At 46.0% G+C, this 108,878-nt stretch overlaps 8 protein-coding genes and 1 long non-coding RNA gene across 15 annotated transcripts; 5 read left to right on the forward strand and 4 right to left on the reverse strand.

The window, feature by feature from the left end:
- Positions 1–12,910: 12,910 nt before the first annotated feature.
- LOC110477917 (plasminogen) lies at positions 12,911–27,658 on the forward strand. The gene is made up of 12 exons (XM_021544128.3): positions 12,911–13,050; positions 15,844–15,979; positions 16,608–16,714; positions 17,740–17,854; positions 18,883–19,046; positions 19,614–19,743; positions 19,866–19,984; positions 21,409–21,571; positions 22,417–22,547; positions 23,377–23,536; positions 25,033–25,223; positions 27,346–27,658. Exons 1-12 carry the CDS (start codon positions 13,002–13,004, stop codon positions 27,348–27,350), a joined length of 1,470 nt encoding a protein of 489 aa, XP_021399803.3. The 5' UTR covers positions 12,911–13,001; the 3' UTR covers positions 27,351–27,658.
- Positions 21,142–32,330, reverse strand: LOC146767954 (uncharacterized). 2 transcript variants are annotated; one of them, XR_014954383.1, is made up of 3 exons: positions 31,915–32,330; positions 28,491–28,596; positions 21,142–21,278 (listed from the first exon to the last, which is right to left on the reverse strand). It is a non-coding gene; the product is annotated as an uncharacterized LOC146767954 (long non-coding RNA). The 2 variants fall into 2 exon arrangements; XR_014954382.1 differs by having other exon boundaries at positions 21,142–21,281.
- A 120-nt stretch (positions 32,331–32,450) lies between these two features.
- LOC110477916 (epoxide hydrolase 1) lies at positions 32,451–41,777 on the forward strand. 2 transcript variants are annotated; one of them, XM_021544126.4, is made up of 10 exons: positions 32,451–32,562; positions 33,875–33,898; positions 34,762–34,975; positions 35,775–35,955; positions 36,748–36,978; positions 37,349–37,478; positions 37,791–38,005; positions 39,863–39,971; positions 40,307–40,426; positions 41,384–41,777. In XM_021544126.4, the coding sequence occupies exons 1-10, from the start codon at positions 32,534–32,536 to the stop codon at positions 41,583–41,585; spliced, it is 1,455 nt and encodes a 484-aa protein (XP_021399801.3). In that variant the 5' UTR covers positions 32,451–32,533; the 3' UTR covers positions 41,586–41,777. The 2 variants fall into 2 exon arrangements, with proteins under 2 accessions (XP_021399801.3, XP_077638198.1); XM_077782072.2 differs by lacking the exon at positions 33,875–33,898.
- Positions 41,778–41,824: 47 nt separating this feature from the next.
- MAD2L1BP (MAD2L1 binding protein) lies at positions 41,825–45,080 on the reverse strand. Its single transcript, XM_077781787.2, has 2 exons — positions 44,822–45,080; positions 41,825–44,210 (listed from the first exon to the last, which is right to left on the reverse strand). The coding sequence occupies exons 1-2, from the start codon at positions 45,005–45,007 to the stop codon at positions 43,680–43,682; spliced, it is 717 nt and encodes a 238-aa protein (XP_077637913.1). The 5' UTR covers positions 45,008–45,080; the 3' UTR covers positions 41,825–43,679.
- A 1,048-nt stretch (positions 45,081–46,128) lies between these two features.
- GTPBP2 (GTP binding protein 2) lies at positions 46,129–56,744 on the forward strand. The gene is made up of 12 exons (XM_021544211.3): positions 46,129–46,397; positions 48,550–48,576; positions 49,179–49,363; positions 49,645–49,753; positions 50,301–50,498; positions 50,776–50,950; positions 51,590–51,809; positions 52,236–52,371; positions 52,779–52,837; positions 53,554–53,725; positions 53,987–54,151; positions 54,529–56,744. The coding sequence occupies exons 1-12, from the start codon at positions 46,215–46,217 to the stop codon at positions 54,724–54,726; spliced, it is 1,827 nt and encodes a 608-aa protein (XP_021399886.1). The 5' UTR covers positions 46,129–46,214; the 3' UTR covers positions 54,727–56,744.
- Positions 56,745–58,801: 2,057 nt separating this feature from the next.
- POLH (DNA polymerase eta) lies at positions 58,802–68,251 on the reverse strand. Its single transcript, XM_021544125.4, has 10 exons — positions 68,019–68,251; positions 67,786–67,920; positions 67,456–67,697; positions 67,015–67,184; positions 63,881–63,984; positions 62,910–63,029; positions 62,172–62,295; positions 61,480–61,545; positions 60,648–60,811; positions 58,802–59,834 (listed from the first exon to the last, which is right to left on the reverse strand). The coding sequence occupies exons 1-10, from the start codon at positions 68,153–68,155 to the stop codon at positions 58,967–58,969; spliced, it is 2,130 nt and encodes a 709-aa protein (XP_021399800.3). The 5' UTR covers positions 68,156–68,251; the 3' UTR covers positions 58,802–58,966.
- A 124-nt stretch (positions 68,252–68,375) lies between these two features.
- On the forward strand, positions 68,376–98,361 carry XPO5 (exportin 5). Of its 3 annotated transcripts, none has more exons than XM_021544118.3 (33): positions 68,376–68,564; positions 68,804–68,925; positions 69,538–69,610; positions 70,161–70,298; positions 70,605–70,787; positions 71,771–71,812; positions 72,650–72,676; positions 72,971–73,156; positions 73,845–73,921; positions 74,355–74,454; positions 75,856–75,939; positions 76,332–76,457; positions 76,683–76,773; positions 78,373–78,501; positions 79,255–79,370; positions 80,157–80,312; positions 80,731–80,772; positions 81,382–81,489; positions 82,762–82,961; positions 83,561–83,660; positions 84,527–84,708; positions 89,795–89,895; positions 90,972–91,068; positions 91,651–91,787; positions 92,383–92,480; positions 92,931–92,977; positions 93,152–93,246; positions 94,095–94,157; positions 94,652–94,734; positions 95,357–95,464; positions 95,651–95,788; positions 95,953–96,117; positions 96,658–98,361. In XM_021544118.3, the coding sequence occupies exons 1-33, from the start codon at positions 68,460–68,462 to the stop codon at positions 96,796–96,798; spliced, it is 3,660 nt and encodes a 1,219-aa protein (XP_021399793.1). In that variant the 5' UTR covers positions 68,376–68,459; the 3' UTR covers positions 96,799–98,361. The 3 variants fall into 3 exon arrangements, with proteins under 3 accessions (XP_021399793.1, XP_021399794.1, XP_021399795.1); XM_021544119.3 differs by having other exon boundaries at positions 81,400–81,489; XM_021544120.3 differs by lacking the exons at positions 68,376–68,564; positions 68,804–68,925; positions 69,538–69,610 and having other exon boundaries at positions 70,651–70,787.
- Positions 98,362–98,529: 168 nt separating this feature from the next.
- Positions 98,530–102,736, reverse strand: POLR1C (RNA polymerase I and III subunit C). 2 transcript variants are annotated; one of them, XM_021544121.3, is made up of 9 exons: positions 102,652–102,736; positions 102,489–102,560; positions 102,299–102,406; positions 101,645–101,777; positions 101,421–101,540; positions 101,102–101,254; positions 100,794–100,943; positions 100,168–100,284; positions 98,530–99,853 (listed from the first exon to the last, which is right to left on the reverse strand). In XM_021544121.3, exons 1-9 carry the CDS (start codon positions 102,718–102,720, stop codon positions 99,735–99,737), a joined length of 1,041 nt encoding a protein of 346 aa, XP_021399796.1. In that variant the 5' UTR covers positions 102,721–102,736; the 3' UTR covers positions 98,530–99,734. The 2 variants fall into 2 exon arrangements, with proteins under 2 accessions (XP_021399796.1, XP_085433001.1); XM_085576875.1 differs by having other exon boundaries at positions 99,537–99,853; positions 101,421–101,537.
- A 9-nt stretch (positions 102,737–102,745) lies between these two features.
- YIPF3 (Yip1 domain family member 3) lies at positions 102,746–107,893 on the forward strand. Of its 2 annotated transcripts, XM_021544123.3 has the most exons (9): positions 102,747–102,904; positions 102,978–103,184; positions 103,264–103,370; positions 103,956–104,001; positions 104,297–104,389; positions 104,728–104,859; positions 105,377–105,490; positions 105,951–106,074; positions 107,384–107,893. In XM_021544123.3, the coding sequence occupies exons 1-9, from the start codon at positions 102,824–102,826 to the stop codon at positions 107,503–107,505; spliced, it is 1,026 nt and encodes a 341-aa protein (XP_021399798.1). In that variant the 5' UTR covers positions 102,747–102,823; the 3' UTR covers positions 107,506–107,893. The 2 variants fall into 2 exon arrangements, with proteins under 2 accessions (XP_021399799.1, XP_021399798.1); XM_021544124.3 differs by lacking the exon at positions 104,728–104,859 and having other exon boundaries at positions 102,746–102,904.
- The last annotated feature ends 985 nt before the right edge of the window (positions 107,894–108,878 follow it).

Here is a 108,878-nt window from a genome sequence, read left to right on the forward strand (position 1 = left end):
AACGTGGCATGACCTTATGTCAGAAGAGGGAAGAGTATAAAAATAGCTCATTACAGCATGGATTGGGCAGCATGTCCTAATGGGGCAGTAGTTTCTGCTGTAGGAATTTAATGTCAAATAAAGTGGTTTCCATGGAAAATAAGACTGCTCTTGAAAGGAACTATATCCAAAAACATGTATTCTAGAGTGGTTTTAAAGGTGAAATAGTTTCAGTTCTTGTGATTTCCTAAAAGCTTATCTTTTACAAAAAAGATACTACTTTTTTTTTTTTTCCCCTAGAAAATCCAGTTGCTAACATCACAAGCTAAGTTTCATATTTGCTGGAGAGCAGAAGCTGAAGACATCAGACATCCCTTCACTCTTAGTTACAATTAGACAAACAAATGTCTTAATTTTTCCAGACAACATTAGCTCCTACCTCTGAACTCAGTTGATTGCTGGCAGTTCATTTAAATTAAATGTACATTGCCACTGCACTTGTTTGGTATTTATTTTGTGCTGGTGAATCTCAGTCACTGACAAGTAACCTGTGACAGCATATGCAGCTTATCACTACCATGTCTCTCAGGGAGAAAGGAGAGTTTTGGGTGGGAAGAGTTCTTCTCAGATAAGAAGGAACAAGAATTCCCTCACAGGGAAGCTTAGTTTAGGACAGAAAAATAAACTATGACATAATACCTGAGAAATACAAAAGAAACATGGTGAAGGTAGAGCTATGTAACCTATACAATGTGCATGTAAAATATTGTCCAGCATTGTAGCTTGTTTTGTTCTTATGGTCAATTTTGACATTTACTTGAAACCAAATAAAACACGTACTAATAGATGTCTTAGCAGATTTTTATCTCTTTGCTCAGTGAAATTCTCCACAAAATGAGTAAGTTCTTCCCGAGGTCTGTAAAAGGTGATTGTGCCAGTTTTCCCTGTGCCACTCCAGATCCCTGCCCAGCAGCATTCAGGAAAAGTCAGAGTAGACAGACGTAAGCACAGAAGAAATAAGGAAAAAGGGTCCTTGTTCATGATGCATCTGTGCAAGCAAAGAGGCATTCAGGTGTTCTAAACTTTCAGTTTCTCTGCTGAATAAAACGGCGCTTGCAGATTTTTCTCTACAGAAATGCCTCTGACCTTGAACTCTTTCCTGCAGAGCTGAATGGCAGATCAGTCTAAGGAGAAGTGCAGAGGATGGCATGGGTGCAAGATGGAGAGAAATAAGCTCCTGTTTTCTCAGTTCCCTGTCCTGGCTGTCCCTGCACAGGCATACAGGACTCCCCATGGTCCAGGACACTGTGTCAGCCCCTGGCTGACAAGGATGCTGGAGCAGGGCTGGTCTCCAGTTCCCCACAGCCTGACCAGCCATGGGCCCCTCAAAGCCAGGGATGTGCCAGATGCCCGGCACTGGGACTGCCCTGTGACTCCCAGCTGCTGCTCCTATCTAGAGGTGGGACAGGCCCATAGAGAATTCCTGGTTTTTCCATGGTCCTTGCATCTGGAAAGGGTTTGTGCCTTGCTGTTTGATTCCCTGCTCCCACCTTGGTTGTTGATCCCTGACAGTTATGCCTGCAGCAGGGATGGTGCAGGAGCCAAAGCAAGGGAAGTGCCTGTCTGTGGGAATCCAGGACTGCCCTGGAAGGCCTGGGACCTTGGCAGGGGGTCAGGAACCCCCCTGGACAGAGCCCCCAGAGACACTGTCTCTGATCTCTGTCCATGGAAAAGAGTTTTCAATCTTACAGGATGAATTACAAGCTCTGAGTGTTTGATTTAAGTAATAATTAAGTGTGGCACGGGTGCAAAAGTAAAATTTTAGGATTCTAGATTAGGGGTCCAAAGGGTACAAGATGGAGGAAATTGTGTGTGTCTTGTCCTTTTTCTCCTTCTTCATGCCCTCCATGTTTCACTGTGGTGTTGGCATTTTTCTATTGGTTTAGGCTGGGGACACACTGTTCAACGTAGTTGACAGATATTGGCACATTATTGTAAATATAGCACAGGTAGTTTCTGGTATTTAATGTTTGTAACATCCCACTGAGGGCAGAGCCCCACACGCTGCCCTGCAGGACAGACCTGCGGCAGGGCAGCAGAACATGTTAGAGATGAGCAAGAATAAACAACCTTGAAATCAGCACAGACGAATTATGGCTTCTTCTTTGGCAACGGGGCAGAAAGACAGAGACTTTCTGCAATCTCAGAATCATCAATACCTCAGATTCTGACACCTGTCAGGCCCAGGCAGCTCCCCAGCACAGCCTTCTCCCGCTGGCCATGCAGAGACCTTTGCGCTCTGCAGGAGCTGCCATGCTCCCTATCTAAGAATGTTTCACAGTAGGAGTAGGAAAGTCATCCCAGGACAGGCTTTTTTATCAACTAAATTTCTGGAAGTAAGCCCCTAGCCCTAGATTTACCATCTGCCAGGAGGGAATTTATCATCTAACATGTCAGAGCACCAGCAGGTCTCTGGCTTTTTCTGCGGCTACAGTGAAGATGCTTGAGGATGACTTGTGGGAGGATGGACAAGAAAAACACAGTAAACATCAGGGATGTAGCCCTGGCAGCCCTTCTTGCATTGCTTGTGTGAAAGCTTTGCTGGGATAAGGAGCAGCACGGCTGGTACTATTGGGGCATAAGTGAAGTGTCTTGGGCCAAATGTCACAGTAGTGGCCATAAGGCTGTGGCTCTGCAGAGGGCTATGAGACATTCTGAGCAGTCATCACAATCATGTCAAGCTCAGATACTTGTTATCAAACAGTTTTTTGAGGCACTACCATCACATGCCTGCTTGCTTTAGCAGTGCTGATATTTACCATTGTCCAAGTTTTAAAAAAAAAAAAAAAAAACGTTTTCCAATTCCCATCTGAGTAGAAGTTGCCTTGGGGCAGTTTTCCTTATCTGTTGTTAATGGCCCCATCAATGCCTGAGAGATAACACCGTCCAGGAGGAGGAGGTGATTAAGGACACACCTTGTGACTCATAATGACCCATTGTGAGATGCTCTGCCCAAGGGGAGGAGCTAGCCATTCCCACCTGGATAAAACTGGAGATTTCTACACAGAGCGGAGCCTTTCCACAGGTTCTCTGAGAAGACACAGCAACTACATCTGCCATCCCAAGAGGACTGCAGCTACTCCAATTCGGACTGCTACCAGCACGCTGGCCAGTTTGTATTCTGACTTTGTCAGTAGCTTTTCCCTTTGTATTATTGCATGTATTTTTGTCCTTTTCCCAATAAATTGTATTTCTGACTTGGAGTCTCTCACTGGTTTTGCTTTCAAACCAGGACATATTTTTGGTGCCCAACATGCGGCAAGAAATTACTGAGAGAAGTCAGAATTACAATCTTGTATTGTAGAGGGTACCTCTTCACTATGATGCTTAACATGCTTTTTTGGGTCTTATACCTAGCTCTCTATATTTTCCCGAATGTGGGGAATTATTTGGCAATTGTAATGCTCATGTGTAGACCAGGGTATGGTATGAGAATTGCTTTATTGGTCTACTATGTCTATTGCATTATGACCTCTGAGGCAATGAACATGATTTAGAATATATACCCAATTCTGTTTGCTTGTCCTAATCTAGGCTGCTACATTTGGGGCCTCAGCAACCTCACCCAGCCCCTGGGGGGAGGGGTAAAGATTGATGTTTTCAAACTTTTCAGGCTTGACACAGCAGCTTTTGAAAATGTTAAGTTCCCTCTGGATGCCAAGGACAGCATAATGTTGTTGTTAGTTCTTCTTTGTCTTCTGTGCACAATCTGCAACATGCTTAGAAACAAAACACTACATAGTGTGGTGCAGCGTCTTCTTGAGGAAGAGGAAACAAGAAGGAAAGCAGCAGTGTCCGTGCCTGTACAGAATACCACAACAGCATCCATGTCAACACAGGCTGCCATAGAGAAAGAAGAAACCAAAAGGAAAACAACAGTGTCCGTGTCTACGCAGACTGTAATGGAGGAAAAAACAAAAAGCAAAGCAAAAGTGTCTATGTCTACACAGACCGACACAGAGGAGGAAGGAACCGAAAGCAACATCAGCATCTCCACACAAACCATCACCAAACCAGAGCAGCCTGAACCCATAGTAGTTGCCCCCGTTCAGAAGAAGAAATCGAGGAGCAAATCAGTCCGCATAGTGACTGATGAGGACACTGCAGGACCCTCGCACCCAGCGGAAGAGACGGAACCAGGGATCATCACTCGCTCTCTATCCCTAGGTGAGCTACGTGACCTGCGGAGAGAATTCACCCGCCAGACAAATGAGTCCATCCTGACCTGGCTTCTCTGCATCTGGGACGCTGCAGCCAATGACACCATTCTGGATGGAAGTGAGGCCAGACAACTGGGATCACTATCCCGAGATGTGGTCATTGACCAGGGGATTGGGAGAACCCAGGAAACTCTCAGCCTCTGGCGGCGACTGCTCGCAAGTGTGAGGGACAGATACCTTTGTAAAGAAGACCTCCAGGTGCTCCAAGGAAAATGGAATACCATGGAACAAGGTATCCGATGCCTGAGGGAATTGGCTGTGTTGGAGATAATTTTCGCAGAAGATGAGAGATTTCCTAAGAGTCCAGACTGTGTCCAGTGCACATCACAAATGTGGTTGCGATTTGCACGGCTTGGACCAGAGATGTACTCTCGTTACCTGGCAACACTGCAGTGGAGAGAAGGCGAGGACAGGGTGGGCGTCTTAGCCAATAAATTAAGAATTTACGAGGATACGGTCACTGCCCCATTTCGTACCCATGTCTCGTCCGTGGAAACAAGGTTGGCTGAGCAAGTCCGGGACTTGGTTGAAGAGAGTCATAAGAAACTAAAAAAGGAACTTAAGGAAGAAGGCTACCATATTTCACCAGAACCAAGAAGAATCTCTGCCATTAGGAGCCAGCGCTCCCAAGCCAAGGAGAGAGGATACACTCCACGAGGAAACCTCTGTTTTTTTCTTCAGGAGCATGGAGAAGACATGAGGAAGTGGGATGGAAAACCCACCTCTTCCTTAGCAGCCCGAGTACGTGAACTAAAAAGAACACCTAACACAAAAAGAGTCAATGCTGCTCCAGTCTCTCAAACACAGAGTTCCAGACAATATAAGAATAATGATATAACTGATCCTCTTGAAGGAACCTGAAGAACCTATTTACCAGAAGAGAGCAACGTGTACCATGACCAGGAATAGAGGGGCCCTGCCTCTAGCCAGGTAGAGGACAGGGACAATCGGATCTATTGGACCGTGTGGATTCGATGGCCTGGCACATCTGAACCACAAAAATATACAGCTTTGGTTGACACCGGTGCCCAATGTACCCTGATGCCATCAAGATATGTAGGAGAAGAATCAATTTCTATTTCTGGGGTAACAGGAGGATCCCAGCAGCTTACTGTATTAGAGGCTGAAGTGAGTTTAACTGGGAACGGGTGGCAGAAACACCCTATCGTGACTGGTCCAGAGGCCCCATGCATCCTTGGCATAGACTATCTCAGAAATGGATATTTTAAAGACCCAAAAGGACATCGCTGGGCTTTTGGGATAGCTGCTGTAGAGACAGAAGACTTCAGGAAACTGAATACCTTGCCTGGTCTCTCAGATGACCCTTCTGCTGTGGGACTGCTAAGAGTTGAAGAACAGCAGGTACCAATTGCCATGACAACAGTGCACCATCGGCAATATCGTACCAGCAGAGACTCTGTGACCCCCATCCATTAGATGATTCGTAAATTGGAGAGCCAAGGGGTGGTCAGCAAGGCCCATTCACCTTTCAACAGCCCTATATGGCCAGTGCACAAGTCCAGTAGGGAATAGAGACTGACGGTGGACTACCACGGCCTGAATGAGGTTACACCACCACTGAGCGCTGCCGTGCCAGACATGTTGGAGCTTCAGTACGAGCTGGAGTCCAAGGCAGCAAAGTGGTATGCGACCATTGATATTGCAAATGCCTTGTTCTCCATTCCTTTGGCAACGGAATGCAGACCTCAGTTTGCCTTCACCTGGAAGGGAGTGCAGTACACCTGGAACCGACTGCCCCAGGGGTGGAAACACAGTCCCACCATCTGCCATGGACTGATCCAGGCTGCACTGGAAAAGAACGAGGCTCCCGAACATCTACAGTATATCGATGACATCATTGTGTGGGGGAGCACAGCAGGGGAAGTCTTCGAAAAGGGAGAAAAAATTATCCAGATTTTACTGAAAGCTGGTTTTGCCATTAAACGAAGCAAGGTTAAGGGACCAGCTCAAGAAATTCAGTTTCTAGGAGTCAAGTGGCAAGATGGACGTCGTCAGATCCCGACAGAAATAATCGACAAGATCACCGCTATGTCTCCACCTACCAACAAGAAGGAGACACAAGCTTTCCTAGGTGCCATAGGCTTTTGGAGGATGCACATTCCCGAGTACAGCCAGATTGTGAGCCCTCTCTACCTGGTCACCCGAAAAAAGAATGATTTCCACTGGGGCCCTGAGCAGCAACAAGCCTTCACTCAGATCAAGCAGGAGATCGCTCATGCTGTAGCCCTTGGCCCAGTTAGGACAGGACCAGAGGTCAAGAATGTACTCTACTCTGCAGCTGGGAACCATGGTTTGTCCTGGAGCCTTTGGCAGAAAGTGCCTGGGGAGACTCGGGGTCGACCACTGGGATTTTGGAGCCGGAGCTACAAAGGCTCTGAAGCAAACTACACTCCCACAGAGAAAGAAATCTTGGCTGCCTATGAAGGAGTCCAAGCTGCCTCAGAAGTAATTGGCACTGAAACACAGCTGCTTCTGGCACCCCGACTACCAGTGCTGGGGTGGATGTTTAAAGGAAAGGTTCCTTCTACACATCATGCCACTGATGCCACATGGAGTAAATGGATTGCCCTTATCACTCAGCGTGCCCGTATTGGAAATCCGAATCGCCCTGGGATTCTGGAAATTATAACAAACTGGCCTGAGGGGGAGACTTTTGGATTGTCTTCTGAAGAAGAGGAGCAAGTGGCACGTGCTGAGGAGGCCCCACCATATAATGAGCTACCAGAAACTGAAAAACAATATGCCCTTTTTACGGATGGTTCCTGCCGAATCATAGGCACTAGCCGGAAATGGAAAGCTGCAGTGTGGAGCCCCACACGACAAGTGGCACAAGCTACTGAGGGACAAAGTGGATCAAGTCAGCTTGCAGAGCTTAAAGCTGTCCAGCTGGCTCTAGATATTGCTGAGCGAGAGAAGTGGTCGAGGCTCTATCTCTACACCGACTCATGGATGGTAGCTAATGCTCTCTAGGGATGGCTAAGTCGCTGGAAAAAGGCTAACTGGCAGCGCAGAGGGAAACCCATCTGGGCCGCCGAGATCTGGCAGGACATTGCCTCCCGAGTAGAGAAGCTGACCGTGAAGATTCAACACGTGGATGCACACATACCCAAGAGTCGGGCTACTGAGGAGCATCACAACAACAAACAGGTAGACCGAGCTGCCAAAGTGAAAATATCACAAGTAGACCTAGATTGGCAGCATAAAGGAGAACTATTCCTAGCTCGTTGGGCCCATGACGCTTCTGGTCATCAGGGAAGAGACGCAACATACCGATGGGCACGAGACCGAGGGGTGGATCTTACTATGGACAGCATCTCACAGGTCATGCACGACTGCGAGACCTGCACTGCCATCAAACAGGCCAAACGGATGAAGCCTCTGTGGTACGGTGGGCGATGGTTGAAATACAGGTATGGGGAAGCTTGGCAAATTAACTACATCACGCTTCTCCAGACCCGACAAGGCAAGAACTATGTACTGACCATGGTGGAAGCAACCACAGAATGGCTGGAAACCTACCCTGTGCCTCATGCCACTGCCCGGAACACCATCTTAGGCCTAGAAAAACAGGTCTTGTGGAGACACGGCACCCCTGAGAGAATTGAGTCAGACAATGGAACACATTTCAAGAATGGCCTCATCAACACCTGGGCCAGAGAACATGGGATTGAGTGGATATATCATATCCCATATCATGCTCCAGCTGCCGGGAAAGTTGAACGATGTAATGGACTGCTTAAGACCACCCTAAAGGCACTTGGTGGGGGAACTTTCAGGAATTGGGAACTGAACTTGGCATAAGCTACCTGGATAGTCAACACCCGAGGGTCCATAAATCGAGCTGGTCCTGCCCAATCTGAACCCTTGCAGACAGTGGATGGAGATAAAGTCCCTGTGGTACATATGAAAGGTATTTTAGGAAAGACTGTTTGGATTAATCCCACCCCAGGCAAAGACAAACCCATCCGTGGGATTGTTTTTGCTCAAGGACCCGGTTATACTTGGTGGGTAATGCAGAAGGATGGGCAAACCCGTTGTGTACCACAGGGAAACTTGGTCTTAAGTGAGAACTATGTGTAAGGTTTCATCACAAAGAAGATGGAAATAGGAAAAAGGGGTGGATAATGTCCAAGTTTTAAAAAAAAAAAAAAAAAAAAACGTTTTCCAATTCCCATCTGAGTAGAAGTTGCCTTGGGGCAGTTTTCCTTATCTGTTGTTAATGGCCCCATCAATGCCTGAGAGATAACACCGTCCAGGAGGAGGAGGTGATTAAGGACACACCTTGTGACTCATAATGACCCATTGTGAGATGCTCTGCCCAAGGGGAGGAGCTAGCCATTCCCACCTGGATAAAACTGGAGATTTCTACACAGAGCGGAGCCTTTCCACAGGTTCTCTGAGAAGACACAGCAACTACATCTGCCATCCCAAGAGGACTGCAGCTACTCCAATTCGGACTGCTACCAGCACGCTGGCCAGGTTGTATTCTGACTTTGTCAGTAGCTTTTCCCTTTGTATTATTGCATGTATTTTTGTCCTTTTCCCCTTTTCCCCTTTTCCCAATAAATTGTATTTCTGACTTGGAGTCTCTCACTGGTTTTGCTTTCAAACCAGGACAACCATTAATATGGAATGAATATTAATAATTTACATTAATATTAAATATGTGTATTATTTTTGCACAGTTTACTTGAAGTATTCTGAATATCCTTCAAACTTCGTATTGCATCCAGTTGTCTGAATGCATTGCAAAAAAAACAACCATTATATTTACTGTATTATGTAAACCTAACCCATCCATGCAGAGGAAGTTGTAGAAACTATGAGGCTTGTACTATTCTGGCTTGTACTATTATTTTTTTTGCAATTCTGCTATTTGATGCCTTGTTAATTTCCCACATACTGTAAGATTTGAAAGAACTATACTAAGGCAAAACCCTTTAGGTTAGACATAGGAAAGCCTTAACAGTAAGGATAGTTGTTAGTTGCTTTCCTGCAAGAAGGGTATCCTGCAAGGTTTATAACCTGGGGCTGTTCAAGCAGCAGTCAGGAAGGATATTATAGAGTTGATTCTGTTGAAAGGAAGGGAGAGTGACTAAGTGGCTTCTGGGACTCATTCCTACTTCAGCTGGTATAGGAAAAGGCGCAAACTTGGGTGTATGCACTACATTTCAAAGTAAAGATTCAGTTGTTGGTATTCACCTGCAGGGGAAGAAAATAGGGGAACAAACAATTGCATAAGGAAATGAGCTCTAGGCCTGCATCTCAAACCTTTACCAAAGGCAAAGAGCTATAGTGATGCTCAGTTTTGGAAGGAGTTTTGCCTGGACAACCAGCTGTTTATGACTATTGACAAGGGCATTGTTCCTCTCAGTACACTCCATGAGAATACTCAGTCCTTTGAGTGGATCTCATTCATTTACCAATATGTTAGGGTCATATAAACTAATTGATTATCAGTCTCTTATTTAGCAAGGTCATTTTAGTAAAGATGTTTTCCTAAAGTGTTTTATTATCTGATAATGCTACTATCCATCTATTCCAAGTAAAAAGCTTTCAGCAGTGCTGAGAGTATGCTGGTAATGCCTGTGGTGCTGGTGCTGAGAAGCTGGGTGTATGAGAGCCTGAGGCAGGAAAGCAGCTGCTGGGTAGGAACCAGAGCCCAGTTTGGTGGATGCCAGCAGGACACAAAGTCTCCCTCGTCAGCTGCAGAACTGGCTGCAGAACTGATGCTGTCTTTCCTACACAGAGTATTGCAATGAGAAAATAAAGCCTTTGAACCTATTTTTGTAAGTTCAAACCAATCAACTTGAAACCTGTTGTATTAAGGTAGGAAAAAAAAAAAGCATATTTGCATACAACAAATTTCCTTATAAGCTTGAGCTGCAATATAAGCTAGTTTGTGGACAAACATCACCTGACACCGTATCTTGAGTGCTGTCTGACACTTTTATCCATGCTGCGGATTTAATGTCACTCATTTTTTCCAAAAGCTATCGTCTGCTGCACCCCTCTGGATGTTGTCAGCACAGCACATTCTCCAGAAAACCTCACCCAGTGTGAATTGGGATTGCAGCATAGTTTTCATCAGCAAAGATGTGATTTTATTTGATCCTATTAGAACATGGGCATAAAAATCTCTCAGCTTTTGATTGTTCTAAGATTTAAATTAACTCCAAAAGAAAAGATGTTTCCATGCTACTTGCTAGCAGATCTAGAGTGGTTTCAGACTTTTGCACCTGTAGTCTATTGGAATCTGAGGACAGAGCAGGCAGTGATGCCAATGATAGAAAAAGTGAGGCTTGGCTCCCCGTAATTTATTTCCCTGCTCATCATATCCCAGTGCATCTCTTGGTTACTCCACTTCTCTGCTGTATTAAACTGGGAAACCTTCAGGTCCTGCATGCCCTTCTACCCACCTCCCCCAATTGGTCCTCTAGTCCTGCTCCCTCCCATTCATGTCCCCATAATGTCTGTGTGAGCTGCTCCTGGCTTCCACGAGGACAGCCTGTCTCTTCCACAGCCATGTGGCCCCAGGATTCACCAATGCATGTGCTGACATGCTGGTTGGAGGGTACAGACTGGCTGGCTGGCCAAGCAGAGATGAGTGGCGATTGCTTCCACCATGAGTATCTTCATGGAAATTTTGGGTTCTTTTCTCTGTTCAACCACCAATTTTCTGAAGCCTTGTAGGAACATTCCTGTAGGAATATCCTTCTGCCAAATACAATACAGGTTGAATGATGTGCACAAACCCTGACTCTGTAGGTTGGGATGCAGATGAGCTGGAGATGTGTTGCCATATAGACATAGCTCACCACAAAAGACTTACAACCAAAGACTCGTTTTCTTACTAGTGCCACTCCTTCCTGTTCTCACTGAAGTTACACATTGGCTAAGAGACCTCTGCAGTATGACAAAGCTGAGGCTAAAAGCCCACAAAAAGGCCACTTCCCTACTGCCTCCTCAGCAGCCCAGGGTGCATTTCTCACCCTGGAGGGAACTTTGACCACTGCATTTACCCCAGGTGACTCCCAGCACAGAGAGGAATATGTAGGACTCCCACTTTCCTCCCAACTGTGTCCTCATCTGCCCTCCCAATCCCAGCTAAAGGCTACTCTGACTAGCCAGGCAAACCAGATTAAACTCCCGAAGGCACTATGGCTGGGAACTCCTGGCTTGTCTTAGCTGAGCCCTATGGTGTTGACAGATGTGACAGATGTTGCTGAAATGCATGGGGCACCCTGCACACACCCTGAGGTGTGGACAAACTTGAGATATCAGCAGCTTTGCCAGAGGCCAAAGGCACATCATACACTGAACCAAAGTGAATGATGCCTCCCAAGTCATAAAAAAAAAAAAAAAAAAGAAAAAAGAAAAAAAAAAAAAAGGCTGAGGGAAGTAACTTTTTTCCTCCAGAAAGGTCATTGGAGGCTGTTAAAAACAATTTTGATACAGAGTTAGCATTATCAGGGTCTGTTTTGGAGGACTGACTTACACGGGTGCATAAATCAGCAGCAGTTCCAATTTAAAGCTGTTCAAGTCTCTGACTGGAAATACTATTGGGACCTAAAGCTGAATATCCAGGACATATAAAATTAGGTGTGTGGATTGTGTCTTGTTCCCATGATACTTTCTACCACTATGATCCTTGTCTTTACCTTAACAAAGTGATGCCAAGCAATGTGAGAAAAAAAACCAAACATGTCCCACAATAAAGAAAGTACTTTCACATTTCCCAGTATCCAGTTGTCCTGGGTTGTAAGATAAGCTTGTATTCTATTTGCCATCTGTCGAAGGTTGGGCAGGTTTGTTATCTCTCCCAAAGACAATGGTTTGCCCGGTAGAGGCAGTGGTTTGTTTATACACTATTGACTGACTCACTGCAGGGCTGGTAAATGTAACACCATCCCATTGTGAGGGGTCCCACCCAGGGGGGGAAGCCAAGCACTCTATTATTTTATAAAGGGGTAGCTTTTTGGGGAGGAGGCAGCTCTCTTTGCGGGACTCCCAGAGAAGCAGCTCGCTCTCTCTCTTCACGGGATTCCCAGAGAAGCAGCTCTCCCTCTCTCTCTTCGCGGGATCTCACAGCGAAACAGCCGGGGAGGCAGCGGTGGCGGAGCTCGGAGGCAACCCCGGCGCAGAGGAAGACCGACCCCACTGCCACCAGATCTTCAGAGGAAAACTGTACCCTTCTAAAGATCACCACTGCAGCTGCAGTTCATCAGCCACTGCAAGGGGAGCAATCGTCCCAGCAGGACTGCCACTGGCACCCCGAATCCTCAGGTTCTGGACTTTTTCACTGGTTTTGTTTGTACCGATTGCATTTGCCTTTTTAAATTGTTGTCTAGTTTTTCTCCTAGTAAATAATTGTTACTCCCATTCCCATATCTTTGCCTGAGAGCCTTTTAATTTAAAACTCCTAGTAATTTGGAGGGAGGGGGTTTACCTTCTCCATTGCACAGGAGGCTTTAGCCCTCCTTCACAGACTCCTGTCTTGTTGAACCAAGACACCAGTAGAAATTATTGAGCTTGATTTGGTAATCCATCCAATTCAAGGTTGTTTTGATAGCCACACCATGGCAAGGGGAGCACAACACAGGAGAATGATTAACTTAATCCTCCTGCCTTGTTTGTTTGATGCTGCCTCACTCCAGTGCAAGTCAATAAAACTTTGTGCACCAACAGACCAAACTTCCAGCACCCACCAGCTGGGCCAAAATGGGGATTAGCAAAGCTGCCTTTCTCCTTCTTTTCTTGCTCAGCTCAGGTAAGAGTCCTTTGCCTTCTGCTTGCCTGGGTGAGACTGGGGCCAAACACTAGCAGGCTGTGTGTGGTGCAGGTAGGTCCCTCAGTCAACGTGTCACTCGTTTTCTGGACAATGACAGGTTTGGGTCTTGCTGGTCAGAAAGAGCTGCTGTTGGGTAAAGTGAGAGTTGTGGCTGCCCCAGGATTGTTTTCATAGCAACACCAGCAGACCTTGGTGCCTGCATGGGCAGCTAATGGCCCCAGGAGAACAGATCTATAGCCAGAGATGTGGGCACCCTTGGGAAGCACCTGTCAAAGGTTGTGCAAAACCCACAGCAGTCAGTGACAAGTTCTCTCTAGCTTTAGCAGGCTTTGGATCAAATGCTAAAGGTAAAACTGTGTTTACTGCCAAGCATTGTTAAGCACAATGATGTGGATTTTCATCCTTTATGACAGGAGTTTTAAAGCTTTGAAATGGAATATTTAAAACCAAATACAAAATTGACAGGCTCCTTAATATTCCAGAAATTTCACATTTTCTGTTGTCAAACACAATAAAAATGTTCTCCTTTGTTTTCCTGAGGGCAGTAGTAGAAATTTACTCCCCGGTAACCTAGATCATCTTTTCCAAGCATATGTTCAGAATTCTTTCTTATGGTCCCAACAGAAGATAAATGTTCTACTGATGGTAATATATGGATCTCAAGCTTATCAACAAATTCTGTAAATAAGTATTACATGTGTAGTATGTATTTCAATCAGATTTCAATCAGATACCATACTCTCTTGTACTTTGAAATTACATATAATTACATGGTACTTAAATTACTTTTTAAAAGAACTATAAATACATATCAGTACAATTTTTATGAATTTTTAATAGTTCAGACACTCAAGGTCAGAATACCAGGGACATATCATTTTGTGACTGCACAAGGTTATAAAAGACAACTGAGAAACTGGGGGGTTTTATTTGTTCATTTTTTATCAGCCTTTAGCTGACTTGCTTAAAAGTGATGGTCCACAACTGTCTTAAAGCCAATTTTTACATCTTCTGGGTTAGTACTGGTCAAATCTGCAATGATGCTTATGGAAATGAAGAAATTTGCTTTTTCACATGTATTTGAATATTCTTTTCAGTTATCCTGTGCAATATCTGGGTTTATATAGATTTTAGTCAGACTAATATATTCCCTGATGCATTTAAAATCTCTTATATTCTTTTCTTAAGTTTACACATTGCAGTGTCTTTCAGGCAACCAGGATCACCTTTTCTAAGTTTCTGACAATCTATTTTAATTTTTAGTTTGTGCATGCCATCCAACTTCCCATGTATTCATTCTCAATCCAACTGTAATAATTTTTTTCTCTATAGTCACTGAAAAGGAATAGTATCCAAAGTAGAGCTCTTTGAAAAAATACAGAGTTTTAAGATGAATAAATAAAGTTTGGGAAGGAGTATTTTCTTTTTCTAGAACCCTGGAACAGTGGCCTCAGTTAAGTTAGGAAAATATTCAGGAAAGGAAGCACTTGTTTACTAACTCCATCAGGAGAAATTAGTAGGCTAGGCTATTGGTGTTCTACATAGTCCTGCTGTAACAGCAGGACTATAGATCCCTCAGTGTCAGGGATTTCTTAAGATATGCAGGTTTTATAGCCTTGAGCCAACTCTGCAAAGAGACACAGAAAATGCTCTCAGGCAATAAATAATCTTATTTTCATTAATGGTCAAAATATCTTTTATTTTGTGTGAATCTGTGTCACATGGAGGTAGGTAATGAAAGGCCCATATGTCATGGGAATTAGTAACACCAGAGAGATGTTGCAGTGAATTCAGCCCTAATATGAGTGTGTAAATGAAAGATTCAAAACATTATCTGTGAGCACGCTGTACAAAATTATTAACTGCCTGCATCTGTCAATAATAATCTATATTGAAAAAAACCGAAAAAATTAAACCATATAGCAAATTGAGCTCACTTGTGCAACACTGTAACCTGATGCTGGAGATGGAAATAAACTCTTGTAGAAATTAGGAACAGAAATATATAACCTTTTTAGACATAAAAAGAAAAAATCAATTAGGTGGTAAACTGTGAGTTACAGTATTTTAGAGGTGTGTTAGAATTATTAGCCGGTAGATAATAGAAAACTTACGCATATGTAGCTTTCAAATCTAATACTAACTTATTTACTAATTTAAAATCTTGGGTTAATTTGTTGCAACAGAGATGTAGCCTGACAATTTCATTACTCAGCCTGCTCAACCCATTGCAATAAAACAATGGTGGGCATTGTAAAAGGCTATAGAGTAACTTTGTGGTTGAGGTGCCTTGCTCTAGGGCAGGACATCTTGGGACAAACAACTAAGCAGTGACCAATGAAGCTGCAGGGCTTGCACAATCCACATGACAGGTCATAATCTCCCATCCACCTAATTCATGCTTCTCCAAAACCTTGATATGGGTATCACTTCCCTCCATCTTTCTCTGTTTGGTGTTGACACCATTTAGTCTCTCTCCCCATTCCCCCTCATTCTTGCTTCCCATTTTTTGCTTTTAACTTCAAACTCATGCATAACTCTAATCAGAATTGCCTCTATATCTTTCTTCTGTCTCTTTTCTTCACATGACAGGTTGCATTCTGTCAGGAGATAGAAATAACCTCAGAGTTTATCATCTTTTACCCAGAATTATGCAAAATAAATGGTGTCTTCACCTGTCCAAGCTACATGGAAAATGGGACTGAAATCCAGAGATCTTCTTAACTACAGAATTCTCATTTTTAATGCCTGATCCGTTTCTTTACCTTCTAGTGAAAGGAGATATACTGGATGACTATTCAAAAACAGATGGTGTTTGGATACTTACTCAAAACAAACAGTTTTACAACACAAATAATGAAAGAGAATGTGCAGACAAATGTGAAGCTGAAAGAAATTTTACCTGCAGGTAATTTCTGTTGAATCTTAAAACTGTGCCATTGTGGGTGTCTGCATATCAATGATACATTCCTACCTTTACTCAGAACCAATATCCCCATTCTGCTGCAGCTCTGCCTAGAGCAGCATCTCCCATGCTGTGCCTTTAGCCTGTGACTTACCTCCAGCCATAAATTACCACAGGATCAAGTGAAGAGTGGATTTACAATGTACTACTCATTTTATAGTAAATGTTCGAGTTCCTGTTTGTATCCAACATTACATGGAGAACTGATTGAGCTTCTCTGGCTGGATGCTGTTTTTTTTTCACAAGAGTTTCTAGTTCATTGTAGGGGCAGTCACTAACCTGAGCAGCTAGGATGATGTTGATAATGTTTTGCCAATGCAGTTTCTAGTTTCCCACACAATAATTTATTCATGTAGTCATATATCCTGAATAAGTGAGCCACTTGAGAGTAGTAGATAACCCTAACCTCTTACTTGTCTAAAATATTGAGTGCAGTATCTGTGAAAGATAAAGATGATTATAAGACAGTAAATTAATAATTTATAGAAAAATAATTATGAGATTAATAATTTTAATTGAATTTAAAATATTGCTTCTTATGTCAATATTGCTTCCTTCTCAATTTCAACAGGGCTTTCCTATTCACCAGGAAAAAACTACAGTGTTTAACACTGGCTGAAAATGCTAAAATGACAGTGACATTCACCAGCACAGACACAGTTCTTTATGAGAAGAGAAGTATGTGTACAGTAAGATGTTAAATATTTATTCATCAAGCCTATTCTAATGGCATCCTTCTGTTCTCTGCTGCAGTGCTGGAGCAAATTCTTGTATAGGGCAGAAAACTAATAGAGAATCTGGGGGCAAACATGAAGAAGCCACATTACTAAAAATGCTGTTAAAGAAGGATTAAATACCAAGGCCTAGACCCATGGTGGTCTCCATGTGCCATTCGAACTGGAACTTACTTGTTGCCTTCCTCCAGACCCAGCTCTATAGTCTTCACCTGCTCTCCCTGGGTGTCAGATGTGCCCAGCTTTATTATTTAGACAGGCTAAAATAATTTAGGAGGAACACATTTTTCCTAGCAGATTGGTCTCCTGTTGGATTACTTAAACATTTTCATTTTATATTTTGAGCTTTTGGGAGATTCTTCTTGTTTAAACAAAAAAGGGAAAAAGGAAGGGGAAGTCAAGATCACTGACCTAATAAATGGAGATTTTTCTGTGTCTGTTGCCAATAAAAGCACTGTTGACATGATTTGCATTCTCTGTCTTAGAGTTCCACTAGAAAAATACCTGGGAGAGTCCAAGTCTAAGATGAATCAAAAGTTTGGGGACCACTTACATGACAAGTGCATTTTGACAACTAAGTATTTTCTGGCTTAAAGGGATAGCTGGATGAGGCCCACACTGCAAATGTGCTTATGAGCAAGGCCTTTCCAAGAATCCCCAGCTGCTGCTGAAAGACATTCCTATTTATCCTGGTATTATTCTTTGCTTATCAGAAACTTGATATAGCTGTTCTTTTGACCTAATTATATAGCTTTATAACAATGCTTCAGAAATTTCTGTCTTTAGATGCTTTTATTTTGAAATACATTATAGAATGTTTGCAGGCACAAGAGCTTCAAAACATGAGTAAAACATGAGTAAAACATGGTTCATCATGTACAGCTGAGCTTCAGTTATATCTGCAAATTTTCAGTACCAGGAAATGAATGTTGTAACACCATTGAATTAACAAATTTAATTCCATTTCAGTTTACCTTATGCAGTGTAAAAGAGGTATTGGGACAGACTACAGAGGCACAGAAGCCAAGACTCAGAGGGGTATTCCATGCCAGAAGTGGGCAGAAGAAATACCCCACAAACCAAAGTATGTCCCTATTTACATTTCTTTTCACTATTCTGAACCTTCTTCAAGTTTTCTCATCTTCATATATATACACAGATTTATAGTGCAAGTTATCAAATCCTGTTGTCAGGTGACTTTTAAAAACAGCTTTATCTTTATCTGTCTTGTTACTTTTGACACTACTGCAATGATCTGGATAAGGAAAGGATGTATTTTCAGCTAGAGAAGTTGTGTCTAAATGTGAGCTTAAATGCTCCTTCTCTCAACACAATTAAGATTTTTGCTATTGGTAACAGTGGGCTCAGAATTACTCTCCTCTGAATAAAGTGACAGGTGTGCAACTCTAGCCCCCTGCTCCCCCACCTGCCATACAGATAGTAAAAAAAAAATTGAGAGAAGTATCCAAGGGCCAAATGGATCTGACTAGGCAGAGTCTTCTCAGGCCTGGCTGCCATTGGACTCACTGAAACAAGTGGGGAAGCAGAGGTCCTGTGTCTTCTCATCTATGTTGAAGTTTTATTTTAAAAAATATTTTGTTTTTATTATAATTAAATACACTCAGATACTCTTGTTCAGATAATTTAAAAGTAATTTAGTCTTCTCTGGGAAGATTGCTGCAGGAAGAAGCCTAGCTTCACTTGCTTCAGATCTCTATGAGACCGAGATATGTTTGGTGAATAATCTCTAGAAATACACAACTTTTAAAGTAGCTCCATTAAGACAAACATGTGACAGAGCCATGGGTCTGTAGTGAGCTGATGAGATCAACTGGATGCACAATTAAAGACAACAATTGTCCCTTGAGACTGTCATTGTCCTTAAAGGCTGTAAGTTCACTTCTTACTAGCAACTGGGGCTAGGGAGAAAGCTACTAATAATTGTAGCTAGGAATGATTTTTCAGTTTTCGTTTATGGCTTACAATGGGAAATCAGTTTCTCTAATTTTAACTGTGAATGAATAAAATTCACAGCTAGCTGAGCAGGTTAGACGTTTCCCTTCTGTGCCACTAAAGTACTGGCATTAAAATAGAATTTTAATACTATTACAGCTATACACCTGGAAAACACCCCAATGCAGGGTTGGAAGAAAATTACTGCAGAAACCCTGATGCAGATGAAAGTGGACCCTGGTGTTACACAACAGATCCTACTACGAGATTTGATTACTGTGCCATCCCAGAGTGTGAGGACCAGGTCATGCACACTGGAGAAGGTATATTTACTTTTCAAAAAAGAGATGTTCAATTAGGTAACACTATTCCTGCTACATTTTTGTGCTTTATTTTTACATACTTTTTTTCAAATTAGAATTTAAACCAAGATGAACTTAAGAAGTTCTCAACAGAGAGGTTGTTTTCCTAACTGGCTTGAGTTCTCAAAATTATTTTGTAAACATAGAAGAACTATATTTGCTGATATTGTTTGCTTTATCTTCATCTGTCTTGTTACTTTTAACTCTACTGGCAGAGAACTAGGATGATCTGGATAAGGATTTATATTGCTCTTACACCTGCAATTTATTTAATTGTAACAAGGGTAAAGACTGACCCAAGTGCTGTGCAACACACTGAACTGCCATTGCTAACAGTACATACAGACACATGACAAATTCCTCCCTGCAAGTGAAACATATTCCTGAAGCATTATTAATTTGGCCGGGCTGTAATGCATAGATTTCTGAATTCCTTTTGTTGTTAGCTGGAGCAAACCCCACTTGTCCTTTCAGCATAATCTTCCATGAATAGGCTGGAGCATTCCTTGCGGTTTTCCTTCTGCCTAGGACCTCCGGGGGAGTGCATGCAGTGTAACGGTGAGGATTACCACGGACAACTTTCGAGAACAGAGTCTGGACTGGAGTGCCAGCACTGGGATGTCCAAGAACCTCATATGCACGGATTTATCTTGAAACAGTGAGTCACACTCAACACCAAATTCATTCCCACAGAGGCTGGAAGATCCTGCCTGCAGACAGCCTCATTGCTACACATGGCTGTTGCTGACTCACAAGTTTCTCTTCATTTTCAATGTACAGCTATCCAGAGAAGGATCTGAAGATGAATTATTGTCGCAATCCTGATGGTGAACTTCGGCCCTGGTGTTTCACTACCAACCCAAATAAACGCTGGGAATATTGCAACATTCCTCGTTGCAGTGAGTCTGATTTCCTGAGATCACTCCAGAGGATAGTTCATTAAAATAATGCAGAGAGGGGAAAGAAAAGAAACCACAGTTCTGAGTAACCTAGAGGTATCTCTGTGAATCAGGAAAAGTGCACATTTATAAGCACAATCACTCATTAAACTTCTATTATGTAAAATCATGTATGGTCAGTGAGGATGAAGGTGTCACAAAGTGCAGTACAGCCAAAGATGTTATAGGAAACCATAATTTGCCCTTAACCACTTTACTTTTCAACTCACCTGGGAGGCAAGACATTAAGGTTTAATCAGGTGGTAGTTTACTGCTGATTTGCTAACTCAGAAATCATCTAAATTAGCATGTGGCTATACTGTGATATTTTACCTGGGTGTGATCTGCATAGCCAGCACTGCCTTTTTCTTAGCAAGGGATGAATCCTGAGAAACAGGTTCAGGCCTCAGGAGAAAAACCTGACTTAACCCATTAAGCTGAGCATACTAAATCTGGATATTTCCAAGGCACTGAATTAAGAGATAACATTCCCAATTGTACAAGTGTATTGCACTTTGAGAAAAAAAAAAAATATAAGTGTAGGTTTTTTTTCTCTAGCGATTGCTTTCTTATGTATCCACACTTGCCAGTGCTCTAAGCAGTGGTGTGTGTTTGCTAGATGTAGCTCTCTTCAGCATCCTTAATTACAGATGGAAGAATAACTATTTACAGACTTTTGTATGAAAATTGTGACAATTACCATAGCATTTGCATCATGTCCTTAAAGCTTAAAGTTTAAGGAACATATCAAACTTTTAGGGTCATACTCATGTCCTTGGGAAATTCTGTATATTATGGGTATGTGCTGTAAATTCATTTTCCATTTGCCCTCTGCCGGTTCTATGCCTCTGATCATTACTCTTGTTTTCTGTGCTGTTCCCCACATGGCAGAACATTTCACTTTCTTTCTTTTTTCCACTATATCTTCTGTCCCTCTTCCCCAGTTCACTGACTCCAGAGGTTCAGCTCCGAAGGCTTTCTCTCACAATTTTTCTTGGTCCTCTGGCCTTCCACTCTACCTGTGTATATTACATTACTGTACTCCATCTCACTTGGGTTTACAAGACTGTACAAGACTTCTCACTGCCTTTCCTTTTCTGGTCTCAGGGGACAGTAGGCACAGAGTGTGTCTCAACCCAGCAAAGTTATTTACTGGCTGCTGGAAAAGGGCAGACACAGGACATCCATCTGGCAGTCTGGAGGCCCATAAAAATGTCCTCTTTGATTTTGAAATGGTTTTTAACCAGTGTAACTTCTGCTGAAAGAAAAAAGAGCACATCTTCAACATTACAGAAACAAAGGCGTTTATATATTTTTGAAAGCACAATTTACCAGTATTTTCCTCCCCTTCCCTTTCCTTTTCTTTTTTTATTTTCCCATTACAGCTACACCCCCACCAGACTCTGGCCTAGGCTCCCAGTGTCTTTCAGGGAGAGGTGAAAACTATCGAGGAAGGATAGCTACCACCGAATCAGGAAATGCCTGTCAACACTGGAACATGCAGTTTCCTCACAAGCATGGCTGGGTTCCTGACAGATATCCCTGCAAGTACGCTGAGCCTCATCATTCTAACAAATTCCAAGGAACAGTTATTCCCTATCAATCCAGATGCAGAGGCAAGAGGAGGACAGGTTTTCCTAATTTATATTGTTAACTTGTAATTCTCACTAGTTGTCAGTGCTCATTACTTCTGTTCAGATCTTGCTCTTCATTTTTTCTGCCTCCCTATTTATTCTGATGTATTTTTCTCACTTGTCTTTTCCATATCCCACAGGAGAGCTATAAGTAGTTCACTACTTTTATGTTAAAAATCCCTTGGCTGTCTTTTGGCGCATTTTCAGTGCATTACTCTTCTGAAGAGTGATGCTCCAAGGACAACATACTCCAGTACATCCTTGTGCTCCAAGGTCAGAGGAGCTGAGTTTGCAGAGCACTACCGATGTGCAGGCATAGCTAGGACTGACCTGGTTTATAGCTCTGTATTTTGAGCCTGCAAGTTTTCTAGGGAAGTGAAACCTGTTCACTCTCACAGGGCAGAGTGCAGCATGCACCAGTGCTCCTATTTACACACTTCCAGCCTTGCCTGGCTCTTACTGTAATCTCAGGGATATCAGTGCCTTGTGTGCTCTTACTGCTGCATCTTGACCTCAACAACAAGAGCAGAAAGTGTAAGCATTGGAAAAGTTCTTCCGATATCTCCAGCATTCAGACTGTGAAGTTGAAGGCCATTGACTAGTCCCAAAGGAGTGATGCATGGGTTAATCAATCTCCAAAAAGAATAAATACACCACTAAGTTGAGTTCTGCATGCAGTAGTTGTTAATAGTCATGCACACAACTCTTCTGGATTTCTATGACTGGTTTAAAATCAGTGTTCCTGTTTCTTATTTTAAGGGGCTTAGAGGAAAACTACTGTAGAAACCCTGATGGAGAGAAGAAGCCTTGGTGCTACACTACCAACAGCAGCATTAGATGGGAATATTGCACTATTCCTCCCTGTGACAGGACAGAACAAGGGATTGCTGGTATGAATGGTGGACTGTACTTGAGATAAGGAATTTAAAACAGTGAAAGATTTATTGTTTCATATTGTAAATGTATTATTTTTTTTCAATCACTTTGTCACGCTTAATGTTTGTCTGCCTGTCATGTTGCAAAATCTGCCAAATATTAAATTTTCAATGGTTAGGGATATACAGTGAAAGATGCAAATCATAAGCTGACTCAACAGAAGAATTACAGGATGAAAGATATTTATGTTTTCACACTCCTTTCTTCCCAAAGGTAGGCCAATTATAGCAAATTCATTGAAAAATTGAAAGGTTTAAAGGGATGAAAAATTGTTAAACAAAATTAACTCCTATTTTTGGAAGCCACAAAAGAGAGGACAAGAGCTTTCAAAGTAACTAAAAATCACAATGAAACATTCATTCATTTAAGAACAAAATCAACAAGAAAGTCTTAGCACAATAAAAAGGAAAATAGAGAGACTGAAGTTTAACATAATATCTGTTTGAGAACTATCATGGGCAAAGTCACCAGTATCTGATCTTTGAGGATTTTGCATGAGAACTTTCTTATCTTTAATTCTGATATATTCACTTATGCCAAAATGAAACTAACTGGTGAACCCTTCACTTAAAAACATCTAACATAAGATGTTAAAACTGTGAAAGTTTTCTCAGTATCTTTGGAAATGCCTTTCTGCTGCAGGTGTGATGACTTCACTGGATACTGTCTGCATAAAGGAGTACTTCATTTTTGTCATCCTGTGTGTTTGAGGCTTTCTTGTGCTTGCTCAGTAAGAACATTAAAATTACGATGCCAAAGACCAGTTTCTGTTGTTTGCCGCAGTTGTGCCTGTACAAGCTCCCCTAACAGAGGAGTGCTACCGAGGCAAAGGGCAGAGTTATCGTGGCACAACTTCTGTCACTGTATCGGGAAAGAAGTGCCAGGCCTGGAGCTCCATGTTCCCGCACATGCATATAAAAACCCCGGACAGATTCCCACACGCGTACGTTTATCTCACCTTTTCTTGCTTTCTCTGGCAATAACTGTTGCTGGTTGTATTATCTTTGCACAGCTATGCTTTAAAACACTGCTAGGGAATATATTACTAAAAGAGAACTTTTCTAAGATACAGAAATGTTTTCTGTTAGTCTCGTTTGTAAGAATTGTGTTTCCTTGTTATCTAAATTCTGAGTAAAATACAGCTGTGTCCCTTACTCTTAAATATGATCTTCTGCAACCAACACCAGGAGACTTGCATCCAGAGACAAGGCACCTACTGAAATATGTGTTTCATTTATGAATTTAAGACTTTTTGTTGTGGCCTTTCTAATGATTTAATCTGGAGAGGACACAGCATATGTTATACAAAGCATGCAGTCAGATATGTCATGCTTAGAAATACTAAGTGTTCTTTGCAGTTGGAATTGGGCACCCAGAATTGTGTACACTGAAATTTCCACTTGATTTATCTTCTTCAAATTAACAAAACTGCACCAGGAACGACTGGAGCAGTGACAAGCTAATCCAAGCTAATCAAAATCACTAAAGTGCCAGTTTTTAGTAAGGGCAGGAGCGTAACAGAATTACAGTTACAGGAGCAATTGTGAGGAAATTCATCATGTTTAGTGGATTATAAGAAGGAAGATTGATACTTTTCTAATTTTTGCCTTTTTTATGCTGCCACCCTAAATAATTTGAAATTTTAATTTACATTTTGTCATGAAAAAACAGGAATATCCTCAGAGGGGGATGATATAATTCAAAAATATTTTTCAAAATTCAAATCAATCTCGGAAAATGTGGCATTCATGTGTTCTGTCATATTCAGAGAAAAAGCATTGCGGTTCTTTTCTATTCTGAAACCATGCTGTGATTTAAGAGGGGGAAATACTGCAACTCTGCAAATTATTGAAAAGATAAATTCTACTCCCCCATGCCCCAGCAAACACAGGCATAGGAGTGGTCTCACTGAAGTCAGTAAAAATTGAGTTTTGGGGTGTAAGATGGGATCAATTGCATGAGCATTTGTTTGCCATTCTTCTGAATATGAGAAAGAATTTTGACATTTAAAAAAATTTGGAAAAGCCTAAGTTCCCCCCAGTAGTATGAATTTTCATGTATATTTATTACTAATTCACACATTCTGTACTAATTCACAATTGTGTATGCTTGCACACACCTATTTGTAAATTTTTTTTAAATTGCTATATGGGGCAATTATTTAGGTACTCAGTACATTGAAATATTACAGCCAGAGAATAAGCCAGTAGTTGAATTGTTTCCTTATGTATAAATATATTCAAGACTCCAATGCACATGTGAAATACAACTTTTCACTAGCATCACAACGACAGATGTGCTTGCTGGTAATAGAATATCCGGCCATAAGTAAAACCAACAATAAATCTATTTATTTGTACATAGTACATCTTTTTGTCAAGATATTCCTATGCTTATTTTCAGTCTTATGCAGCATAACTGTTGATTTTATTTGTGCAGGGATTTGAGGGACAACTATTGTAGAAACCCAGATGGTGACAGCAGCCCGTGGTGTTTCACCACTGACCCCAACACAATATGGGAGTACTGCAATATCAAGAGGTGTGATGATCATACACAACAGTCTGAACCGAATGCCTCCCCTGGAATGATGGAACAAAACATTGGCCTGACTACACTCACCACATCTGGTAACAGCTGGCTCTAAGTGTCATGTCCTGTAGAGTCTGTGGGTACAGGAAATAGCAACCTATCAAATAATTCTTGAGTGACATCATTTAACCACAGCCAGAAACTAAGTACCATGCAGCTGCTCACTTATTCCCTCACCCTTTCTTTGGTGGGGAGGAATATTTTTTAAAAAGTAAGACTCATGAGATAAGAATGGTTTAATAATTTAAGCAAAATTACATACAACAACTATAATAATAGCAGCAATAATAATAATAATTGTAATGAAAACATGAGAGAGAGACAAAACCCAAGGAACAAAAGTGATGCACAATACAATTGCTGACCAAGGCCCAGCCTGTTCCTGAGCAGCAATTAGTGGCTCCATCCAGTGTATGTAATAAGCATGTTGTTCTTTGGGATGGAATATCCCTGTGGCCAGGCCAGGTCAGCTGTCCTGGCTGTGCTTCTGCCCAGCTTCTTGTGCACCTCCTCACTGGCAGAGAAGGGGAAACTTAAAAGTCTTTGACTTAGAGTAAGCACTACTTAGCAACAACCAAAATATCAGTGTTATAATTGTTATTCTGTTATTAAACCTAAAACACAGCACTCTAGCAGCTACTAAGAAGAAAACTCTATCTAAGCCAAAACCAGAACACTGACTAGGCCTGCAATTACATCCCTCCTGCAGCTCTCAGATCTGTACTGCCGCATTTTGCAGCAAGTTCTCTTTAGTTAGTATATGTCCTGTAGCCTATGTCCTTTTACAGTGTATTCTGAAGGATGTCATTTTCTTTTAGGTGAAAAAGAGGAAAACAGACATTTCTAGTATTTCTCTAGTTGTGTTCTATTGAAATATGTGACTGCTATTATCACAAGAATTTTGCTTGTGTTGTGCTTTATGTTTTCAGGAGGGTGACCATAGCTTGTATTGTTCAAAGGCAGCTTTGTTTTGTAAAATTAGATAAATAAGGTTTCACTCTGTTTTGTTACTTCCTTAATTAATAGTTCACACTGGTCAAAGTGGCATGACATATCTTAAAGTATAGTAGAGCTTTGCATGAGTTACTTGTTTTGCAAAGGAAGGTGACAGGGTTGGACAAAAGACACATTCCTAAACTGATTTGTGTGCTCTTCTTACATGCAGCAGAAAAGAACTACCTGTAGCAAAGTCCTTGGAAGCAAAAGTTGCTCCTTCAGTCTAATGGGCTACTGAAATATGCTTCTCTCATGAAAGCGCTTACTGATACCAATTTAGCAAAAACCTTGAAATCTCTCCAGATATTTGCAATATGTTATAGAAAATGCCTGAAGTTCCTTGATATGAATATATATGATCACCCTGAATTTATGAATGGAGGTGTTAAAAAACATTAATTTTGTGGTGAATTTACTTTGGGAAGCATAGATAACTGGGTCAAGAATAATCTAACTTTGACTATGAGCAGATAAATGCATGTAATTTGGACTTTCAAAGCTCAGAAATACTTTCAGAAGCTCAATGTCTCTACATGAAGCCTAAGAACTGAGGTATTCACAGCAAATTTTTTTCTTAATTCACACAGTCAACCACAATAACAGGATCATTGTTTAAGGTAATATCTTATTCATATTAGCCCAGTGTTGTGAATACCCCACTCACTTGAAGCAAAGCCTGTAATATACTGCCTCGACTTAAGAGACTGTAGGCAGTGGGTTCATTGGTAGAGTCAAAAATCATCAGACACAGGTATTCATATCCTGCTATGCCTGCATTTCAAGGAGCAGCATTAAAACAGTTAAATTATTTTTGTTCAGATCATGTAGCTTGGGTATGTGGAAAATTAGGAAAGTTCAATTTTTGTGTGTGTAACTGACTTCACGGTGACCTGGGGATGTACTCACATCCATAATTGGTGGATCTTCAGACCAAGAGCATGGCCTGGATGCTTACAGACAAGGACTTTCCCCCTCTCTCCTGGCCCCTCCTCCCCCCCACCCATTCTTTTACTCCAGTAGGTCTAATAAAATACTTTCTCTCTCTGCAGTCCTTGTGTCAGTCACATTTTAAAGCTACAATATTATTCCTGCCAGTATTGCTGCTTGCATGCCTAGTGTCCCTATTACTAGAGAAGTTACTTCACACTCTCTTTTCCTCCCTAGGCTGAAGTTGGAGGACCTCTGGTCTGCCAAGAGAAGAACAGATCTGTCCAATATGGAGCCACCTCTTGGGGACTGGACTGTACCCAGCCATCAAAGCCTGGTTTTGTCCAAATTCCTGGTTTTGTTTCTTGGATCAAGAATGCAATGTCTTCGCACTGAATCTGGATGCAGGCTAATTTTTCTGGAAAGCAGTCCCTGTGTCAGAAACAACATTCCAAGTATAGTCTTATGACTGGTTTTAAAAATTATGTGATAATTCATAGGAATCCTCAATAAATACAACTACTGGCTGAGTGTAAGTAGCTATTGCAAAGCAGTAGCCAAGCTGATCAATTGCTACTGTCTGTCAGAATATCCGTGTTGTACCTGTGTGAGTCAACATGATTGCATGTGACAGCAGCTGTAAAGCTGCTACTTCACCCTTGTTACACCCAAATACTTAAACCCAGGAATTAAATGGAAGGTTCCTTTACACTAGTTGGCACAAAGAGGAATTCCAGCCAAATACTCTTAAGAGGTGAAAAATCACATAAAAGCTTACTGGCAAAAACACAGAAAATAAAGAGACTTTGGCAAAAGGATTAAAGATGACAACATATTCACTTATCATAGCGTTACTTAGCATTAACTTAGTACCTAGCATTTACTTAGCCCATTTCACCTAGAAACCTTTAAACCTATGAGATCTGACATTACCCACAAAGTTCAATGAAAAGAGAATTAGGATAAGAAAGAGAGAGAGAAAGACAGAAGAGACAGAGAAAGACAGAGAAAGAGACAAAGAAAGACAGAAAGACGGAAGAGATTTGGAAGAACACAGGTAGATCTACTACCTCCTAGGATTCCATTGAGGGGGATATAGGAACTCCAGGAAGCTGGCAGGGTCAAGACCATGTGCAGGCCTTGTGCTGCATCTATTAAGTCTCCATGGGCCTTTCCCCTAAGGAGAGACTTCCAGTTGCTTGGCCAGTCAGGGGCTGGGTTAACACCACCCTCCCATGTCAGTGATTAATTGATTGATTGATTGATTGACAGCTCTGCAGGGTTGAGGGGGTCTGGGGGCAGGGCAGGGCACCACCTCACCTAGCAGCACATAAGCAAGCATTTCAAGCACCCCAAAAAGTGGCTCAAGACACTAAACTTACCCAGTCTTTGACAATGATCGTGTTTCTCAAGACATAACCAGGACCATCGCACTGGGACCTTTCTTCTTTCAGTCTAATCAGTGCACCTTTCCTCTCCTGGTCCCATCTAGAAGGCAGAGTAGAAAGGAAAGAAGAGGAAAGCATATTGAGACAATGGGCAATTGTTACATCAATAAAACCTAATTAACATATTTTTATGCAGTCCATTCCCCCCACCATCACATGAATCCAAAAATCACAGGATACTCAGGTTCTAAGGGGCGAGTCCATGCAGCAGTCTTTCAGCACCTAAAGAAATCTAGCAGATCATCTGTTATTCCCTGTACTCCTGGAGGCATCTCTTTCCTACTTTGAGTTTTAGTATTCTTTAACATTAGATAATTTACACAACTATTTGTGATACTTATTGGACTTGTAAACTGAGTTCCAAAAAAAGCTTGGCAAATTCAGTTTAGGCCACCTTGCCTTTTGGTCTCCACAATCTTACATGTCCAGGTATCCCTACAACCCAAACAAATACACATGTCCCAGATCACCATCCTTATCCCTCCCACCAAGCAGGTTTCAGGGAGATTCCCAGAACCTGTACTCAGGGAGAGAGAAAAGGTCAGTGGACATCATGGGAAATGACATACAGTACAATTATACTACTAAAATTATCTGAATCCAACCTAAATCTTTCTTTTAATCCTTCCCTGTCTACAGCGGGAAAGAATCAGGAGCTGGGTTAGCACAGCCACTAGTGATTGATTGATTGATTGATTGATTGACAGCTCAGCCAGGCTGGGGGTCTGGGGGTGGGGCACTGTCTCACCAGAAGCAAGGCCTGACCCATCCTCAACCACACATGCACCAGCATTGGTTTGAGACACTCAGCTTGTGCAGCCTCTGACAGCCACCCCATATCTCAGTACAATAGATCAGAACCGCTGCACTGGGACCTTTCCTGCCCCCATCTTGTAGATAGAGAAGAAAGGAAAGAAGAGGAAAGCATGCTGAAACTCCTGTAAGGCACAGCTGCTATTCATAAATCTAGTTAATATCCCTTTATGAAATTCATTTCCTCTAGCACCTGTTGAGTGCAAAATCTGCACTCAATCAGGCTCGGGGCCTGGGGGGAATACATGCAGCAATCTTTCAGCACCCAAGGGTCAAAAAGATCATCCATGATTTCCAGTGTGTTCTTGAAGGCAACACTTTCCTTCTGTGAAGTTTAACGTTATCTAATATTAGATAATTTACACAACTATTTTTGATACTTGAACTTGCAAGCTGGGGGTGGTTCCAAGAGTTTTTTTGTCTCAGGCCTGATCTCTAAATTTTGGAATGAATAACAATAATTTGAGAGAAGGCTATAGGGTATCAGCTCCTTCTTGGGCATTGTTAGGAAGCCCATCACTTTCCACACACTCCCAGGACTTTTATAACATGTTGGACTGGGGAGAGGGATCAGTTCTCCTCTCTCTAATAAGCTTAAATTTTCATGCAACAGTATGAAACAGTATGCTTAAAAGACTAGAGTCCTTTACCATGTGCTTTCTCTTCAGAAAGCTTTATTTCATTTCCCCAGTAAAATTTTCAAAAAGTCTCTGTCTTTGTAATTTAACCAATTCTGTTGTAGGGTGTGGTATTATCACCTTCAGCTCTGCAGTTTGGTATGCTAATTCCTTAACAGAAGGGCAGGGCTGAGCATGACTGTTCAAGGGCACATAATGATTACAAAATCAATAATGATAAATCAACCACATGCTAAAAAATTCCTATGTTCTGTTTGAATGAAAATAGCTTGGAGATTGCCTATGCACCTCTCAAGTTCTACTCCGCATAGAAGCTTTGACTACCCAAAAATGGTCAGCAGCCAGTCAAGATTCACATGGCACCTCCTAGTGAGAGACACTGTCCGAGTAACAATGGCAAACTGACCACAGTTCATGGCAGGAGGCAGTAATGGTGTCCCTTCACATCTGGAATATTTGCATCCAATGCCATTCATGACACATTCTGATGGCAATGTGGTTGTTCAAATCCAAACTCACATCCTGAAGCCAGAGAAGCATAGAAGATGTAGCAGAAAGGACACCCAGGTACGTGCAGTCTCAGAGTTGCTGTGCTGAGCTGGAAGGAGAGGCAGGCAGGCTGCACCAGTACTCAAGGGTTGCAGCACAAAACAACAAAGTGGGAGCAAGTTTGTACCAAGAGGTAGCAATCATCAGCCCTAGTAGCTAGCTGGATAATCAGAGGTAACTATTTATGTGGAAGAAAGCAAATATTTTGTTTTGGACCATTGTTGACTCCCCGATTGTGGAGGTCTTGAGAGTGTTTCATGTGCTTTTTGCCATGGGGACTGGATAAATAAACATTGGTAAATAACTGAAGCCATGTCCATGAGTCACTACTTAGGCACATTACTAAGTTTTGATTCAACAACATTTTGATTTAGGAAACCCACAGGGTTATTGTGGATTTTATGCAGTGTAAATTCTTCTTTTACTATATACTTGCCTGGGAACCTAAGTTGTAACATAAAAAAGCTAGAAAGCTGTGTTTCATTTTTGTTCCTCCTACTCCTGTAATTCTATCTTTTGTTTATAAAGCCTTCCACTAATGTATTTTATTTGGAAGCTTAATAACAGATACAGCAGAGTATAAAAGAATCTTTAACTAGAGGCTTCTGAGAGGCAAAACAAATTGACAGAAGGATGAATATCAGTCTTTCTTGACTGTAAGCAAATAAAACCCTGGTGGCAGTCTCCCTGCCACTGCTCTGCCACTTAAGGAAGCAAGAAGAGTAGTCCTTACTGAAGTACATGTTCTTGTTGAAAATGTAAAAGGCACAATACTGAGCATAATGCACAATATTTCAGTGATTCACCTTCCACTTTTATGTATGCATTCTTTTTTCCATACTGCTCTTCTGCTCACTTTCCCCCCACCCAATACTCCTTAGACTTTGAACTCTTATTTACCCAAGCTGTCAAATTCCTATGAAGGAGAAGCCTTTATCCAGGACTATTTTATCAACCACAAGGAAATAAAATCTCAGTACCTGAATTAAAACATAGCATTGATTTCTGTAGAAAATTAAAAACTGAACTTTTCCTTTATGTTTTGGCTGCTGAAAATCATGTGTGCGCTTGGAATACAGCCAAGTGATATACAGGGACACCTGTATGTCACTTTCAAGGTTGCAAGGGACACCTGGGGGTGAGCTCATCCCAACACCTGCTCCAAACAGGTTCAGCTATGTCAGATTGTTCAGTGCCATGTTCCTGTCAAATTTGGAATGCCCTCAAGGGTAAAAATCCCACATCCTCTCTGGACCCCTGTTCCAGCATCTGAATACCTCAGTGGAGGATTAATTTCTCCTCACATTTAATCTTAACTTCTCTTGTTACAATTTGGGTCCTTGCATTTTGTCCTTCACCTGCTGCTTCTCCGGGATGACTCTGAGTCCATTTTCCCTCAGCTTTTCAGTGGTTAACTGTAGGCAGCAATAAGATCCCACCCTTTACTCTTTCCTCTCCAGGATGAAGATGCTTTTTCGCCTTCCTCATACACCACCATGTCCCAGCCAGCAGCTTGGTGGCCCTGTACCTCCAAGGCTGGGCCCACTCCAGGCTGTCTTCTACCAGCAAGGCCAGGAGTGGCTGTCGCAATCCAAGAGTGGTCTCGGGAGCGCTGAGGAGAGTGAAGAATCCCTTCCCTCAGGCTGCTGGCGGAAGCTCCCGCTGCAGGGCTCCGCACGAGCGGTATAAGCCTTTGCCGCCAGAGCCGGAGCCGAGGAGCTCAGGGCAGCCTCCTCAGGGCAGCTCTCGATCCCTTCGGCATCCAGCCTGCACTGGGGCACAGGGCTGTTCCTGCTGCATGCAGGAAGCCTCCGCCGAGCTCAGTTTGCAGCCGCAGACGCGGGCAATAGGTGGCACTGATGGACGATGTAGTTTGCGTTGTCCCCGAGAAAACGTCACTGAGGAAGAGAAAGCCGGAGAGGAGAACCTGGGATCGCGGCCTCGCCGGGAGCAGCGGCCAGGCAAGGACGAGCAGACATGTGGCGGGAGACCCTTCCAAACGCCTGGTGAGAGATCTCCCGGGCACGGGAGCAGGGACTGCGGGCCGGGCTCCCTGGGCTTGGGGCGGGGAGGGTCACCAGGTGGTGGGAGACTGGGAGCAGGCAGCTGAGTTCTCCTGAGCATGAGAGCGGAGGAGGTGTTGATCGACTGAGCCTTGTTTTGTGTCGCTCAGAGAGCTGCTTCTGGGACAGGCTTGCTTTGCTAGCAGCGCAGGGTTTGTGCTACTGCCTTGATAGCTGGTTTCATACCTCTGCTCATCGACTCCAGGATGTAAATGCAGGGGGCTATTCCTACCTGTTGCCTAAGCTGTTTGTTCTTAGGAGCCCTGTTCTTCCATGTCTGGAAGTGATTTAAGGAAAAAAAAAATCACACAATAGGCTGTCTCAGCAAATGTTAGCAAATTGCCTTGGAGGTTACTGAAATACCCAGTACAGGCTCCAGGCTCTGCACTTCAAACAACAGAGGGAAACAATTCTAGGTGATAAAAACACCCAGTGGAGTTAGTATTTCATGGATTAGCAAGTATTTTTCCTTTTTGGTCTTTGTTCTGGTTTGTTTTCTCAAAGTACAATTGTACCAAAGAACTTCCTAACGTAGCTCCTTCCCACAAGGCAGAGTAACAAGACTTGCTTCTATTGTTGCTAGATTTTAGATTGTGCTTTTGTACCAGAAGCTACTAGGCTTTAAGGGAACCAAGGAGGATTCTTTCTTTTCCTAGCAGACAGGGGAGACCTAAAGGCTTGATATCCAGTCAGGAGTAGCTAAAAGTATCAAAGGTACAGCAGCACCTTAAACTCTGGACAGGGAAGGATCCATAAGCCTCTAATGGTGCCAGCCCTGCAGCACGATCAGCACTACATGGCTGGGAGCAGAACAGTCCTGGAGCCCGGAACTGCCCTGCTGAGGCTGTGCACCTATTGCAACACAGCAGCCAAAGTAAACTATTTCCTTGGCTGAAGATACACAGCTGCTCACAGGATGAAACAGTGCGAGGACACCTACGCAGTTGTTCACTGTCTTTCATCTAAGTTGTGCTGAAGGAGGGAATATTATGGCAACAAATTATCTAGCTAAAGCACAGCCCAGAAACACTGTCTCTTTGTACAGAGGCCGTGCTTTGTGAGCCCCTCTCTACCCATCCAATCCAAAGAGTAGGAAAAATAATGGCAGATGTTGCCAGGTGGCTAAAGAGCCTGTGATCACATCCCTGGGCAATGAGTGGTGCTGGCAGGGGGCATTCTTTGCACCATCCAGAAGGGCTGGAATAGGACAACGTTATCAGACTGTAAGGATCTTTGTTTTTTTCCCCTTTTGTAGGGAGAGCATCATGTCTCAGATCAGGTGAGTGGAATAGCTGTTCTGTGCTGTGGTCTCCTTGTTTGGTTAGTGCCCTGACTGGGGCACAGCATCATCCCTTCTGTACTCTGGATGACAATAGAAAAAATCTTCACTCACAGCCCCCTTGCAGCCCCCTCCAGGAGCCCCAGACATCTCTACTAATCCCCAAGGGAAGCTAGAGAACTTGAAACACAAATCAGAGGGATGAGAAGGTACACTACATTTAGGACTGCATGTCTGTCGACTCCAGCTCTGGCAACTTGGCTCCCACACCTCAAGTGTGGGACCTTGCTGTTCAGAAGAGAAACAGGGGCGCCAGCAGAGACTCCTTACGTGAGAGCTACGGGGCAGAGCTAGGATTGCCCAAAGAGATGATTGAATCTGTAGGGGAGCTGTGTATGAAACACTGGCAAGAGGAGCACGTTCAGCACATACAGTTCTCTTCAGCAGCTGAAGACTTTTGTCTCTCCTCCTGCTCCTCAGCCCACAGTTTTTATTCCTGGACAAGACCAGCTGCTACTGTCTCATTCACTGCAGTACCTGCCTCAAAGTAGCTTGGCCCATATCCTATTGAACTTTGTCACCCTGGGCATCCTGGTTCACAAGGAAGGGAACAAGGAAGACTTGTGATCAGCAAGTCCTGATCCGCAAAGACTTGAGACCCCTAAGAAGCCTTGGTAGATAGAACACTGCCCCAAATCTTGCCTGTGATCTTCAAAAATAACAGAAATGCCCAGTCTATGCTGACTGCTTGGGATTTAGAGACATTTGTCCCTGCTCATTCCCTATGGATGTGCAAACAAGCCTCAGCATAAGTCCCTTTGACACTGCTGTTGTTGAACACAAGCAATTTTGTGCCTCCCCAGGCCTTTTGACTATTCTCAGAAGAATGCAGTCCTGGTTCCTGTGGCTGCCCTGGGAGTTGGAGGGATGCTGCTTTACTGGCTCAGATCTGGACGCAAGATCAAGACTATTGACATGGGCGAAGGGTGGTGGGGCTCAGGCGAAAGGCCCCCCAAAGGGAAAGAAGACACAAGCATCCATCCCTTCAAGATTGAAACATCTGACAAAGAAATCGAGGTACCGCTGCCCGGGGGGATAAGGAAGGGCAGAAAGCTGCAAGGGGAGGCAGTCCACCACCCACCTCACTGCTGCGAGGTGATGCCTTGGGGGTGATAGCAGGGCACTACCATGTGCCAGGGCAGCTACCCAGATCCATTAGATGGTGCTCTGGCTCACCATTCTTTACGAAGGGGATTTGAGCTCCAGTCCCTTGCAATGTCCCCTAAAGACTTTCTGAGACAGCAGCCCCTCTGTGCAAGCTGGGGCTTCTCCTGCAGAAAGGCCATGCTTTGAGCAGCAGACTGTGACAGTGGGTCTGTGGATGGTGGAGCAGGGCAGGAGGGCATTGGGACAGCAGTGGCACCAGTAGGGTAGGACTGAGGGGCTTCCTCAGAGGAAAGGGCTGTAAGGCTGAAGAAGGATGGTGTCTTGATTGAGTCATAGCTCCTCCATCCCTGCATGCCTGTCTCTAATTATCTGACCAAGCAGCAGCCAGCAGCTCAAGGTGAGATTCTTATTCTCACAGCCAGCAGTGCTGCCAAGCTCCTAGCACCAAAAACCCTGAAGTGAGTTAGCAGCAAGCCAAGACTAGGACCCAGTACTCCTGGGTGCCGATGGGGAACTTGTAGAAAGTTGTATTCCCCATATAAACAATTCAGGCAGTCAATTAGAGTATGGCACTTCTTCAGGAGGGTTTGTGGTGTCCCAGAGAACAATACAAAAGCCAGCAGAACCAGGAGAGCCTGTCTGTGCCTGCCCTGGCACAGGGCACCTGCCAGCAGCTGGCCAGCCTGGCAAGAAGGGCTTCCTTCCACAGGATCTCCACCAGCGCCTGGATCGGTTCCGCTTCACACCGCCTGTGGAAGGAGCTGCCTTCCACTACGGCTTCAACTCCAGCTACCTGCGGAAGGTGGTGGCCTACTGGAGGAATCAGTTTGACTGGCGCAAGCAAGTGGAAGTGCTAAACAAATACCCCCACTTCCACACCACCATTGAAGGTGAGGGGGCCTCTGTGCCTTGAATAGGTCTCACTCAGAAATGCACAGCAAGAAGGGGGAGATGTAAAAAGTGACAATATTTGAGATAACCTATGCATAACAGCTTAGTGATACAAGTGAAATATAACTAGTGGAGGCTCTATTATTAATAACTTTATAGGGATTAAGACCATTACACAGTGGCAATAAGATTAGGTCTGATTCAAGATGAGCTTCATCTAGTTCTAAACCCATGCTAACTAACAATGAGGTGCTCTTCCGTGATTGCCTTGAAGCCATCTTTGAAAACTGTGAAATTTAGCCAGATTGAGCTGAAATATGTCTCTCCACCACACAGTAGTTTAGTCAGGTGAGTTTAGCCAGACTTTACATAAATGATCTCTAGACTAGGGAAGAAAGTCTTTACATAAGTGATCTCTATGTTAGACCTCTATCATGCCCTTTTTCATGTTTCTCTTTTAAGTACTGTATGTATCTTACCCACATTATGCTATTCATTCAAGTGCAGTTCTTACTTATATACAGTGAGACCAGTTTCTCAGGAGATGGATGCTAATTTCCAATGACCCCAATATCTGTGGTTGGGGTCAATATCTCTCTCTGTATGTAAAAGATGAGACAACTGATATTATGCCAGGCATCCCCTTTCAGCCAGGCATCTTCTTGCAGTGGGCTGATTGTGGAACTTCTGCTGCAGATGCTAATTAAAGTTTTGCCTCCCTCCTTCTACAGAATACAGAGCAGAAACTGTGGTCCCAGAGCTTTAATTTTTCTTTCTTGGATGTCTGGCAGGGATTGATATCCATTTTATCCATGTGAAGCCATCTTATGTTCCTCATGGTAAAGCTGTTCGACCTCTGTTGATGGTCCATGGCTGGCCCGGCTCCTTCTATGAGTTCTACAAGATCATCCCTCTGCTCACGGAGCCAGCCAAGCACGGCCTGAATGAGGGTGATGTGGTGTTTGAGGTCATCTGCCCCTCCATCCCAGGATACGGTTTCTCAGAGGCCCCTCACCAGAAAGGTAAGCAATGAAAAGCTCTGTTGGAATTGCAGTTTCTGAAGTAACACCTCAACCATCCCAGGCAGCCCTGGGGCACCACAGTTTGTAGTGCAGATGCTTGGCTCTTCACTTAAGGCCCATGTGGCTGAGGCTCTGGGGCTGGCTGTGGAGATTTGCAACACAATGTTAACTGGAGGTCAGGTCTGATTTCGCTTTCCACTGAATTTCTTTCATCGTGTGCTCACTTTCTTTCCAAGAAGTGAGGCAGAGCAGCATTGCACACTGTCTCTTCCCACAGCTCCACACACACATGCCTCGGTCAGGTCACAGTCTTTGGCCAGGGGAGGAAGACTAGGACCAACAGGTCTCCTGTGTTTCCCTTTACCCACAGAGTTTGACTCCATAGCAACTGCTCGGATATTTCATAAGCTGATGAACAGATTGGGCTTCAAGGAATACTATCTACAGGGAGGAGACTGGGGATCTCGCATTACCACAAACATGGCCCAGATGCTGCCACAGTAAGTAGCAAAGGAAAGCAGTGCAGAAAAGCTCCAATTCTTACCCTACTTTCTGGATCCACAGTCCTACTTTCTGTTTGCCTGCTTCTCATCCCCTTCTGCTCTGTTTCCTTCAGGGACAACCCCATCCTGCATATTCAATTGCATTCGTATGCTTTGTATTGCATTTTTTTTTAATAATGAATCTGAAGGGCTTGGTGTATTTGATTCAGTCCAGTGTTTCTCTCCCAGCTGCAGTCAGACTTATTTTCTAGAAAACTTGGAGACAGAAAATTGCTTATTTTAACCCTCTACTCCTTAAATTACTTTTAGGTCTGTGAAAGGGCTTCATCTGAATGTTGTTTTCGTCACCCTAGAAGGTTTGGGAAAGGTGATTAGTATAATGCTTGGGGCTTATGTACCATGGCTTGTAGGCTTCAGTAGGGAAGATGCTCGACGTCTCTACCCTTTCATGCAGAAGAACATATATGATGTCCTGCGAGAGTCTGGATACTTACACATCCAAGCCACGAAACCAGACACTGCAGGTAATGTACCTTCTCTGTATCCCTGTGAACATGGTACACTAATCACTCATGGTACACAAAAACAAAGACCAGCCAAATTTAAGAAGCAATGAGTTCGGGTGTCTTGAGTACAAGATTTACGTGGGCAATGAGTTCATGAGGATGAGAACTGTATAAAATGGAGTCAAAAGAAACCACTCAAAAAAAGATGGAGATTTCAAGTATAACTTTTCAAGGTCTTTTCAATAGCACTCTCCTTGAGAATTAACCCCTTTCTATAGAGTTTCTCAAAAGGTAAACACAGGGTTCTGAAATTGAAGCTTTGAGAAGTAAATGGGGCTGAAAACAAGAAAAATATCACAAGCAAAGAGGTACAATATCAAAGTTGCAAAAAGGTAGACAGAGTTCAAACACCTGAAAAGCCAGAATGCTGATGTCCTGGGACCAGGGGATAAGGACTGTGAAGAAAGATATGGCAATTTCATAAAGCTTTCTTTGCATCAGGCCCCACTAGAGAGGATTCTGGGGTATTGCTTTATTGAAATAATCCCTCATCATGAAAGACAGCAGAGCTGTCTCAGGCTAGTGTCAGATTTGGATCCTAGAGAACAAACAGTCCCTCATCCTGGCAAGTCACTAAAGGAGAAGAAGAAGCTCAAACTGGAATGTCAATGAATGCTTAGATTATTGCTTGAAGTAATTGCAAACCCAAATAATTAAAAGGAGATAAACAACATACCAGGTGGGGGAGAGTTGTGGTGGTGGTGTTTCTGGTTGCTTGGGTGTTTTTAAGGGTCAAAAAGTGTAGGTATCCACAGAACAATGAAGATTAGTATGTCTTGTCTCTGATCAGGAATCTGACAGAATTGTTTAAACAAGGAGAATTGATTTACAGGGGAAAATATCACAGGGAAATCATGCTTCAAGAATCAGAGCTCTGGCAGAATCAAATAACTATAGACCCACTAATGGAACTTATATAATTACAAAAAATATTTTGTAGAGACCACTTCCCCATAATTCTTAAGAAATTGAACTTCCTTAAGAAAAGGATTAAAACTAGTCAATGTGAGAATCCAAGCACAGGAATAAATCCACAAGTTCCAGTGGAGGGAGAGAATCACAAAAATCTGTGCTGACACCTATGCCCTTTAACAAGATCCTAACTTCTCTATGAATAAAAGTTAATAATTAGATGTAAAATTGACAGCTATCCAAGCTTTAGTTTCTAAGTGACTGGTTGATAAAACCTGCCAATAAAACCCAATATCAACAAAGTTCAAAGCAATTTAAGAAAGTCACAATTCAACTGGGTTCAAGTTTGGCTGCTGCCCTATGAGAGAATCCATGAGTCAAGGGTAGTGCTCTCAAAAATCATCTGGGTCAAAGATTAAGGCAATTTCACAAACTCTTAAAAAAAAAATACAAAAAGCAAAAATACAGAATCCATTATATACGTGATATTCTGAATCTGTTGCATTCCCGTTCGCCCTGTTTCATAAATATATATTAGAATCAGAATACATCCCATCCTAAGCAGGACAGTGCTCCCAAATATTTTATCTGAAATTTCTTTTCAGATTGTCATCTCTTTACATCTGAATTTACTCCTTCTACCACACATCACCAAGAAGCCAATGGAACTTCCTTAGCTCTCAGCTTTTTTCGTATAGGAATCAGGTGGATTTGTAGTGCCCTCAGTTACAGACAGAATTCCTTTACAGGGAATTTGTTGCAAATAAAGCACTGTAAGGGATAGATAAATACAGACTCTACTGAATTCTCTAGAAAAATCCAAACAATTCATGAAAGTTCAGTTTAACTTGCACTGAAGTATTGCAATGCCAGGCAACTGCAACAGCTCTTCTCCTCAATTAGGTTGTGGATTGAATGACTCCCCAGTGGGGCTTGCTGCATATATTATGGAGAAATTCTCAACCTGGACAGACAAATCATTTCTGCATAAAGATGATGGAGGCTTGGAAAGGTAAGATGTTAGTTTGTGACCTTATTCCGTGAGAAGTCTCATTAGAAGAATGACTGGTGGGAGCTAGTATGATGATATGGGTAAAATACTGGCCTGTCAAAGCTGAAATTTAAGGAGGAAAGGCTGACATGACAAGCACTAGTTTAAACTTACAGCAGACTGCCTGCACACTACTGCTTCAATACCACGTAGTTTTGCTCTGAACACACAGGTGCCAATTAATTTGCTGCTTGAAAATAAGTGGAGATTAAGAGACAGCAGTACTTCAGGGCATGAGCCCAGTACAGAGCACTGAGGAACAGCTTCCAGTTAAATTTCTTCCTCTCTCCTGACAGCAAATACTCTCTTGATGAGCTTTTGACCAATGTGATGATTTATTGGGTGACATCCTCCATTGTGTCCTCAATGCGATACTACAAGGAAAACTTTTCCAAGAACCCGAGTATTCATAACAGGTAATTATGTGGCAATTCACAAGGCAGATTTGCAAATGAGGTTGAAACATTTGCCTATATCAACAGTTAGATCACTTAAAACAGCACATTTACTTAGTTCTAAGAAAAATGGAAGTCCAAATTCTTACTTGCTTTTGATAAATATAGTTAAGGGTCACTTTTCTTTTGAACCTATAATGCACACAAGGCATCTTGCAGCCAAGACAATGCAAAAGACTTATCTAAGCACCAAGTGCATTCTTGTGTTCAAAATACAAGTCTATATACTTATTCACCTAATAAATGTGACTTGTAGCCCAGTTCAGTGAAAACAAAACAGGAGATCATGGGCACATCTGAGAGAGAAGTTTAAACTGAATTAGGAAGGCTACTACTTGCTGGAGGATAAGCTAAGAACTACAAGAGTTAAGCACAAACCTGGGGTAGCAATTTGGAGAGCAGTACTTGAAACCCAGCACCTTGTGACAGCTGGTACATTAAGATGATGCTAAGAGAGGATGACCACAAAATGTTGCTGAACAGACTTCTCCAAGTAACTGAGCATCTGAATATGTGGGGGAGTCCTTTCCTTGGTGGACTGAACCAGCCCTTTTCCTCTCCAGAGGGTCATTTGTTATGCATTTGGTGCCAAATTTTAAAGCAAACAGGAGCTGGCTAATTCTTAGAGGTGTCATGTAGCACAACACGGCAGCTTACAAAAGTTAAGCTCAAAGATGGGGAACATTTCAAGAGCAACCTGTGTACAAAGTTGGCTCTACTTTGCACCTCTACAGATATCATCTTAAAAAACTCAATGATACTTGAATAGAAATGAAACACCTCAGTGGAATGCAGACCAGGAGGTGCACTGCACAAAGTGGCAAAACTTCTCCAGCTGAATGTGATCCCAGAGACAGAGGTTTTTATAGACTTCCCCCAGGACTTGTTTCAACAATGCAATTGATTTGTGTCTTCTAGGGTTGGAGTATATGTTCCCACAGGGATTGCAGCTTTTCCTCAGGAGATTTTACATGCACCACGTGTCTGGGCAAAGGATGTCTACAAGAACATCATCACTTACACTTACATGCCACGTGGAGGGCATTTTGCTGCCTTTGAGGAACCAAAGCTCCTGGCACAAGACATCATGCAGTTTGTCCGAAAAGTGGAACAGCTGTGAGCCTGCAGTTGAAGTATATGCACAGAATGGAAACAAGTGGTTCTACCAGTGGCAGAACCTTTAGACTAGACTTGTTTAATCCCTCAAAATAATCACATATATAAACCAGCATTTTATTTTGATAATAATTACAGTACTGATTTTTAAAATCAAATTCTTAATGTTTTCATAAAAAAAAAAGTTCAAAAAGCATCTTGTGTTCCTTTGTCACCAGCACCATATCATTGTTGCATTCATAGTTCAAGTAAAACAGAAGTTGTAAACAGTTTATTGCAGTAACATTGCACTCATCTGAGGAAGAGAGGTGAAAGGAACTGGTCAAGGCTTCTGTTTAAAAGCTTATTTAAACACTTGGGCACCTGCATTCTTAAACATGTGTTACAAGCATCTTTGGTGGAGGCATAAAGGGTTCTAATCTCCTGAGTACAAACACTTCTAAATTCAAGTTATATTGCCTTCAAGAGACCTGAGGTTTCATTTTCAAGTGGGCAGCTGCACGTAATGCAGCTTTCTTCACTTAAATATTTTCCCCTAGAATGAGCTTAAGAAGCAGCTCCTGCACATTGTAAACAGATATTAATGGATACTACAGCAGAGAGGGCACTCTAGTGTTCTCCAAGCTCAAAAACATCAAATTAAATTCATACTACTTCATCTCATTCCATTCCAAAAGGTCAAAGTTAAAATATGCACCAAGCGTAGATGGTTACTTCAACCTTCACCCTCTTCACAAAGGATTTTTACCACCCCATTGCATTTTTGACTAGTAACAGCAAGTACCCTCACTACCAGTAAGTTCAGCTTTCTCTTCAAATGGGATGAAGTTATTTCAAGCTACTGAAAGCTCATTACAGCACAGATTATAGACCAGCTGACTGAAGACAACTGCAGCAGATATCTAGCTCTAACACACTGCTCTCAGGGCTTCTCTCCCTGTCCTGTTCTGCAGTAGACACCAGCCCAGAAGAACAGGCTCAAGTTCTGATTCTAATACAGTCTGACTAAGAACAGGAATTTGCCAGGTAAAGATAGTGCTAAGCTTGATCACATTCCCCTGATTTCTATGCATTTCAGAAACATTTAAGTCAAAGTTTCTTCCTTGAGTGCGAGTAATCTTCCATTATTGCAACAGCACTTTAACTTTCTCTGAAGAGGGTTAGCAAAGAAATTTTAATCTTTTTATCCCTTTTAATCTTACATCCAACCAATTGTGACAGCTGTTAGGCAAACATCAGTACAAAAAAAAAATTGCTTATTGCTACCCTGCCTCCACAGTACCAGTCTCCTTCCTTCTCCAAGACAGTACTAGCAACTGAGAAGTCTTACTTTGGAGTGTTAAGGAACAGAAAGTGAGTTATAGGAAAGTGTAATTTTATCAAATAGATGGAAAAGCACTTGATTACTCAAGTAGGGCACACACCATTGCAGCTGAGGCAGTGTCAGGAGCTGCAGAGCTGTTTGCTTGCAGGGTTGCCAGGGGGCCCCTGGAAGCAGCTCCGTCCATCTCCACCCAGCCCTGGCAGCTTTCATCCTGCCCCATTCTTTACCAGCTGGAAATAAATCTCTCTTCCGCAACAATTTTACCTCTGTGTCCCGCTCCAGTTTTGCCTGCTGGTTTTCCTGCTATAGGGAGCCTTTCAAGGACTACAGGTTTTCCTTCCAGATAGTTATTTTGTAACTTCACCTAAGAGAGCCTATGTGTAACATGACAGAGGCAGTGTCAGAAAATAGCCATATTAAAACTCAGGAGGAGATTGTACATATCCAGCCTTTACCAGTTCAGCAAGCATACAGCATGGAAGTTTTACTCCCAACACATTAATTCATCCCATGTCACAGATCAGGTCCCTAAAGAATCGCTGGACCTGTGTGCAACTGTTCCTTAAAGAGGATTTGCCTTCAACAGCTCAGGAAATATGGACAATAGAAGAGCGCAGCAAGATACAGGAAGGCAGTAGACACCATGAAGACAAAAAAATTCAGACAGACATGGTTCAAAAATACATGGTTACATTTGCTAAAATTAACACCTAAAGAAAAAAGGTAATCAGTATTCCAATTAAATATTTCCAATTAAATTTCTACAGAAACCATTCATTCACTAAAGCCTTTGAGGGTCACTGGTGCTTGGAACCAGACGTAGTCCTCCCAAGCAGGTACTGTGTGCTGTGGAGGTGAGGCACTAACATGGAGGTCTCCATCACAGGACAACTTAACAGTCAGCTTCCTCCCTCGGGTCGGCACTTGGTAGTTGAGCTTGGGCCGGAACCACTCAACACCACAGTCACGGTGGCCCTGGACCAGGACAAGAGTGACTGTGACAGGGAGAGCCTTAAGTTCACTAAAGACGTCAGCAACAAACAGGCGGTGAAAGAGCTGGCGAACACAGGGCGCAGTCTCAAGGCTCTCTTCAGCAGAGCCCTCACAGAACCCTTCCAAATTCAGCTCATAGAGCTCCTTGGGGTTGATGACATTGCCTCCAAGTAGGAAAAGAACCCGAGGAACTAGCGTCAGACTAAACATGACTTCCAGGTGCTGGAACAATCCCTCCAGCTCCATCAGCAGCTGCTGGCACTTTCTGCTTGCCAGGCCCAGGGAATGTGGTTTCCCAATTCCAACTCCATCCTGGAAGACAAAAATTCATATTAACACAGTTAGTTATGAACATGTATTATATGCTGCAGAAAGCATGGCCCATCCCAGAGAGTCAAGGAACAAGCAGCTTGTGTTCATTTTGAGAGCTACAGGTACCCACATGGGGAGGATGCACATCTCTCCGCATCACGAGATGGCAAGAGGAACACGAAAGCACAATCCATAGCTACTCAGCTGGAATCTGAATCGCCCTACTAATTAATTCCAATAGGAATTAGAAGCCCATCTCTCAAAGATCAGCCATCTCTCTGAAAACATTTAATAGTATTTTTGTTTGGTTTTTTGCTTAGAGGTAACAAACAAGGCAGTGACACGCTTTGAGCGGAAAGTATGAAACAATCAACTGAGAGCAATTTGTCGGCACCTTCAGCAGCCTGAACTTAACGCTGCCTTTGCCTCGTTTTGAAAAGAAGAGGCAAAGGCATTTAGGGATGCAGCCACAACAAGCGCTTTACTTTAAAGGCACCGACACGTTGCTGTACGAGTCCCCGAGCGAGAACAGAAGCTCGCAAGCAAAATCCAAACGCCGCGGCCCACCCAGTCCCCCGGCCCGGGGTTGACCCGCGGTCGCCGCCCCTCACCTGGGCCGCCCGCCGGCAGAAGAAGGCGAGCTGCTCGTAGGGCAGCGGGAGCTGGTTCCGCTGGTGCAGGACGTGCTTCAGGAGCTCGCAGGCGAAGCGGCAGCCGCTGCCCCGGCACACAGCTCCCGGGAAGGCCACGGCCACGGCGGGGCCGCCCGGCACCGAGGCGTCCCCCTGGGGCCCCATCGCGCCGCGGCCCAGGCCCGCCAGCCCGGGAGCGCGGAGCGAGCGAGCGCCCCAACGGCCGCCGCGTTTGAATGCCGCCGCCGCCGAGCCTCACGGGAAGGGCGCACGGACCGCACCGCGCGCCCTCTGGCGGCGACGCCACCAAGTTTGGCGGGCGTGGCAGGGGCGGAGGTCTCCGCGTAGCCCCGCCCCTCCGTTCCCAACCCGATCCCGGCCCGGGGCCCCTCGGTTGAGGCCGTGCCGGGACCTGGGCTGTGCTTCTTTCAAGGCTATCCGCAGGAGGCGGCTCCGCTCTCCTCAGCCCCGCTCCCGGCAGCTCTGGCGGCTCCGCTGTCTTGCGGAAGAGCCGCCTTCGCGGTGCCGCGGGGTGGCGGAGGCGGGGAGCTTGCAGGGAGTGCCGTGTTTGGAAACATTGTGCCCGCCGCCCCATTGGGTGCCGCCTCCAGCGCATGGCGAGTGGAGGGCGGGATGGTGAGAGGAGCTTTTCTGAGACTGCTTTACAGGAACCGCGGCCACCTGTGTCAGTTCTACACCGACAGTGATCCAGGGTCGCTCTCCCCAGGGCATGCGGCGAGGAAAGAGAAGGCGCAGTGGCCGTGGAACTGGAAATTGGGAATACACTTAGTGAGGGGATGCGGCGCACAGCTACAGGTTCTTTTGCTGTTCCGGCCGCCCTCCTCGTTGGATCTTAACGTGGGCTTTGGGATCGCTCTGTGTCGGGCTGCTGCCTCTGCGTAGTCATGAGATACCTCCAAGGCCAAACAGCATCGAAAGTGCCTAAGTTTACTGAATCCAGAATGACTGATCGTTCGATATCAATAACTAGGGAACCCGGGGCTGTGAACTGACAAATGGATAACCCACGGGCGTCCGCAGATCCCGGCAGCGGGGCCCGGGGAGCGGCGGTATCCCGCACGTTGTCGACCGGGGCCGACAGGCGGCGCCCTCTCCGTTGGACTCCAGCTCCCATCAGCCCCCGCAGGTGGAACCCATACGGGACCGAGCAAGTCGCGCCGCGGGGCACGCCGGGAGATGTAGTTTTGAGCAGGAGGCGCGCAGCGCGTTCTTGGCGTCGTAGGCGGGCGGGACTCGCTTTCCCGGGGCGCCGCGCGGCTGTCTGTGACGCCGGGGCCGGAGCCGGGCCGGCGGGGCTGGGCGGGGAGTGGAGCGGACGCTGCAGCGGGGCGGCGGGGCCGCGGTGTCCACCATGGACTCCCGGGTGTCAGAGCTGTTCGGGGGCTGCTGTCGGCCGGCGGGCGGCGGGGCAGGTGCTACGCTGCGCGGGCGCGGGGGGGCTGCGCCTGGCGGCGGCGGCGGCTCGAAGACGAAGAAGAAGAACGGGCGGAGCCGCGGAGGGAAGGCCAACAACCCCCCGTTCCTGCCGCCCGAGGTGAGCTCCGGCGGCCGCCGCGTCCCGTCAGCCGCGGAGGGAGCGAGACCAGGCCCGGGGGCGGGAGGGGCCGGAGGGCCGGTGCCCCCCAGAGCGGGTCGGTACCTCGGCCGGACCCCGCTGGCTGGGTCTGGCTGGAGGTGCCGGCGGTGCTGGTGCGGGCCTGTGCCGGGGTCGGGCTGACAGCAGCCGCACGGCCCCGGGAGCCGTGTGCCCGCCTGCCCGGGCTCTCCTCCGGGCCGTGCTCGCGCACCCGGTGCCAGCGAGCTCCCGGCGGGGTCCGCCGGACCCTGCCCGTGAGTGGTATCGCACTGCTTGGCGTCTGTCTGCGGGCGCTTTGCCGCCTCCCATCGAAAAGCTTCGAAAATAAAGCTTTGCTCGCCTCGTACTTCCAAGCATCTCATTTGCATCTCTCCCCGAGAGGCGATCTGCTCTGCTGGGTCTGAGCCCCTTTACAGGTGACTCCCCAGCTAATTTGACAGCTGTTTCCTTGCACAGGGCTGCAGATGGTATGGACAGGGGGTAGGGCACTTGTCTCTTGCAGCAGGAAGAAGTGGCATTGGTAGTAGCGTGGATGTGTGCTCAGCTGGGGCAGTTGTCACCGCTTTCATAGAACTGTCACTGTGGGGGGAATTACATTGGTTCAGACTCCATTGCTCGGCCCCTGTCAGTGAACTTTCTGTAAAATATATAATAGCCTGTGCTGGGAGCAAGCAATTCCTCCACAAGACAGACCTGGTACTCTTGGGAAGATGTGAAAACAGTACTTTGCTAGTGTTAGATCTTCTCCACGGGCAGGACTGTGCCCTGCAGCCGCAGTTGTTCCTTTCAGCTGGAGGCTGGAGAGTCTCTTGTGGTTTCAACTCAGCTTCCTGTTTCTGGCTACCCTGTGCAGTGTGTGCCCCAGCAAGTCTAGGCTCGTTGCTTTTCTAGTCTCAAGAGCCTTGGAGAAGACCCACTCCCTTATTTAGACGACAGTGCAGTAGGTGAATGGGTTTTGCTTAGAACTGGTAGATGGCAAGAAGGGAAAACCTGCTACAAGTACCTTTTTCTCATGGCATAGCTCTGCAGCCAGAGAACTGAGCTGACAATTGAGAACTTCTGTTGGCCTTTTGCCACTGTAAGTGCCACTGTGGTTAAGAGCTGAGCTGGAAGGCAAGGATAGGGCTGTTGCCTCTCCTGACATGCAAATAGGTGTCCAGAGGAAAAGGAAGTGCCTACTGTTGCCAGCCCCATTTAGTCTGACAGAGTATATGGCTTCCTACAGGCTCCAGCCCTTTCTTATTGGTCCTTATAGTGAATCACTGGGAAAAAAATACTTAAATATTGTATATCTAATTTTAAAATTAGATACAATTCTCTTTGGTAAGCTGGAGCCTGTTTTGGTTGAATTGAGTTTGATGAGTACCCAGACCTTTCTGTTACAACCCCATCTAGCCTTCCCTGAGAAAGTACTTCTGAACATATTGGGTACAGACAGTCCCAATCAGGTCTGGCTCTCCAGAACTTTGGCCAGTGACTAGCTAGCAAATGAGTCATTACCATGCTTCTTTATGTCTGTAGTCCTTCCTTGTAGAGAGAAGATACATAAGGATGTAGAAGGGAGTCAATGAAAAAATTAATTGAGTGAGGGAGAGTATCATTGAGCAGGAGAGGAAGCAGAAGCTTTTGTTCTCAGGCCCTTTTTCTGTGCACATTGGATGGATGGAAGCTGCTGGATAGGGTGGGAGTGGGATGCTGTGGGTGGCATTTTGTGGGTCACAGATGGGTGAGGGGTGACACTGTAAGTCATATGCTGGCCTGTACCTTTTTGAAACTGGAACTTTCTCTCTGACTGTTAGGCTGGCCCTATTCTTTACTGTTTAGAAAAAAATTTCCCCCCTGGACAGTACTACCCTTGTACCCCACTCTAGTTTTGTCCTTTGGTGTTCATGATATGGGATACAAACAGCACAAACAAATCATTTGGAAAGTTCTAGTTGAGTGTTGGAAAGAATGGCAGAAAGCTGGGATTAACACAGTCATTTTCTGCCACTTTCCCTCTCTTTGAAATCTTCAGCACCAGCTTCAGAATATATGGGCAGCTGGTGCCTGTAGAAGTCCCTGTGGGCACAGCATCTAACTCTTCTGTCTTGTTTCATTCTCTGACCAGGCAGAAGATGGGAACATCGAGTACAAGGTGAGTCTTTTGAGGTTGCAGAAGGAGGTCTTCCTGCCAGAGGGTTATTTTGCAGTGATTAACTTCACCAAAGACAGCCTATGGGTAACATGGCCAAGGAAAGGATGGAAGAGTGGACACTGCACTAAGGAACTACCATTCATCTTTTGTGTCTCTGTGCCAAGCTTTAACCAGTCTGCTGAGCTGGTAAAGCTGGATCTCAGTACTGATTTTTAGGAATCTCTTCTAGCATGTGATGCCTACTGTATTTTTCTTGAGAGAGAGATGCAGATATTGCTGAAAATTATTTGCCACTTTCTTGTGGCTGCTCTGTCATTTGCACTTATTGGCTCCTGGATCACAGATTGGTCCCAGAGTGCTGTCTTTAATCCTGCAGCAGCCAGGGTACAAATCCCTATGTCAGGATGCAGGAGAGTTCTTCTACCATATATTTGTACCTTTGTGAAACCCCTTCTCACCTGTTCCATGGCTTCTGTTCAGACACTAATACAGGCTGTGCTTTCTAGAGGTGTATCAGAGTTGGGAACATTGCTTCACAAAATTGGGCAATGGGATTGCTTCTCCATCCAGGCTGTGACTAGAACTACCCTTCTGTTCAACAGCTAAAGCTGGTGAACCCCTCGCAGTATCGCTTTGAGCACCTAGTGACACAGTTGAAGTGGCGACTGCAGGAGGGCCGCGGTGAGGCCGTCTATCAGATCGGTGTGGAGGACAATGGGCTGCTGGTGGGCCTCTCAGAGGAGGAGATGCGAGCCTCACTCAAGACGCTGCGCCGCATGGCAGAGAAGTACGTGCTCCCTTTTGTCTGCAGGGCCCAAAGCATGATTCCCTGGAGTCCCCTGAGCAGCTGGCGGCTCCATCCTGCAAAGCCCTTGTATGACTCACATTCCTTCAGTCCTGAGGCTCTGGAAACATGAGGAAAGTTATAGGGCTTTTGTCTGGAAGCTTGAGGCTCTTTCCCTGCTATCCCCAGTCTTCATCCCATTCGTTTTGTCAGCTGTTATGGTAGAGGTGCAAGAGCTGTCAAGTACAAATGTGTCTCACTCCTTCCTTTTGTCTTTGTGGCAGGGTTGGGGCTGACATTACGGTGCTGCGGGAGAGGGAGGTCGATTATGACAGCGATGTTCCAAGGAAGATAACGGAGGTGCTTGTCCGAAAGGTGCCTGACAACCAGCAGGTAGGGACCTGTGGTTTGGCTATCTTCTCCTGCTTGAGACCTAGAGGCTTAGTACAAGCAGCTTCCTTTTGGGATGGGAGCCAAAACCCTAGAGGCACTTTGTCATAGGTTGGCCCATAGCAGATGCTTTGAAGGGCTGCCAGAGGGAGGCTTGATGATAACACTTCTTATCTCCAAGACTGTGATTGAGGCAGATGTCAGTGCAGGACATTGCCTCGAGCAGAGGTGAAAATTATTTCGCTTCTATGGCAGTGGTTCTGATGCAGACCCATGTGCAAACAAGAAAGGATTTAGAGGTCTACTGCAACAAATAGCCTTTTTTGTGATATCAGAGCCTGATATGTCACATCTGAACTCTAGAGAGTGTATCACGACTGCTGGGGAGTGGTTTGCTGGGAGCAGGAGCAGAATCTGAGCAAGATGAAACTGTACATTGTCCCTGATGTAGGGAAGCTCTCTGAGCTGCATCTCCACTGCCCAGTAGTGCTTGTGCACTCAGCTCAGCAGTGGTTAAGTTTAATGATTTATTTTGTTCTTTTTCCTGTAGTTCCTAGACCTTCGAGTAGCTGTCCTAGGGAATGTGGACTCAGGGAAGTCAACACTGTTGGGTGTCCTAACACAAGGAGAGCTGGACAATGGGCGGGGCAGAGCACGCCTCAACCTCTTCCGGCACCTCCATGAAATCCAGTCAGGAAGAACGTCAAGCATCAGCTTTGAGATCCTTGGCTTCAACAGCAAAGGAGAGGTAAGAGAGAGTGGGTTGCTGAACTCAGAAAGCTGGAGAATACTAGGATTACCCTCCTGTTAGAACTGTGAGTGGGACAGGAGGGAAGAGAGGTGGCAGAGTTCTCTGTCCCTTAAGCTGAACCGTGTGTGTTGGTTGTATGTTTGCAGCAGACACTGTTTCTTGCACCCATGATGGATGATCTCTACTTAGTAATTCTGACATCAAAGTGGGTAGATAAGGGTTTTCTTTATTTTCCTGCTGGGGCTGCCTCTCTCACAAGCTCCTTATCCCTTAGGTGGTAAATTACAGTGACTCCCGGACAGCAGAAGAGATCTGTGAGAGTTCTTCCAAAATGATCACTTTCATTGACCTGGCTGGCCACCACAAGTATCTGAAAACAACCATTTTTGGCCTCACCAGCTACTGCCCAGACTTTGCCATGCTGGTGGTTAGTGCCAACACTGGCATTGGTGAGTGTCGCCCTGCCTCCATGGATTGAGTGCAGCATGTGAAAAGGAATGGAGAATGAGGGGAATGGGTCCTTGTCAGCTGTAAATAGCTTTCAGAAAGGTTTATTAATTTGTAAGCTTCTACTGGTATCTTGTGAACCAGTGCCTATGAGTGCCTGGTAGGGGAGTAGATCTGGGGTCCTCGTACCAGCTGTAGACTATAGACATTAAACTGTACCCTAGACTGAGAGGCTTTGTTTGGGATTTGGGGCAGTGTTTCTCAGAAAAGAAAACTACTTTGACATATTGTTAGGGGTGCTGGATCCCAAAGTCTTGTAAAAAGGCATCTCAAGTTCTCCTGCATCTATCTCTGGCATTTTTGTGACTGTTCTCTGGCAGACTTTGGTCAAAGAATTAAAACCTCCTGCATCTTTCTGAAGCAGACAGATCAGTCACAAAATTTCTTGGTAGTTTTTATTTTTCTGGACTGATGTTTAGTTTTATTTAAAAGAATAACTACTTTCAATGCATGATGAACTAAGCAGTTACAGTGAAGTCTCTAGAATGGGCCTGTGGGATAGCCAGGCGACACAGCTGTTGGCATAAACAAGCTACAGTTGTGACTGCTGCTGCACCTACACTCTCACTTGTCTCCTGCAGTGGGCACAACACGAGAGCACTTGGGCTTGGCCATGGCCCTCAAGGTCCCCTTCTTCATTGTCATCAGCAAAGTCGACTTGTGTTCAAAAGCCACCGTGGAACGGACAGTGAAGCAGCTGGAGCGAATCCTGAAGCAGCCAGGCTGCAACAAGCTGCCCCTGCTTGTGAATTCAGATGATGATGCAGTTACAGCAGCACAACAGTTTGCACAGTCTCCCAAGTAAGGGACCATTCCTTTCTTCTGCTGGGAGCAGGCAATCCAGACTGGGCTGCCATGTGGAGCTGGGGAAGGGTGAACACAGGGGAGGTGACTACATCTTGAACATCTCTGCTCCTTGTCAGGTTCCCTACCTTTGCATTCACCAAGAAGGCATTTTCCCCTCCCAAACTTTTTTCTGGGCTCTGGGAGCAAAGGCTACATTAGAGTTACTTCTTCATGAGAAAGGTGTGTGTTGACAAGGGATTGGTGCCTCAACCTAACATTGGGGCAGGGGTTACTGTGGAGTTGTATCTAGCCTTCCTGCTTTAGCCACTTACTGGTACAGTATCCATCTTCCTGCGGGTCTCAGTAGATTCAGAATTCCAGAAAACCTTCTGGAGCTGTGCTGTGGCCTTCTGCTTATTTCTGTCTAATTGTGTCTGACAGCATCACCCCAATCTTCACACTGTCCAGTGTTTCTGGGGAGAATCTAGATCTCTTGAAAGTCTTCCTCAACATCCTCCCTCCACTGACCAACAGTAAAGAGCAGGAAGAATTAATGCAGCAACTTACAGAATTTCAGGTGGGTAAGGTTTGTTTCCAGCTCTGATACTGGACTCATTGCTGTGCCATGGGAGAGACATCTGGGGAATTTAGACACCACGGGTAGAGATGTGGTGAACTCCTGGACTGTTGAGACACATTAAAAAAAGGACTTGGTCTTTGATAAAAGCCTGATAGGCTGAATCTGTCCTAACCATGAGATGTCTGTCCTAGGGATAGGATAATTTCTCTGGTTGCCATTTAAAAGGAAGAGATTTGTTCCTCTAATGGGAAGGTAGTGGGAGCTGGTGAAGCGCTGAGACGGTGTCTGATGACTAGCAGAGAGATCACCTCCTTCCACACAAGGGGCACGCTCTTTGTCCTTATTCTGGAGTGCTGTTTCACGGCTGTCTGTCTGAGCATCTTATTCTTGTTGCCTTGCTGCAGGTTGATGAAATTTATACGGTGCCAGAGGTGGGGACTGTTGTGGGAGGAACTCTGTCGAGGTAAGTGAGCCTAGACAGATACGTGTGGATGTGAATGGTTGCTGGAGTTCCCACATGGTTAGAGTCACCTGCTGCAGAAATGGAAGCTGTGTGAGGCTCAGTCCTGACTGCTGCCAGATGACTGAGCCAAGTGAGAGGAGAGCCCTACAGGGTGTTGGAAAGTGACATGAGCAGACCATTGGTCATGTGGTAGCAAGCAGACAGTCTGCTTAAAAGTTGCTGGATTAGGAATGTGTCCTGAAGCATACTGAAAGAAGGCATGCTGGAATTTAGAGTTGGCAGAGGTTAGGCATGATCCCAAGGAGTTGCTTTCTTCCTTCCTCAGGTTGGGGGAGGAAATGTAAAAGGTAGATTTTCTGATTCCAGCAGGGGTTAACTGCATGTTACCTCATGAAAAGGCAGCTGTCCCTCCATGTTCAGGGGTGATCACAGCAGTTTGGCCATCAGCACACTCACACTGAAGGAGTGTCATCTGAAGTCTCTCCACCAGAAACAAAGCAGTGTGGCAGAGCACTGGGGGTGCAATGGCCCCTGTCTGTACCTGGGATTCTTAAGAGTGCTAGTGTGACTTTGACTTCTGCTGTAAGAAATCCTGATTCTCAGCAGCTTTGTCTCCCTGTTATTTGGTCAGGGTAAGAGTCCAAAGACTTGGCCCTGGGGAATTTGTTCAGGTTAATCTTGGAGGGTGAAATGTCTTTGTCTTCTGCCCTGGACAGTGGGATCTGCCGAGAAGGGGAGAACTTGGTGGTTGGTCCCACTGATGATGGGAAGTTCCTTCGGCTGAAAGTGTGCAGTATCCAGCGGAACCGCTCTGCCTGCCGCGTGCTGCGAGCTGGGCAGGCAGCCACCCTGGCCCTCGGACCCTTCGACCGCTCCCTGCTGCGCAAGGTTAGTTCTGCTGTTGCAGGTCATCCACTGGTCCAGTGAGCAGGGCTGGAGGCTTCCCTAGGCATCCCCCATTGGTAGGGTGGGAATGAAGTAGAAATGTTTGCAGGAAACTTGCAGAAAGGTTACAAATTACAATGAATACAAGGCTGAGAATGGGATGTAAACCCAAGTCGCAGAGTGGAGGTGTATTTGTGGTTTTGGGGGCTGTTCAGAAGCAAGGGGACTGGTCCTAACTGGTCTGAGCCTTGGGTTTTTCTGCAGGGCATGGTCATGGTCAGCCCAGAAATGAACCCCACCATCTGCTCAGTGTTTGAAGCCGAGATTGTGTTGTTATTCCATGCCACAACTTTCCGGAAGGGATTTCAGGTGACGGTGCACGTGGGGAATGTGCGACAGACAGCTATTGTAGAGAAGATCCATGGAAAGGTAGGCCATGGGAAGAAGTGGGAGGAAGATAGACCTCCCTCTGGGGTTTGTTGAGTTTGTTAAGATTCCACCACACCCTCTAGTAAAGCTGGGGGCTGCTGGTATTTTGAATAGCTGTGTCACTTCCTAGGAGCAGACTCTATCCCTTTATCCTGCCCATTTGGTTGCTTTTCCTCCAAACATGTTAAAGAAGAGAGGTAAACTCTATTCTTCAAAGCTTGTGTCTTCCTTTTTCTTCTTATGTATACAGTAATGGAAAGGGCTCAAGCCTTGCAGTCTGAAGAAGGCTGCTCATTTGCCTCATCATCCACATGTACCTCCTTCCTGCATGCATCGGCTTGGGAGATGGGTCTAAGCTCTCCCATTTTTCTTTTCAGGACAAGCTGCGGACAGGAGAGAAGGCAGTTGTCTGTTTCAGGTTCATCAAGCATCCTGAATACTTGAAGATTGGAGCCAAACTACTTTTCCGTGAAGGAGTCACCAAAGGCATTGGGCATGTCACTGACCTCCAAGCCATCACTACCAAAGAAAATGGCCTGGAGGAGTCCCTGGGGTCTGGACAGCTGAGCTTCTGACTACCAGTAGGTCAGAGAAATCTCCACTCACCAGCACCTGGGGAGAAGGCTGGAAGCTCCTGTGGCTTTCTGAGCAATGCCTGGAGCTGCTGCTGTCCCGTTCTAGTGTGGATGTCCCTCCTCTGCACTGTGAGATGGAGCATGAGAGAGTTTCTTGCATTCAGTGCTGTATGTGGGACAAGTTAAACATGTTCTCCACATCGCCTGCAGCTTTCATTTGGAATAAGATTCCTTCAGAATAGATCAGAGGTACCTGCAGATCTGGGCAAGCAAGTATTGACTTCGTTTACTGTTTGAAAATTGCTGGTTGGGAGGCGCAGTAACCTTGAAGACAAGCAGTGAAGGGATGTTTTTCCATCTCTGACACAAGGTCTGGTCCCATTTTTGCTCTCTGAGCACTGAGTTGATAACAGTGTTCTCTCAAGTCATCCTTCAGTACATCCTTCTGGGCAGGGGATGGAACAGGCCATGCTACCCACATCAGGGGCTTGGCTGAACCTTTCAGAATGTGTTCAGGACACTTTTTAACTGTTTGAATCTTGGTTGGCTTTAATCTGCTGTGTGTCCATTTGTGCATTGGTTTTGCGTTACTCCAATCTGAGTGTCTTACTGTTGGACAGATGTCCTGTTTCCACTCACAAGTACTCATTTCTTCAGCATCCCTCTTTATGACTTCCAGGAAGCTGTGGCTTTTCTGAGTGGCAGAGCCTCCTCACATAGCATCATGAAGACAGTTTGTACTTGAATCTGTTCCTTGCAGCAGCTGGACAGGAGGCCATTCTGTGGAGCAGAGCAGGGCCCAGGCCTGTGCTGGTGTGAGCAGGTTGTTTCCACGGACATTCACCTGAAGGTGCCATCTGCACATTGGTAGCAGTGGTTTGCAGTGGGCTCCCTGGTGTGGTTGTTCCCAGCCCACCTTGTTCCTCACACACTTGCCTTAATGCGTGAGGACAGGCTGCATTACCTACACAAAACCAGATGACTTCTGTTTTGACAGTGGCATGATTTTTATTTCTCTCGGAGCAGAATTCCTTTCTTTCCATTGCCACTGGTGTTTGTGGTCAGAGGGAAGCTGATGTTGCCATCAAGGACTTTGTATGTAGAGTGGAGCACAGGTCTCCCACCATCTTGCAGCTCTGCTGTGTAGCCTGGAGGGTGCAGCAGGGTCTGTAAAGCTGTACATAGGCTTTTGGTTTTATTGTTGACTGTTAGACCAAATGTCTTTTGCTGTGAGCAAAAGGCCTTCAGCAAGCCCTGCTGGTTGGTGTGATGGCCTGCTAGCCCTGACGGAAGAGAAGGGTGAGGGCCAGTGGTAGCACTTGGACACCCAAGTGGCCCTTGTGCCATCCTGAGAGCAGGTTCTGCTGCTGGGCTGCTGGCACAGGCGCTGCTGTGCGGGGCCATGGGTCTCTGCTGGGCAAGGCCATCGCAGGGTTGGAAGGTGGGGGCTGCACCCTGCCAAGAGCATGCTGAGGTGAGGGGAAGCCTGTCAAGTGGTGGCATAAATGAAGGGAAGGCAGCTTAATAGTTGCAGGAGTGACCTGCCCCTTGGAGGGAGCACCAATCCAGCTGAAAACTTCTGCATCACCAGCAGAAAGGAGATGCTGGCTTAGGGTCACTGCTGAAGCAGGATCCTTTTTTCCCATTCTGGCAGTGGGCTGCATATTCCAATGACATGGTCTTTTCACCAATGCCTGCAAGAAGGACAAGCCCCAGCTGCCAGCAGGCTCTTCCCTTCGGTGCTAGTGGGTCACAAAGAGAGCTGGCTGGGAGTGGGGGACTCCAACTCTTTGCACTCTTTTGCACTGGTGTTTTCTGCCCCAAAGGGGGGTGCTGTGACCTTTTCTGAAACAGCTGATGGCTGGTCTCACCTCATCCCTGCCATCTGTGGCATGACTGTTCTTGGTGCCATGCTCTTCATAATTGCTGTTTTGTTGTCTTGAATTTTTCTAATGCTGGGGATTGTCCCTGTTCTCCAAGCATCTATATAAATGTACAGAATAAAGATGTTTTATTGAGCTTGCTGGCTGAGTTGTACAATGAGTGAGGGTGGAGTTGGGCTCTCACCCTGCTGCCCTTGGAGCTGGGTCACAGTTGGAGCTGGCCACCCTTCACCCATTCCTAAATTTCCTGCGTTCAGCCCTATAAATACCGCGCCGTGGTGTGGAAAGAATGCACGCGCTGCTGTTTACAATCCTGCGCTCCCGGCTTATCTGAGTAAGCCTGGGTGTGCAGCCTGAGGTGACGGGCAGCCACGTCACCCTGAGCACAGCACTTTGAGCTGCTGTGGGCGGAACAGGCTGTGGCGAGAGCCTCCTCAGAGTCACCCACTCCCCCAGAGCCTAATTAAAGAGATGCTTTCTAGGGCACACATCTAACCGGTGATTTGTTTCTAAAATAGCTTTGACCTTATCAAGAGGTCATGACTGCCTTGTCTCCATGAGAACAGGTTGTTCCCTTGGGACAAGTAGAGGCAGAAAGGTTTCCCTGTGGAGATCACTTGTGACCAAAAGGATTTGCCTCCTCTAGATTTTTGTGTCATATAGTGGCATCTGCAGAGTCCAGTCCTGCCAGACACTTAGGAAATGAGATGTGTCACTGTCACAGGAGATGAGACAATCCTGCCAGACTGGTTGCTGTTTCTTTTCACGTGAAGATTTTAGGAAATTTGTCACTTTGCAATGTTAGGACTGTCATTAGTGGGAGTGACTTCATAATTCCTTCCTCTACTGATTACCAAAGCTGCACATATCAGAATGAGTTTCTTGTTGTTCTTGAAATCTCATGACTGTGTTGTCATGTATTAGACTCCACTGACAGTAATGTAGCAGCATCCCAGCACAGGCTGTCTGCTGGAAGGAAAGCAGCTCTACAGCTGCATTTAGGATGTTGCAGTTCAGAGAACAGCACATAGATACAGAGCTGCAGTTTGCATCATCTGCTGCCTGAAAGGCTCTCTTCCCCCCCTACCCAAGGAAGGCGAAGCCTGCAGCTGATGAAACTCCCTGCAATTCCTAACCCCACCCAGAGCTGCTTTGACGTGGCACATTCTTCTCCGCCCCGCCCAAAGAGCCACGTTCAAATTATTGGCAGCAGAGGTTCTGGCAGGCTCCGGCAGCTCAAAGTGTAGCAGAGCTGAGCCCTGCTAGGCAGCTGAAGGCAAGCACTTCTCTTGTCCTGAAGCCAGTTTCACCCTCTCTCAGTGCCTGCCCATCCCCTCCATGATACTCTGCTTTGTTGGCTGTTGTAATCTGTGGAGCTCTGGAGTGGCCACTGTACTGTGGCCTGTGGCTCAAAGAGCTGAACAAGTCATTTGGCAGAGCCCAGTCCGAACAGGTACCTGTCTAGTATCACTCAGTCTGGGAAGGAGGAAAAATGTGGTTATGCACTCTACACTGGACAAAAGCTTTCATGGTGGTCTTTGTGACTCCTGGCATGTTTTCTGTCCCTTCCAGTGAGGGCTCTAACAGTTTACTGTTTATGTGTCAATAGCAATTTTTATTAATTAATGTAGAGTTTTCAAAGAGCCCACCAAAAAATATGCCCATGCAGCTACTGCTTCCTTAAATCTTTTATGACAGGAGCAGTCTTCCTTGTGCACTGCTGAGCTGCTGATAAGCATTGTGCAATGGTTGCTACACAGAGGGATTAAACCATCTATAACATAAATCCTGGGGTGTGGGAAGGAGGGAATAAAAATCACTGTCTTCCAAGTGGAGAGAAGGAACAACTGGGCCAAGCTACCACATATAAATTACACAGTAAGGGCAAGACCTGCAACTGCAGCCAGAGTAGAACCAGGAGCTGAAAGTTTTATACAGAGTGATTAGACAGGGGTTCAAGCCAAGGCTTAGCTGGAGATTCCCTGGGACAAGCTGCTGCACTTAGAGTGGCTGCTTTTATAGGAGGAACAGAATTACTGAGCAATTATGGCATGCAAATACCTATGTTAAGAAGTGTAGGTGAGAGTACCATGCAGCTTCTAGTAGCATCAGGGAGTCAGAGGTAGGCTTAGCTGCCACCAGCTAAACTGGCTACACCTACACAATTCATGAGTTCCAGTTCCTCTTAGACGTAGGTTGAAGATAATTTATTAAGACTTTTCAGCATTAAAACCTGATAGACAGTATAAAAACTTTTAATTGTATTTAAAAACTGATTATTTAAAAACACTGATTATTTACAAATACCAATTCTTTAAAAATACTGATTCTTTAAAAACAGCTAGTGTGGCTGGGAGTTAAGGAGGTAAGGGCTTAAAGAAAAAATCTAAAGTTCTTGTCACACCTTCTTTGAGTCGTTTAATACTAGATCCTGCTGGAGTCTTGGGCTTGTTCTTTGCCTTGGCAGGAGACCTGGAAGCCACAGCCTTTGCATTGGGAGCTGCTTCTGGAGCCATGGAAGGGCTGGGCTCCAGGAAAGAGCTATGCAGCTCCAGAGCAAAGTGGTAGTCCATGTGCTCTGGGAATTCCCACACCAGCACGAGCTGGCCACACTTCTCACAGCGCTGCTGGTCCCCTGGAGAGGCAGGAGGCAGCAGGGTGAGTTCAGGAGAGGGTGGAAAATTCTGCTCATTTCCCTCCATAGCAGGCTGTAATTTCAGAAGGGTCCTGGAGCTGGGTGGAGTTGAGGGTGTTTGTGTAGCATCCGATGGCAACTTCTCCTGGCAAAGCCTCTTGTACAGAGAAGTAGGGCTGGCATTGCTAGGACCCTGCTTCACAGGGGACTCCAGGTCACCCTGTACAGAGGCAAGTCCAACAGGCAAGCCAACAGCAGCTCTCTCTTGGTGCTCTGGGGAGCTGGGCACAGCTGGCTCCGCAGTGGCAGCAGTGGGCAAGCTGGTCGCTGCCACTGCATGTGACAGCTGCCGTTCTGCTGCCTTTTGGAAGAATGACTCAATAGTGCTAGCTGGCTTCTGCCGAATCTCTTTGCTCGGGCTCCTAAAGAACTTGACCCCGGCCCTCCCACAAGATGTGGCGTTTTGGCTGGTGGTGGCAGTGCCATCAGGCTGGGCATCACCCGTCAGGAAGGTGGCAATGCCTGTAGAGAGGGTGACAGGCTCCGAGAACTTGCTTGCTGAGAGTTGCACTGAAATCAGCGGTGGAGACCTGCAAAGGACAGACCAACATCAGCTCAGACACCAGCCTGGAAAGCAAGAAATCTTTTGAGGTAAGACTTTAAGCAACACAAAACATTCACAGATGGGAACTGTAGTATCTGGCAAGGGTTGGGACAGATGTTTGCTCTGACAAAGTTAGTATTGCTACCTCCAGAACAGACATCTGCTTTGCCCAGCAGTTGTTGTGCTAACTCCAGCACAACTGTGCTGGGTAAAGCAGAACTCCTCTTTCCAAAGCAGCAATTCCCAAAGGCAGGGCATTGGAGCAGGAATAGCCAACTGCCAGCCTGGACTTTCAGTCCACTACAGGCTGAAGCTGCTGTGAGATGAGAGCACGCTAAGGGAGCAGTAGCCTTGTCAGAGTTTAACAGACAACCTTCTTGCCTTCACTGCAGAGCAGAAGGAAGGAAGGAAGAAAATGCTGAAGACAGGAGTTGTGTGCTTTCATTTTTCTTCCTGCCCCAATGGCTTTCTCACAAAAACCTTTGTCCTTAGGGTAGGACAACAAGGCATAGCTAATTTCTAAAGCCCAGGAGGGCCAGGACAGTCTCACTTCAGCTGGACAAACCCCAGCCAGTAGCAATCCTAACTCCAGGTACAGAAGTGTCTCACAGATGTGAGGCTCAGAAGAGGCCAGGCTGTCCTATTGCTAAAAGGTCTCTGCACTCTACTGTGAGGGTGCTGGAAATCACTTTTCCTGCCACTCAAATTGAGTTCCTTTCCAATAGGTCTGTGGATCGTCCAGTACTTCCCACGTCAGAACCAGTCCTGACAGAGGTGACCCACTTTGTCACGCACTCACCATGCTGCCTGGTGAGCCCCAGCCACGTTGCAGGTTTGGATGAGGGTGAAGGCGTCATTGCACATTTTCTGTGCGTCATAGCGGGATAGCGCACACAGGCGTGACACACGGGTGTCCCCTTGCTGGCGGATCACCACCATCAGCTGCCGGGCCACGCGGTGGTTCTGCCGGGAGAGTAGAGCTGTGCTTCCAGCGACTCCTGCAGGAAGGGGCAGGAACAGCCGAGGGGACTGTTCCCTGCCTGGAGACCTCCCCAGCCCCACAACCCTTGTCATTTCCCAGGGTGGGGTGGGACATGTCCTGCCTGTTCTGATTGCCAAGGGATGGGTTACACAATAACAAGTGCTTGCACAGCTGTGCCACACAGGATGGGAAGCAGATAGTCCTTGCTTTCCCTCAAAGGCAGCTCCACGGTTTTTTTGGCCCCACTGCAGTGCCAAAGCTGGTGGATTGCTTCTGCCCTGGCCTACAGCCTACCGTCCAGATAGGAGCACAGCACTCTCTCTCACAGCCCACAGGCACACCTGTGTCAGCAAAAGGCTTGCAAGAGAGCACCAGTGCAGCAGAAGGAAGGTGCAGTGGCTTTCAGATCCCTGCATCCTAAAGCATGGGACAAGGATTGTTCTCAACTCTGCAGTGTTCTGGGGCAAAACCATCCTGCCTGGCCATGCTCCTGCACACCGCTCTTTTTGGGACACCTCAGCATACAGGCACACATCTGTAGGTGAGCAGATTTCCTCCCCTCCCACATAGCACCCTTAAACTCCTGCAAACCACTCGTGGTACAAATACATTATGTGCCTCCTTGTGTCCTCTTGCCTCCCCTCCTTACCTGGCTCCTGTCCTTGTTCAGTCTGGACTCCAGCTCCAATGCCAGCTGCAGGAGCCAGTGCTGCACCTGGACAAAGCAGGGGTAACAGACAGGTTGGGCCTCTACTCATAGCAGTAGCACAATACAAGGGGAATGCTGGTGCGGGATCAGACTGGAATGGACTGACTATTATAAGGCCCCATATGCATAGCAGACCTTGAAAAATCAGTCCAGCTGAGATTCAGCACTGCAGGAAAGGACATTATAGATACCATAAAAATCCTGCATTACTATTAGACTTTGCCAAGTAATCTAGGTTCCCTGTCCCAGATTTCTCTTTCCATCTTCCTACAGGTCAGTGTGAACCTCTCCTCAGCTAATAGCTAAAGTGCATCCTGCCTCTCTGGGCTAGTTACCTTCCTACTAGCAACCATGCTCTTGAAGCTTGTCACTGTGAATAACTTTCCAACAGCACAGGCCCAGTTCTGCTCACAGAAATTAGAACCGGGATGGACCTCTTTGTGCAGGAGTTTGTCAATGCATTTCCATCAACAGGGACTTCCAGAGCTCAAACCACCTTCTCCCACTCTAGTCTGAGTTTCAGGGTATAATTGTGCAGAAAAGCAGCAGTTTTGCAATCTAGTCTGTTTTTAGTATTCTTATCTTCTCCAGTGTGAAAGTCAAGCCTTATGCTAAATGGAGGCTTCCCCTACCGCCTTCTGTGTGGCCAGGGCTAACTTCCCAGGGAAATTCTTGCTGCAGCCAATAGACTGGGGCAGGTACCGGTTTTTGACAGGTTCCTCTTCAATTCCTCTACACAAGTCATAGAGCCAAGACCTGAAAGCCACAGGGAAAGCATGAGGTTAAGGTAGCTACAGACAGGTATCACTGGGCAGCACATCAGTCTCCTGCTGAGCCCTGCTTTCAACTCAGTGCAAGCTGTGACTGTCTCTCATCCTCAGCTCTACAGTTGCAGCCACAGCTGAACAAGCAGGGTTCCTTCAGGCCACAACTGCCTGTCAGCACAACTCCTCCACGTCTTCTCCTGAAGTGGCAATAGTTCACCAGTCTGCAGGGCAGTCCAACTGCTGTTGTGAGCCCAGAAGTTGTGTTTCAGGCTCCAGCCCAGCCTTGTAATTTCCTCTATGATGAGACTGTCAAGACTGCCATCTTTCCAGCCTGCAGAGAACCAGCCCTTTGACCCCATCCTTGGATGCTGTAGAGGAAGGCTGTGGAGCTGGCTGACAAGCAAAATATTATCCTGGGGAGGGTGCCTGGGAGCAGGTGAGACTGGAAACCTGTTGCTGGGCCAAATAGATCAATGCTTCCCAAAGATGTCAGTGAAGTTTTACCTCCAAACCCTCCTAATCACAGTAGAACAAGGTTCTGTGAAAAAAAGGAAGTCTCAATGCCTGCCAAGAGCCAAGTTATGATGAGTAGTTCATCATTACCCGGTTTTGTCTCCAAAATGTTTCTGGAGCTCAGTCTCACTGAACTGTGTCAGCTCCCCAATGTACTCTACTCCCAGGATGTCTGTGATAGCAGTGCCAAGCTTGCCTCCCAGGTTACGGCTACGGCAGAGAAACAAAGAAAAAAACACAAATGAAGCATCATGTGGAGACTGTCTCATTGCAGCAGCTGTTCTGAAATAAGGATAGCTAGAAGCTGCTAAGAACTAGCAGGACAAAAGGAACACCTGGCTCTTCTGCTCATAGTAAAGGAATACGTAGGAGTTGATGTAGGAACTGCTCCTTGGGTCCCCCAATTTTAGTGCTTCTCCCTCAGCTCCATCTGATCTCAAACCATGCTCTGAAGAATGCCTTGCATACAGCTTCCTTCTTCCTACACAGACAGGACCCTTTCCCACACACATCCCTCTCCATCCCTTGCATGACACAGAAAGCAGAGCACAGCAATGCAGGTCTGGAGAGCATGATTAGGGATGCATTCCTGTGGAGCAGCAGTACTGGTAATACTTCCCCAGGAAAAGTACCTGTGCACAGTGTGGATGCTCAAAAGAAAACCACATCTGCTCTCTGTGAGGACAGCTGTCACTCACACTGGGGAACAGCTACCACCTCCGTGCTCACAGTTGCTTCTGGCTTACACCTATGCACTCCAGCAGTCATCCTGAGCACAGCCTTACCCTGGGAAAGGATGCCCACAGGCTGCTAGTGGGCTTTCAGATTGTGGTCCCTTCAGCAGCAGGGCTGCAACTTCCAAAGCACATTCCCCCTGAACTGTCGCTCACAGCCATGAGAGACCACTGGCAGGATTCCCTCTGTTTGTCAGGAGCATTGACAAGCAGTTACTGTGGAGCTGAGAGCCTCTGCTGGCTGCTATCAGTGAGCATCATATTGCTGTGCTGAGGTGGCCGGGAGCAGCCCCAGGCTGCACTAAGCAGCAGCTCCCTGGTACTTACATGCTGCTGACGGGCAGCTGGCTGAAGAGCTGCGGCACAAATCGTGCAGACACCAGTGTCTGGCGATTGGGCTTGTTCAACCCACAGGCCAGTTTTGCCAGTGTCTGTAACACAGAAGAGGGTGGAAACTCTGTTATTATACACTGTGCACTGGCCTAATGTGATTCTACCTAACAGCTTGTACTGCATCACCTCTAAGAGCTGCCTTCAGAATAGCTGCTAGGAATATGTACAGGGTGCACCACTGTTTGCTCTTAGGCAATATCCACCTCAGGATTCCACATGCACTAGCTGGGTACTCTGAAAGCAAAGCTGCTTCCAGACTTTAGTTCTGTGAATTGCTGGACTCCTGCTTCAGGCAGATAAACATCTTTCATCTGTTGTGGTTGCTATAGTTTTCCATCAGGCAAGCATGCTAGAGCTTCTGCAGCATGCCCATAGTCCTCCCCCAGGCTATGTCTCTCACTATGCCTTTTTCCTTCATCTTCTGTGTTTGTCTTGCTTTTTCTTAACGTCACTATTTTAATCTTCTCTCTGTGAGGTCTGCAACAGCATAGTACTGCAAAAGAAACCTTCAAAATGAAGAGTAGAACAGCCTGGAAAGCATGTGCTCCTATACAGTTTCCCTTCTCACTCTAAGCTACCACCGGGTCAAAAATACACAGACCAGCTTGAAGTACATTTAACTGGACATTTGAGGTTTTTATTGAACAACTCTAATAACTTTCTCTTTCAGTGCTTTTCCACACATCCTGCAACTAAGCAAAATTTCTTGTCTGCCTATTGAGCACCTTTATTAACAGCCCCTTTTACAGGCTTAAGTACATTTGAAATAATTTCTAAACAAAGTAGATCCCTTTTCAGAAGTCCAATCACTATTTTTCTTGTCTGGCTGGAGACTTCCAAGTTTACCCACCCTATAAAGTGACATGCTGCAAGTGAAACCAATCACTGAGACTTCATGGGGAGAAATCATTTACTTTTTCTGACACCTTCTGTATACTGCACATGCTGAAATGGGATTTGGCATTTCTACAAGAGCATTTATATTACTGACTCATCCTGCTGCTTGTCCACAACAACTCCAGGCTACTTCCTGACTTACTGTGACTTAGCCAAAATCCTGTTGGTTGCTTTTTTCCTATAAACCACAAAAACTGTCAATGAGCATAAAAGGAGCATAAGAAGCAATGTTTGGACTGATTCTAAGTTATTGCAAGTTCAAAATTTTCCATGCTAATTTCATTTCAGAACTTCTACAGCCCAGGCCGAGCCTCATCTGTGCAACACCTGAATTCATACAGCTGTTCCCTCTCTGTAGGCTTCAGTGAAAATACTTGCTCTTAGCAGACCTAGGACAGATCCCCCCAAGATCCTATTCTCAACATCCCAATTTGAGTGCACCTCACTGAACAAAATCATTATAGGAAACAGTAATGTTTTCTTCAGCTAGATACATGCCCTTCAGGCAACTTCAGCCATGTTGTCTGCTACAGTGCCATCACACAGGTTATTCAGCTTAGGGTGAGGTATGTCAGAAACCTTAAGGTTGACACCTCACATCTGTAGTCTTTCCTGCACATTTGGTCACTTACACTATCAAGGAGAGCACATAAATGAATTTGGCATGAGTGGTTCTTGAGAAAACAATCCTGTTATCCTCCAGGTGCTTCCAAATTTTTTGGTGTCATTCATCACCTGGATTCCTGGTGTACTCTAACCAGGTGCTTCATTGGAAAAAGCAGTTCTGTGGGAGAGTTTTCTGTAGAAAAAAGCTTTATGCTTTATCAAGCATAAAGCAGATAATCTTCACCTTGAGTTTCAGGCAACAGTTGTTGTGGCCTGAGAATGGTTTTTACCGGCACAATTCCCAGTGACTCAGTGGCAGAAGGACACCAGATTGGGGCACTGAGGTGAGCTGGGTTGCTTTTCCTCTTTCTGGTGAGTCAGTATTTACCTTGCTGGCCATGGGGATTTGGGTGATGCTCAGGCAGCTGCCAAGAGCAACCACAGGAGCTCTTGGTGCATGACAGCAGCTGCAGAAACAAACGGACTTTGATGCTGTAGCTACAGAGGATTTCCTGATGGGTGGAAGGCGAGCTGGTTTAGTGGGAGCACCTCTTTTGTTCTGCAGAAAAGGTTTGTACCCACCGAGGTGAGCTGACTGTGGAAACACAGCACAGTGTTCTGCACAGCCACAACCATGCCGTGGTGATCTCTGCATTGTTGCTACATAACTGCCACTACAAATTTCTACACCAGTGACATTCCTCAGCTAGCTCATTTCTGTCTCATAGTCTTTGCTAGTTTCAGACTAAGCCAGTGCAGAACCAGTTCCAATCCCTGTGTACAGCTGGAATAGTACCAGCTGTTTCTGCAGCAGTAAATGAAATATATCTTCCTTGAACTCCAAAGTATCCATTTAGTCTTCATTTTCTTTTTTTTTTTTTTTTTTAAGTCATAGCTTGCCTTTAAAAAGTCATTACTGTATAAATAAGCCTCTCTTCTGCAGAGCAAAAGGGATGGTCTCAGCAAACCACCCTGCAGGAAATCCTCTGTAGCTACAGCATCAAAGTCCGTTTGTTTCTGCAGCTGCTGTCATGCACCAAGTGCAGCTGTGGCTGCTCTCAGCAGTTGGCTGAGCATCACCCAAATCCCCATGGCCAGCAGGGTAAATACTGACTCACCAGAAAGAGGAAAAGCAACCCAGCTCACCTCAGTGCCCCAATCTGGTGTTCTTTTGCCGCTGAGTATTTGTGTCAGTAAAACTGGCTACAGTGACTGTTGCCTGAAACTCAAGGTGAAGATTACCTGCTTTATGCTTCTGTTTTTTCTACGTAAACCACTTTTGGAAGACTTAAACCCCTATTGTTCCTAGTGACCTCACTCATTAGGGTACACCAGGAATCCAGGCAGGAAATGTGTGGATTGCTGACTGCCCAGGCCATAGCTCTGGGGAAACAATTCCTCCCATTTCCAGATGTCTTATCATTTCTCTGAAGGTGTGATCACACATGGTTGCATTCCCAACTTGGTTCATCTTCTACAGGAAACTTGTAAGTATAAGAGAGCATCTACAGCATGTTCTGACTCTGCAGCCCAGAAGAAATCAGGCTGATGTGTTATGCACATACCTTGTTGTGCGAGATGCCAGCTGAACACCTGAATCCGGTAGCTTCTTCCACTGCCACCCTAATTTCTTCCACAATTACTGCGCCCATGGTCAGCTGCAGGTCAGGACAATCTGGGTTATCGTAAGACAGCGACGCCAGCCACTCGTCCAAACTACGTTGCCGCAGCTCCTCTAGAAAAGGGACACAAAAGGGATCTCAAGAGGACACGATATGGCACTTCTTGCTGAGCCCAGCAAAGGGACCCGCAGCAGCTAGTCCAGCCAGCAGCCGCAGGCTTCTGTAAGCGCATTCCAGCCACAGCGAGAACACCTTAAAAGCACCACAGGCATCTTAAAAGCCATTCACTGCGGAAAACGCAGATCCCATTTACGACGCTCTCGATCCAGGGGAGTCAGAGCAGGCAGAGTGGGCCTTTCCCGGGGGGCGGGGGTGGGTGCATACCCTTCCCGGCGGGATCCGCTCGGTGCATGCCCTTCCCGGCGGGATCGGGGCCGGGCTCCCCGGGCAGTCCCTGCACGAAGGTGCTGGGCAGCAGCGCGGCCGGCAGGGGGCGCCCGCGCAGCTCACGCAGCCGGAGGCGCGCGCTGCCCGTCAGGTCCAGGTACGCCTCGTCGATGCTCGCGCGCTCGATGGCGGCGAAGCGCGACAGCACCCGCATCACCTCCGCGCTGGCCTCCCGGTACCTGCCGGGCGACGGGCACGCCTCAGCCGCCGCCCCGCGCCACCGGGGAGGCCCGCGCCGCCGCCGCCACCCCCGGCCTCCGCTCTCACCGTGTGAGGTCCGCCTTGCCCCGTGCCTGCGGCACCCGGGCCAGCGCCAGCTCAGGGCACAGCGCCCGCGCCTCCGACGCCCACATCCCGCGGGATACGCCGAAGGCGCGCGCCTCGTAGCTCACCGCGATGATCCTGCCGAGACACAGAGGTGAAGTGCAGGGCGGGCCCGGCCCCGCGGGGATCGGGGTGGGACGAGGAGCCGAAGTCGCCAAGCCGGCTCGCCTACCTACCCGCCGCCCTGCCACTCGGTGTACTGCACCACGGCGCAAGGGCGGCCGCGCAGCTGCGGGTCGAGACGCTGCTCCACCTGCATGAAGAAGCAGTCCATGTCTACCAGGGCCACCACCCGCTCCCGGCCCCGAGACATCCCGCTGCCGCCACCAGCTCCCGCCCGACTGAGTGAATGATTGAATAACCGCCCGCTCGGTGGGGCGGAGAGCCCCGCCTCGGCCCGTCGCTTTGCGGCACCCGTATTTTCTGCGTAGGGACCGCCGGGAGTCGTAGTTCTCCAGGGCGCGGCGGGGCGTGCGCGTGTCCCCGCCGCGACGGTGCGCGGCGCCCGCGTTCGCCGTGTCCCCGTGTCCCCCAGGGCGCATGCGCGGAGCTACGTCCCGGCCGCCCCGCTCGTCCCTCCCGTGGGTGGCCGGTGGCGCGCGCCCGCCGCCGCCGCCATGTCCGCCGAGCAGGTGAGCGGCCTCTGCGAGCAGCTGGTGAAGGCGGTCACCGTCATCATGGACCCGGCGTCCACGCAGCGGTACCGCCTGGAGGCCCTCAAGGTACGGCCCGGCCGGGAAGGGCGCCAGGCTCCGGCAAGCGGGCACACCGTCCGCACGGCCCCGGGGCGGGCGAGAGCCGGGCGGGCCGGTCCCGGTCGTGGCCTGAAGTGCGGGAGCCGTCAGCAGGCGGCGGGGGCCGGGCGGCCGCGTGTGCCCGGCGTGCTGCGCCAGGGATGGGGCTGCCACCTCCTGCCCCGGTGTGTAACTGCGTGTTCGTGTCCTGGGCCTCCCTCCCCTAGTTCTGCGAGGAGTTCAAGGAGAAGTGCCCCATCTGCGTGCCCTGCGGGCTGAAGCTGGCGGAGAAGACGCAGACGGCCATCGTCCGGCACTTCGGCCTGCAGATCCTGGAGCATGTGGTCAAGTAAGTCAGCTCGCCCGGTGCCGCCGAGCTGGGGAAGGGTCCCAGCCTGCCAGCTCTGGTGAGATATGTGCCCATTCCGGCACCTCCCACCCCAGGGAGGCATTTTCAGTACGCAGGGAGTTTGTTCTGCAGCAGAGGACAGTTGCAGTCCTACTCCGGATTTTTTTCTTATTCTGTAAAAGAGAGGATAGAATTGCTTTCAGGCACATTGGGATGGTGAATTTACTGAGCTGTAACACACATTAACATCAAAAGATGAAAACAAGCACACTGGGCTACCAGTAGGTCTTTGCAGAGTTTTGTCACTGGCCTCCTGCTAACAAAGAGGCTTTGTATTAGTTCAGTTCTGAGATTCCTTTCTCTGCTGCCTCTACAGACCTGGTGCTTTGTGCTTTTGCTGCTGCTTCTCGTGTCTGTTGACCTCGGTGGGGCATGCCCATTTGCCAGCAGCAGTTTTAACTCAGCCCTTTTATTAAGGAATTGGGTGCTGGCAGAGGCAGGGAGCTGGTAGTGTCTCCAGTTTCGGTAAAGAAGCAAATGGTTCCTTGAGAATCAAGTCAGAAATCCAGATGTTTTTACTTTATTTCTTTTTTGTTTATATGTTCTTAACAGATACCGTTGGAACAATATGCCTCGCTTAGAAAAAGTTTATCTAAAGAACAATGTTATGGGCCTCATATCCAGTGTAAGTACCTGCTGCCCCAGGCTGTTGTGAAATGTGAGAGTAAAAGTAAAAACTACTGCAGTTAATTTACACAGAGGATCTGAATTCAGTTTTTCATTTCATTGCTTTTTTGCTTTGCATCTCTGGTTGTTTCAGTGCTTTTCTCTGTCTTGTCAGGTGAATAGCCATGTTACCTCACATGGCAGGAAGTTGTGAGGCTTATATAGCGTATGTAACATACTTTTACTTTTCTTAGGAGGAAATTCATTAACTGTGGATGTTCTTATCTTTTGCAAAAATACTAAACCCATTGTATTAGTTGTTTTTTTTTCCTGTTGTGATTGCTCTTGTGACCAAGTGACCTTTTGAGGAGAGTCTGTCTATGGAGCTATAATGTTTGGGAGCATAGGAGCGTCATCTAAGGTAGCTGCAATGAAGCACTGCCCAATGTTGTGTTTTGTTTTGGTTTTAGTTTCTGTGGTTTAGAATGTTTGCAAACACTGTTTCCCAGGTCAGAGTTATAAATGCCTGAAGCTTGCTGTTCTGTGTAACAGTCCCCTTTCTGTCACAGGGAACTCAAAGTATCCTGGAGGAGGAAAGTCACATTAAAGATGTGCTGTCTCGCATTGTGGTAGAGATGATCAAGCGGGAATGGCCTCAGCACTGGCCTGACATGCTAAAGGAGCTGGATACCCTCTCCAAACAAGGGGTATGAAACACAGTTGTCTGGTCTCTTTTGCTTGCTCTTAGTGTGGGGTTCAGTCTTCCATCATCCTGAGAAAAATCTAACTCACTCATGGTCAAGTGAGACAGGTTGGTGATGGACTCAAAAATCCCTGTAAGATTATGCTATCTTGAGATGACTAGCAGAGAGGGGGCCATCCTGCTGTTTTATTTTCTCAACATGAGACATACTTCATGCATGCTTGCTTTCTCTCCACATCTTTGAGCTGGTCTCTAGAGATTTTAATGTTTGGACTGTGCTGATGGAGTGTATTTCACTTTGGGACATCAGGAAACTCAGACAGAACTGGTGATGTTCATCCTTCTACGTTTGGCAGAGGATGTAGTGACTTTTCAAACTCTACCTACCCAGCGGCGACGAGATATCCAGCAAACCCTCACCCAGAACATGGAAAAGATCTTCAGCTTCCTACTAACTGCCCTGCAGCAGAATGTCAGCAAGTACAGATGCATGGTAAGAGTCTCCTTCCCTTTGGTTTAGTTTGTGCTGGAGGCATGTAGGAATTGGGATGCAGCTCATGAATTGTTGGGGAAGTAAGTGCAGAAACTGAAATGTGTTGCTACCACTCTGAGGTAGGGATCTGCTGTGGCCTGTGAAACTGGTGCTGATCAGAAAGACTGAACATACAAGGCTGATAGTGTTGATATTTTGATTTTGCTGGTATAAATGGCTTGAGTGGATGCATGCTGTTGGAATGTGTGCTGGCATCAGGGGTGTACAGCTCAGCAAAATGAAGGTGTGGTTGTGGCACAAACAGGTAATTCAGAGTGGTTTATGTAATACACAGTGATTAAGAGATGCCATCCAGGAATTGTGTCTGCTGTCTCATAGTGCAGTGCTACAGTTGATGTGATGCACCAAAATGCATGAGTTTCTGATGTCTCAACATGTTTCTGGGCCTCTGGTCTTTTTCTCCAGGAGCTCAAGTCAGGAAGCCTTTTTTTAGCAATGTTGTAGTGAAGAATGCTCTATTTTTGTGTAAACAGACTTCTTTCCTAAATTCTTACCTAGAATCAGATGTGCAGATCAGTCACAATGGGTGATGAAGGGGAGTCTCTACCCCAGTCTATGGCTGTGAAAAGGAAGTGGATTTGAGAGCGAAGCACGGTTGAGAAACCAAACTAGAAACTAGTTGCTTAGTCATATCTCATATTCTTTTTTTTTTTTTCCATGAGTTAATATCCAGATGTGAAATGAAATGAAAAACCCTTTTTCTACCTGTCTTCTATACACCTTCCTGATGCACTGTCAGGCTGAGCAAACCCCTGCCCTGTAGAGTAGATAGTTTTCTGTGCAGTTCATGGTGGTGGGAGCGTGACCTTTGTGTGTTTCGTAGTCTGGTTGAAATACATTTCCAGGTAAGATTTGCATTGCAATGCTTGAGGCTCTGAAGTGTGGCTGCTTCCGCTAATGGTGGAATCTTTCTGATTGGCAAGGTTGGAGCACCCCAGGAACAAGAAGACCTCACGAGTCCACAGGTTAGCAGATCTTTGTTCATGCACAGGGTCATTTCTGAGGGTTGGGTGTTCATCTGTGTGCACACAGCCTGGGGGAGATGATGGATAGATCCCCAAGACTGTAATATTGTATAGTGCTTAAAAGTATGATGGATTAATAGAGAAATGTGTTTATAAGGTGGCTTATATATGAGATGTTTGGGACTCAGGGTGATTAATTTAAAAAATCACTGCAGTGAATAGTCCAAACCAAAAGCTTGCAGTAGAAGGAAATGCCTATGGTTCTTTGCATCTGAAAAACAAATCAAATCTGAGTATCTGAGGGACTTGTTTGCATTAGGCAAAAGGGTGGTATAGGCAGTGCATTGTTGCTGTTAAGTGTCCTAGGCCTGGGAGTCAGGCTTTAAATTGTTGCTCCAGCTCTCTCCAGCTGCCTTTCTCACCATGGACCAATCACCTCTTCAGACCTGAATTTTAAAAGCCATCAGCATATTTTCAGAGTCTGGCTTTTGGGTGTAAGATGCTCTTAAGAGGTGAAAAGTTTATTTCCTGGAAGCCTCCAGGAGGTACCAAGATGCCTTTGCTTCTTGTTTCCTGTTCTCCCTGGTGCCTGCTGACTGGAGTTTTACCTTTTTGGATGAGAAGGGAATTGTGGCTTAACTTGGCAATTCAGGGTCCTTTTATCTTACCTAGCTGGGGGCTGCCGAGGTGACTTTGTTGCTGCAGCAATGTCCTGAGTTAGAAACTATGATGTGTCTTCTTTTTTGGCTGTATCCTTGAGGATAAGCCTGTACAGCAGTGGCTGGTTGGAAATGTGTGCTGTAGCTGTTACTTACCCTCTCTTGTTTTCTTTTTCAGAAGACTGATTTGGCTCAGGAACCAAAGGTGAGAGCAACTATATGAGAGTTAGCTCATTAGTAATTCTTAATCTTAAGGTTACTTAGAACTAGGCTTTTCCCAGGCATCTGAGTGTGTTGCCTGCAGTTTGATGCAGATGGATTTGTTCACTCTTAATACTAACCCCTTGAGAAGAGACAAGTGAGGAGTGGCAGCAGAAGGGTCCAAATCTCTCACTTTCTCGGGGGGTTCTTGGTATTGTAATTTCAGGGAGTGGGTGGCTTTAGATGGGAATTGCTGTTTTTCTCTGGCTCTGATCCTGTGCCTCCTCTCTGTTCACAGGCCCAGGCAAACTGTCGTGTTGGGATAGCGGCACTTAACACTTTGGCTGGCTACATTGACTGGGTAGCCCTAAGCCATATTACAGCAGACAACTGCAAACTCTTGGAGATGTTGTGTCTACTCCTAAATGAGCCTGAACTCCAAGTTGGAGCAGCAGAGTGTCTCTTGATTGCTGTCAGCAGGAAAGTGAGTTCTTCCTCTCTGGCTCTTCTGGCTCCCTTTTATTTTTTGCCTATTCTCCTATATAATTCTTCAGACTGAGCAATGCTATCTTTGCCCTTTTATCTGAGAATCAAATTTCAAATTTAGGTGATTCTGTTAATGATATTTGGTGTGAATGTCATGTCAGCACAATACACAGAGCAACCATTAGAAGCCTGTCCAAATTCTGTGCGTGCTTCTCCTTTCAGTTTGAACTTGGAGGGCTTCAGTGACCTTTTATCCCCCACTTCCTACAACTGTGAAGTGGAAAATAGTGTCATCAGCTGTGTCACCTGGCAGCTCAGAGAAATGACAGCAGGATCTAAACAGGTGATTTGACCCATTCATTCACAAGCAGCTGAGTGTCAAGGCTGAGTGCTTATCAGCTGCCTGTAAATAATTAGCCAGTCTTCTGTGAATAAAAGATAATGTCTCAGGGTCAGTTTTGCCATTTAAACTTCCTGTGGTGGGATTGCTTGGAGACATTTTTTTTAGATCAGATGCCTTGGAATTTTGGCAAGTTTTTACTTAAGTCATATGTGGACTGTAAGCCTCTCCACAGATGGAAAGAAAACTGTGAATCTCCTAATTATGCTTGCAGATGGAAATATTTGTGTAGATGGGAATAAATAGTTATGTTCTAATTGAAGTGTCTGGTGTGTTTTGTGCACAGGGTAAGCTGGAGGATCGGAAGCCTCTGATGGTCTTGTTTGGAGATGTTGCCATGCACTGCATCCTCTCTGCTGCCCAGTGAGTACCCTGGTGCTGCTGTGATTTCACACGAAACTGCATACAAATGGCTTTGTAGGTGCAAAAAATACTGCTGCTTAAGCAAAGGAAGCAGGGACTGGATAGGAGAGAGCAAAATCACCATTTCTTTTGCAAAACTTAGAAAACCAGGGTTGGTTCTTTTTCAAAACCCATAATTGAAAGACAAAGAGGTGTAAATATCACAGCTTCCCTGGCTTTCTGTTTTAGCCTGAAACTGATTCAGAGGAGGGACTCTTTCAAAGAGGCAATTTCAGAGGTTTTAGATGCCAATAAAGCAGTACTTGTTGATAATAGCAAAGATCCCACTGCGATAAAAACAAATTGGTCTATCTACAAGATAGACAGCAGTGTGCCTGTCACCTACAGCATGAGTAACTGTGATCCTGTTTTCCCCCCCTTCCCTCATTCCCAGGACAGCAGATGGAGAAGGCCTGGTGGAGAAGCACTACGTTTTCTTGAAGAGGCTTTGCCAAGTTTTGTGCGCATTGGGCAGCCAGCTATGTGCGTTGCTAGTAAGTCTTTATTAATACCAGCAGCAACCCTGGCAGGGCTAGTTTTTAGGGCTGGGGCTTGAGGCAACCCTGATCTAAGGTAGGACCAGGGTTCTCTCTGCACATTTGGCAGCTGCAGGATTCTCTTTGTGCATTTCCAAAAGGCAGAAATGGCTCTGCTTTTAAGTGAGTTAACTGTGTCCTGACAAGTCTTAGGAATGTCAACTGGAGGGACCCTGGCTGATGCCAGGGCTTTGCTGTCATCAAGAAACATTTCCTATAACCTCTGTAAAATGCCGAGCTTCACTGAAAATTGGTCAGGTTTTTAGCTGACTACTGCTACAGAAAATCTAGTCCAGGAAATTACTCTTCTATTGGAAGACTTTTAAATTTCTCAAGAAAAATAACTCAGAGAGTATACCTGTATGTTCTTCTACCAAGACTCTCTGAAGCTGAAGGAAGAAATGGGTTCTGTTCCTGATGTTCATTTTTGTAATGCTTTGTGTCCATGTTGGGATGAAGATGCAAATTCATACTGTTCATGCCATGCTGGTACTGAATTCCCACTCCCTCTGTTCAGCTGAATGCTTCTACAATGAAGAGGCCAGGCTTGTTGAGAGGTGCTGTTTGTGAGGATATTGAAGCAACCAGCCTATAAAAGCAATAGAGCAAAGTAATGTCTCATAGGGAGAGAAAGGAAAAAACCAAAAACAGCCTTTGAGAATTCATCCCTAAAAAGAATGGACAGCACACAGAGTGCATTACTGTTTGCAGTGACTCCACTTGCTGTTAGGCAATAGGAGCTGTTAATCCATAATGAAGTAAGGAGACGAAGCTTGCTATTTCAGATTCACCTGGGAGAGCAGCACTAAGCTGTACAATTTCAGGGATCTTGAGGGCACCAGATTATTTACAATTTCTGAGAAGAAGCAAAACCTTGAATTTATGGCTCTGGGTAAAACTTAATTTCCTGACAAACTTCTAAGAAAGTTACTGGTCATGGATACCCATATTTGTGTTAAATACACAAAATGTTTGGAAAAAATGAGTGCAATTATCTGGGTGTGTTTTCCTGTGAAATCCAGTTTGAATTGTACTACTTTGGTACTGCTGTGTGGGTTTGACCCAGCAGGACTGAAACTGTGATTCACGGCAGCAGCAGTGGTTGAGAAGTCACCCATAATTTTTGAATAAGGGTGGTGGTGGTGTCTCCAGCACCTCCAGACTGGTCAACAGAACTTGATGCTCCTTGGACTATACTGGTTTCAGAAAAAAGTCAGTTGTTCAGTGTTTCTGTCTCTGCTCCTTTACAGTCTATGGCCTTGGATCTAGTGCTCCTGCTTTACCCTGAAACATACCATTTGTGAGCCCAGCCTGCCATAAAGTTACTATTTTGTCTGAAATACTTCATGTTCCTCGTAGGGCTCAGATTGTGATGTGGAAACGCCAGCCAACTTTGGAAAATACCTTGAGTCATTTTTAGCCTTCACAACCCATCCCAGCCAGGTATGTAAAGGGCTGAAAATCTCGTGTGTCTGTGTGTGTGAATGCATAATTGAGGTAGCGTATAGAAAACTACAGAACTTCAGCTGCTAAATATTGCTCTCTAGGCTCTCCATTTCAGCTGAAGGCCTGGAAGGCACAGTATTTTCTACTGCATTACCACACCATCAGGAGCAGTTCCTGACACAGAGAACTGGGTAGAAAATGCAGAACTTGCAGGCAGACCTAGTATTAGCGATTTTTGGCTTTCTGGGAATTTGCAGTGTGCCTTCAAGGTGCCTTGGCCTGAACTTAATAGTCAGTATAATTTGCTGTTGCTTTCTGATATCAACACTTAATGTTAGCAGGGGAGATTCCAGCACTGAAATCTTGCTTTGCTTCTCTTCTTCCCCCAGTTTCTGCGCTCTTCCACCCAGATCACATGGGGAGCCCTCTTTCGGCATGAAGTTCTGTCTCATGACCCTTTGTTGCTGGCTGTCGTTCCCAAGTATCTCCGTGCATCTATGACCAACCTGGTGAAGGTATGTGGAAATCACAGTTGGGTTTGAGAAGGTGCCTGGTGAACATGGCCTGTGGGTCACGGGGGAAGAAACTGCACTTCTGTTGTGTTGTGGCCAAACATGATCTCCAGGCTGCTGAGCACAGTTGTATCTTGCTCCTTGCCTCCAGCCTTCATCTCCCTGAAGCTGGTGTTAGCTATGATGGTTGACTTCTCTTTCTTCCTGACCTTTTTGCTTTGTCTCCAGGTGGGCTTTCCTTCCAAAGCAGACAGCCCCAGCTGTGAATACTCCCGTTTTGATTTTGATAGTGATGAGGACTTCAATGCCTTCTTCAACTGTAAGTTGCCATGACTCTTTGTACATTCTGTTGTCTGTCCTTTCTTCCTGCTTTTAGTCACTGGCTGAGCTTGGAGCCTACCAAATTGGCTTGGCAGCTTCCATTTTTTTCTCAACTTTTTAAGTCTGGATCTTGGAGTAAAAATTGAGTTAGGATTTTCCTGGGGTAGCTCATGTGTTTAATTTTAGTATTTGCTGTTGTTTTGCTGGCTGGTCAGATAGATAGCCTAATAGCATTCTGGTGTCAAAGCAAATGTGTCTTTTGGCCACCTAGAGGAGGAAATCAAACAGCCTCAAGTCATGCTCAGGTTAGGAGAGGAGGGCAGCTTACAAAAGACTTTAGATGTCATTCCATAAAGAAAATCTGTCTTGGCCCTGGTGGGAAGTTTCTGGTTTGGTATCAATAGCTAGAGTTGAGCAATTAAAATAGCCAAATTCAATTGGGATCTTAAACCACCACAGGATATTAATGATTTTACTTTTTCTTTCATCTTGTATTTTTCTTCCCAAAACGGAAGCTGGTTCTAACTGGCTGGTAGTTTGGTACTAACTTGGTGGGTTGGAGGATACACTGAATAAATTACATACATTTTTACTTTTTATATTTATGTCTGAAGATTTTAAGTGTTGCATTTTTATTGCTTACTAGATAGTTCTACTTATTGTAAGAAACCCTTTTGGGTAGAAACTATAAAGTAGCTAAATGGACAAAGCCAGAATCTGAAATAGTTTTAGAGGTTTAAGTTATACTGAAACATTACATATATAAGAAAATATTACTAATTTGAAACACAAAATAAAATTACTTGGCAACACATCTTTAATTAACAATCCAAGTTACATTTGTGTAGTCAGCAGAGCTGATTCTTTTGTGTGGTCATGCACTGGAATATTTTGGAACAGGTGAAATTCCTGTTCTGTACTTTGTTTTTAGAATCTTTGAAAACAAGGCAGCTGGGTTTTGAGATCAAGTTTGTTTGTCATTAGTTGAATAATCTAGGAAAAGTGTGTTTAGCTAAAGGAAGGGGTAGTTATCTAATGCTGGTATTTAATCTCAGTATCCCAAGATGCTCTGTAAGCAGCAAATGTCAAAGCAGCAGTTTGAAGCATATTTTAAATGAAGAATAGAGGTTTAGTTGTAATAAATCTGGTTTAGCATTGATGCCTGTTCCTGGTCTTAAAAAATTGAGAGCCAGGCATGGTTAAGGGATAAGGGATTTTTACCTTGGTAAGGTAAAAGGTGTCACAATGCACCTTGGCAAATTGGTGCACCAATAAGCATCCTTACTAAAATACTGAGGTAAAAACCCCTTATCCTTTAACCGTATCTGGCTCTCAATTTTTTAAGACCAGGAAAAGGCATCAGCATAGATTTTCATAATTCGTACTGCATTTTAATTGTACTTTTAAATATGTTAGTCTGTCATTTTTTAGTCCACGTAAATCACTTCAAAAATTGCCCATCCTGTTGTACCTGCTCTACTGGTTGTGTATCTGTGCCCACTACAAAGCTATTGCCAAAGCAAAAGTCCATCATGTTTGTGGGTCTGCAAAATCTGTAGCATCAGCTGGTTTCTTGGTGTGTGATTTTTCCCTGCAGCTTTCCGGGCCCAGCAAGGAGAGGTAATTAGGATGGCTTGTCGTCTGGACCCTCTAACTGGCTTCCAAATGGCTGGTGAATGGCTGAGGTACCAACTCACAGCTCCTGTTGATACTGGACCCATGAACTGTAAGTTACCTGAAAAAAATTAGGGATATGGGATTTGTTTTTTAATTAAAGCCAAGAAGAAATTTCTTGGCTTTTTTTTTTTGTTGTTGTTGATATTGTTTAAATTTTTTAAGTGGTAAGCAAGACTCCATGCTAGATTTTCAGGATTTTAAGGTTTTTGCAAGTTAAAAAGCAAAACCAAGTCAAACCCACCCCTTCCCTAATTTATCCCTTTGGAGTCTACATATGGAATATGTAATGTAAAGCCCCTGGCTCCTCCTCTCCTTCCCTGAAATTGCTCTGCAGAACAGGTACAGCTGTCCTCCTAATACAATTTTACAATTATTTGGGGCATTTTATCTTTGTAACATATTTATTATTTTTGTTAGGGAAGTTATGCCTATCTGGCAAATTCCCTGCCATTCACTTTGCTTTCCCTGCTCTGAAGGACATCTGCTTGGTGCTCTGCAAAGTCACACCGAGGACAGTCTTGCCTGCAGTGCTGAGTCTGGGCATGTGGTCTCCCTTCTTTTCCTTTCTGTGATCTGTTCTATTGCTCTGCACAGTACCTCAAAAGACTTACACCTCGGGAGCCTTCACTTGAATTAAGCAAATCACACGAGATTACCTTAATTGCTCCCAGTGCATCCCGGCCAGGCATCTGCAGGGAGAGCTGTGTGCTTAAAATATCTGTGAGTGCTAAGTGCAGCACAGGAGCTTACCAGGCTGCTGTTGAGGAGCATGGTGAGAGCTCCTGTGTTCTCTTCCTTTCAGCTAAGACAGGCGAAGGTCTCTGCTCCATCTTCTCTCCATCCTTTGTGCAGTGGGATGCCATGACCTTCTTCTCAGAGAGCGTCATCAGCCAGATGTTTCGAACCATGGATAAAGATGTATGTGTATCCCATGCTTCTGCCTTCTCTCCTGGCTTCTTCTAGGTCGACACCAGGGTTTTTGCAGTTATGTTATCCTTGAGCAGTTTTTAGTAACTGGTTACCTCCATGCAAAACCCAGAATGTTTGGTGAGCCATTCTCACGAGGAATAATGACCCTTCTTTTGATGACACCAAACTCATACTGGCGTGTCTTGGTTTTGGACACTATGGTATGAGAAGTCATAGGAGAGTGCTCAGGTGACATGCTTTTACATAATGCCTTGCTAGAGGAGAAGAGATTGCTTAAGGAAAAATTTCTTGAGTTTAATTTTCCTCTTACTAGATTTTTTACATTTTAATTTGTAACTAAATGAGAGGAACTATTCCTAGAGAGTAGGAGATCAGAAGCATTTTCTCTCTCTTTTGTTCAACAGCAGGCAAATCAGAAGGATCAGTTTGATGTAGACTGACTTGATTTTTTAATTAGATTAAAGCTGCTCATGTACTCATCAGTCTAATCATAGTAGAATAATGTAGGTCAATACAGCTGGTTAAGCTTGGAATCTGTTGGACAATGTCAAGAGGAGTATTGGGAGGCAGAGTGGGAGAGGAAATTTGCCTTTCCCAGAGGTGCAAGCAATAGTATGAGGACTAGAGACTTATGTCTCAAGACTGTCCTATCAACAGTGGCAATGCTGCTGTCCTTTTTGCCTCAGCCTTTTTCCTAGGTTTTGTAAGAAGTATACTACAGTTGAAGTATTGAGCGTTGCCTCCCTTTCTCCTTTCTTTTTGCTACCTTTGTAGGAAATCCCTGTGAATGATGGCATAGATCTGCTGCAGCTTGTCCTTAATTTTGAAACAAAAGATCCTCTCATCCTGTCCTGTGTGCTCACCAATGTCTCTGCTCTCTTTCCATTTGTCACTTACCGACCAGAATACCTCCCACAAGTACTTTCCAAGGTAGGTATGTGCAAACCCTGATAAAATCACATCAGCTTTTTGTAGTGCAGGGCTCTTGGACTAAACTGCAGGGGTCAATCCTCTTTGTGTTGCTGTTAGGGAAGGATTATCCTTTATGTTAAAGATGCGAGAAAATGAGACTGAGGCTTGTCACAAGAAGAGTAATGTCAATTAACCTAAATTTTGTAGTTCACAGCCTTAAATCTTAGTATTAATTACATGCTCTGGCCATGTTTTATTTCAAGGTGTCACTGTATTGATGATTTAATCTTTCAGCTCACTCAGGGGTTCTTCACTGACTTCAATGAAATTGCATTAAAATCTATATTACCTGTTCCTTGAGCTCAAAGAGACATGAGTGCTAAATATTAACAAATTATACTTTTATTAAAAAATTTTCTCCTCCCTTTTCTCACAGCTGTTTGCTTCAGTTACCTTTGAAGTTGTAGAAGAAAGTAAGGTACGTCTGAATTATTATCTACTAATGAGCTATAACAGTTGGATCAAATCACATTCTAGTGGAGCCAGCATCCTGAGTATGAAGACTCTGCTGAAGTAGGCTTCTCAAGTATAGTTCTGCTCCTGAAAAAGCTGGGGAGTCTAGATATTGCTGTTCTCTGTAGTTGACATAGCCTACTAAGCTTTGGCTCACTAACTTAGAAGGCCACAGGTGTGCTCTAAGGCCAGTACACTTAGTTCCCTAGTCGGTGCTGGCCTTCCTGAGAGTGAAATCCCTTCATTAGCTCTGGGTGTTCTTTCAGTACTTGGTATAAATGGCTCTGAAGGATGGCTGTAAACCTGCCATTTACCTAAGAAGTGCCTGGAGTCTTGAAATAGTAAGAGCTATGGCATCCTCACTCCTAAGTACAGCTTGTTTGAACATGGACTGCTTGAGTTGACTCCTGCTTCAGAGGAAATTTGGTTGTTGCATGATTATTTTGGAGGGGGTAGGGGAGGTGTGGAAATGTTTTTTTAATCTGTGCTCAACAGCGCAGAAATCTATATGTAGTGAATTTGTCTCTTGAAGATACCCTGCATTTGGCTGAACTTTTGTTTTGTTGCATTGAAGTTTGTTGTGTCTGTCCAGGCTCCTAGAACTCGAGCAGTGAAAAATGTGAGAAGGCATGCGTGCTCCTCAATCATAAAGATGTGCCGGGATTACCCTCAGCTTGTCCTGGTATGTAAATGCAATTGTCATGAAGAGTCTTGCCTCAGTTTCAGTTGGATTTTGTGGGATCTTCAGCTCCCATGTCTACAGTCTGCTTTCCTTGCAGGAAGCATTTCTGCTACACAAATGGTAAAGTGGTTCATTCCCTGTACCTCTTTTTTTCCCTGCCGAAAAACTTTCTGCCTGAGAAGTTGAATTGTAGATTGGTGGGTTAAATGTAAAAGGGATCATGAGGAGGACACAAGCAGCACTGCATTGGTATTATGGGAATGTTCGCTGAATATTCATGTTTCACCTGTGCTGGTCTCATTTAAGTCCTTTGCTGAAGACACTAACATAGCTAACACTAGATTGTCTTCTGTTACTTAACAGAATATAGGAGAAAAAGGAGAGTGTTTGTTTTCTGGATGAGCTTGAGGAGATTAGAAGACAAATACATTAAATTCCATGAGCTGTGTTTTGGTTTTTTTTATGAAGTAAACAGTCTCTGCCTGCAACATTCTTTAGATGTGTTTCTGTGGAGTGGGACCTAGGATTGTAGGAGGACCATAGGACATGGCTGATTTAAACAAAGACATTTTTGAAGGATGTTAGTTAAGGTAATTTGGAGGTTCCAGTCTGCATTCTGTAATTGATGCTAAGAATGAATGGGTTGGTTTTTGTTCCACTTTATTGGTCCTTGAGCTATAGCTGTCTCTTTCCTATGGCCAGCCAGACATCTTACAAGAAGAGCCAAGGACACACAGTTGCCCCAAAAGATGTTCAGAGGACTTTGCTGAAGAGGATGATTGCTAATGTTTTTACAAAATTAGGGTAGATGTGGTGACAGCTGGAGAAGAAAGGGAATAAATGCAAGAATTCCTGTGGTACTCATTTTAACCATATGAATTGTTACTTACCACAAGCAAAGAAATGGCAGAATCCTAAGTCTGGCCAAAGAAGCAAGGTGCTTTCTGTGAGCAAATAAAAACACCAGAACTGTTTTGAGGTGTGACACTGCTTTAAGGGATATAACTACCTAGGGAGAGATTTCTTCTTCTTATTTCAGTCATTCTGGAGAGTTAAAGTGGATGCAGGATAATGATAGAGGGGTAGGAAAAAACAGAAGTTCCCTTAGACTGAACATGCAGAGAAATTTGAGTGTGAGGAGGAGATGGCTATCTTGAGAAAAGGTGACAGACATGCTCCTCCAGCTGTGCAGTACACCCCTTCTCTACCTCCCCCAGTGGCCCTCCTCCATACCAAATGTATGACGCTTTTCCACTTGGATGTGTTTTCTAGCCAAACTTTGAGATGTTGTACAACCACGTGAAACAGCTACTGTCAAATGAGCTACTTCTGACGCAGATGGAGAAGTGTGCTCTTATGGAGGCTCTTGTCCTCATCAGCAACCAGTTTAAGGACTATGAGCGGCAGAAGGCTTTCCTGGAGGAGCTCATGGCTCCTGTGGCTGGCTTATGGCTCTCCCCAGAGATGCAGAGGTATGGGTTATTTTTCTTTCTGTTGGTCATTTCTTCTCCAACTTTGAGCTGCAGGTGTTGAGGAGGTAATGTCATGCCCAGTAAGGAAACACACAACCCATAGGAGGATGGTGGGCTGCCTCTTGACCTCCTGTGCTGTGGGAAGTCATTGTGATAATAGTTCTCCTACAGTACAGAAACTGCCAAGAGACTAAATGCTGTTTGCTGAAAATTTCTGGGTAAGTGTTTTTTAAGGTAATAAAGGAACATTCCCCAGCATGCTCAAAGCATTTGTAGAAAATGAGAAATGAAAGACATCCTTGCTCATCCCCATGAGAAGGTAGGAAGCTGAGATGTCTTGCAGCTCTGGGTAGCTGAGCATACAAAAAACAGGGCTGTCTTCATAAAATAATCTTTTAGATCCCCACAGCCCAAGAGAACTGATAATGTTTGGGAAATGTACACATCTCTGATGCTTTTTAATCATGTTCCCATGTACAGGATGAAGTGCTACCTAGCCTCTTTATCCTGCTCTTATTTGTGTTCATTGACAGTGCAAAGCTCTGCTTAAATTCCCTGGTACAAATAATAATCCCATTGCTGTCTTTTGCTGCTGCCAGAGTCCTCTCAGATCCTGAAGCCTTTATATCCTATGTGGGTGCAGACAACAAAATTGCTGATCCAGTCATGGAAGATCCTAGTGGCCTGAACCGGTCTAGAGTGAGTATGTTACCAGGAGAGATGTAATCCTTAATGAAAAGAGACCTGCCTCCTTCCATCCCCATTTCTCTTGTGATTGCACACAAGGTTTCCTGATCATGTACTTCTTTAGATTGCAGAATAACAGGCTGGCCTTGCTCTTTAAGCTACAGTAAAGAGCATGCAGGCCATGCAAAACAACATTATTTATCAGAGTGAAGCACACTGTTTACTCGTCTATGTTTAATAGAGTTTGGTTTTGGAGAAGCAATTGATTTACATAATTTTTAGAAATATTGCACAGTGAATTGTGCTTTTTAAACCAGGCAGTATGGAAAACATCATGCTCAGACTGGAGCACAGAATACAATTAAAATTCATCTGAGGAGATTTGTATTGAGTTGTTACTGTAAAGTCTTCACTTGAACTGCAAATTGAGTTGCTGTCCTCAGATCTGTAGAAGACACTGAAATGCAGTCCACAGGGATGTGCTTGTGATTCAGGGCTAATGCAGCTGTGTCATCTCAGATCCTGCATCTGTCCCAGCACATGAAGGACATGGGAAGCTGATGGTCTAGATCCTTAACTTTTAGCAGTCTACCTGGCTGCTTGCATGCTCTTGAGGTGATATGCATTGGTGATTTGTCTGATAGTGAATTCCTAGGCCATCCTGCCATGGCCAGGGCTCTCTGAAGGTGATGGAATACAGCACAATCATTTGCTACATTTTCCTGGCAGCAAACTCACCAGGGTTTGTTCCTATTACCAGGTTAGGCTCACTATATAACATTCCCTTCAAGATGGGATGATGACATGTTTCTCTGAAAACCTCTTGATTCAGACTTTGATTTGGCTAAGAAATGCTTTCTCCACATCTCTTGCTGCAGATAAGCTTTTGTGTGTACACCATCCTGGGGGTTGTGAAACGAGCTCGTTGGCCTGCTGCTACTGAAGAGGCAAAAGCTGGAGGATTCTTTTTGGGATACCTGCCCAGTGGAACTCCAATGTACCGTAATCCCTGCACTGAGCAGGTCCTGAAGCTTTTTGACAATTTACTTGCTCTCATAAGGTGGGTCAAGTTGATTTGAAATAATTTATGTTGGCTTATAAATCTCTGAAAGCCAAACTGTGATAAATTTGTGGAATGCTCAGAGCATGGTTTGCCCAGTGAAGCCAGTGGGAATATGGGCTGGTGCCAGTGCCCAAGTATTCTTACTGACTGTTCATAGTGGGGAATGGCACTGTGGAAACTGGAGCCTTCTGACCATTCATTGACCTGGCCTGCAAGAGGCCATCAAAGCTAATGGGAGCTTGTGCTGGAGTTGCCTCCCCCACCTCCACTGCTATAGTTCTGCCACCCAGTTAATGATTTCTCTACTAACATCTCTGCTCTGCCCTCAGCCCCTGCAAGGCCACCTCTCCTGTCACCACTAGGGCAGTCCCAGCTCTCATCGCATCCCGTTCCATGTTGTTCTCTCTTCAGTGTTAAATTAAGCTGGCTTTGCTGACCCATGAGCAGCAGCCTCCTGAAGCACTGTCTGCTCTTGAAATCAGTGGATGCATACTCTCAGGCTGTTGCTACCATGCAGTGCCTCTCTTGTGTGTCACCAGTGGTGTGTAGGTCTTGGGCAGCCAGGGGAGGGAGCAAGTGAAGACAGAAAAGGGAAATACTGAAGAACACAGTTCCCAGAATTACAAAGGAGAAGTGTCTCTCAGGGTAACTCCTGACACTGGTAGTTTGCCAGACTTATGGGACAATTTTGTGAGATAGCATGTTGCATACTTGAAAACTTGCTACTCTATCATTGGCAGAGGCCTTTTGAGAAAGAATCTTTCCAGATCCACTTAGATTTTTCAGCTCCTGGGTTTGTAAGGGAAGGAGCCCTGTTACCTGAGCTCCATCTAGTCAAGTATGTTTAGTAGTCACTGAGCTCAGGAATGTGCTGCTTGCAGAGAGGAGCAACATGCTGGACTATTGGGACAAGCACATGCCATCATGGCCCACGCTGGCAGTGTTTCTCATCACTAAACTGTAGCACAGTGGTGGTACTTTGGCCAGTGACCATGTAGACCTACAGAATTGTGCTTGAAGTGTTTTTGCCTTTTATCCTGGAAGGCTGAAGATCCTATTGATGAGCTTTTGGGAGAGATTAGGTAGAGTTGCCCTGAGTAGTGGTAGCCTCATGCTGTTTCTTCCAGTGAAAGCCTGCCATGTGTCATATTGTGTGAGACCAACTAAACCAGTGCCCAAGGTACCGAACAGGTTGCAACAGACAACTTTTTCCTCATGCAGTCAACTGTCCCTACCAGAACTTGTGCCTCAGTATAATCACTTGGGATCTCTGTTGCAACAAGCTTAGGAAGCTGTCATCCAACTTCTGTTATCACTTCTGTGAAGAAGTAGAAATTCTGTGCCTGTTTTTTACTACCTCCAAGAGAACACATGAGCTAAGTTCTCTATCCAGGATATAAAGGAACAGGCCCCATAGCTGGTTTGGGCATTTTTTGAGATAATGCATCTATGTTGTTCAAGCATCTCACCTGCAGACTAAAATACTTTCTGTGTACATGGAGAAACCCATACCTCACTCAGAGGTATCTGGGCTTTTCTTAAAGCTGGATGCTCCAACAAGAACTAATAAATGATGTATTCAGAACAGTAGATCTTTATGTTTCATATTTTTCCATTGCTGCTGTTGGATATATAGGCCTTTGATAACTGCAAGCTCCTAGTTGTTCAGTGCAGGTGCTGATTATGATGCTTAAGTCTTTTTGGCAAAGCTGGATCTTGTGCTGTGGAGCTCTTGTTGTGTTGTCTGCCAACTTCAGATGCCTTTCTCAGGCCCTATTTAATATGGATCACACAGGAGAATATGGAATCTGTAGCTACCTGTCAGCAGGCAGGAGGCATGGGGATATGGGGACAGCTACGTGGTAGGAAAGCTGCCTGTGTTTAGGATGCCTTCAGGGACATAGTTACATTACTACCTGGGATCTGTGCCATTAGGCAGCTCTCTGTATGGATAAGCAACAGCCAGTGTTGCCCACGTGCAACGCTAGGACAACGCTATGGAAGTCCCTGCAGGCCGTGTTGGTTTCGGTGTGAGCAGATCTGCAAGTAGCAGTAATATGGATCCTGCTGAGCAGCTGAACTGAGCACCAAGTCAGGCACCAGTGTGCTAACAGAGGGGATTTTCAGGCTGAGCAGATGGGTCCACTGCTCTCTGGATAATGTGTTCTGCTGCTGTGTTAGCAGACAGAAGCAGTGAAGCTGTTATGCCACTGGGCTTTTGCTAGGGTAGTAAGTAGCTTGAAGGTAGGTCACGGGTGAGATCAAAGAACTGAGAAGAATAATGTAGTCAAGGTAATGGAAAAATAAGGTAGCTTTGAGCGGCATCTTATTGTGCCTATCTGTATTTGTCTCTTGTTGCTGTTGAGGCAGGGACAGGAATGAAGAGACTCCATCTTCAGAAGGCAAAGAATGATCTTTATTAATATGTAGCGTTCCTCTTTTATAACCAGGATCGCTAAGGTGAAATATGATTTGTCTCAAAGTGAAAACCTCTCATTGGTGCACTATGAATAGCACATGGTGGTAGAACATATCTATAAACAATATGAACAGAAAGAGAGATAACAATTGTTTGAATTCTTTCTCCTAATTTTCCCAGGCTAGGCCCGGAAGAATTCTCTTGCTTTTATCTCTGACTGAACTGAGAATATCCACAATAGTCTCTGTGTTGGTAGCGGTGTTAAATTAATTATTTTGAGATTGCTTTATTAATCACTGCTTGCAGTTTTCAGAGTAATGATTCTCCTGTCCTCTGTGGTACTTTATTTCATTTAGGTGTTTTCTAGCTTAAAATGTTCACTCCTGAATTTAAACCCAAATCATGATTTTCAGCCACCTTGGTGCATTTCTGCAGTCAGTAGCTGCATGACCTGATTGGTGCAGAGCCTTTATTGTGCTGGCATTTTGCTCGTGTTTTGTTGCAAATTAAGTGCTCACGCTCAGTAAATGCTTTGCTTAGACACAAGCTTTTTTGGAACTCCTGATGATGAGATGCTGACACTGCCAAAGCATTAATGCTGGTGAAAGAATTCTTGGGTAGACATGGATGCTGTAGGCATTTTCATTGTAGAGAACTGCAGCTTTGGAAAAAGATTCTTCAGTAATGGACTGTCCTAAAGGACTCATCTTCTGGTTTACAAGCTGTTCTCTCTAGGCATCAGATACTCTTTCTAGCCGACCTATGACCATCACTGAAAATTCTGCAAGTCCTGCCATATCCTTTGCTTGTCTTTTCTAAAGCATAAATGTCTGTTGAAATTAGTTTTACTTTGTTTTCCTGTGTGTGGTGTGCCCAGGAATGCTGATAAGTCTCAGCTTAAACATGCCTAGGAGCTATATCATCACACATGAGGGCTGTTGGATGCCTTTTTAACTCCCACAGGGAGTGGGTGGTTGGCCATTTTCTCTCCCATTCCCACTGGGAATTTGCTAAAGTATTAAGAGAGCTTGCCCTGTAAGTGAATATCTGCCTTCTAACTCTCAGACTTAAGAAAATGCTTCAAGGACTCTGGAACAACTAAGGACCATGACCTCACCTTCAGGAGATGACTGTCTGGCCTGTCCAGCTGGAGTTAGTGCACTGTGATTTCAGGGCTCACCTTTGCAATTCCACAGTCCCTGCATTTGCACCACTGGCCTTCTGCCCAGCATGAGGCAAAGCCAACACTGACATGGAGTGGACAAGAGACAGACAAGAGATTATTTTAGTGGCTAAGTTTCAGGATAACCTCAAGCAAAAATGTGCAGCTTTTTGAGTCAGTGGGGCAGCATTAATCAGTGTGGAAGCTGGGATGTTCCCTAGCCCTTCTTGGCAAAGCAGAATCAGCTTGTGCCTCTCTGAGGCCTGTTGCATGGTGTTAGATCCAGCCCAGAATGAGAGTATGAGTCATTAGGAAGTCATTTCTATAGCTCTTTCTCATGAAGTTCACATACTTGCCTTCCTCATGTGCAGTGAGCAGGGAATATAACACTTGCAGAGAGAAAGAGGCTAGTTGCGCTTTTGGAGCTTTCTGCAAGTGCAGACAGACATCACTGCCTCACAGTTGTCAGAATTATGAACATAGACCTTTAAAAAAAATACCAAAAACCAGTAATTACTACATGAGTGAAAGCTGAGACTCTGGAGAACATCCTGAGGTCTGTCCACCCTCCCTTCCCCCAGCCATTCCCATGTACTGCCTGCTTTGGGAAATGCTGCTCAAGGAGGAGATACTGAGTTGCCCTTGATCACCTCTAGCAGCAGGTACAATGGCATTGCAGTTTTGGAGGAGGCTGCAGGATTTGTGCTGTGGGCAGCTGGCGACACCCAGAGTGGAGGTCTGAGGTCTCAAAGGAGAGAGGTAGGTGAGAGAGACGCCCCTGCCAACTCCAGCTCTGAGTGTCAGTACCCTGGCTAAGAGAGAGGACTCATTTTGGCCTAGATGGCAAGAACCAGCCACCCATGGCTGAATTGGTGTCCCTTGCAGACAGCTGACAGTGGCCACTTCCTATGACACGGAACTGTTCCCAGCTGAATGTGTTGTCCAGGGGGCCGGTGTGCCTGCCATGAGTAACATCTGATGGGACTGATGTTCTCACTAGAGTTTCTCCAATGCCACCTGCTATTCTGGGGACTGTGACTCAACCCTGAGGAGCAGTGTGTGTATGGAGCTGAAACAGCTCCTCCCTCTGCAGGGGCCTTAGGTGCAGCAGTCTTTTGAGATGACAAAATCCATGTCTTGTCAGTTCTAAAAATACATTCTCTCATCCCTTTGGCCAAGCTAATAAGTTGTTCCCAGCATCATCTGGAGAATTGCTGGGAGTTTTTACTGCTGGTGCTTGCAAGGGGTGGGATGAACTGAAATATGTAGAAGGGGCAGCCAGGAGATTCAGGACATGAGGTGGAGTCACTCCATGTCTCTGTCTAGCTTCCCCAGTGTTTTTGCAGGTGGGGAAGGGGGATCCCATGCACACATGCATGGTCTCACCTTCCTCATCATCTGCTTCAGAAGAGCTGTCCACAAGCTGAAGGAGAGGATTCCACTGTCAAGGGTGAAAAGGGATTGATTTACATGAGTATAAACCAAGTGCTCTTCTGTTTCAGGACTCACAACAACCTTTACATGCCAGAGATGGTGGCTAGGCTGGGGGATTCATTTGCAAAGGCCCTGGACATGCTGGATGTGGAGAAGAATGCCATTCTAGGTAAGAGGTTTCTCTTCAGGAGGAATGGCAGATTCTTAGGGATACGTGAGTTAGTGATCTGTCCAGTGAAATAGTGCTGAAGACCAGCTTCTTCATAGCATTTGCAGTTCAGCTGTGATTTGAACCAGCTGAAACTAAGATGTAAATAAGTTATTGGTCTCAGACACATTGGTTTATTCTGCATGCATTGAAGGATACACTTCCAGGCTGCTTATCCCATGCCTGGGTTGGTGGTGGTCTCTGCAACATGGCATTTCAGGCTGCAGAGGCTGGAGGGTGCTGTAATTGTCTGCCTTTGAGCAGAATTAGTGCTCAGAAGGAGCCCTGAATGCTGGTGCAGAGACCTGTCCTGGAGGGCAAGAGCCAAGTTGTGCAGTGTGGCTCTGGCACTTGTTTCTAGACAGCATCTTAGAAAGAAGGCTTTGGAACCTTCTTAAAGCAGATTGGAGCTTGTGAGCACAGAAGCCTTTCCCGCCAAGCAGAAGTGAGTGGCCTTGTGGATGAAGTGGGGATTATGACTTTGGAAATTGGGGTTTAATGTCAGGTTGACAGACAGTGAAATATTTTGGGGAAGTTGCTATGTCTTTTTTTCTCCATTTCCTAGCTATAAAATGAGAACATGGTTCCTTCACCTGTTTTATGTCACTTTAAAAACTCTGTCTGTGAGCCCCTGCACATAAAGGAGCAGGGCCTTGATCTCTGCTCTAAACATTTTAATATCATAGTTCTACAGTAGCTTTTATCCTGGCAGAGAATACAAACCTGAAGAGATGAGCTATTAGAAGAGCTGCAACAACTGTCAGCTTTGCTGCTGACTGGGTTCTGATAGCTCAGGTTCCACTTCAGAAATGAGGCAGCTACAACCACCTCAGTGAAAACACCTCTGCTCTGGGTGCAACCAGCTTGAACCTGGCTGACCTCTGACTTTCTGCCCCAGAGTTGCTGCACCACTTCCTATTTGGCTCTTGCCAAGAGCTTCCCTTGCTGATGTCAAGCTGGCTGGGGGCTGCCCAGCATGCTCTGAAGGTGCACTGTGCTCTCTCATTAATGTAACTGAAGCTTATTCCTTCCCACAGGTCTCCCTCAGCCTTTGTTGGAGCTTTATGACTCTCCTGTTTACAAAACAGTCTTAGAAAGGATGCAGGGCTTCTTTTGTACCCTCTACGACAACTGGTAAGAGTATTACATCTCTCACCACATTCCAGCACTGCACAGCCAGAGCAGTAGGTTATTGTGGGGTCCTAACTTCCTTTAGAGTAGACATTTGATGTGAGCTGTATCCTGCAATGCCCAGGTACAAGCTGCAGTGGTGGCATGCAGCTTGTATTTACATATATATACATATATATATATATATAAAATATATATACAGTGGTTGTAACCTGCCACACAGACATGGAATAGTCTTGAAATAGTACCTCAAAATGGGGATCTACTTTTTGCTCTCCTGCAGTTAGGTAGTCAGATTGGAGCACTTGCCTGATATCCTGATGTAGTTTGTCTCTTTTGCCCCTTCTAATTATGTGTCAGGGTACATCAGCACTTGGAAGTACCTTGTAGTGCTTAAATGCTTAATTCATTGTCCCTCTGCAAGTATCCCAGAAAAAAAGAGATACTGTGCTAAAACTCCTCTAGAGTATTTGTTTAGGAATGTGACAACTGTGTAGTCTCAAGATGATAGAACTTGTAGCCTTTGCAGATCAGAGACGTACTTGTTATCTGGCAGACTTGTAACTAACTTGTTTTTCATTGAAGTTTTCACATCCTGGGAAATGCAGGCCCCTCCATGCAACAGGATTTCTACACTGTTGAGGGTCTTGCCACCCAGCTCCTCAGCTCTGCTTTCAACAACCTCAACAACATTCCTGATTACAGACTGCGTCCCATGCTCCGTATCCTTCCATCACCGTCTCAGGCCAGCCTGGGAGGCTCTGAAGACATAAAATTAAAGCCTTTATTGTTTTCAGTATGGCCAAGACAAAGAAGGGTGGTTGAGGAGGTAAACAAACAGGGATACACCTGGTGTGGGTAAGGTATGATGATAGGAGGGCACAAAGAGAATGAGCAGTGCATGGGGTCTGAATAAATGCAAAGGGTTTGTGTGGTTCTGGAGGCACTGTGAGAGGGGAGTAGTGCCTTCTGAGGGGCAAGGCAGCTTGGATAGTGAGGAACTTGACATTAGGATGTGCATCTCTGGGAGATCATGTGGGTTTCCAAACCTGCTTTCCCAGGCTAGATATTCAGTCTCACAGCTAGGAAGTGGGTGCTAAGTACCCTTAACTTTCTCAGCTGAACTGTTGGGGAAAGAGTTGAATAACTGAAGTTCTTGCTGTACAGAGATGCCACTTGTTAATTTAGGGCTGTGAGAAGGTGGGCTTCCAAGTGTCTGTCCCTTGGCTCCCAGTGGAATGGGCTGGCTTGCGCAGTGTGCTGCAGTCTCCCTAGCAGCTGGCTGTGTTGGATCTCTTCCTTAACTGGTCTGTGCAGGTGTGTTTGTGAAGCCCTTGGTGCTTTCCTGCCCTGCAGAATACTACGAAACCCTTGTCTGCCCCATGCTGGGACCACTCTTTACCTATCTGCACATGGTAAGAAACAGCTTGTTCAGTGCCTGTTCCTTGACGGCGCTGACTCCCTTTAGGAGCTGGCAGGAATGTGTGGGAATGTCTGTCTCTACAGAGCCAGCAGAGACGAAGGCAGAGTCTTGATGCTTATGATTTTGATGATGTTTGCAGGGGGAGGCTTTAAAGTGCATTGAACCCTGGCTGTTGCACAGCAGCCCTTGCTGTGAGTTCAAACCTGTGGACATGAACTCCTCAACCTGCAGCCATGATAATTTTTGGGTCTGTTTTTGGCTTTTTTTCCTGTATCCTCTCATTTTCATGACAGCTCATTCACATTCCAGCACACTTGATACCAGTTCTCCTGCCATTCAAAATGGGTCTTGGCATTTAAAGTTCTCGTGCGTCTGCCAGCAGATGTTGCTTGGGTCTCCTTGCATTGTCTCCAGACTTAATCTTTCCTTCTGTCTTGAACAGAGGTTGTCCCAGAAATGGCAGGTGATCAACCAGCGAAGCATGCTCTGGTAAGCTTCCACCCCTTGGTACAGAGGGAAATGGTGTCCTTTATGTGGCCCTTTGCCCAGGAACATCCCTGCAAGAAAGGGCTGAAAGACACACTGGTGACTCATTCCCTGTGTTTGGGTGGAGGGGTATTTGAAGACCTTGGCTTCTGTCAAACTAAAACCTGTTCTCCTCAGTGAGGATGATGCTGCAGATGACAACCCTGAGTCTCAGGAGATGCTTGAGGAACAGCTAGTCAGGCTGCTGACTCGAGAAGTCATGGATCTTGCCAGTAAGTGAAATCAGATTAGGTCTCCTGAGATATGTGGGAAGTTTTCCTTGGAGTGCACAACAGGAATTCCCAATGTGCAGTAAAACTTAATTAGAACCATCATTAGTATGTAACATACCCATGAGAAGGCAGATGTGAGACAGCCCTGCCAAAATTTTAGCTAAAACCTAGTATGAGATAATTGAAAACCTATGGAAAAGGTATTCCTCCTTTTGTTAGCTTTTAGGGCTCCATGGTTTTGGCACCATTCCTGTAGGAATCCAGTCCTGCAGGGAATTGGGTTCTCCCATTCTGTGCTTTGGAACCCTATATGGGCCATGGATTTGTGGACAAGCCAAGTGTTGAGCAGTTTTGTTGCTAGCAATTGCCATGTCTCTAACCAGACGTAAGGGAAGAGTCCGTCTCCCAAAGCAGTCTCCCTTGTATTGCCTTCTCCAACATTTTTGTGTCAGAATGGCTTTGTACAGGAAGGCTGGGGAAATTGATTCCATGGAGATTACAGATCTCAATCTTCTGTCTCCTTTCTTGACTAGCCTTTTTGCTTTAAATCAGTGTTCTTGCATTATGGGCTTCAGATCATTTTGCACATTCCTGGTTCTCAGTAGTAGGAAGCAACCACTGTGCAGCAGGTTCCACTGTGGGAAGGTACTGTGGGTGGGGTGTTACAGCCTTCCAGTTAATGCAGTATTGAGCTTTTATACTGGGCTTTCTGATTCTTCTGATTCCCTGTAAGAGCTGGGAGAGCTTGAAGCAGCTGTGAGCCCAACAGAGTCTGTAGGATAATCTCTGCATGTTCTGCAGAAGGATCTTCCCTTTTCTGCTCCTCTGACCTGCAACTGTTTTTGCAGCTGTTTGCTGTGTTTCTAAGAAAGGTGTTGAACAGAACACTACTGCTGCTGTAGATGGGGATGGTAAGTAAATGCCTACCTTTGCTTTCCTGCCCTTGGAGTACACAAATGCTGTTCCTTTTCTGTTTCTTGAGGGGGAGGTTGGGCTGATGCTGGAAGTTCTGTGTCAGGGGCATAGGTTTGGAAAAAAGCCTTCAGCTCTGTTCTGCCCAGTATGCCTGGGGGCCACAGAAAAGCCTAGTCTAGCCTGGAAATGAATGTCCTGCAGGATTCAAGTGGCATATTGGAACAGCTGGTTCTTAAGGTTCTGAGAAGTGGGTTGAGGAGCAGAGTGGGATGTGAACAGCTTCCCAAGAGCTGAAGGTAGCCAGTTGCATGCCCCTCCTGCCCCATAAAAGGTGGGTGCTTTTTGCTTGAAAAGAGATACTCTGGGTAAGCTGTGCCAGGACACTGATTCTGTGTGCTGTCTCCTGGCTCCCAGCTTAGTTCTTGCAGCCTCCCTAAGTCCCCCTCAGTCCTTGGGAGGCCGTGTTCACAGTGCAGCCTTTGCTCTGCAGATGATGAAGCGATGGCCACGGAGGTGACTCCCCCTGCCAACGCAGAGCTCACTGAGCTTGGCAAGTGTCTGATGAAGCAAGAGGTAAGAGCATGTGCTCTGACTGCCACCATTCTTTCTCTGTACTCTTTGTCACATTGTCTGCTCTGCAGCCAAACACTGCTGCAGAGATCTAGGCTGCTGGAGCATTCCCCATGTGGGAATCACCTCTTAGGTACATACATGGCTTCTAGGGGCCTTGCAGAAGCCACAAAGCAAATGGGAGCCGGGATCCAGTTATAACAAACACACAGCTACAGAGCTTCAATCCTCCTGGGGAAGAGGCCCTGGATATTCAGCCCCCAGGGTGCTCCCTGGCTCTACCTTTATCCTGGGCCCCAGTTTTCATCCAGCTTTATTTTTCTGTATTCTCTGCTGTGGATGCCTCAGAAGCTCTTGTAGAAGCTTTTGTAGTGACTTGAGAGTAGCAGCTGAGGGGAGTTCATGAGTGCTCCAGGGTTTTTCCCAAGGAGTTGAAGGGAGCAGGTTAACTAAACACTGGTACCTTATGGTTCTGATGGTGCACACTGGGTGAGCAACAGTAAGATGCAGGATTCTCAGAAGCTCCTGCAGATTCTCTGGATTGTTTCTTGACTCCCATGAGGTTTGAATGGTGGAAGTAGAAAATAGTTCCTCTGACTGGTTTTCCCCTCTGACTCCTTTTCAGGATGTTTGCACTGCAGTTCTGATCACTGCCTACACATCCCTGTCCTGGAAGGACACCTTATCCTGCCAAAGAACCACAACACAGCTTTGCTGGCCACTGCTCAAACAGGTATCTCTGGGAGGAAGAAGGGATTAGCTCTGGCAGGGTTGGAAGAGGAAGCTCTAAATGTTGTGAGAAGTGTGGCTCCTTCACCCCTGGGCACCTTCTCCCTCAGGAAGAGCAAGCTGTTGCAGAAAAGGTGGTGTTGTGTACCACCAGTGTCTTGCTTCAGTGCTGACAATGCTTCTTCTCCAGGTGCTTCCAGGAAACCTCCTTCCTGATGCTGTGTCCTGGTTTTTCACAAGTGTGCTCAAGGGCTTACAGGTACATGGGCAGCATGATGGCTGCATGGCAGCTCTTGTCCACCTGGCTTTCCAGATCTACGAGGCCTTGGTGAGAAATTCTGTTCTTCATCCAAATGTGAGGTTGAGGAATATGAGGGGAATGGTGAAAAGTAATCCCTTGCCTAGTGGGTAGGGGCAGAGGAGTTAATGGCCCCCAGTGAGGGCAAGGCTGTTACTCTAGCAGAGCTGTGTTAATGGTACTTCTCCATGCAGCGCCCTCGCTATGGTGAGCTGAAGGCAGTGATGGAGCAGATTCCAGACATCCAGCTGGACTCTTTGGAGCAGTTTGATTCAAAGCTTCTCAACCCAACACTGCAAAAAACGGCAGACAAGCGCCGGAAGGATCACTTCAAGCGCCTCATCTCAGGTTGCATTGGGGTAAGTGATATCCTGGATGAAAATTTCACAGCTGTATGCTGCAGAAGAGATGGCATGGCCAGCCTGCCTCCTCTCAGCAACCACCCCCCTTTCCAGCCAGGAGGCTATTACAGCTTGTTCTTAGTGTTGGTTCTGCCTCTCTTCACCCTGGAGGTCCAGCAGACTGAGCAGCCCCTCCAGCAATGGCCTCTCACTAAGAGGCAGCAGGTGCCTTGCACAAGGGTGCCCAGGGAAACAGGGTGTTAAAATGTTTGTTTGAAGCTGCTGGGTGGGCAACTGGACTTCTGTGAGGGTGGTGGTGGTGGAGCCTTTGACACTGAATCAGAAGCTGGGGAGCTGGTATTCTAAAGGTTACCTCACTTGGTAACTTGGCACTTGGGAGAAGCCAGGCTTGAAATTCCTCAAAATATAACAACAAGGTCCAGCCTAGGGATTGCTCAGAACCTAGGATCTGCCTCTGATGTGCAAGCAAACTACCCCTGAGCTCAGTAGGGGTATGAACACAGTAATGATTGATGTCTGCCTGTCTGTCCTCTGCAGAAGCCCATCGGGGAGCAGTTCCGCAAGGAGGTTCATATTCGGAACCTTCCATCTCTCTTCAAAAAGGTGAAGCCATCACTGGAGACAGACGTGCTAGAAAACGAGGATGGAGAGGCCTTCAATGTACTCTTTGAACCCTGAGCCTGGGATGCTGCAACCATCTCCTCCCCTACCTTATAATTTGTCTCTCCTCATAGTAAGCACATTAGATTCTCATTGTCACTGCCTCCACAAGCACTCATCTGAGTAAAGCCCCTTACGGGTCCTGTCCCCTTCTCTTCCATACACTGGTATGGGGCTTGTGGTGGCATTTGAACCAGTCAATATTAAGCTCTTCCCATGACTCCTTCCCCTCCATTGTATGAGAATCTTTAGACCTCTGCTTCTCTGCAAGGTGGGAGCTGAGTCCATAGACCTCGTTAGGGTAAAGCCTGATAATCTTGTAGCCTTGGGTCACTCTTGCTCCACCTCTTCAGCCCTTGGAGTTTAGGATTAATGCAAAAGGCAGAGTAGTGTGCCATGTGAAAAGGGGCTACCCTAATGTAATCTTCCTCTGGGTGCTAGTAGCCAGGCTTTGTAGGGAACACATTGGACACTCCTGTCACGCTTATCAGCACTTGTGCTTAGCGGACTGGAATTCTGCTGAATCCGTTTCCCTCCAGGATGCTGAGCCTTGGGCTGAGGGCTGCGTGCCAGGAAGCCTAGCAGTGCTCTAGGATCTCCTGTGAGATCAGCCTTTCTAAGGTGCAACTGCTCTCTAGAAAGAGGCAGACACTGTCATATATATACATATGTATGTATAGATATGATCATACAGCTTGTTCTACCCAGAGCCAAATGGAAGGCTTTTACTTTGAGCCAGCCTTTCTTGGACATCTCTCAGGGGGAGCAGGATATATTTTTTTCTTAATTTTTTTTTTTTTTCATTTTTCCATGCCCTGTAGACTAGAACTTGGCCAGTGCAGGGTAAATAAAATCTGGACCAATACCTGAAGCACCTGCAATCCAAAAAGGATCTCCTTGCCCTGTTGCAGTGGAGGTGACAGTAGCCCGTTTTTACCCAGTCTGGTACTTCCCAGAGAATTGCATGGTGGGGCAGGAGGGGTGGGCTTTATACTGCAGTTTTCAGGAGGGAGCCAGGTCAGAAACTGGGTTTTAGATGTGGTGGGACTCTTATGAAGCCACTCCAGTCTGCAAAGCTGGTCCTCCTTACATGACAAATATACACAATCTATCCTAGAGTTACCACAGGAGCTAGGAGGGTCTGTCCAGAGCTAGCTGGCAGTTTTGCCATCCAGGGGACAGAACAAGTAATAAACTGTGGTAGGTGGAGAAGTGATGTCTCCACATGGACAGACTGGACAAAAAGGCTGGGGTTGGGAGGAGTGGGAGTGCAGATAGGAAGAGCAGGCCTTGGGCATCCACTCACCCTCCTGCCCCTGCTGTTCCACCAGCACCCTCCACTTTTTTCCTAACCTCAAACTTTTTTAACCTCTGAGCTAACATGGCTCCTGGCTCTAGCAAAGGCTGGGTGTATTTATTGTGTTGTGATATTTTTAACATTCTGTGACTTCATGCTAGACACAAGGGGGTTTTGTAAAATGGATTTTAAACCTTTTTTGTAGGAATGTTTAAATCCAAAGCTGTCTCTGAACTGGTTGTGTTACACCTGAATGTCAAGTAAAGCTATTCCAGTTTCATACACATGGTGTCATGTTACATTTTTATTCTTTTATCAGTTTCAATAAGATCTGGGACCTCTGGTCAGACCAGACTACCTGCCTGGAGATTTCTCAGCATTCCTTATTCCAGCTACCAAAAAGGGGACATCTTTGCTGGTGGTTAATACATTGTCAGGGAGGGGATGAACCATTCCAGACTATATAGTTTAATAGGTGAAATTGCATTTTTAAAGTATTTATTTGTCACTGCTAGTTTATTTTAATTCTAGGTCCCAGCTTACACCTTGAGGGGTATGTGCTATCAAAGCAAAACCCTTAGGCTTTTCAAGGGTCTGTCCCATAAGCATGCGAAGTAATGGCACTGAAAAACAGATAGATAGATAGTGATAACATGTGATAGGCACATGCAGCATATGCCTGGGTCTGCAGCATGGCATAGGACAGGTTGGGTTTGGAGCCAGGATCCCAAGTGTACCTCCTCCCTACAGCATATTGAGCCTAACAGGATGTTTACACTCCTAAGTAATTCTACCCCAACGAAACAGAACTTTCGTTCTACTTACTTGCTGAGGTCTAGCACTATAGCGTGCATTGACTTCAGCAACTGGGACACAACAATACTCCCAGACATTTTCAACTCTTAACATGCTGCATCTAACCTGGCCTCAAACACTTCCAGGGATGGGGCATTCACAGCTCGGGGCAACCTGTGATAACTTACCTCTACCCTCATTGTAAAAAATACCTAATGTTCAATATAAGTCTACCTTCTTCCAGTTCAAAACTGTTGGCCCTTAGCCTGTCACTACAGACCATGGTAAAGTCTTTCTTCATGCCCCCTTTAGATACTAAAAGGCCAGAACAGGGTCTCCCTGGAGCTTTCTTGTTCTCCAAGCTGAACAATCCCAGCTCTCTGTTTCTTCATAAGAGAGGTGTTCCAGTCCTCTGCCAGTACAGCCTTTTCTATATTAACTATCCCTGAGCTGGTTTGAAATGCCCACAAAACAGCCGTGCTCTGATAGCAACTTACTGAACCTCACTGACCTACTGTGAAGTGCTTTATGATGCTGCCCTATCAGTCCTCCTCACTGCATACCATCTAAAATAAATGCTGTTACTCATCTTTAGACATGCTGCCGCTCTCTCCTCCATGTATTATGGTTTCACAATTGTGAATGGCATAGGAGACAGCTTTTTTAAAAAAAAGCCTTTATTTTAGTGCATCTTCTCACTACAGCTCATTACCATCAGAAAAATCCAAAGAGATAGTCCTTGGATTCCTAGCAAGAAGCCCCTAACAAGCCTCCTGCCTATGGAAGAGGAATCCCCCCTAGAGGCAGGTGCAGGAAGCGCAGAACAGCAGCGCAGGTTTCTGCTTTCCCAGCTACAGCCCGGTCACTCCATAGACACAGAGTCCAGCTCATTGAGGAAACGCTGACACTTTCCCATCAGGATCTTGATGGCTTCACTTACCAGCACATCTGGAGGCAAGATACCTGTCGACTCCACTGAAACTGCAGAGAGACAGACACAAGTCAGCACAGCCACGAGGCAGCCTCAGCCTCCATGCCCCTGGCTCCATGCTGCTGGCCCTCACCTTCCCTTGCACCTCACAGCAACAAGCCAGATCTTCACAGCCAGACAAGCGGCTCCCTTTGCCAGCAGGAAGCACCAAGAGATTCAATCCCAAAGCAAGTAGTTACTCACTGCGTTCTGAATGTATGGATGCTGAGGGTAGGAAGAGGCACAGAGCCAGCCATGCATGCTGGTCAGTCACTGCTTGCTCACACAAACCATGTCAGGACTCTGTGGAAAACGAGGCACTTACAGATGTAATGGTTCCGTACTCTTGCCAGGCGTACGAGGTTTTTCAGACTCTCATGTCGGAAAACTTCTCTGCTGAATGTGTCCAACCGTGCATTGGCTACTCTTGCCACCTTTTTTCCTAAAGGGAAGATGAAACGAGATGGACAAATTGCAGCAGGTGGATGCCTTATGGTCACAACATGTGCTTACCTCAAACAGGCACTCCCTCCTCACCAAAGGCTGGGAGACACCAATAAAAAGAATTAGCATATACCCCACATGAAAGTCTAACCTGGCAGGAAAACCCAAACACAAAGCGTACATGCACCCCAGAAAGATACAAGAAGTCTCCACACTCAGCTGCTTTTCCAGCTCACTACCCAGTGTCACAACTGAACAGCACTGCAAGCTGCAGTCAACAGCTGCAGAGCTCTGTGGACAGGTATCCAATTTATTTCAGGGACATCCGTGTTTGTCACCCAACATGCTGCACATGGCAGCTACTCATCCATAAAAGTAGGCTCGGAAGAACATGAACCATTGATCAGCACAGCAACATTACATGTGGTTTTGTTTCTGCAAAGTTTGGCTCTAAGCTCCAATCTAAAGCTTGCAAGGAACAAGGCAGTTAGCGCAGGAAAAAAGTACCATTGATATTCTGGATCTCAATGACTCCAGGGGAGAAGCACTTCTGCAACATCTCAGCTGCCTCATCCTCAATAGGCTGCAGGAGAGTAATGTCAGGAAGCAGTCGATAACTGGCTGTGGCCACAGGAGAAAACTTGGCATGATCCTTACCTGTATGAAGAGTTAAGAGTCAAGGATGAGAGCAGGCCTCAGGGAACAAGGATGCTCAGGCCTGAAGTTCCAGGGGAAAAGCCAGTTCTCCACCCTTCCCCATCACACCGCAGTGCCCTACTCCAAACATTCCCGCTGCCCCAGGAGCCACGACTCACCTATACCCTTGACACAGTGCATAAGCACATCTATTTCCTGTCCAGGTCGCAACAGTGCAATGAGGATGTCATCATGAACAGGTCGGAAGTCAGCATCTGGGAAAAGGTCTGTCTGATTCCCCAGGGGCACCCATGTCATGTGTTTACTGTACACTGCAAAGAGAAGCCACAAGCATCAGCCAGCTGCTGTATAGGACTGGAGATAGCAAAAAGAAAGTTTAGCAGAATGGAATCAACTCTCCCTGTGAGCACACAGGGCTGAGAAAACAGCCCAAAACCAAAAAGAAAAAACAGCACCTATTTTTAGGAGCAATCTCACCTTTATGATTGAAATATAGTTCATCAGGATCAGATGATTCCTTGGCAGCCTGAGGGTTTCGTTTGCATTTGATTTTCAGCTGAAACTGCAGAGTATCAATTTCAGTGCCTTCCTGATCTCCTGGGAAGAAGCATATGAAATCACACTTCTGCTCAGTTTACACAACCCTGATTTCCTACTTTGAGAGAAACCTTCAATATTTCTATTCTGTTCAAGATTCTCACCTTGGTTTCTGTACTCAAAGAGCCTAGGGTCAGCTCGGATAGGGATGAGGCCCAACCGATGAGCCAGAATTTCATCCTGCACAATGGATGTGTTGTTGTACACAAACACCTTCTCTACAGCCATCGTTGGCACCTCAAGGAGACAAGAGATCAAGTCAGCTTAAGACAATAGTTGAACTACATGCCAAGAGATTATGCAGCTCAAGTGTCCCTCCTCTCCCACAAATAACTGCCAAGCAGACTATTTTGAGTGGTATTTCTACCAAATCAGGCTATGCAATATACCCGTACACCACATCTATTCCTATCCCCGTCTTTTTAAACAATCAAGAGGTGAAGGACAGGAAAAAGGGCTTTGGGGCATCCTGAACCTGTTAGTACTTGGCAGCATCATGTGGCTTCTGTTGGGTTGGCCACGCAGCTGTGTTGAAATGGCTGACCCGCAGACACTACCAAAGCACCCCTAGGACCAGCAGGCGCTATTGCCCATGCTGCTAAAGTCCTAATTCTCTTTGGGCTCCTGGCACCCATGCGGAACGAACGTGTGCTTCTCTTCCAAAGCCCGCAGCTGTCCGCAAGGGCTGACAATGCTGGACATTCCACGCTCCCTGTCAAGCCAGGCTTAGGCCGGCACCACCAGGTGAGCAGCGGTACCTCGGCGAGCAGGATGCGGCGGAAGGCGTTGGCGATGGCGGCGTCGATGCCCACCATGTCGAACTCCAGGGCGTCCTCTTCCTCACGGATCACGTCCACGCGGAACGCCTGTGGGAGCCGCGCACCGCGGGTCAGCCGGCTGCAGGGCCCCGTACCCACGGGCAGCCCCGGCCCGGCGCCGCTCACCCACCTCCTCGAAGCGCCGCTGGTCCCAGGCGTCCTCGTAGCCGGGGTAGTTCCCGGGGAAGTCGGTGGTGTGGACCTGCGGGGAGAGGGCAAGGCGGGGCGGTGAGGGGGTGAGGGGGTGCGGGCGCCGGCCGCCCCGCCCCGTCCCGCCCGCCGGGCTCGCTCACGTTGCGCACGCCGAACTCGCCCAGCACCACGCGGTCCCGCATCTCGTCCGTGCCCCGCCGCGCCGCCATGAGCGCGATGGGCGGCGCTGCTGGCGGTGCTGCTGCGCCGGGAGGCTCCGTCACATCCGCTCCCGCCCATCCGGGCCAGCGCGGCGGGGCCGGGAGCGGCGCCATGGCCGCGCCGGGGGCGGCGGGCGGCGGCAGGAGCGGCGCCCCCGCCGCCGAATGGGGCGGCTTCGAGGACAACATGCAGGTGGGGCCGGGCCGGGGGCGGCGGGGCCGGGCCGGGCCGAGGGGGTGCTGACACCGAGTCTGCCCCGGCGCAGGGTGGTGGCTCCGCTGTCATCGACATGGAGAACATGGACGACACGTCGGGCTCCAGCTTCGAGGACATGGGGGAGATGCACCAGCGCATGAAGGAGGAGGAGGAGGAGGCGGAGGGCGAGGCGGGCGCCGGCGAGGAGGAGGAGGACGGGGAGTTCCTGGGCATGAAGGGGCTGCGGGGGCAGCTGGGCCGGCAGGTCGCTGACCAGGTGAGCGCTGTCCCCCGTCAGCCTCCGGCCCCGGGTCCTGCCTGCCCGCCCGGCCGCTGCCCGCTCCTTCTCTCCGCAGATGTGGCAGGTGGGGAAGAGACAAGCCTCCAGGGCCTTCAGCCTCTACGCCAACATCGACATCCTCCGGCCCTACTTCGATGTGGAGCCCGTCCAAGTGCGAGCCAGGTGGGCTGCGGGGAGGCAGCGGCTCCGAGCCCGCAGCAGTCTGGCTGCCAGGCCCGAGTGAGCGCCAGTTGCCCCCGCAGGAACGCTCACCTATGGGCAGACACATCGTGCCTTGTCCTGCCCGCCTTAGCGAGGTGCTGTGCTTGGGCTGGCAGCCCTGTCACCTGGCATTGCTGCTGAGTGTAGGAGAAGGGACTCTTTTTGTACTTGGCTGCCCTATGTGGCTTCTGTTGGGTTTGCAACACAGCTGTGTCCAACGAAGCAAAGTTTTGTGAGACTTTATGAGGAAACTTGCCTTTCCTTCCTGCTCTTCTGTCAATGATCTCTCATCCCTGAGTGGATCCCTAAACATTTTCATTAAATCTGCCCCTCCTCAGCAAAGTTAACCCACTTGACAGGAAGGTTTTCGTTCTTTAGTGACCTTGACTCACCCTTTAGAAAGAATCCACTGTCCCTCAAAGGCTGTCAACACAATAGCAAACACTGGTAATGGGTATATGGTGTCTTTTACTTATGAAGTATTTTGTTAATTCTCCTGTTGTTCTCGCTGCTCCTGTTGTCATTCCCTGCTTTCCTGTGATGCAGACTGCTGGAGTCCATGATTCCTGTGAAGATGATTAATTTCCCACAGGTGAGTTCCCTTTTGCTGAATCAGACTCCATGGCCAAGTGACTGTCCCACAGACACCTTGTAAAACTTGTAATAATCCATGTTATTAAGGACTAAGTTTGTTAGATGTTCTTCTTCCTGAAAATGTTGGTGGCTCCTTCCCATGGTTGTTCCAAACCTCAGCGTGCTGTCACCTAACCTCAGGTGATAACCTGGGTGCTAAACTTCATCCAGTGCACTTTTCACATCACCTGTGGTGGGAACCCTGATATTCTGGGGCTCTAACCAAACTTTCCCTCACCTGTCTCCTCCTGTAGAAGATTGCAGGCGAGCTGTATGGACCCCTCATGCTGGTTTTCACACTGGTGGCCATTCTTTTGCATGGAATGAAGACCTCAGACACCATCATTGTACGTCGAGTTTCAGTGATAAGTGGTGGTTTGACTGGGCTCTGGGTTGCCATAATGACACTAGAAAAGGAGAGGAAACCTCTTCTATAACTGAATAAGCATCTTGCTGAAATGAAGATTGATTTGAGGATGTTGGTTTGGAGGTGGGAAGAAGGATGTACCAGAAAGTTTTGACACTATGCTGCTGGGAGAGCTTGGGGTGTAGGTCCTGTGGCCCCTTGAATGCTGCTGGGCAGCTGTTTAATAATGCCTACAAAGTGTCGGGACTCCCATGGGTTAATTTGGGTACTGGCAGGTCACTTCTTTGAGTTCTCCTCATCCTGACACTGTCTCCACAGAGGGAAGGCACGTTGATGGGCACAGCCATTGGCACCTGCTTCGGTTACTGGCTGGGTGTCTCATCTTTCATGTATTTCCTGGCATATCTGTGCAATGCCCAAATCACAATGGTGCAGATGCTGTCACTATTGGTATGTACTCATGGAGCTGCCCTATGATGCACACTGGCTGCATGATGTTCCAGAATAAGTTTTTCCCAAAAAACAGGCAAAGTCTTTTTGTAAACTGCTGGTCCCAGGTAACTGCACTGGGACAACCTGGAATTCTGGGATGTTCTTCTGACCTGCACCATCCCAGGCACAACAATAGTACAAAGAGGCAGTTCGTTATGCAGGTCTCCTGCTTTGAACTTGCTGATTTGAGAACCTGGTGGTAAAAAGCCAGGAAACTCCAGTTTCTCTGGGATTGGAGGATATTTCCTCTGTTTCCCATGTTGTCACAATCTCTGACATGCCTGTGAATCCTTTAGATTATCTGTGTGTGAGCTGCTGTTGAAGTTGTTGTTCTGGTTGACTGTTCGGCAGTGAATGAGTGGTTTGTGAGGCTTTGCTGTGGTGAAGTGTTGCAAGAATAGGCGGTTCGTGCTCTTGATCAATGGCCCTTTGTGTGGGACCGGTGCTTCTAACATGGACATTTTTGTTTTGTCAGGGCTACGGTCTTTTCGGACACTGCATCACTCTCTTTGTCACCTATAATATTCACTTCCACTCCCTCTTCTATATCTTCTGGTTGGTTGTTGGTGGACTCTCTACACTACGGATGGTAAGGGATAAGCAGCCTGGGGTCTTTCTGGGACAAAAAAAGGGACGGAAGTGTTTGCTTTCTGTTCCTTGGCCTGGTGGTTCATTTCACAGCCAGATGAACTGCTCTGGAGAAAATGATGCTCCTGAATAATTTGGCCACTGCTATATGGAAGTGCTATTTGGATTAATATCCTCACCCATTCTAAGAGCTGCAGGAGGTTTATTTACTCCCTTACAGCTCTTGCTGCTGTGGAGAGCCATGCCTGAGCATCCTGAACTCTTGGCAAGACTGGGCAATGTTCACCTATACAAAACAGTGTCAAATTTCTCCAAATTTGTTGGTGAAAACTGCAAAAAAGACTTAGTGTGGTGTTCCTGCAGATTCTCACTGCCTGACCTGTTCTTCCATGTGTTTCTGACTGCAGTGCCAGCGGCTCAGGTAGCAGGTGCCCTGCCTCTGATCACCTCCTCTCTCTTAGGTTGCTGTGTTGGTTTCACGCACCGTGGGACATACCCAGCGGCTCATCCTGTGTGGGACTCTTGCTGCTCTGCATATGCTTTTCCTCCTCTATCTGCACTTTGCTTATCACAAGGTGGTAGAAGGTAAGCAAGGGAGATACAAAGATATCTTGTTAGATCTGGGGGAAGAGAAGTTGTTTTTTCTCTCTCTGAGAGAGAGGATGGACAGTTTGAATCTGTCCTTTTGGGCATCTGTGCCAGTTTCCAACTCTAAAATCACTATCACTAGCTTTTTAGAAGAAGCTGTTCAAGTAGGGCAGCAGGTAAACATTGGGGTAGTTGCTGTGCACTGAGTTTTAGCACTTAAGACCCAATTTGTGAGGCAGGATCCTAATTATTTCCCCACAAGTGAAGTGTAACTGACTCTTCTTGCATGCAGATGTCCAGCCCCTTCCTGAATATTGTTGAAGTCAGGTTGGTTTTCTCTGATCAGGAAATGTATCATACGTTTTTACTTCTTTGTTGAACATATTATTGTATCTTGTGTTGTATAGCACAGATAGCAGAAGCTATATCTTCCCCAGCTGGTACTGTTAACCAGGCCATGGATTTTCATGTCCTCCTTCTATCTCTTCTTCTTTTCTCCTAACAAAATTTCAACTTCCTTAAAAAAAAACCAAACAAAACCAGAACTCTTCTCCTACCCCATCTCTAGAGAGTTTCCAGATCCCTAAATATGCAATTCTGCAAGTGTCTATTATGAGTTTAGGCAGCCAGTTTAGGCAGTGTTTGTGATATTTGTGATAAATCTGCGTAATTAGCATAATATCATTACAAGTCCTTTTGGATATAAATCCTGTCCTTCCTGAATCTGTTTTTATGGCAAAGGTTCTGACCTGTAGCTTTCTGGCAGATAAAATAGAATAAAATATACTCCAGGCAATTTTCCTCAAAGCACTCCAAAACTGATTATCAATCTTGAGAGGGTAATTGACAGAGAATTGAGGACATTTGCATTGGTCTGTGTATTTCCTGCCAAGCATGGTCTGTTTGCATTGCAGTGACAAAAATTCCACATTGCAGCACAGCTGCAGTTCCTGATATGAGTCTGCAAGTGTATTTCAGGATAAAAGAAAGTCTTGGTCTAAGAGTGAGATCTGTGCTGGAATGAAGTAGAAACAGGATTTTATCAATTTCCCTCAGCAGGGCAACATCTCTGGCAGTACCTGCATTCAGGTCAAATGTCAGGGACTGGGTCTGACACCCTCAAAGTAAAAGGATCTGTGTACTTTTTGGGAGCATGTAGCTTTCATGCCCCTAGCACAAGTTCTGATGTGTACAGGCCCTGCCACCCTCAACCACTACCTGGACAGAGAGAAGAGCAAAAACAAATGTGCTATCTGCTATCATCTGAATTAATTCTTGCTTTTCTCCCCTTTTTTCTGTTCTCCAGGTATCCTGGACACATTGGAAGGACCCAACATGCCGCCCTTTCAGAGAGTTGCCCGAGACATTCCAGCTGTTTCCAATGCTGTATTGAACACAACAGCCAAAGCCATTGCATTGACCCTCTAGTTTTACAGACTTGGACTTGCTTCCTTCACTACTTTTGGGGCTGCATAGGGCCACAGTAACCTGCTGCCTGTTAGGAACAGGACAGAACAGCAAGAAGACAACTTGGTTTTGTTTTCCTGGACCTGTCCTCTGCATTGCGGTTTTGGGCAGTTGAGTGGACTCAGTGGAAGTGAGTCACACCTCAGTGACTCAGAAGAGCTGCACTCTTCCCCCATCCAGGTCTGGGCTATCTTGAGTAGAGTGGTTCTGTTGCCTGCATGTTTAGCTGGGATTTCCCAGCACAGTTTTGTTCCTTAGCCCTCTTTCCGCTTGCTGATGTAACTCCAGGAGTATCTGCCCTGTTCCTGTCCTGAGAGGGAAGAATTAAATTGATGTTGGTGCTGAGTGACATCTTATGCTTGAACCTATATGTCTAATGGGAGCGTGGTGTTTGGGTCTCTGCGCCTTCATCTGTCCTGTCTTAGGCCCAAAGCAGGATTCTTTGCATTTTCTGCTGTCCTTCAAATGTTCTATGCTACATGTCCTGTTCTGGGCACCTTTTTCAAAGGCATAGTAGTTCAAAAGGCACAAGAAGTTCATTTTCTCTGGTGATTTTCAGGAACAGCACAGTCCTTAACTACATGCTCTTTCTTGTCGTGTTCCATATTGATCTCTCTCTCTTCACTTGGTCCAAGCTGCTGTCTCACCTCAGCATCCCTTCTGCTCTGTATGTCAGAAATGTATCTGTCCCCATGCTTTCACTGTACCTTTTATTCCTGCCACCCTTCTGCCCATGTTACTCTGTGTCCATGCAGGGCAGCATGTTTGTGCAGTGTCTTCAGTGGATATTTCTATGAGGAGGCCAGTTCAGCTCACCCTTGTTCTGCTGGCCATCATGTCTCCCAGCCAGGGGACTGCCACCTCTGGGCAGGAGTGGCATTCTGTTCCCCAGACACCCATTCTGCTGTGTGCTGTCTGGCTTTTCAAGCTGTGTTTAGGCCTTTGTTTGAAAGGGCTCTTCGGGCCTTGAAGGTCTCCAGCAATCTTTTCTCTGGTGTTTCCATTTAACAAAGGGAGAAATAGCAGAGTGTGTAATGGAAATAGAGTGGCCATATTAATCTCCAGTGTACTGATGCAGGAAATCTCCAGTAAGGATGGATAAGCAGAGCAGCCCAGTCTAGGCTTAGCAACTCACAACTGAGGAGCTCAGCCTTCTCCCACTGCTCAAACTTCTACTGCTCTGCAAGTAGAAGCTGTTAGCTGGTAACTGGCTTTCATCTTTTCTCTTCCTGTGGTTCTAGATGTCTGATGGAGAGGAGGCACCCCTCAGAGAAGCTCATCTTTAAACTCGGGCAATAAAAAAAAAACAAGATACGGCCCTGCCTTGGTGTGCC

Source organism: Lonchura striata, chromosome 3 (assembly GCF_050655825.1).
Source record: "Lonchura striata isolate lonStrDom1 chromosome 3, ASM5065582v1, whole genome shotgun sequence".
In the NCBI taxonomy this organism is placed as follows: Eukaryota; Metazoa; Chordata; class Aves; order Passeriformes; family Estrildidae; genus Lonchura; species Lonchura striata.

Excerpts from the sequence above, each read along its gene's own strand:
- GTPBP2 (XM_021544211.3), top strand. The coding sequence starts at position 46,215 with ATGGACTCCCGGGTGTCAGAGCTGTTCGGGGGCTGCTGTCGGCCGGCG. Across the intron at positions 48,577-49,178 it reads ATGGGAACATCGAGTACAAG|CTAAAGCTGGTGAACCCCTC; the intron begins GTGAGTCTTTTG and ends TCTGTTCAACAG. Across the intron at positions 52,372-52,778 it reads AGCAACTTACAGAATTTCAG|GTTGATGAAATTTATACGGT; the intron begins GTGGGTAAGGTT and ends GCCTTGCTGCAG.
- XPO5 (XM_021544118.3), top strand. The coding sequence starts at position 68,460 with ATGTCCGCCGAGCAGGTGAGCGGCCTCTGCGAGCAGCTGGTGAAGGCG. Across the intron at positions 81,490-82,761 it reads ATTACCCTCAGCTTGTCCTG|CCAAACTTTGAGATGTTGTA; the intron begins GTATGTAAATGC and ends TGTGTTTTCTAG. Across the intron at positions 91,069-91,650 it reads TGTACCCTCTACGACAACTG|TTTTCACATCCTGGGAAATG; the intron begins GTAAGAGTATTA and ends TTTTCATTGAAG.
- YIPF3 (XM_021544123.3), top strand. The coding sequence starts at position 102,824 with ATGGCCGCGCCGGGGGCGGCGGGCGGCGGCAGGAGCGGCGCCCCCGCC. Across the intron at positions 104,390-104,727 it reads AGACCTCAGACACCATCATT|AGGGAAGGCACGTTGATGGG; the intron begins GTACGTCGAGTT and ends CTGTCTCCACAG. Across the intron at positions 105,491-105,950 it reads GACTCTCTACACTACGGATG|GTTGCTGTGTTGGTTTCACG; the intron begins GTAAGGGATAAG and ends CCTCTCTCTTAG.
- POLH (XM_021544125.4), bottom strand. The coding sequence starts at position 68,155 with ATGTCTCGGGGCCGGGAGCGGGTGGTGGCCCTGGTAGACATGGACTGC. Across the intron at positions 67,185-67,455 it reads AGCGGATCCCGCCGGGAAGG|AGGAGCTGCGGCAACGTAGT; the intron begins GTATGCACCCAC and ends TCCCTTTTCTAG. Across the intron at positions 62,296-62,909 it reads CATTTTGGAGACAAAACCGG|GTCTTGGCTCTATGACTTGT; the intron begins GTAATGATGAAC and ends TGTGGCTTTCAG.
- POLR1C (XM_021544121.3), bottom strand. The coding sequence starts at position 102,720 with ATGGCGGCGCGGCGGGGCACGGACGAGATGCGGGACCGCGTGGTGCTG. Across the intron at positions 102,407-102,488 it reads ACCAGCGGCGCTTCGAGGAG|GCGTTCCGCGTGGACGTGAT; the intron begins GTGGGTGAGCGG and ends CGGCTCCCACAG. Across the intron at positions 101,778-102,298 it reads GCCGCATCCTGCTCGCCGAG|GTGCCAACGATGGCTGTAGA; the intron begins GTACCGCTGCTC and ends TGTCTCCTTGAG.
- LOC110477917 (XM_021544128.3), top strand. The coding sequence starts at position 13,002 with ATGGGGATTAGCAAAGCTGCCTTTCTCCTTCTTTTCTTGCTCAGCTCA. Across the intron at positions 13,051-15,843 it reads TCTTTTCTTGCTCAGCTCAG|TGAAAGGAGATATACTGGAT; the intron begins GTAAGAGTCCTT and ends TTTACCTTCTAG. Across the intron at positions 21,572-22,416 it reads CCTGACAGATATCCCTGCAA|GGGCTTAGAGGAAAACTACT; the intron begins GTACGCTGAGCC and ends TCTTATTTTAAG.
- LOC110477916 (XM_021544126.4), top strand. The coding sequence starts at position 32,534 with ATGTGGCGGGAGACCCTTCCAAACGCCTG. Across the intron at positions 32,563-33,874 it reads GAGACCCTTCCAAACGCCTG|GGAGAGCATCATGTCTCAGA; the intron begins GTGAGAGATCTC and ends CCCCTTTTGTAG. Across the intron at positions 39,972-40,306 it reads GATGATGGAGGCTTGGAAAG|CAAATACTCTCTTGATGAGC; the intron begins GTAAGATGTTAG and ends CTCTCCTGACAG.
- MAD2L1BP (XM_077781787.2), bottom strand. The coding sequence starts at position 45,007 with ATGGGGCCCCAGGGGGACGCCTCGGTGCCGGGCGGCCCCGCCGTGGCC. Across the intron at positions 44,211-44,821 it reads TCTGCCGGCGGGCGGCCCAG|GATGGAGTTGGAATTGGGAA; the intron begins GTGAGGGGCGGC and ends TTTGTCTTCCAG.